The 144,179-nt window shown below is 40.4% G+C and overlaps 4 protein-coding genes across 8 annotated transcripts; 3 read left to right on the top strand and 1 right to left on the bottom strand.

Moving 5' to 3' along the window:
- The first annotated feature begins 62,711 nt into the window (after positions 1-62,711).
- Positions 62,712-65,249, top strand: LOC128734638 (UDP-glucose 4-epimerase). The gene is made up of 5 exons (XM_053828924.1): positions 62,712-63,143; positions 63,203-63,463; positions 63,729-63,854; positions 64,315-64,853; positions 64,919-65,249. Exons 2-5 carry the CDS (start codon positions 63,224-63,226, stop codon positions 65,067-65,069), a joined length of 1,056 nt encoding a protein of 351 aa, XP_053684899.1. The 5' UTR covers positions 62,712-63,143; positions 63,203-63,223; the 3' UTR covers positions 65,070-65,249.
- A 2,122-nt stretch (positions 65,250-67,371) lies between these two features.
- On the top strand, positions 67,372-93,381 carry LOC128733778 (probable serine/threonine-protein kinase yakA). Of its 5 annotated transcripts, none has more exons than XM_053827566.1 (10): positions 67,372-67,848; positions 74,460-75,501; positions 75,811-78,207; positions 89,598-89,794; positions 89,919-90,030; positions 90,499-90,950; positions 91,027-91,164; positions 91,246-91,495; positions 92,070-92,539; positions 92,601-93,381. In XM_053827566.1, the coding sequence occupies exons 2-10, from the start codon at positions 74,607-74,609 to the stop codon at positions 92,679-92,681; spliced, it is 4,992 nt and encodes a 1,663-aa protein (XP_053683541.1). In that variant the 5' UTR covers positions 67,372-67,848; positions 74,460-74,606; the 3' UTR covers positions 92,682-93,381. The 5 variants fall into 5 exon arrangements, with proteins under 5 accessions (XP_053683541.1, XP_053683540.1, XP_053683539.1 ...); XM_053827565.1 differs by having other exon boundaries at positions 74,460-78,017; positions 78,081-78,207; XM_053827564.1 differs by having other exon boundaries at positions 74,460-78,207; positions 90,526-90,950.
- Positions 93,382-98,570: 5,189 nt separating this feature from the next.
- LOC128734991 (proteoglycan 4-like) lies at positions 98,571-121,105 on the bottom strand. Its single transcript, XM_053829435.1, has 2 exons — positions 120,310-121,105; positions 98,571-100,129 (listed from the first exon to the last, which is right to left on the bottom strand). Exons 1-2 carry the CDS (start codon positions 120,502-120,504, stop codon positions 98,741-98,743), a joined length of 1,584 nt encoding a protein of 527 aa, XP_053685410.1. The 5' UTR covers positions 120,505-121,105; the 3' UTR covers positions 98,571-98,740.
- A 19,356-nt stretch (positions 121,106-140,461) lies between these two features.
- On the top strand, positions 140,462-141,706 carry LOC128736433 (mitochondrial import receptor subunit TOM20 homolog). Its single transcript, XM_053830915.1, has 4 exons — positions 140,462-140,756; positions 140,831-140,915; positions 141,091-141,211; positions 141,272-141,706. The coding sequence occupies exons 1-4, from the start codon at positions 140,630-140,632 to the stop codon at positions 141,401-141,403; spliced, it is 465 nt and encodes a 154-aa protein (XP_053686890.1). The 5' UTR covers positions 140,462-140,629; the 3' UTR covers positions 141,404-141,706.
- The last annotated feature ends 2,473 nt before the right edge of the window (positions 141,707-144,179 follow it).

Raw genomic sequence — 144,179 nt, 5'->3', positions numbered from 1 at the left:
GGTAGGCAAGAACTTGCAGGTCCACATCACAATCTCTCAGATTGTGTTGGCGCTTAAGTGGGCTCTGTTAAACACGATCACGAAGGAACAAGTCGAAGCCGATCTGTAACGGATGCCATTTGGAACCACTAGAGTTGAGGCGCGGCCTTCTTAGTTTGTGTTAGGTTGCAAGAAACGGCAATTCTCGTTACAGCCTAGTGTAACCAGTTACCCCGTTGCGGTTGGGACATTTTTGGTTTGTTTATTAGGTATCGTTCGGAACCAACTGCGGCGACCAAGAGGTAATCCACGGTTACAATTTCGCTGCCGTGATGGAATATCTGGCTGCTGAAGTTCTGGAATTGGCAGGAAATATGCTGCTCGCGACAACAAAACGACCAGAGTTATCATCACTTGCCGCCCTAGAAGACGGAAAAGAAGGCTTAAATTTCCAACATATCACGTCGACAAAATGTTCTTTTAATGTTCATGAAGATTTGAGAAACTTTCGCTTACTGATTTTAATTCTATTTAATTTGATTGATTCTAATTGTCCGCTTCTTATCAAATAATTTTAACCGATCATCTCTCGTGCTTCTGTTCGCTTGTTGCTGCTGGTTAAGTTGGTCGTCTCGAAAGGTACCAAAGCAGCCAACAAATATACCAGCTTCAAGTAAATGTATTCGGTCAATAGTTTAGTAACATCTTTTGCATCTTTATATAAGAATTTGTTCGTTCTTCAAAGAACGGTTTTCGGTAATTGATGAAACCTAGGAAACTTGGAACTTAGGGCTTTTCAGTCGGTTTTCTTTAGCAACACAAATTTATCCATCAAAAATGCTACAGTAATAATACGTAACATAATTTTTCTTTGGCTGCAAAAGGCGACCGGCTCCTCGTTGGTAACTTTGCTCCTTTGTTCAGACTGAAATTGAAATGCTCTATTTTATTTAACGTATATGATAGAATGAAGGACCATGAAAAATAGGCGGGACCGATTCTTGTCGCTTGCTCTGGTACATAACACGAAGTAAACCGGCGAACAGCATTATTCAAACGATAGCTGAGCTACTGCCAACATCTTATTGGCATCTTATTGTCTGGACGCGATAAAGGAAGAAGCGCCAAGGGCAAACGAAAGTCAGGCTCGACTCGTGCACGTCTGCAGTTCCCGGTCGGTCGTGTTCATCGGCTGCTGAGGGAAGGAAAGTATACTGAGCGTGTGTTGGAGCTGGAGCACTCGTTTCACTACCGTGATGAAATATCTGGCTGCTGAAGTTCTGGAATTGGCAGTAAATATGCTGCTCGCGGCAACAAAATCCCACATCACTTGCAGCTGGCCACTTGGAGTGGTATTCCATCGTGACTCAGGACCATACACGAACGCTTCGTTGATCGCATAGCTACTGAGGCTTTCCGGTTGGTCCGTTGCAACAAGCCGTGCCTGGTTTGCGGTTATCGATACTCCAATTTACCGAACAGAGAATTACGTTAAGTGCGTTAGTGCAAGTTTATTGCAAGCTGGAGTTATGATAATCAAACAATCGGTCCTTTTAAGGGCCACACAACGATTGAAAAGTTTATTATATTTTCTTGCCCAGTTAATACCATAATAACACAGGCAACGAAGGAAAAGTTGAATGTTTCGCTATTGCGGACGACCAACAAATGACGGAAATAAGTTTTCTAGTCACTGGCGACATTTTCTGCGACTTCCAAACCGTCTGCAGGTTGTAAATGCTTTATCAGTGTTCTTTTGTAAGCCGCAGAAAAGTTGCGCAAAACTTTCAACTTTTTGAAAACTCGCGCGTACCGTCTACCAATCACCAGAGGAAAAGCAGTATTCAACGTAGAAACAGATCATAAAAATTTATTTACTGTTTGGTTTAGTGTGACTTGGTTTCGTTTTAATAAAATAGATTCAATCAATTCATGGATATGACTCCAAAATCGGATGAGGATTGAACGTATACAGTGTTACTACTTTGATTGCTACAAAGAGACTTACGTAGTCCTACGTCAGTTATGCGGTCGTGTCTTGTGTACAACCCATCTGATTTTTTCAACGGCGGCGTCAACGAAGGCGCTGTTTTTCTTTTTCTCCCGGACTGTCTGCCATGCAGTCGTCGGTTCTCAATGTGCTGCGTTCCGTTTGCTCGTCTTGTTATTAAATGAAATCGATATATCCTAGATTAGAGCACATGTTCACTTCATATTTACAAGGCTACAGCTTCTTTGTCTGTGCTTTTTTTATTTTTAGTATCATCTCTAGTACAGCTTGTGTAACTATATTTTCAAGAAAAGAAAAAGAGTCCTACAACCGGCAATAGAGAATCCACGGCCTATGACTGTTTGAGGTTTTCATTCCATATGAACTCATGTCATATGTGAGAATTTTTTTTGGGCTTTTAGTCAAGAGCTTAGTCTGATAGTAATTTAGATAAATGCCTTCATCTTCCGTATGTGATTGAGCCTTCTCATGTTTGCCCACTGCGAACAGCATAATCTACTAGTTGTACATTTTTTTGCATCCTGCATTACATTTGCAGTTCCAACCTTGACGTGTTCCTTGACCTCATGTTCTTCGCCGATGTGCAAGATTAAATTCCTGATGGTTCCATTTGCTCTATACTAGGCGGCAAGTAAGAATGTGCTTTTTTTCTTGATTGCGAAGTCAGAAGTAACGCTAGGCTGTGGTCATATGTGTTCCTGATCCAATTTCACAGCTCACTTATTCACACTTGTACCGGGGGAATTCCGAAGCCCGCGTGTGTCTTTTGTGGGAAACATACCCGAATGAAGATGTTAGCCGGTGGCGATGATCTCCACAGTTACGTGCTATTCTTATGCTCAAAGATTGGCTCTGTCCTTTGTTTTTACATTACGATGTTTTTGATTAAACACAATTTTCTCACAATAAATGATATTCCATTAATTTTATGATAATTTAGCTGCCAATCAAGTTCTATCGAAGTTGAATCAGAATTGCAGTGAAATTATATTTTAGATGCATGCAATAGTGCTGATTGCATTTCTACGATTCGAACAGCAGAACGAATTAAGTTTTTGTAATTGAGCCCACTATATTCTAACTACACGCCACCTTTAAGGCGAAGATTGCCAGAGTCTAGCTGCGTTTTTTACTTATTTCAGTACCTTTTCCAGGACAACAGAGTTGCTAGTAGTAGGTAATGATCTGTTATAAACAACTTTGCTGTTGAACTAGATCCGACAGAAATTCGATCACATAAAATGTTGCTTACGGTGAATTTTATTATCAGTGAATTTTATAAGTATATTATTGACACTCTACGACTGTTAATTTAATAGCATAAATAATTGGCCAATTTCATGCTCAAATGTTTACGTTGACATCACTCCATATAGACGACCGTTCCCTTGGTAACGTACAATAACGACGGCCGTGAATTCGGAATTGCAATCGAAACAAAGTGAAGTTTTTCCTATCAATTCAAGTGAACAGTTCGGGCAAAATCATTATAATGTCTTACTAAACAGCTATTCGGGTGGTAAATTAAAGTTTTTTGTGCCTCAAGTTAAGTTTCGCGAGTGATGTGACGAATGGAACGGCCGAAAAAAATTAATGATAAATCGACGGCGATAAAGTCAAAATATAGTGATGAACTTCAATTGGGCAGAAATTACAGTATTTAGTGTAATTTATACCCCATAAAGTGATAAAACCTGTAGAATGCAATGTTTAGTGCTTCGTGTTGCAAGATCTTATTACGGCTACCAGGTTAGTTGAACTAATTTTATTTTTTTGTGATGGTTTCCCTAGTGTATGGGAGCATGTAAGTCCACTGAAGAAGGGAAGGGAAGGGTGATATTCGGTGCCATACAGACAGCCAGAGGGATGGCCATCTGTAGCACCTACTTTCCACGTTTGAATATTCGGAAACAAACCTGGAGGCATCCAAATGGAGACTCTAGCTCTCAGATCGATCATGTCTTGATTGACGGTCGACACTTTTCGGATGTTATCGATGTACGGTCTTTTCGTGGACCAAATATCGACTCTGACCACTATCTCGTAGTGAGTAAGATTCGCGCAAGGCTGTCGAACACGGCGAAAGCTCGCACTGAAAGGACGCTACGTTTCAACATCCAGCGGTTAACGGCAGACGGCGTAGCAGTGGAGTACGCCAGGAAGCTTGACCAGCGAATCGCAGAACAGCAGGTAGAAGAAGGAGATATAAATGGGCTGTGGAGGAACATCCATGGTGCCATCCAAACAACAGCGAGAGAGGTGGTAGGCACGACGCGTGGAAGACAGCGTAACAGCTGGTTTGATGCCGAATGCCAGAGAGTGACAGACGAAAAGAACCAGGCCAGGAGTCGCATGCTCACTGCGGCAACGCGTCAAAACAGAGAGAGATACAGAGAGACTAGAGCTCCGGAAAAAAGAATCCATCGTCTAAAGAAACGCGAGTACGAGGAGCACGTGCTTGCCGGCGCAGAGGAGCGATACGCCAGCAACGACACACGGAGTTTCTATAAAACGGTGAGAAGCAGGAATTTTGCCATGCCTGTGATGTGCAATGATAGTTCTGGCAACCTGCTTACCGACAAAACGGCGGTAGCAGCCAGGTGGAAGGAGCACTTCCAGACACTATTGAATGGAGAGGTAAATGCGGAGATCAGCAGGGACAGGATAGAAATTGTAAGCGATGGTCAAGCTGTGGAGCCACCAACACAGGAGGAGGTTAAGAAGGCAATCAGTGAGCTGAAAAACGGTAAGGCTGCTGGGAAGGACGGTATCCCGGCTGAACTTCTAAAAGCGGGGAGCGAGCGGCTGTACGAAGCAATCCACCGGATCATTGTCAGGATCTGGGAGGAAGAACAAATGCCGGAGGAGTGGTTGGATGGCCTCATTTGCCCAATTTTCAAAAAGGGACATCGAATGGAGTGTAAAAACTATCGAGGAATTACATTGCTCAATTCTGCCTACAAGGTGCTTTCCCGTATCCTGTTCTGCAGACTGAGACCGTTAGCGGAGTCCTTCGTCGGCGAGTACCAAGCTGGTTTTCGTGAGGGTCGCTCCACGACGGATCAGATGTTTACCCTGCGCCAGTTGCTAGACAAGTTCCGGGAGTACAACTTGCAGACACACCATCTGTTTGTGGACTTTAAAGCGGCGTACGATTCAGTTATACGAAATGAGCTGTGGCAGATAATGCTAGAACATGGTTTTCCGACGAAACTAGTTACGCTGATTCGTGCGACGCTGGACGGATCCAAATCATGCGTTAGAATAGCGGGTGAGACCTCAGCTGCTTTCGTGACGTTGGATGGACTGAAGCAAGGGGATGCACTCTCTAAACTGCTATTCAACATTGCCTTGGAAGGTGCATTACGAAGAGCAAACGTGGAAAGGAATGGAACTATCATCACGAAATCTCACATGCTTCTTGGTTTTGCGGATGACGTCGATATCATCGGAATCAACCGTAAAGCAGTGGAAGAGGCCTTTAGGCCCTTTAAAAGGGAAGCTGCGAGATTGGGACTTACCATTAATACCGCCAAAACGAAGTACATGGTTGCTGGTAGGGAACGTGGGAGCTCAAGTGGTGTTGGTGCCGAGGTGGAGTTAGATGGGGAACGATATGAAGTAGTGGAGGAATTTATATACCTTGGTACACTCGTGACATGTGACAACGATGTAAGCCGCGAAGTGAAACGACGAGTTCTACAGAACACTAATCCTCCCGGTGGCCCTTTACGGACACGAATCATGAACGCTAATCGGCTGATTAGCCGGAAGCGGAAGGCGGAAGCTGATCGGCGAGTGCTTGGGGTTTTTGAGCGTAAAATTCTGCGATCTATACTTGGTGGCAAAATGGAAAATGGAGTGTGGCGCAGACGCATGAATCACGAGCTGTACCAAGTATACAAATATGCTGATATAGTGAAGATAGTGCAATGTGGCAGGCTGCGGTGGGCTGGACACGTGGCCAGAATGCCCGATGAAAGAGTAGCCAAAACTATTTTCAGCAGAGAACCAGGAAGAGGCCGTAGACTCCGAGGCAGACCCCGCACCCGGTGGGTGTGTGCTGTCGAAGACGATGCACGTTCAGCTGGTGTTCGTGGGGATTGGAGAACGGCAGCCCAGGATCGACGGTACTGGAGGACCATAATTCGTTCGGCGCAGGATCGGCAACGGTCCGTTGCCACTAAAGAAAGAAGAAACAGACAGCCATAATTGTACTCTGACGACCTTGTCGTTAACACAAAATCACCACATCTTTTGCATTTGAAACTCATGGTTGGAAAACCTCGGTTTTTCTGAATATTTCCCTAATTCAAAAATTCATATCTCATGAATCAAACAAAGGCGGAGCAAAAATGGCCCAAAAAAGGAGTAAAACCTGGATAGAAAAGGAGGAAAAGAAAAGGAAAAATACGAGAGTAGCCTTCGCCTTTTCTATCCAGGTTTTACTGTACCGTTTCTTCTATTATCTAGTTTTTCTTTTCCGTTTTACCTTTTTGTTTTTCCTTCAGTTTTACTTTTTTCTCCTTTTATACCTCGTCTGATATATTTTTCCATTTTCCTCGTTGTCTCCGAAATTCGATATCCTTTTTTTCCTGTCTACTGTTCTCTTTCTCCGTTCCTTTTCTCTTTGTTGCCAATCCCGTTTTCAATCCCGTCATTTTCTGTCCCGTTTCTAATTTTTCGGTTCCGGTTTCCGTCTTTTTTTTGGTCAGGCCTACCGTCCCTCCATCAATTGTAGGACCATCGTTTCAAAAAATTATTAATATTAATACCTGACCGCATTTCAAGGTCAAAGACGAGTGGACACGAGTTTGGTCAATTCCATAGGAACGGAGCCTTTCTCCGAAAACCCGTGCTGAGAATCGCGGCTAACACGCTGACGGACGAACAGCGCCACGGGTAGTACCTTGCAAGAGCCTGCACAGTGTCGTCATCCTGAAAGTAAAAACAAGTTAGATTAAAACTTCTCGGTCGGTGGTTTCTACAGTTGACGGAGAAAGAGGCACAATTTGTGTGTCTAAAAATAATCCAATAAACCAGATATGTCGCTAATTAATAAGGGGGGTCCTTTTGTCCAGCGCCTCTATGGTTCAAAGGTGCACGGGTACCAGCGAACCACACGCCATGGCGGGTGTTGTGGGTTCGAATCCGGTTATAATCTCTGATTATAGCTTGGTTCGACCCAAGCACCTTCCAGCATTGGATAAAAGGTAGGAGTCACAACGACAACTTGTTAAGCGTAGCTACCTATTACCCCCCCTCTCCTCTTCCTTTCCACTCTTTTCCCACCATTCCCAAAAAAAATTTTCATTACCTTCCCCTACCGTCCCTCCATCAATTGTGGAACCACGGATTCAAAAAATATTAATATTAATGCCTGACCGCATTTCAAGGTCAAACACTAAAAACACGAATTTGGTCAATAGTTTATTTAACCCACAACAATTCGTTGTCCCCCTTAAATAGATACCTCAGGTGAATTCCGATAGCCAACAACTAAGCTACCAGTTGCGTGCCCCGTTCAGGATTGCATGCAAATGCAATTTGAAACCGAGTAAACCTGTGAAAAGCAAGCAACAGGCGCCGGCCGGCGGTGAAAGCTACCGCTTTCGGAAAGATTTCCGCACAACGGCATGCAACCGTGACAAGTTGTCATAAAAAATAAAACGGCTGAGAAAATTATGAGCCAACTGGTTGTTGTTGTTTTTGCCCTATAAATCCTAGTCTTTCATCCGCTCGACCAGTTTTGTACCTTATAGCATTAAGCAGCAGTGTAGGGATGCGATTTTCTACGGATATAAAAAGGTGAAAGGTGGATAACCTTCGTGACAGGTTGCCGTGCAATATTCTGACACCACATAAACATAACGGTTTTTTTTTCTCCTGGCTATCATATACTGGGACAGGCCAAACCCAATTTGGCTGACAGCAACAATACGCTGCTTGAAAAATAGGCGAATGTTTGCTCAACTCAAATTTAGTAAAAAAAAAAGAACTAGACGGAAGCGAGCCAATTAAAAACGGATAACGTGTGATGCACGGTCGGTAGTCGTCCCACTTCAATGTTTCTGAATGCAAGAATTTGTGAAACGATATTCAAATGAAACAATTATAACTAGACACTTTGAAGAAATTTCCAGTTGAAAGAACACGTTTCAGGATAACAAAATTAATTCTGCTAACATTATGTCAATTTGAATAATTGTTATGCGTTATGTCTCTATCGCAATGTGTGTAGAAGAAGCCGGTTTGCCTGGTCAAAATAATGAATATGTAGATAAATAGGCTTTTGTTCGAGCTTCCTGTCTCACTGGAGAAAGCAAAACTAAAACTCCCTGAGCCTCTCGCCTCAGCTAAAGTGCTGTATAATATTTTCCAATTCATAACAGTTTTAGGTTCAGTGAAATGAATCACTCATCACAGTTTATCAATGGTAAAAGAGATTGGAGATATCAGTGCATTTAAATGAATGCAATTCCAATAGAAAAGGGAAGATTAATTGAACTTTTTTGCTTGAAAAATCCCTCAATGAAATATGGTTTACGCAGGAAATTCTTTTATACTTTCAAGTACCAAACCGTAACCGATAGCATTTACGAGAACCATAAAATTCTCAGTCAGCTGCAAAAAAAAACTGATATAACAAACATAGTGCAGAAAATCCAATCAGTACGGGGAGAGAGTGATAGAAGCAGAATAACGTAATGCCACTACAGAGTCCACCCATCCGGTAGTGTGCCGATTTATTACATAAGCCAAATGCAAGCAAATGGAAAATTTCTCCTGAGACGGATAATCTAAGCAGATCAAAGGATAGCTCAAAGTAGAAAATTCCTCTCTGCATGTGTGTGTGTGTGTGTGTAGAAGGGCACACAAGACGACGTAATCTGGTAGGTACTTTGCTCCGTTTTGTTGTCAAATGTTGTAGATTTCCCAAGTGTATGCAGAAAAGCTCGAACCGCTCAGGGAGCTGCTGCTTTTTCGCAGCTTGTTGCCGGTGAATTGGGTCACAGTTCCGGAAATAAGAAATATAAAAACGCATCTGAGAGATGGATTTCCAGCGAATATATGATTATATAATCGCGTGTTTGTCGAAATCACAGGCACGGGCGTACCATAACCGGCAGTTTCAACGTTAATAATACATCTCTTTTCCTCATTTCGTTCATTATCATCATAATCATCGTCGTAGTTCCTGTTTGTAACGATGACAATCAACCAAAGCAATTGCTCATCACAATAGGGCCTAGAATTTGGAACTTCGGATCAGGTTGGGATTTTTTTTGACTGAAAATTGTAGTACAGTTCGTAACTAAGCAGGGTAAAGAGATGGTGGAGAAGGTGGAGCACAAGACCTTTCAGTAGAATGCTGTGGCCTGAAAATGGCCACAAAAACACCAGACGATTAGGTTGAAAACTCCGGGCTTTCGGGTTAAAATTGAACTGAAAATTAGTGTTGAAGTTGGGCTTGATAATTTGGACATGGATACGAAATTAGACACGAAGTTTTATTTGAAATGCGAATTGACATATTTCGTTTTACTCTCTCCCATGTTATAACTGTTTTCAGTTCGTTTTTTAGTTTTTCCAGTCCCGTTTTTCCGTTCCGTGTTTCTTGTTTTCTGTATCTGTCTTCTTTCGTTTTTCCGCCAGCGACTGGGAGAAGTATAGCTTCCAACGCTTACTCCACTGATGCAAGCGTATGTGAAACAACTGCCTTTCATTCTGCTACCGACACACTCGTGAGCGCACACGAGGCTCGCAGCGCCGTTCTGCGCAGCCCACTCACGAAACCATCATCCATCGGCCAGCTCGTAACAACAGGCCGCAGATTTTGCTATACTTCTTTTTTTATTTTACGCCCTCGCTTCACACACGGGTAATTGTGCGGGTCCTCGTGAGCGTTTCGTATGAACGGCTCGGTCGGGTTGCAATGACGAGCGAGAGCGACGAACGTGGTTGACAGCTAAATACACACTCGCAAAAACTAGTCGCAGGGCATGAAAGGTGTTCGCGAGAGATGCCGTTTGACCTCTTTTTCATCGGTTTTCTTTTTCCTCGAAATTTTTCTTTTCCCTTTTAGTTTCTCTTGTTCTCTGTTTAATTTTGCCTTTCTCTTTTGGTTTTCCTCCTTTTGCTTTGCGTTTTTTTTTCCTTGTTTGATTCGATTTCCCTTTATTTCCTCCATTTCGCTCTCGTTTTACCTTTCTCTGTTCGCTGCTCTCTCTTTCTCGTCCTGTCCCGTTATTCCCCCTTTTCAGTCCTGATTTTCTCTTGTTTTTCTTTGTTCTGTTCCGTTTTACGCGGGTTTTCTTCCATTTTCAGGCCCGTTTTCCTTTTTTCCAGTCCGGTTGTTTTGTTTTCTATCTCGTTAACTCTGTTTTCGGTTTTTTGTTGCTGTCTGTTCCGTTTTCCGCTCCGTTCGTTTTCCACTGTTGTTGCCGCGACTTGGTTTTCATTTTCATTTTCCTCTTATCTCATTTGTATTATTTTTCGTCATTTTATTCTGTTTATCTTATTTTCTCTCTGTTTTCCCCTTCTTCTGTTTTGATTTCTCAATTTTCCTACTGTTTCCCCTCTTTTCTATCCCGTTTTTTCCTTTTTTTTAGCTCCGTTTTTTGCCATTCTGTCTTGTTTGTTCTCCTTTTCTTTCTCTTTTGCCTCGTGTTAATTATCATGTTTCTTTCTATCATCTAATTTTTCTTCCTTTCGCTTCCATTCTCCCTCTTTTTCTGTCCAGTCTCCTTTTCTTCCTCTTTTTCCTATTTTTCTTCTGTTTACTTCTGTTCCCTTTTTGTCCATCCACCTCCCCATTACCCTCCGCCCCCCCATTATGGCACGATTTTCCTTTCAATCCAGTTATGTATCTTTTTCTATCCCGTTTGTCCAATTTTTGTCACGTTTTCTCCGTGATCTTTCTCGGGAGCAGCAAGCGCCGGACTTTAGATCGGTATCGGTAATCCATCTGTTAAGAAAATAATGAATATGCTAAGAAAATTTATTCTTATTTTCGTAAGCAACTGTTTGCTCTACGCAGTTTGGTGCATGATATTTTAATTTTGAATTAAGTAATATTTAGGGAAACTAAGTTTTCAGCATCAAGGGCAACAAAAAATGGTGTCCTAAAAATTTTATCTATGAAAGATTAAAAATTGACAAATAAAAAAAAGTTTCAAAAAATTTCCATGTTACACAACATAATTTTCCGATTTATCTTTTGAGTTTTTCACCATCTCTTATCTTAAAATTGGACCTAAAATAAAAAGGAATATAAATTGTAAGGGTAAACGGGGTAACAACGCCCGCCGGGGTAAAACCGCCCACCATGGTTTTACAGGGCCTTGCTCAAATTGGTGTTAAATGTTGATGACAGTCATATTAATAAATGCGTACACAATATTTTACAATACCTTGTACAGCAATATCGTATAAACTATCGGAGAAATAAATAAAAACAGATTTTTCGTTATAATCGTTTCGTTTTTTATAACTTTGTTCCCGCAGAACTTAGGGCTTATTTTATTCAAAACGTTAAAACTTTTAGTAAATCCACCCTATATCGCATCCCCGGTCCTGTCTTCATCCGACAGTACCTAAATTAGGTAACTGTTCATGCAGTTTTGCTGAAATAAATAGTGAAATGTGTAAATCGGTCATTTGGGGGTAAAACCGCCCACAACAAACGGCGCAAGACCGTCGTGCATAATGCTAGTGCGATAAGGAGATTTTTAAAATCATTGCATAGTTTGGACCAAAGAATCTCAGATTTACATAAAACAATATAAATGTGCTTAACTTGTAGCTGGTACACTGTTTGAAAAAATCTAAATCGCCAATTTTCCTTGCGGGCGCTATGGACATTTTCTTGTTTTCTCGGATATAGCTTTTTCCAATAATTCCTCCCTCTTGGAACAAATATCATGGAATAAACATTTTTTTCTGAAAATATAACAAATTTTCTTAGCAATGCAAAAATAATATGTATCTGGTTTATCAATCAGAACAATTTGAACTATCAAAAAATGACCCACCGGATCAATTGCAGGAACTTTAATACCCATATTGTTATATTTTATCTTAGATCCTCTCTAGTCCTTAAAGATTGACTCCAGGGTGCCTAAACCGATCCATCTTGTTGTCTCAGGAAACTACACGGTATCAATTTCAAGACTGTTTGTACCTATATTACTGATATTCTTCAAATACGAGTGGTTGCTGGACACTCTTTCGAAATTGCGAATTTCGGGAAACCATGTATTGTTTGATGGCAAACTGATTCAATTTGTTTAAATTAGATAAATTCACGAATCCAATGCCACCAGTTTCGTTGAAATCGGTTGAATATTGTTAAAGTTAAAGGCTATGGCGGTTTTACCCCGTTAGTGGGCGTGTTTCACCCCGCATAGAAAAATACTCTATTTTTTTGGACGTGTTTCCAAATCGCAATAAAAAATAGAAAATCATTACAGATATTTATGTTTTTATTTTTTACATGTAGGTAATAGATCAATTGTTCATTTAATGCAGATAAATTAGAAATTGAGCTACAACTTTTTTTTACACAGGTGGTTTTGTTTAGGTGGGCGGTCTTGCCCCGCTTACCCTTACTTGAAACTGGTTGTGAAATCGGATTTGAAGTTAAATTTGAAAGCATTAAAAATTGGACATGAAATTAGACTTAAAATTGAACTTGAAGTAGGAATTGAAATAAGCTGAGTGGATTCAAACTGATCTTCGAATTGTATTTGGAATTGAACTCAAAACTAGACTTAATATTGAACTTTGAATCAGTCTTGAAATTGAGCTTGAAGTTAGAATTGAATTTACGCTCAAAATTAGGTTTGAAACTAAACTTGAGATTTAACTGGAACTATTTTTACGCAATTAGCGGTAATAGGGAGATAATAGGTACCTTAACATTATGGCTGATTTAAGCATCCAAAATGACTGAATTTTTAAATTGTCGTCAAAGCGAAACATGTATTTACTTACTTACTTAATTGGTCTTATGACAAGGCCTGCGCAGTATAATTTCTCCATCTGTTTCGGTCCATGGCAACTGATCTCCAGTTCCGCGGGCACCCAGTGCTCGCCAGATCTCGCTCCACCTGGTCTTGCCACCTCGCTCGCTATGCCCCTCTTCGTCTTGTTCTTACCGGATTTGATGCGAAAACCATTTTTGCAGGATAGTTGTCCGGCATTCTAGCAACATGTCCTGCCCAACGTATCCGTCCAGCTTTAACCACTTTCTGAATACTTGGTTCGCCGTAGAGACGCGCGAGCTCGTGGTTCATTCTTCGCCTCCATACACCGTTCTCTTGCACTCCGCCAAAGATGGTTCTTAGCACCCGCTGTTGAAAACTTCGAGTGCTCGTAGGTCCTCTTTTAGCAGTGTCCACGTTTCGTGCCCGTAGAGGACAACCGGTCTAATTAGCGTTTTGTACAGTGTGCACTTTGTACGGGGACTCAAATTGTTCGACCGCAAGTGTTTGTGGAGTCCGTAGTAGGCCCGAGTTCCGCTGATAATACGTCTTTTAATCTCACAGCTGGTATTGTTGTCCTCTGTTGCCAGTGAGTCAAGGTATACGAACTCGTCGACTACCTCGAACTCATCCCCGTCGATTACCACGGTACTGCCCAAGCGAGCCCTGTCGCGCTCGATCCCGTCCGCCAGCATATACTTCGTTTTAGACGTATTTATCTTCAATCCAATCTTCTCTGCTTCGCGTTTCAGTCTGGTGTATTGATCTTTCACAGCCTCAAATGTTCTACCGACAGCATCCACGTTGTCAGCAAAGCAGATAAATTGACTGGATTTATTGAAAAACGTGCCCCGCATTTCGATCGCCGTTAGTCTTATAACACTTTCGCAATGTTGAATAGCAGGCAGGAAAGACCATCTTCTTGTCGAAGTCCCCTGCGAGATTCGAATGGGTCCGACAATCCACCCGAGATTCTCACACAGCACTGGATCCCATCCATCGTAGCCATGATAAGTCTAGTAAGCTTACCCGGAAAGCCGTTTTCGTTCAAAATTTTCCATAGCTCTTGTCGGTTTACGCTATCATCTGCGGCTTTGAAATCGATGAACAGGTGGTGCGTGGGGACTCGGAATTCGCGGCACTTCTAGAGGATCTGCCGCAGGGTGAAGATTCGGTCCGTCGTAGACCGACCCTCCATGAAGCCGGCCTGGCAACTTCCCACAAATCTATTGGCTATTGGCGATAGGCGATGAAAAATTACTTGGGACAGCACTTGTCTTCCGCCTGCACGCCATTCAGGTGTTCATCGTAGTGCTGCTTCCACCTTTCGATCACGGTACGGTCGTCAGTCAAGACTTAATATCTGCGCATTTCGGCCCATGGCACGAAGCCTTTGCAAGATCCGTTGAGTCGCTGATAGAACTTCCGTGTGTCGTGAAAGCAGTACAGCTGTTCGAGTTCTTCGCACTCCTTCTGCTCTTGGTGGCGCTTCTTCTCCTTGAAGAATCGGGTTTGCTGCCTCCGCTTCTGTTTGTATCGCTCCGCATTCTGATGGGTGGCTCTACGCAGCATTTGTACCCGCGCTGCGTTCTTCTCAGCCAATATCTGCTGGCACTCCTCGTCAAACCATTCGTTACGTCGATTCGGTGCCACACGGGCTAGGACGTTCTCCGCTACGCTGTTAATAGTTGTTTTCACGGTATTCCAACAGTCTTCAAGAGGGGCTTCATTCAGCTCGCCCTCTTCCGGAAGCGCGGTTTCGAGAGATAACGCGTAGTTTTTGGCGACCTCCGGTTGCTTCAGTCGCGCTAGATTATACCGTGGCGGGCGCCGGTATCGTATGTTGTTTACAACAGATAGTTTTTGACGTATCCTTACCATCACTAGGTAGTGATCCGAATCAATGTTAGCGCCCGGATAGGTTCTGACGTCGATAATGTCTGAAAAGTGCCGCCCATCTATCAGAACGTGGTTCGATTTGTGATTCTGTCTGGTTGGGTGATCTCCAGGTGTACCGATGGAAGAGGTTATGCTGGAAGAAGGTACTACGTATGGCCATGTTCTTGGAGGTGGCAAAGTCGACAAGTCTTAGGCCGTTTTCGTTCGTTTGCGGGTGAGCGCTGAACCGTCCAATCACCGGTTTAAATTCCTCCTCCTGACCAACCTGAGCATTACAGTCCCTGATGATAATTTTGAAATCATGTCTTGGGCAGCGGCCGTATGCACGCTCCAACTGCGCGTAGAATTCGTCTTTGTCATCATGGGTACTTCCGAGGTGAGGGCTGTGCATGTTAATTATGCTTATATTGAAGAATCGGCCCTTGATTCTTAATCTGCACATTCGGGGGTTGATCGGCCACCACCCGATCACCCGCTTTTGCATCTCGCCCATCACTATAAAAGCAATGCCCAGCTCGTGTGTATTGCCGCAGCTCTGGTAGATGGTATAGCCATCTCTATACGTACGTACCATCGTTCCTTTCCAGCATACCTCCTACAGCGCTACGATGTCGAACTTGCGGCTCTTCACTTCTTTAGAAAGCACGTGAGTACTTCCGAGGAAATTTAGAGACCGACAGTTCCATGTTCCTAATTTCCAATCGTTAGTCCGTTTTCGACGCCTGGGTCTTTGCCGATTATTTCGATTAGAGTTATTATTATTACTTACGGAGTCCATTGCTTCGATTTATTAGTGGTTCAGGCTTGCAAAACCCGCATCCAGCCCCACAGTATCGCCGGAGGGCCAGCGTAGCTCGAAGGAGCCCTCCTCCTCTGTCAGCATACGACCTTGGTTTCCACCGGGGTTGGTTACCCGATCTCCACCGAGGTTGCTCGTATCCCGGCCGGTACCACGAGGAGCTAGGGGTAGCAGTTGCTAGGTAAGAGGCTACCTGGGACCACTGTGGGGTCTATTTTATGCCCAGTGCACAAGGGACCGATGGTACCCAAGCAGCAATGTGAGTTTTATTGTACTCTTATGGTGGTATTCAAGACTAATTTTGGTCTTAAATGCCATCATAAGAGTGCAATAAAACCCAAATTGTTACTTGGGTGCGCATTACCAAGCCGTTTACCAGTCACTGTGTCACATCTGTGTAGATTGCTTCAGTCTGATCAACTTCCTGGGGAAGTCGTTCTCGTCCATGGCTTTTTAGTCGATTGTAGCATGTGCCGCTTTGAAGTTAACGAACAAATGGTGCGTGGGAACTCACGGCCTTTTTGGAGAATCTGCTGCAGTGTAAATATTTGATCCGTTATTGACTGTCCTTCAACGAAGCCGGCTTGATAAATGCCCACAAATCTGTTCGCTATTGGTGATAATCGACAGAAAATGATTTGGGAGAGCATTTTGTAAGCGGCATTGCGAACGGTGATCGTGCGATAATAAAGAATAAACATGATAAAGAATTTCGTCGGCCGAACCTGGTAATACTGAACACTCTCCCTTAGAGCTGTATTCTGCTTGACCGACCATGAAGCCTCTACACGGAAAGAAATTTGATTCCGATGCCATGAATGAAATCATAGAATCATGAAATGTGAGTTCAGTGTGATACGAGCTGTCGTTCAGATCGGTCGCATATTTTACTAGCTCCTGGTTTTTACCCAGGGTTTAAAATTATTTCTTTTGCGGTGCCTGTTGGTTAGGTTACTTATAAATTCACCACGTGTGTAATCAGTCTTTCTAAAGGCTAAAGATTTTTAGTGTATCCATTTTTGAAAAACTATTTTATTTCTTCTAAATGTCAGGTCGAAGTAAGAAAGCTCGCCTCGGGAAGAGAAAGAGGGATATACCCTCTCTAAATTCAAGCGTTGCTAGTGAAAATCAATTTTCCGTTCTCTCCGAGCAAGAAGCCGGAGATACTAATATTATTAATGAAAAAAAATATCGTTAACAAAAGGGGTAATATTCCACCTATTGTGGTATATGTTACCGAATTTCAAAATTTTCGGAAGGAACTTTCTTTGCGAGTTCCTACCGCTAAGGTCAATTATCAAATCGGCCGTAGAGGCGAGTGTCGCGTGCTGGCCGAAACGGAAGACTCGTTTAATTTGCTTATTCAGTATTTAACTGAAAAGTTGTATAAGTTTTATACATTCGACAGCCGGAATGAAAGACCATTCAAGGCTGTTTTAAAAGGTCTCTCAACCGATCAATCCGTTGATGAGGTCAAATTTGAATTAACGGAATTACTTGGCGTTTCCCCTATCCAAGTAATTCAAATGAAGAAAAAACGTCAAATTCGGGAAACCGGGGGCATTTCACAGCAATTTTACCTGGTTCATTTTAACCGAAATCAGGTAAATAGTTTAAATATTTTAGAAAAGGCACGTGTTTTATTTCACGTGCGTGTAAAGTGGGAACTATACAAAAAGTTTGGAGGAAATATTCCTCATTTAACTCAGTGTCGCTCATGTCAAAAATATGGTCACGGCACAAAAAATTGTCACTTGGACTCCAAGTGCATGATTTGCAGCAGTCCTTCACACAAAAAGGACGATTGTCCAGTGAAGGAGCAAAACCAATTTAAATGCGCAAATTGTGGTAATAATCATAAAAGTAATTCTTTTGATTGCCCTGTTAGAATCGCTATTTTACAGCGAAGAAATCAGGGTAAACAAAATCCTAAGCGTGAGCAAATTCCACCGGTAGTTAGTGCAGAACCTGTAAATTACCTACCCGTACAAGCTAGGTCAGGTAAATCATATGCTTCGGTCTTAGCCGGAAACTTGGACATACCTGTTATTCCAGGCAGTTCCAAAAAAACCATTAATCCTGGGCCACCTAGGGACGATGCCATTAATGACGACCTAGGTATGATTACCCAGGATAAACTTTTATTTTTGCAACAAGCAATGTCTACTCTAATGACTTCTTTGTTGCAAGCAAGTTCCATGACCGAAGCTATTCGAATTGGAACAAATTATACATATGAAATTGTAATGAAGTTGAAGTTCAGCAATGACTTTAAATAATTCTATAAAATTTCTAAATTGGAACGCTCGTTCATTAAAAGCGAACGAAGATGAGTTTTACAATTTTTACCTTTGTTATACAATATAACAAAGGTTTAGGAATTGGTCGAAAAACACGAAGTCGATCTGAGGCCCGGAGGGCCGTGTCACATATACCAATCGATCAGGTTCGACGAATGAGCAATGTCTGTGTGTGTGTGTGTGTGTGTGTGTGTGTGTGTGTGTGTATGTGTGTATGTGTGTGCGCTTCAATTTTCAATCGCCTATTTCTCGGAGATGGCTGAACCGATTGGTCTGCTATAACTTTTATTTGAAAGGTATTTTTACCTAGCCTATCACTATTAAATGGTTTCGTGGTCTGACTTTTAATTTAAAAGTTATAAGCAAAAATGTGAAAATTACGTTACACGATTTTCACCTGAACCACATAACCGATTTCATCGATCTTAGTACCAAATAAAAGCTCTTACTATTGCTAAACTTCACACCAATTTTTATTGAAAACAAACAAGTGGTTTAAAAGTTATGCTTAAAAAACCAGTTTTGACAAGGTTCAAATGATCGCCTGTTTCTCAGAGATGGCCAAACCGATTTACGTGCTATTAGTTTCATTTGGCAGGTAATATAGCCGGATAGATCACTATTGAATGGTTTTTTGATTGGATGTTTAATTTGAAAGTTATGAGTAATTCAATACACCACACCAAAATTAACAATAATTTATAATGATTTTAACCAAGAAAAATAACCTAATTTCAATTATTTTAATATCAAACGAGAGGTTTTCACACTACGAATATATATGCAAAATTTCATAAGAATTGGTTTTACCGGTCAAAAGATATTAACCCTCGAACACTCACGCCAACTTTTATAACACAGTTACTCGCGCGCACAATAGCCCAAAACCAAAGAAAACGTGCGCACTAGAGTTTTGACTAGGAAAACTTGGTTTTAAGTTTATCGAACCTTTGGAAGAGTTTCTTGAAATTGAAAGCTCTATCGTCTGGTAGAATTTGAATTTTGATTAATCCCCCTAAAAGTGAAATAAAAAAATTATTTTCCTTCAGTTTCAATATAACACATTGATGTGTTCTGCAAAGTTTTAGAACATATTATTACAAGAAATTTTGCTGAAGACAGTAACCTTCTATCTCTTCAACGAAGAGATCTTATTTATTGTATATGAATTTGAAAAATCAGTTTTTCTATTTTAGCTCTTTTTGTAATTGTTGTATGACTTTTTCATGTATTATAAAGTTGTATAAATAATAAAAATACACAACTTTGCTGAACATAGTATACCTCTATGTTTCCTTGTTTACGAACTGTAGAACTTTGATTATAAAAAATACCCTGATTTTGACCCCGAATTACTCGACTACCAACAGATGGATACATTTTAAACATTTTACATTTGCTGGTAGTTTTGCTGCACACAGACACCATTTTTCCATATGAAGAAACGAAAGAAAATTCCAGTTGGGGCCAATTGCGGTACACCTAACATGCTACTTGCTTCGTTTCTGTGATGTCGGTTTATGCTAATCTATTTGCCTAACAGTTTAAAGTAATAATACATTGAATAATTCTGACATTTTGCTCATAACAAGTTTATTGAAGAATATACGTTAGTATATACGTAATATACGATTTGTAACTATATAACAATATGGCATTCAAAAACCTACACATGGTGTACAAAATACAACAACGTATTAACCGAGTAACCGCAGGTTAATAAAAATTGATGAAATTTATTCGAGAAAACTTTATTGTTGTGAATCAAATAGAATGGCAATACAGGAAATTATGCATAGTTCAAAAACCTAGAAACTAGACCTTTATTACGCAATGTATATGTTAAAGAATAATATTTTATCTTACAACTTACTTTTACTTGCACTTACCCTCATTAGTAACAACTTACACAGCAATTTCATGAGAAAAGGAACTATCAAAATTTATAAGTGCTTCTATTTGGTTCAAATTTTGTAAACTTATTCAATTTCCAAAAATTTCATGTATACCAAACGTGTCGATTTCTATCTCAAATAGCAAGTAAGACCGTATAACAAAGGTTCCTTTCACCACTAGGTGGATTAAATCAGGTTTTTAACTGTCAATAGAGTGCACATTGCAGTTATTACCGAAACTTTTTTAAAGCCAAATATCAAACTAAAATATAACCCCAACTACGTGGTACATAGGTTCGATAGAATTCAAAGTTCTGGCGGTGGAGTTGCTATTGTTATCCACCGTCAAATTAAACATCGCACTCTTCCTCATCTTGAAACAAAAGTTATTGAAGCTTTGGGGATTGAAGTTCAAACGGAACTTGGAATATTATTCGTTGCGGCTGCGTATCTCCCTTACCAGTGTACAAACGAACAAATAAATTTTCTGAAAGGCGACTTGCAAAAACTTACAAGGAATCGCTCAAAATTTCTAATTATCGGTGACTTTAATGCTAAACACCGATCATGGAATAATGCTCAATGTAATTCTAACGGAAAAATTATTTTTAATGATTGCTCATCTGGATACTATTCCATTTTATGTCCAAATGGGCCTACATGTTTTTCTTCTACAAGAAATCCTTCTACAATTGATTTGGTTCTAACCGACCAAAGTCATGCGTGCAGCGAGTTAATTACTCATGCTGATTTTGATTCGGATTATCTCCCAATCACTTTTTGTTTATCACATGAGACAATTTTAAACCCTATTAAATCTGTGTTTAATTATCACAAGGCCAATTGGGAAAGATACAGGTCTCGTATTGAGAATCATTTGAATCATGAAGTAAGTTTGCAAAGTAAAACCAATATTGATTCAGCTTTGGAAGCTTTGAGAAGTGCTATTATTGAAGCCAGGGACAATTCTGTTCCGAAGGTCCAAATGAAATTAGATACTCCAATTGTTGATGACAATCTTCAATTGCTTATTAGGCTGAAAAATGTACGTAGGCGTCAATATCAACGAACTCGAGACCCTGCTATGAAAATTATTTATAAAGAATTATAAAAAGAGATAAAACAAAAATTTACTGCTTTGAGGAATGAACAGTTTGCGAATAAGATTGAGCAGTTGAAGCCTTATTCAAAACCTTTCTGGAAATTGTCAAAAATTCTGAAGAAACCATCAAAACCTATTCCAGCAATTAAAGATGGCGATCATATTCTATTAACAAATGAACAAAAGGCTCAAAGACTTGCTCAGCAGTTTGAAAATGTTCATAATTTAAATTTGAACGTGGTGAGCTCAGTTGAAAACGATGTCTCTCAAAAATATGATCAAATTTCTACTTATAACGTCTCACCTAATGAAGTATTTGAAACTGACTTGGATGAGGTTCGTTCAATTATCAAGAAATTCAAGAATATGAAAGCTCCTGGTGACGATGGGATATTTTACATTTTAATTAAAAAACTCCCTGAAATCGCTTATCAACTTTTGGTTAAAATATTTAATAACTGTTTTAAATTAGCATATTTTCCTAACTTATGGAAAACTGCTAAGATTACACCTATTTTGAAACCAGATAAAAATCCAGCGGAGGCTTCAAGCTATAGGCCAATTAGTTTACTTCCATCCATAAGTAAATTATTTGAGAGAATAATTCTTAACCGAATGATGTCACATATTACTGAACATTCCATTTTTGCAGATGAACAATTTGGTTTTCGACATGGGCACTCCACTACTCATCAATTGCTCAGAGTTACTAATATGATACGAGCTAATAAAGCCGACGGCTATTCTACTGGAGTTGCTCTTCTAGACATAGAAAAAGCATTCGACAGTGTGTGGCATAAAGGTTTAATCACGAAATTGCTAAATTTTAACTTTCCAATTTACATTGTAAAAATTTTACAAAATTATTTAACTGATCGATTTTTACAGGTTGTCTATCAGAATTCTAAATCTGATAAATTTCCTGTTAAAGCAGGTGTGCCTCAAGGCTCGATCTTGGGCCCAATCCTGTATAACATATACACATCTGATCTTCCTGAATTACCGGCTGGCTGCACAAAGTCGTTATTCTGCGACGATACAAGCATTTCCGTAAAAGGAAAAAGTCTTCGTGTCATATGTAGTCGACTGCAGAAAAGCTTGGATATTTTCTCCAAATACTTGCAAAAGTGGAAAATTTCTCCCAATGCTTGTAAAACTCAATTAATTATTTTTCCTCATAAGCCTAGAGCTTCTTCCCTTAAGCCAAATAGCAATCACATTATCAAGATGAATGGAGTTGCTTTGAGTTGGTCTGACCAAGTTAAATATTTGGGATTAATTTATGATAAAAAACTTACTTTTAAAGACCACATCGAAAGTATTCAAGCAAAATGTAATAAATATATGAAATGTTTATATCCTCTTATTAACAGAAATTCTAGACTTTGTCTGAAAAATAAACTATTGATTTACAAACAAATTTTTAGACCGGCGATGTTATATGCCGTTCCGATTTGGTCAAGTTGTTGTATTACAAGGAAGAAGAGTCTTCAGAGGATTCAAAATAAAATTTTGAAAATGATTTTGAAGCGTCCTCCTTGGTTTAGTACATTAGAATTACATAGACTTACTGGTGTTGAAACCCTAGAAACTATGTCAAACAAAATTATTTCAAATTTCCGTCAAAAATCGTTGCAATCCTCTATTGCTATGATTAGGTCTCTTTATAGATCATAAGTTAGCTAGGTTAGATATTAGGTTAAGATTTATATTTTTTTCCCTTACATTTAGGTTGTAATCCCTACTGCTAAATAATCTTAATTGTCGTAACAAATCATAAGAAATCAGAATAATAGTATATATTGCAATTCTAATAGTGTTGAAAAGTCACCACTTGTGATTGAACACACAATATGATATACGATAGTTACTCTTAAGTATTTTATGTAATCGAATATTTGCCCTAATAAAAAAAAAAAAAAAAAAAAAATGAAATGTGAGTTCATGTCAAATCGTGACTGAACTGCCATATCATACAGCACAAAATCATGAATAATGGTTCATGATTTTGCGTTGTGTTGTACTGCAAGAAGCTCGTGATACCATGATTTTTATTCATGGTGTATTTTCATAAATCATGAGCTAGAAACCGGGAATCATGAGTCATTTTGCTCGTTTTGGAGATCAAATTTCTACCCGTGTAACCGGGTCTGGTTATAAGAATCCGCGTTTCCTGGCTCTAGAGAACGAGAAGTGAAGACACCGACACTGAAGTACTGATAATAAGCAGTTCACTTACTTTGTGGCGATACTCTAAAAAGAACAAAGTGCGGAATACAGAAACAACACCTGGACGATACTGGAAAATAGCAGTCGCAGTGATATTTGATTTATATACAGACAGAAATGATGTAAACAATTTTTATTAAATATAAGTAATAGTTGTGCATAACATAAGTGAAGCTTGCATTTATATCATCGTTGTGTGCATGATTTAATTATACAAATGTTGCAGTGATTTGTTACAATATTGCCTCCTACATGCCGGTCTTGCTATATGTCGGCTGTATTCAACAGAAAAAAATTAAACGCCATATACCTACTGGCTCATTGTGTAAGCTTTCAGGATGGATATTTAATAAAACGTAGTGAAACGAGATGTGTTTCACAATCATTAGCGATAAAGATAACTATGTTAGCGCACCCTTGCGCTTTGCAAAATGCATTCATACTAGGTTAGAGTAGGTCGATTAATAATGTGTCTTACTCGGCCAATCGAGCTGTATGACCTTCACGATGTCAGAAGGCATATGAAGTGTAATTAGTATTTTCAGTCTGCTTCAATAAAATGCAGTCTGTAGTCAGTCAATAAAATGCAGATTAACAACGATGACTTGGCGGCTTTAGTCGATTAAATCAATCGAATTGTACTAGCGAGCAAGGACTACAAAGGTGTAGGCTAGACTATACCCAATAAAAAACGATTCTCTAAAATGTAAATAACTAACAAAGGTGAAAAAAGAATTTTTTCATCTAGGAAAGATGTAATCAACGAAAAGTTACTAGGATATTTAAGATTTTTTTTTGATCCTGCAATCAATTTTATAAAAACAAACTGAAAATATATAGTACATGGCTGTTTATACCAAAGCACTTGGATTTTGAAAATTATAAAATTGAACAACACAATTTCATAACAGAAAGTGCTGTCTCAACTAAAAATACGAACACCCAATACTTATTCTCACATTCATATACATGGATTACTGTTTTGCCATCGAACCAGACTGCGGTTATCGCAAATTTTCCTGCAATATTACCGAACTGCTTTTTCAATCCATTGGTTAGCAATTCCCTCCACAAACAAACATTGCTAGCTTTCACTTCTCGAGGTATATTTTGATTTCCCTCGACTGGTTTGCTTTTGCTCTCAGCAAGCTTCCATCCTCGTCGGAACATGCCGAACTGCTCCTTTTTTGCGCCCTTCGCTCGTCACACTCCGGTCTATGTAGATGGTTCCTCGGGCGAGCCGGGAACGCTAGGGCTCGGAGCTGCTCTTTTCTGTTGAGCAACTGAAGCCATATCATCCGGGAGTACCGCAAGTACATTTCGTTTAGCTCCATGAAAATATGACAGTTATTGTTACCAACCTCGCCAAACCGGGTCTGACTAACGATGGCTCCCAGATATCTGCTGCGTCGGTCGTAGCACCGTCATCTTCTTCTTCTTCCATTCATGGCAGTTCACTGTTCGGCCCTGCCGTTTATTGCTGTGGCTGGTATACGCCGGAACACTCCAAATATGATCCAAGTGAATAGCGACCATCCTATACCATCACTGAACCGGAGGGTTGCAAGAAAATCGTCTGATAAATATAAATAGCGAACGATAAAACTCGTGTTCCTCGCTAACACCACTGTACACTCGGCTGCCCGCCTCGGTATTTGAAAAATGCATTTGAATGGAAATTTTATGCAAACTACTCGTGCACTCATTTACTGGCGAGTAAGTAGCACGAGCCAACATGCGACGGAAACGCAATAACTCGCTCCCGGTATGAGACGATGGGGATTATATGCGCTGTGTACACTGCTATGTAGCAGTAATTAATGGAAATAGGCAACCGGGCGTTGTGCCATCTCGTTATGACTGACGTTTATGCATGTTCGCATTGTTTGTGCAAAATTGGAAAAACACGCGTTTCTCGAACGATGACTGCGGGCAGACAAAACTACCACGCGGCTCCACTATCTGCTCCTCGAAGAAGACGACTGATGTTACGTTTGCTTGACGTATTTCCCCTTCCAACTTGGCAGTTCCAAGAAGCTCATAAATACCTGATTGAAAACTATCAAACAACTCTACCACAAGTCGGTCTTTACAAATGCTCATTCGAAATTTACTACCTTGCAATCAATAACACAGGGGTTGCGGAGAAGTGAAAAGCGGGAGCAGAATTTGGCGTATTTACAGACATAAATCAAAAAGTTTCCAACCCCATACTTAACGAAGCAGACGGAATTTCACCATTGTTGACCCTCCTTTCCGCTCGAGGGCATATTGTCGGATCACAACACTGTTCAGTCAGATGAAAGAGGACACACTACGAAGGCGCTAAAATCGACTTTCTGGTTTAGCTCATTGTCATGGGCATTATTGGAGTGGATACCAGAACGACAATGAATAATACCGCTTGCTCTCGGAACGTTTTGCGATGACCGGGAACATTCCCATTCCGAATCCGGCCATTTATCCCTGTGCAGAGAGTCGGGGACTGGGAAGCACAGTGTGGTCTGGTCGTCACAGACTAGACAAAATACATAATGACGCTTCGTTTGGTGAGCAAACAAGAGGCGCAGTGGTGGCCGTAATACGGAGTGGTAACTGTGCGGTGTGAGGGTTTATTAACTCAGCTGGAATGAAGCAGACAATCATCTCGGGGAGAAAATATGATTATGAAGCTGCAATATGATATTTTGCGGTCAAGCAAAGTGACGACCAAGGAATCAGCCGACCGACCGGCTGACGCAAGAATTCGGAACAATAAAACGGGAAAATGGGCGGAACGATGCATATTTTCTGTGCGGTCTTTGTAGGCGGGCGATTGTTTCTTTTGATTTGTAGTGATGCGTTTTTTGAATGCCTTTCCTTCGCCCAGAGCTGAATGGAAAACCTAGCGGTTGTAGGGGAAAATGTATGCAAAATCTAAGAGTAATGACGGCCATTCCGTTTCGACAATAGCCGAGGGTGGGAAAAAGTCCGAGGTATGATGACACCCATCAACCCGCAAGGAATATACTCATTCAAAAAGGCTAAAAGTCTTTTGCCAGTAGACATTCAATCCGGCGATTAAAAGAAAATTTGAAATTAATAGTGTTTTTTTCTACTTTCCGTCCGCCATTCTAATTTTCATCAATTGTTGGATGGATTTAATGAATACTCCAAAAGTTCTTGTGCTGATTTGAGTGAAACACACTTACCTTCCGATCCGTGAACTTTGAAATCACTGAAAAGCGACTATTAAAGCATATATTCAAATTACGCAACTGACTTTATTTCTAAAATTCGTCGTACCGTTTTAAAATCCGTCCATCAAAATTTTTCATCGTCCGAACTAAAAATCACAACAATGTTTACGAAGCTAACGCGCATGTATTTGTGTAGGACGGCATGACAAATGATATTCTACAAAATTTCTGCAGATCAGGCAAGTTTTCCTGGCTGTAGAATAACGACTATGCCTTGCGTGAGTTATTTTCGTGACAAAAAATGAAAAGTCGTGACACAATGGGAGGGAAAACGGGACGTAAAAAGTGAAAAAAGTGGAAAAGAAGAAAACTGAACAAAGAAAGGAAAATTTCGGTAAAAATAGAGACTGAACAGAAAAAGAGCGATAACGGAAGAGAGAAGATGAAAAATAAGATAGAACAAAGAAATAAACACGATAAATAAAGCGAGAAAAATGAGAACCAACTGAACAGAAAGCGCCAACCAAAAAAATGTGCGCCTTAGAGATTTAAGTAGGTCAACTTGATTTTAGGTTTGTGGAACCTTTGGAAGAGTTTCTTGAAAGTAAAAAATCCGTCGTTTGCCGGGGGGGGGCGATGGGAAAAGGGCAGGAAAATTGAGGGACGAGAACAAAAAAAGAGAGAAACAGAGAAAAAAATAAGATAAGTGGGATAAAACGACACGAGAGAAAGTCAAACGGGATAAGTGGAAAATGAAAAGGAAGACAAATGGGATAACACAAAAAATAAAATGTGACAGAATAAATAAAAAAGCGAGATATAATAAGAGTAAGAACGGAACAGATGAAAACAGAACAGAAAAAAAACAAGTGGGAAATCTGGACTGAAAAAGGTGAATATAGGGACAGGAAAATGGCAGAAACAAAGGAAAATTGCAAATAACACAACAGAACACAATCTTGGCACACAAGATAAGAAAGGGAAAATGCAACAGAAAACAAGTGCAGTTTTTCTGGGATAAGAATGGGAAAGAAAAATAGCGAGGAAAATGGGAAAAATAGGTCAAACGGGATATGAAAGGAGAAAGATGGGACAAAATTGGAATGGAATATAGGACCGAAAAAGAAGAAATGAAAAACAGGAAAAATTGACTAAAGTAAATACTAAAGTAAATACGAAAAACGGGATATAAAAAAGGAAAACCGGCGAGGAAAAGAAAAAATGTCAAAAACAGAATCAACATGACAGAAAAGAAGAAAAATCGAAGCATCTACAACAGAAAATACGAAACAGAAGAAAACGGAAAACGGAAGAGTTAGAAAAAGATGAAAACTGGAAACGAAAAAAGGAGAAAGAGAAGAGAAGTGACGGAAAACACGAGAGAAAATTAATTTAAAAAATATGCGTCAAAAACTAACAAGAAAATAGTGCCTGGAAAAAAAACCATAGCACTAAGATGAAAACATCAAACTCATTGTAATCTACCATAACTTTCATGGTTTTTAGAGATTCTACCATAAAAATGACGGGTTTTTAAGTATCTTAGCAATAAAAAATCTAGCAATACCAGAGGTTGGAAAACTCGCAAAATGAATAGATAAGCCGAGCATCGGCAAACGGTTTTTATCATGATAAAACAGTGGTTCAATTCGCCTATAACAATGAGCAACATACACTCACGCTTCATAGCATCGCTGAATATACGAATATCGTGAGCAACGCAAAAGTGCGATTTACCGTCTTCTGCTGCTTGTAAAGCCACTAACACTACTTTAAACTATTCCCTTTTCGTGGTAATATTATTCTGAATACTTTCCGGCGTCCCCGGGCATTTTATATCGAATAAATCGAACACACTCAATGTTCAATATTCAATTTTTGAACGAATTCTGATGTTCACATTGAGGTTCTGTTCGTGATAAAATTCAAAGCTGATGCGTGCATTATCGGCTAGGCAGGCGAATAGTGTATGTTCATGAGGGATGTTCATCGATTCAAATGATCACTTTTTCGCGAATTCTCCAACCACTGAGCAATACTGTTAATATACAGTGAAAGTTATCACAACTGCAATCGGTATGCAAGAGAAGTTCTGAGTCCTTTATGTCAAGGAACATATGTGCCAAGTTTGATGAAGAAGCGTCCAGGCGTCTCGGAGTTAGGACCTCATCCCTGTTATGAACCCCCCCCCTGTTATGAACCACCCTCCGTGTTGTCAACCCCTTCAATTCTGATTTCCTTATGTCAAGGAACATGCGTGCCAAGTTTGATGAAGAAGCGTCCAGGCGTTTCGGAGTTACTGCCTCCCCCCTTTGTAAACCCCTTTAGTACTGATTCCCTGATATCAAGGAACATGTATGCCAAGTTTGGTGAAGAACCGTCCTGGTATTTCGGAGTTATGGTCTTCCCCCTGTTACGAACACTCCCTCCCCTCCCCCTTATCAACCCAACCGTGTTGATTCCTTTATATCGAGGAATATGTGTGCCAAGTTTGATGGAGATCGGTCAAGGCGTTCTGGAGTTATAGTGGAATATACAAACAAACTCACACTCAGTTTTATACTGCGATGTTTGACAGAGCACTAACTGAAACTGGAGAGTGCCGAATGAATCAATTCCCATCATACATCTCGCGAAAGTCGGCAGGCTGCGGTAAGCCGGACATGTCGAAAGAATGCCGGACGACAGTGTGGCAAAAATGGCTCTTTTCGACAACCCTACCAGTGCGACACCAGAAACAAAGGGGCTCAACGTGTAAGAGCATTTGACCAGATCCAAGTGATTTGTGACTTCTGAGACGCCATGCGACGCGACCAAATCCAAGTAATTTCCATTGCTACATCTTATCTTACTCTTTCTGAAGTATAATTGTGACCAAATGGGCAGCAGAGCTAATGCACTCAAAAGAACACCATCACTTTTAGGTGTTATATCCTTTTTCACTCTCCTCCTGCTAGCAATCCATCGACAGTAGTGAGTGACAGTTTGACTGATTGGAAGCTGTGGGCTTATTTTTCTACATTCTACTATGCATGTAAATGTGTGAATTAGTTTGAACTCAGTTGGGTCGTCTTGGATGCTCTCCGCTGTTTTGGTCGTTTTTAATTGAGATGAAAATTTTATTCTGATGTAAATGATTCCTAAATCGCACTTCAATTTGCGTCCAACATTATTCAGTGTCAAATTGCTTTCAATCACTGATAGAACCAAGGTCTCAACTATCCGGACCAGTCCGCCGACTGTCGACGAAAATTAACATATTTTTTGTGTTAGTTCACTAATCTCAGAGGACGAGACGAACAACGATTGCCTAGTGGAGAGAGAGAGGAGAAAACTTTTATGTAATGAGATGCGAATTTGCGGAACCTCATTTGCATACATTTTCGCGTGAAACGCAAAAATCGTAGGAGGAGTGCGGACCGGAGATCAAGCTCACTGTCGTGTTCGTGGAGTGTAAGTTACGGCCACGTATTTTCTGACAGCTTCACGATGGGGGGCATTACGTTTCATCGAGTACTTTAAATTTTATATCACACCTTTAAATGGCACGGATTTCCTCCCGTTTAAGCGGTCGTTAAAATTTAAAGGCTCCCGCGAAATCTTCGCATAGGTAACTGTTTTCAATTCCTTTTCCGTTACTGGAGCTGCTGGGACATGAGTGGACCATTGTTCGCCGAAATGTGAACTTTATGTTGTGCACAACGACCGTCTGTCCCACAAAGGCAGGCATAGCAACGTTCGCTAGACATTCGTCACACCGCAAAATTCTCGTTATCACACGCTTCGGAATCGTAAAACCGCGCATTGATGTAAGTAAATAAAAAAAATCGCATGTATAGAGAGTCCCTACGCGGTGATGCAAAAAAAACTTCGAGCCAGCAGGGGGCAGTGTTTGCCATTTTATGCCACGCCAGCACATGCAGAGAGGCCAACAAAAGTGAAAGCCATCACGCAAGCATGGTACCTGCCTGGCACCGTTATTTTGCTCTCGTTCGGTCGTTCGTTCATTTCACTGAATCGAAGATGAAATTTTACAACGCCCATTGCAGATTCAGAACGTGATAAGTGCCGCAGGAAGTCCTTGTTTGGCGATCAAGTTCGCGGTTGCCTGGGCGGGCAGCGCGGTACAGTCACGTGCCTCATTGGCACATGGTAGGAAAGAGGATTTTGGATTGAAAATGAATATCCACGTCCGTTTTATTGGTAATTTTTGGGAATAAAATAGAGTGTTTTCAAGTTAATTCACAAATAAATGACAGTGAGATCAATCTTTGAACGCATTTATTTCTAACACTACGGAAATCACGAAATGCAAATGCATACTGTGATGCCATACACTCTTAACGAAATTCAGTGAAATTTAAAAAAAATTACTCGTAAAATAAAAGAATGGCAACATTTTTAGAGCACACCTTAGGGTCATTCTTGCCAGGTGCCACTTGGAAGATTCCATCAGTCCTGCGGATCCTGTCAGTTCAGCGTGCACCAGCAAATCGTTTTTATCCTATCCTGTAAGTTTCAATATAGTGTCAACGGCCGTCTGCACCGAGATTTCAATTTACTTTTACATTCAAAATCGGTTCAGACCGGGAGGAAATGGGATTCAATCAAGCTGACTGAAACAGAATTTATGCTGTCGTAGATCTTATCATCAATGAACGACTCGAGTGCCACAGCACAGCCAGCCAGCCACCCAGTAGCGGTCTGCAGTTGATGTGCACTACGTGTATACGTGTATGTGTATTTGCATGATACTCGAACAAAATGAACAATCCTCAGGGATAAAATCTTAAAGGGTGTAACCGAACGTTTCATCTGAGTGAAGCTTTTTGAGTTAAAAATTTTCTCGTCGTTCGATGGCTTTGTGTGTTAACCTAAGGCTTCGAACACGTGCCAATGCTTCGTACAATAACATCCCCATCAAGTGCTGGAATTATTGAGTGAAATCACTTTCAAACAAATGCTTGTTTTTCTTTGCTCTGCAACTGGTTCCGGATGCAGAAAAACTACTATTATTCATGGTAGCAATAGTAAGGGGTGTTAAATATCTTAAATCAAGTTTTTTATTTTCAAAAAAATTTAAAAGGAAAAAAATACTATGAATGAAAACTAAATTTCAGATTTTTAAGCGATGATTGGAACGTTCAAACTAAGAAACACCTTACAGCACGTGTTGCACTCGTTAGCTGAGCAGTAAACAGTAAGCAAGACAACAACGTTGACTGCTAGAAACACAAGTGATAAGCTTATTCTGCATTTCACGAGCCAGTAAAGTCGGATTTTTATGATACTCGTGTCTCGGCGTGGCGTGGATCGTTTCTTTTGTGGCATCCATTTGGCCCGATTTGTAGGGCTGCTGCTGCTGCTGCTGTTTGCCGGGGAATTGTGCACCGGTGCCGGAAACATTCCGTCGATTGCCGGATGACGAGACGCTTTGTTGCTTTTCTTCTTCGGTGACGTGGGTGTTGTTCGAAGAAGTTGTAAAGTAAATCTTTGGGGGAAAAATTGACCATTCCTACAATGGGGCTATTCTACTCTGCTATTAGTCAAGGTCCATTTTAGCACTTCTGCCTTCTTGGAAAGTATGGTTTTCCACTGGTGTTTCTGCAGAAAAAAAAACTTTCTAGGATGGAAATCGATTTTTCACGGCAAATGTGCCCCGGTTGAAGGGAGCGAAGGATATCACCACCCGCCACCGTTGCGTTGCGTTGATATCGTTATGCCTTGTGATGGGAAGGATATCCTTTCGGCTCATTGCGCACTGAAAACGACGCTAACCCGTTTGTATCAATCATCGCATTTGCTCAGGCTGTTGATAAAAATCTGTTTGCTTCCATTCCTTTTGACGATGTGATGGTATTTTGTTATTCTTGCAAATTGCCTCCAATATCGGCTTTTACCGTGTTTATTTGTTTCAGAACTAGCGCAGGCCGTCCGGATATTGTTTGCCTTTGTTTTACCATTTAGCGTCTGCCCTGTACTGCCCATGGATGCATAGTCGACGTAACGACCAGCACCATGATTGTTGAGAAAACGCATTTTTATCGTGAAAAACGTTTAAAGCCATATAATCTTTGCTATAAACTTTTTCAATCGAATAATCTGTCAATTTAGTAGAGTTTACTAATCAAAACAGGACTGATGGGGTTTTATGAATCATTTCTTATTTATTGTGTTTAAAAAATGCGAACGCCAGTTTATGCGAATAAACAGGCTGTTTTTTTGAACGATTATTCCCATAACTTGGCGTAAAGCTACAAAAACAAATAGGTTGCTATGCTGATTGATTATGCGAGGAATTATGTCAACCATTAGCATTTCGTGAAACCAATAGTAGAGTAGCTCAATTTTCCTAAATTTCTCGAATATTTTCGATCAAACATATGTTGTTTGAGTATTGGGCACGTGAACAACATAGTTAAGAGTGCGTAGGACCGAAAAAGTACATTTTGATCATTTTGGTCTTTACGTCAACTATGCATCCATGGGCAGTGTAATAATAAATTATTACGATAAGGATCGTTTGCTTGCTTAAAAGCACATTTCAAGAGCTAGTTACAGTACGTTGAACTCGACGGTGCTATGATAATATTACGGTATCGCATTCAACAGAGTCCCGAATTTTTATGTTATGTTATGTTATTTCTGTTGCGCAAATTTGACTATTAGACTGCTTGAAAAACGTGACCAGTGAGCCGATATCGAAGAATGCTAATAGATATATCGACCCATGGTGGAACGTGGTCTTTTGTCTGCAACCTGTCCTATTTATTCAACAAAATTTTGGATTCCGTTATTCTGTATAATTACGCTGATTTATAATAATTTTTTTTTGTCATGTCGAATATGAAAAGGTGATGTAGAAGCATTCAACTTGGCTGTAGTCATCCAGAGTTTCTACCTAGTGCCTCCATCCCGAGTAACACACGTAGCCATATTAAGTTACAAAAACCTACTTATAACTGATTTTAGTTATAAATAGGTTGCAGCAACGAAATGTCACAAAAATGTGCTGCTTGGGACGCGGTCCCATACCCGGTAATGCTCTATTCTTAAGATTGAGTAGCTGAGCTAGGAGATGCGATACTCCGTGGTTCCTGGCTGCTTAATCTCATAACTATAGTTTTGGACAGACGGCTGATCCATCTTGGCCGATAAGCCCTAATATATATTCTTTTAATTATTGAGATGTAGTGAGTAGTCAACCCGAGTCACTACCCAACTAGCACAGTTACAACTAGCATAAACTAGTTGTGGTAACCGATTAATGACTGATTTCAGTCAGAAATAGGTTGCAGCAACCAGAAGTGACAAAAGTGTGCTACTTGGGTAGGAGGAAACTCCCAAAGGTCTGAAACAACATTTGTGATGGAAGAATCCTACTAGGTATTGAGTCTCGGAGTACACAAAATGATTGGTTTGATGGGGAATGCCAACAAGCGGTGGAGGGGAAAAAACTGCTAGGAAAAATTATCTAATATTGCCACTAAAGAGAACCTGGCCAAATACCGACGAAGTAGGAACCAGTTGACCACGATCCTGAGGAGGAAAAAGCGCAAAAAAGAGGACAGAGATCGTGAAGAATTAGAGCAACTATTCCGAGCTAATGACACAATCGAGCGCGAGGTGGTCGACAGATGGAAGCAGTTCTTCGATAAGGCAGGCGGAACGGAAATTAACTTAGGAGCGCCCATTAGAGATAGTAATGTTCTAGCACCTGGTCTGCAAGAAGTCAAACGAGAAATTGGGCTGCTGAAGACCAATAAAACCGCTAGGAAGGACCGCCTACCTGCAGAGCTTTATAAACATGGCAGAGAAACGCTAGCAAAGGCTCTACACTGGATTATTTCGAGGGTTTGGGAGGAGGAAAAACTACCGGAGGAATGGATGGAAGGAGTGGTTTGTCTCATCTACATAAAGGGTGATCGACTAGACTGCTGCAACTATAACTGCAACTACAAGATACTCTCCCAGATCCTGTTACACCGGTTGACACCGATAGCACAAGACTTCGTAGGGAATTATCAGGCGGGTTTCATGGGGGACCGCGCAACTACGGACCAAGCTTTTACTATCCGACAGATCTAGCAGAAATGTCGGGAGTACAAGCTATGGCAGATAATGCACGAACACGGTTTTCCGGACAAACTGACGCGACTGATCAGAGCTACATTGGATCGGGTGATGTGTTTCGTACGCATCTCTGGGACACTCGATGGGAGAGCGATGTTGAACAGCATGGAGGATAAACCATCACTTTGTTTCAACCCTCGCCGCGTCTCGAAGGGACTCGACTTCGAGACGCGGCGAGGGTTGAAACAAAGTGATGGTTTATCCTCCATGCTGTTCAACATCGCTCTTGAGCGGGTGATCCAACGAGCGGGCATCAAAACGACAGGGACGATTTTTACCAAAGGTAGCCAACTTCTAGGCTTTGCAAATGACTTCGATGTCATAGCCAGGAACTTTGCGACGGCGGAGGCAATCTACGCCAGACTGAAAGCGGAGTCTAGGAGAATTGGGCTAAAAATAAATGCGTCGAAGGTAACCGTTGACGGCGACGAACTAGAAGTGGTAGAGGAGTTCGTGTATTTGGGATCGCTGGTGACCGCGGACAACAACACTAGTAACGAGATCCAGTGGCGCATCCAAGCGGGAAATCGGGCCTACTTTGCCCTTCGTAAAACGTTACGATCAGGAAGCATACGCCGCCGCACGAAGCTAACAATGTACAAAACCCTTATTAGACCGGTAGTTCTTTATGGACTTGAAGCCGTGACGCTGCTCACGGAGGCCATACGTGCCCTTGCTGTGTTCGAGCGGAAAGTGCTGCGGACGATATTTGGCGGAGTACAAACTGAAAGCGGAGAGTGGCGGAGGCGTAGGAATCACGAGCAACAGGCACTGCTTGGGGAGAATCCCATCGTACATCTAGCGAAAGTTAGCAGGCTTCGGTGGGCCGGCCACGACGTAAGGATGCCGGACGACAGTGCGACGAAAATAGTTCTCTTCAACAACCCCACCGGCACCAGGAACAGGGGGGCCCAACGTGCACGATGGCTCGACCAGGTTGAAAGCGATTTGCGACTTCTGAGCAAAGCAAAGCCATGGGTTTATACCGTCTTTAGACATTACCCTTCTTTATCGACAGACTTTGCAGCCGGCTATTAGTGTACAGGAAAATTACGCGGCCAGTGCAACGATCCTATTGACTCTAAATTGACTTCTGAGATGACTAGGAAATTGGCGACGAGTGGCACAAGACCGAGTTGAATGGAGACGAGTGCTTGAAACAGCACGAGAAAAAGAAGAAGAAGAAGAAAGTATTGAATTAACAACTGCTTGAAGTAAAACTTAATGTCACTCTCTATCATATTAGGTGGATCTAGATTAACTTATAGTGAAGTGTGGACTTATGTTCGAATACGGTCTGCTGATCTGAAATCAGTATAAGAATGATTGTTCTTTCTCTGCCAATTATTTACACATTGTGGACATTGTGAGGGAGACACTGAAAATATAGCTAAAATTCCATCTTTATTCACGTAGTAGTTAAAAAGCCTATGAATTTCAACTTTGAAGCGTATCAATAAATTTAAGCTCTCAAACATCAGTAGTTTTCCTGGCCACCAGTAAAACTTATCCAGGTACGATTTCCTTGAGGATTTCACCTGCATAACAATGATTCGTCAACAAACTCCGTCCATGGCCATCCGTTCCCAATTTTCCGAATGCTCCACTTGGTCTAACCATCGAGCACGCTGCGCACCTCTGCATCTGGTACCAACCGGATTCCAAGCGAACACCATTATTGCGGGATTCTTGTCCGGCATTCTCAAAACATGTCCCGCCCATTGTACCCTTCCAGCTTTAGCAGCTTTCTGAATAGTGGGTTCCTTACATACACTGCCGAACATGGGCCTGAGCACGTCGTTTTGAATGTATTCACCACTAATTCAACCTTTACTGCTTCACGTTTCAGTTAGGTATACTGCTCAGTAACCGCCTGAAACGGCCTTCCGATAATGTCCACGTCGTCAGCGAAACAAATAAATTAGCAAAGTTTATTAAAGATTGCCCTGCATGTAAAAGCCCGCACGTTTCATAACACCTTCTAGCGCGATGTTGAGACAGGGAATACCATCGCTTTGTCGAAGTCCCCTGCGTGTTTCAAACGGGTTTGATAACGCACCCGAAATTTTTACACAGCACTGTACACCATCTATCGTGGCCTCAATCAGTCTTGTCAGCTTCTTGGGAATGCCGTTCTCGTTCATAATTTTTCATAGCTCTTCACGGTTGATAGTATCGTAGACAGCCTTGAAATCTATGAACAAGTGGTTCGAAGGAACTTGGTATTCGCAACATTTTTGGAGGATTTGTCGCAGCACAAATATTTTGGTTCGTTGTCGATCGACCGTCCACAAAACCGGATGGCAATTCTAACTTGTCGCCCTTCTTGTATATTGAGCATATTGCTCCCGCCTTCCACTTCTGCCGTAACGGTTCTAATTCCCAGATCCTGACTATCAGCCGGTGCATACAGGTAGCCAAACTATCAGGACCCATATAGATAAGCTCCGCTATGAAACCATCTTTGCTAGCTGCCTTGTTGTTCTTGAGCTGCTAGATGACTTCGATCACTTCACCTATTGTTGGGGTCGGCACATCACCATCATCCGCCGTACTGATGATGATGTAGTCATTCTCCCTGCTGTCTTTGTCTTCCGTCTCCGCGCCATTCAGGTGCTCATTGTAGTGCTGTTTCCACCTGTTTGCCTATTTGACTAGTTTAATATCATTCCTCTCGTTTTGATGCCTTCTCGCCGCATTCCACCTTCAATAGCAATGTTAAATAATATATTGGACAATTCATAACCTTGCCGTAAACCTGTGCGCGGTTCAAAAGAACTTTAGAGTACCCCCGAAATGCGTACATTCTACTGAAACACGGACATAATATATCACTCGCTCCAGAGAGCTTTGATCAGCCGCTTAAGCTTGTGCGGAAAACCGGATAATGCACTGCCATAGATATTTGTGCGTGACTGTATCGGTTGCTGCCCTGAAATCTACGAAAATATGATGCGTGTGGATACGATGTATTCCCTACATTTCTGCCAAAAATTTTCTGGAGAATTTATCGGAGAGTGAAAATTTGATCCATAGAAGCACGGGCCGCGGTAGTTACTGCAATCGATCCGATCGCCATTTTTGTAAATAAAGTCAACTCATTTCGCGTTCGACGATACTTGGCCAACTTCGCTCTCGTGGTAATGCTTAAATAGTTTTCCAAGCTCTTCTGTCATTTAGTCAGTCATTTTGTGCACTTAGGGTTTCATAACCAAGCACTGCGGTTACGGTTGCCTCATTGACAGTCGATCGTATCCAGTTCCATCCATCTTCAAGGATCGAAGCACTTAACTCCACAGGCGCGTAGTTCTCGACAACTCGTGAGTTGTCTAATTGCCGATTGTTTAATCTAGGAGGGCGACTTTTTGTCGCCAGACTCCGAGTCGATATCCTTACTCCGTAAGGAGCGTATGGTGGTGATGTACGAGAAAAACTGACCATTGATGAGAATATGGTCAATTTGGTCCAATGTTCATTGGTCAGCCGGGCACGCTGCCTTGTGGTTATTTTTGCGTTGGATATTTTTGAAATGTGAAATCATTAGCCGTTATCGTTCGTGTTGAGTCCCGTATTCCGCACACCATTACAACACCCGTTCCCAGCTCGCCCACCGTTCTGGTGAAATTGAGTCTTGTCACCACGGTTCAGTCACACCTCTTCGCCATTGCAATAGATCTCTGCCGAACTCTCGCGGAGTTCTAGTTATTCGAGCACGACACTGTCGCCACTGATGAAATTCAGCAATCTATAGTTCCAGGTACCAAGCATCCGTTGCATTTGTCCAGGCCGAACGTTTCGAGTTGAATTTTCTTAATTGTTCATAGTAAAGTAGTTTAGATAGGTTGTCTTACTAGGGCCACACTATCGAATCTCGTGATCAGTGCTTGAAAAAATTGACAATCAGCACACAGTTTTACCCCAGGAGTATTCTTTTATCCGTCAGCCCATGGACATGACTACTGAACTGTTGACAGCGTTTGTCTTCCTCAGTTTTCTACGCTTCAAAACAATTCATTCATGAATTGCAGTGCTGATGCTGAATGATTGCTCGATTAACCTGTCAATTAATCAATCAAACAATCAATCAAAGTCAATCAAACTTCGGAGCAATGTTTACGTTTATTGTAATTTTGTTTGCCGTTGTCGGCAGTACAAAATAAATGAATGATTCACATTTGATTGCATTCACTATCATCGAGAATGAATGAATGTGGAGAACAATACGAATATGAACGTAAGCGTTTCGTAGGTCGTTGGTTTCATCTGTACTAGAAACAGCAAAGAACGGGCAGTATGTTGCATCAATTCAGACGAATTGCATAAATTGAATAAAATGCCATCTTGGCTTTCGTGCCGAAACAACACGTTTCTTTTTTTTATTGGGGCAAATATTCGATTACATAAAATACTTAAGAGTAACTATCTATATCCTATTGTGTGTTCAATCACAAGTGGTGACTTTTCAACACTATTAGAATTGCATTATATACTATCAGAGGTGGGCACAATTCCGCTAATCCGCTAACAGCTAATTAGCTCAGCTAACATTTTGGTTAGCGGTTAGCGTTTTCGCTAATTTTTAAAACCGTTAGCGTTTTTGTTAGCTTCCGCTAAATTTAAGTGCCGCTAAATAAACCGCTAACTTTTTTTAGCAAGAGGAAAATAGTTATGAAATATGTAGTTTTTGTTTTAATTTAACTGTTTAGCTATTATCTATCAATATTATCGCATAGATCTGGATCGAAAGATCCCAAAACTTAATAAACTTTTGTATGCGAGCACGGTTGATGGACTCATGAAATAAATCAATATTAATTAAAGAAGATATTCTTAGAATCAAGAGAAACTTTCCGATTTATTTACTTCATTAACATCGCATACATTATTTTAAAAATTCGTAAGTATTGAAGCATCATTTCAAAAATATGAAAATGAAATCATTTGATTTTTTTTAATGTGGTTTTAACCAGTGTGTCATTCACCACGCAAGAAAATGTAACCAAGTTTACACAACAATCCAGCAAAATTATTATCTGGAAAACAGTTTTTCACAAACTTCCGTGGAAGCGAAAAACTCCATAGCAAACTTAAATTTCCAAAATATTTTTTTTGTTTCTTATTCTTGTTTTACAAACTGACCAATATATGCTTGTAAGGGATTAAAATTTCACGATAATGTTATTTTTTATTTCTGAGTGATGACCAAAAAGGTCGAGTTCTGAAGATATTCATAGACAGCAGTCCCCTAAATTAGGCTACATGCCCACTGCATTTTCTTAGTTTCCTGTTAGTCAATTTATTTGGTTTTTGGTAGTTAACAAGCTCATAACGGGCTCTAATAATATACCCAGAATCAGTTTTGTTGATCGATAGATAGCTGATGGGCGAACAGCATCACGCATCGCCTTATTCGGAGAATTCCTGTACCACTGATAATTCATATCTCAGGAACCAAACGTGTGGTAGAGCAAAAATTTTTAAATGAAAATGTAAGTAAATTTTTTTGGCAATCCAGAAAAAATATTGTTTGGAAAAATCTTTAAAAAAAATTTCCACAGAAAAAAAACTGTGTCCTGTCTCATGGAAATTGCCCTCGTAATTTCATTTCATCCATTTTAAATGTGGCAATGTTCTTTAAAACATTTTTTTGTGAATGCCTGCAATTTTTTCACGAAATTAATGGAAAAGTTTTTCCATTATATATTTTTTCTTATACCTTTGCAACGAAGATTTTCTTTTTTTCAACATTGGTTTTTTAATAAGTATTGCTAAATTTGTGCTGCAAACAAATTTAGCGGTTAGCGGTTAGCGTTAGCTTCTGCTAAATTTTTGGTTCATTTAGCGGTTAGTGATTATCGAAGCTAACGTTTTGGATTAGCGGTTTAGCTGTTAGCGAAGCTAAAATTTCGGTTAGCGGTGCCCACCTCTGTATACTATTATTCTGATTTTTTATGATTTGTTACGACAATTAAGATTATTTAGCAGTAGGGATTACAACCTAAATGTAAGGGCAACACGTTTCTTAATTCCCGCTTCGGATCAGATGCTAACTTAAGCCGCTCCTAATCTGAAGTACAACCCTTGTGCATTTAGTTCAAAATCATCAAGTGCCGTTCCTGACATGAAAACAGACGTTATGGACTGACATGGCTATTCCTCATTGGTACACTCAGTATTTTCATCAGCGATCCCTCCATATCGGAATACCATTAGGTCACTCGTATTCCGGCTGATACTACGAGAAGGCAGGTACACGAGTTGTTGGTTAAAAGTCTAAGGACCACTGTAGGATCTATCTTATACCTACAATTTTTTTTCTTGGACGGACTCATCACTACGACCAGCATCGTTGATCTATTGCGATATCGCCAGCGTGTTTGCTGTAAGACCCGCACTGCATTTCTTTTTGCTATAATCGCTGTTGAATGAGCGATATGCTTATTAAATTTTATGCGTGCTAGTGTGTAATTAGGTTTACCCTTCCTTTAATGGTTTCTCTACTTGACCCACCTTGTTCCACATTACAGCGCCGTTGCCAATTATGGCGGCCATGGCGCAGCTGACAAGTGCATTTAACTATTAAAAGTTCTTTTGGCACTGTCAATAGGCCTTATCGGGATAATATAGAATTCAGCATGAAGGAAGGGTGATGAGGGGCCTAAGAATAAACCCATGCCAAAGTCACTTTGACATCGAATAGCCTGATTCTACTAAGATTCGAACCCACGACCATTCGCTTGTCAAAGCAAACTCGGTAATCTTGCGGCTACAGAGCCCCCCCATACCTACAATTACGCAATGCTTTGATGTTACGCATTATCCAATCGTGTATAAACCTAGTACTGATGCTACGGTCAAAAACAGTAATGGAAATCTCTTTTCAAATATTTTGTTTTGTCGTTACTCTACAGCCAGAAAAACTAGCCTGATCTGCAGAAATTTTGCAGAATAACATTTGTCATGCCGTCCTACACAAATACATGCGCGTTAGCTTCGTCAATATTGTTGTGATTTTTAGTTCGAACGATGAAAAATTTTGATGGACGGATTTTAAAACGGTACGACAAATTTAAGAAATAAAGTCAGTTGCGTAATTGCAATAATATGCTCATCGCTTTTCAGTGATTTCAAAGTTCACGGATCGGAAGGCGAATGTGTTTTAGTCAAATCAGCGCAAAAACCTTTGAAATCCATCCAACAAAGGATGAAAATTAGAATGGCTTTACTTACTACGACGGGAATTAGAAATAAATCCTATTAGTTTGAAAATGTTTTATTTCTCGATAGTATTTTGATGGAAAGTAAGCGAAAAAATAAGTCTAAAGAAATAAGATGAAAACATATAATGTTACCACATGGTAACCATGGTTACCGGGTTTAGAAAAAAAGCTGTTTTCATGGTTTCGTGAAGGTGTGGCTGGGCGTTTAACATGTTTACCATTCATCAAAATCATTTTGATGCATGAAAAATATGTTTGTTTGGATTACCATACTAAAAAATCCAAGCAATCTTCGCAGCATAGAAGATTACAATTACAAAACAATTTAAAAAGTACTCATCTTTTTCAAGCACTGTTGGGAAGCTAAACGTTTCGACGATTCTTCTACATATTAATCAAAAAAGATTTATATTGTTGCTGGTTTAACTTCACACCGGTTTATAGCTAGACAAATTTCCCACCGGTGATCAATCTGCCCCCGGATTGCAGTACCAGTAATTATTTGCAAAGAGAGCGAAATAAAGCGAACATTGTTCAGAACACCTACAAGTGTCCAAACAGGCTTGATTTATTGTTCCCCCACATGGGAGGAGCGTGGGAATTGCTGGTTAGGTGCGTGAAAACCACTGTCAGAGCTCTGCTGTTCGCAAATCATTTCCTGCTTATTTTCTCTAGTGGGAACAAGATCTTCCTATCGAAACCGATAAGACTCTGTGAGTTAGTTGATGGTTCGACAAAGTCAAACCCTTCAAGATAGGAGATTTGGTTTTTGTGCTGAGTGGATTCAGCGAATCAGACTCTGATTCAGAGTTGACTATTTTTATAATGTTGTTATTGTATCCGTTTTTTTTTCTCCGTGAATACTCGTGATAATTTTAATGACACCATGATCCAAAAAAAACGTTAAAGCGTTTAAAAACTAAATGCTCTAGTATTTTGTCTAGGTGAAATTATTAGTTATCCGCCCAGTTAGGCCCCGCACCACAGACCCATAAGGCCAATATCAAAATTAAACGTCATGTTAATCTTCTCCTATTTCAATGTTTAATGCTCCTATCACTTGCTTTTGCTTTGCGTGGTGAATTTCTTTACTCAAAGTAATAATAATTAAAGGTTTAATACTATTGAAATTGAGAACCATAGTGATGATAAGCATATTTTTGAAAAGAATTTGTAGCAGTTTTGAGACAGTCGCTTACGATTGTCAGTTTCGGTTGCTATATTTAATGCTAATCATTCTCTGAACCGACAGTCGTGATCAAAAGCCCAAAAGCACTTATATTTTATACTCTACTCGAGGCTTGGGAAACATATCACCTACCACGTCATATCTTTTCCATAAGAAAAAGCACTTTCGAAGACCTGATAATGATTCCAAACAATAACCGGAAGCGTGACCTGTCATTTATTGCGTCAAACCTGAAACAGCGCATCCTAAAAACGTCGTGAATGTTTTATCGGGATGCCATTTTTCACTTCCTTGAGAGCATGGCTCGTTACTCAGCGATGTTACTTTTTATCTTTACTTCGTAATCTCAATCCGAGATTCTTTTGTTCCGCTTCCAGCGGAAATTGTTCTTTTTTTCTCTGGGTTGGCTGACTCCAATCTCGTAAGAGCAAAAGGTAGGAAATCAGTTCACCGGTTCAAATTTCGAAGTTTCATGATTTGTCGCACCCCGTCGCGGTGCTTTGCGCTTTTCACTTCATTGGGTTTGGGTGTGTGTATTGCAACAGGACGTGACGACCCAGAAAACGCAGACGACAACGACGACGACGATGTATGTTTATTTTTTCTCTGTCTCAAATCGCAGGATCAAAGCATCACCGTCACTTGAAAAGCATGATAAGGGGTAAACGAGTACTACACGCTCGGAAGGATAATTGCGATATGTACGTGTCTGTGTCAAGTTCGTCGCACCGATAATCGCCTCTGCTCCCGGAGTATTGCAGACCCTTTTTTGCTTCGATTTTTATTATAGGTACTATGGTATTTGCAGACAGAATAAAAGCAAAAAGATGCACGCTGATACGAGCGCCATTGAAGCGGAACGTGCTAATTTTGGTCGCCGAGACGAAAAACATTAAAATCATTCACGATAGATACTTTGTACTACGTGTCCAACTGTAGTATTTAATCGGTTCACTGAATGTGGCTTACAGATTTAAGGTTCAAGCAGTCGTCATTGAATGTTTGGATTTCAAACTTTTTTTTTTTGTTCATAATAATAATTATTGTGTCCTAATAGACGGAAAAAATGCTGTGCTTCAATTATAAGGCTCCTTCGAAATGGTTTTATCTCTTATAAATGAAGATTGGATAACTTTGCTTATCTATGTCTGTACTTATTAACAAAAATATGTTAATCATGAAGATAGGTAATTCTGTCGAAAATCGGGAAACAACAATGTAAACCGGTGTCACTGTCAGTCAGCCAGTTGACGACGGGTTTAGGTCAAATCCCAGCCAACAGCAATGAGGCCGAATTTATTTTTTAATTATTCCCTTACAGTTCGAACCACAAAGCAAGCAGATCAAGGCTACGAAACGAACCCAATAATCCAGCGGCAGTAAAAAGGCGAATCCTATGTTCGAACGAACCAACCGCTGGTCGGTAAATAAAAATGTTTCCATTAAGTTTAACTGCTAAAGAAGACACACCGAGGCGTGCCCATTTTGTAAAACGACGTCATAAAAATCGTAATTTGATCGTTTACACCTTCGTCGGTCTGACTGCCGTAGACGTAAACGGCGGCGGCGGTGCCATCAGTAGTGGCCTCGCCGTGATGAGTAATTTCCAATTTCTTACCACCATCCTGGCTGGTTGGCAGTTGGCTGTCTTCACATTGCCACCAAAATAACGCCATAACATTTCAGTCCCTAGCGGAAAGAATGAATCACACTTTCGCCCAAAGCGCTTGCTTCTTCTAGTGGACGAAGTGGAACTCAAGAATAATCCGTAATTGAAATAAATACCAAATCGTACCCGGGAGGAACCATCCGGTCTGAAGTTTGCGGAAAGAACAATAAAACAACCGGAAAGCGTAGACGAACGAGAACTATCACTCTGCCGAGTTTTTTGAGCGCCTGACGGCAAACCGACGATATCCGTTCTGTCAAACGCAGCTGAAACTCGAGAAACAAACATTCGCGTGATTGGAACAAACTTTTGATTGAAACATATTTCCACTGGATGAGTCGTAACTTGGGCCCACGAAGCAATAAAACAGATACCTCCACGCTTCAACTTTTGTAGCTTTTCATTTCCGAAAGCCATACCGGGCAAGGATATCAATCTAACTCGAAATCCCTCGACCGCCGACCGGTGCGATAGCGATGTGGTGGCAGGAGTAAAGGGATCGGAAGAAAAGATATGTGATTGTCCTCCAGGAATTTGTCGATTGCTCTGGTTTACTGCTTGCTCGATCGATAACAAAAAACAGCGAACTCCTTCCTCTACAGAACCTTCTCGCGAATTTCCACTGAAAATTACTCATTCTAGCACTGAATTAAAGTGGTTTGCAAGTGCGGTGGATTTCTTCACGCTTATTATCGTCTAAGCGGTTTTTGCTTGAAACCAGCCACAATCCCATTTGCTGGCTTAATAGAGCAATCCTGGATAATGTGAGAACGCTAATGGCATTAGAAGTTTACAGCTCCAATCTAATAATCTAATAAAATATTTCTCCAGAACTCCATAGCAGCAGCGACAAAGGCATTGTTATACAATCTTAAGAAATGTAACCTAAGAGAGGGGAAAAAAATCAAAAATCGCTTCAGCGAATTCAAACATTATCAACATCTTGAATGGTGTTTCTATGCATCGAGAGAATAGCACTTCCGCCAGTTCGCTCTATAGTAATATGTTGTTACGCTTGTGAAATGCAGTATGTTACCCCACCCACAGCTGCAGGAATGTAACCACTACGGATGTGGCGGAAAAAACCAAGCATATTTTTTACGGGAAACATACGGTGAAGAAAGCGATTTTTTATTCCCTCTTCCGCAAAAAGAAGGAACGTTTCCTTTTTCACTGCTTCGAGCGTGGTAAACTGATGGTCGTCGAAAGCTTTTCCTCTAGAAACGACATAATAAAGCTATAAAAGTTGTTTCCCTCGAGTTAGGAAGTGTAGCTGAACGATGCCTAGTACTGTTGGGGCGAACTGTGTATTTCTTAAGTTTCGGAACTCGTATTACTACAGTTGAGCCAACTGGTCTGGTCCATCGTTAGGTTTAGAGTTGAAAAAGTTAGCGGATGTTCAAAATCACCGGCTTAAAGTTTCGTACATTTTATGACTTCCAATTCTTTCAACACAACTCCCAAAGGTTGTGCAGATAGCACAATAAATGGAAACAAATGCATGTTCTGGTTTAATACAACAAAAATGATTTTATCCAGCCAGTGGTGTTGTTGAGTTTTAATTAAACTACTGTCAAAGCATGCACACATTAACACAGATTTTTACATCAAGCGTTACTACATCTGTCACACTTTGCATTACTGGCGTGCCCAGGTTCTTTAAAAAAATTTACGGGAAAAATAATTTTTCAAGGTGTAATTAGAAAGTACGAAGGCTAATTAAATAGCTCGAAATTTTTGCGAAAAACAACCTAACTGCGTTCAAATAAAATGTCATGTCCAATTCAAATTCTATGAGAGTTTATTTCTAATTCCCGTCGTAGTAAGGAAAGCCACTCTAATTTCCATCATTTCTTAGGTGGATTTAATGAATACTCCAAAAGCTCTGCTGCTGATTTGACTCAAACACACTTACCTTCCGATCCGTGCCCTTTGAATTCACTAAAACGCGATTAATAAAGCATTTGATTGAAATTACGCAACTGACTTTATATCTTAAATTCATCGTACCGTTTTAAAATCCGTCCATCAAAATTTTTCATCGCCTGAACTAAAAATCACAATAATGTTTACGAAGCTAGCGCGCATGTATTTGTGTAGGACAGCATGACAAATGTTATGCTGCAGGTCATGCAAGTTTTCCCGGCTGCAGAATAACAACAATGCGTTGCGTGAGCTATTTTCATTTTATGAATGACGGAAATTGAAACGATTAGTCGACATTTTCTTCTTCGTCGCACGAAAAAACGTTGGAAATTTGGCTGCCAGGAATTCTTTAACGAAGAAAAGCATTTAACTAGATCTCAGCTCACTTTGATTGATCGCGTATGAGAGGCAACAAACTAAAATATTAGGGAATAACTAATTTTGCATTGTGTGTCATAAAAATCGTTGATAATTTTAATAATTTGTGTTGGTAAGACAGGGATAGGCAATTACGACGAAGCAGCAACATACCCTACAAGTCCTATTTCATGTACCTATCACTTCAGGTCCTATTTCATTTTCGATTTCAATTCGAATCGCAAGTCCAAATTCAAGTCCAATTTTGAGTTCAATTCAAAGCACTATTTGTAGTTTAATTTCAGAGCAGGCTTACAAGAGGGAAGATGGTTCAAATGGGCAAAGAAGTACGTTTCTCTTGCATTGCACAGTGGTCCAGCAGCGAAAATTAAGTGGAAAGTTTTTTGTGGCTCAAAATAGCTCCCCACAATGTTCAGCAAAGTTGTACAATTCTAAAAGACAATTAATGCGAAATCAACGACTAAGTTCCAGTTTGGCTTGTAAACACATAATCCATAATAACTTTTTATAAGAAAGGGATAGAAGGATAATTTCTTCAAGAAAGTTGTAGTTAAAGATTATATAAGTAACTTTGCCAAAGACATAGTAGGCGTAGTTTTAGGCGTTTCTAACTTACAGGGTGTTTTATAAAAAGACCTCTCAAAAATCACTTTTTCGCTGATTACTTCAAATGCAATGGTTTTATTGCATCATAATGTCCCACAAAGTTGGTTATCTTATCAAAAGACATATTTTTGTAGTACATTGTATGTTGAAAACTCATACGTATAACGAGTTCTAACGTTTTTCCTGTATTTTTTAGTCTTTTTTGGAATAGAATATCTCAAAAAGGGGCAAACGAAAAAAATTTAACTTGGCCGTTTCTGAAAGCTTGGAGTTTTATCTCAAACATATGTGAAAATAAAAAAGTGTTTTTTTCTCTAATTCGAGTAATTTCAGTTTAATTATTTCATGTTTGACCATTTTCTACTATGCAGTATTTTCTAATACCTTCTTGAAGACGATTAAAGTCAACATGTCAATAATAAAAAAGAAATTTGTCGTACCATGACACAATTTCTTCTGATTGCCACGTAAAATAGTCTTCGAACTCCGGATAAGTTAAGAGATCTAGTTTTTCGACCTTGTGCTAGTTTTCGAACCACTGCTGAAATATTCATCAAATAAGTTTTTATAACGGTAGTTTTTACAATTGTTTATTGTCAAGATATCTATACCTATAAAGAAGGATTTCTGTCTGTCTGTCTGTCCGTATGTTCCTTATAGAATCGAAAACTACTGAACCAATCGGCATGAAAATATGCATATAGAGGTTTTTTGGGGCCAGGAAAGGTTTTAGTGATGGTGAGAAACCCCTCCCCCCACTAAGAGGGGGGGCTCCCATACAAATGAAACACAAATTTCTGCATAACTCGACAACTAATCAAGCAAATAGAACAAAATTTGGCATGTGGGTGTTTTCGGTGACAAGAATTTATTCTATGGTAAATTGAGACCCCTCCCCTTTTTATAAGGGGAATTATAACTCCTCTCCTCTTTAAAAGGGGGGGGCTTCCATACAAATTTCCTCATAACTCGAGAACTAATCAAGCAAATGGAACCAAATTTGGCATGTGAAGGTTTTCGAGGGCAAGAATATATTCTATAGTAAATTAGGACCCCTTCCCACTTTAAGAGGGGGGGCTCCTGTACCAAAGAAACACAATTTTCCTCATAACTCGAGAAGTAATTAAGCAAATGGAACCAAATTTGGCATGAGGGTGTTTTTGGAGACAAAATTTTTTCTATGATGAATTGGGACCCCTCCCGGTTTTAGGAGGGGGGGATCCTATACACATGAAATACAAATTTCCTCATAACTCAAGAACTAATCAAGCAAATGGAACAAAATTTGGCATGCGAAAGTTTTCGAGAGCAAGAATATTTTCTATGGTGAATAAGGACCCCTCCCCACTTTAAGAGGTGGGGGGCTCCTATACAAACGAAATACAAATTTCCTCATAACTCGAGAACTAATCAAGCAAATGGAACAAAATTTGGCATGTGAAAGTTTTCTAGGGCATGAATATTTTCTATGGTGAATTATAACCCTTCCCCACTTTAAGAGGGGGGGCTCCTATACAAACGAAATACAAATTTCCCATAACTCGAGAACTAATCAAGCAAATGGAACCAAATTTGACACGTGGGTGTTTTTGGAGACAAAATTTTTTCTATGATGAATTGGGACCCCTACCCACTTTAGGAGGGGGGCTCCTATACAAATGAAATTCAAATTTCCTCATAACTCGAGAACTAATCAAGCAAATGGAACCAAATTTGGCATATGGAGGTTTCTGGAGGCAAAAATATTTTCTATGGTGAATTAGGACCCTTCCCAACTTTAAGAGGGGGTGCTTCTACACAAATGAAATACAAATTTCCTCATAATTCGAGAACTAATCAAGCAAATGGAACCATATTTGGCATGTGGGTGTTTTTGGAGGCAACCATTTTTTCTATGATGAATTAGGACCCCTTACCTTTTTAAGAGGGGGGCTCTCATACAAACGAAATACAAATTTCCTCATAACTCTAGAACTAATCAAGCAAATGGAACCAAATTTATCATGTGGGTGTTTTTGTAGGCAAGAATATTTTCTATGATATATTTTCTATGGATTTCCCCACTTTAAGAGGGGGGGGGGCTCCTATACAAATGAAAAACAAATTTCCTCATAACTCGAGAACTAATCAAGCAAATGGAACCAAATTTGACATGTAAGTGGTTTTGGACGCAAGATTTTTTTCTATAGTGAATTGAGACCCCTCTCTTCTTTAGAAAGCGAGTTATGGCCCATCTCCCCTTTAAGAGGGTGGGCTTCCATACAAATGAAATGCAAATTTCCTCTTATCTCGAGAACTAATCAAACAAATGGAACCAAATTTGGCATGTGGGTGTTTTAGATGGCAGAAATTTTTTCTATGGTGAATTACTTCCCCTTTTGAGAGGGGAGCTCCCATACAAATGAAATTCAAATTTCCTTATAACTTGAGAACTAATCAAGCAAATGGAACCAAATTTGGCATGTGGGAGATTTTGGAGTCTTGAATTTATTTTACGATAGTTAGAGACCTCTCACCCCTGTGGTAGGGGAATATGGACTCTCATACAAATAAAACAGAAATTTTTGCGAAACTCAAAAACTAATCGAACTCGAGAAATTCGACTCTTCCATAAAACATTAGTCAATACAAGACCACAAAAACTATCTATAGTAACACTAGATCATTCAGAACGAGACGGTCGCGAGTGTTGCCGGTGACCCGCCGTCGGAAGCGCCGCCCACTGGGGGGCTTGCAAAACTCGAGATTGTGACAAAGATCCTCCGAGATTCATGATTTATGTACAACACAGGTTAATTTGTGGCAATACGAAGTTTGTCGGGTCAGCTAGTATAAATATAAATTATAATACCAAATACAAAATAATATAAAATCCAATGGTATTAGTGTACATGTAATTGACCTCTCAGAAAAAGTCAAAAAGTTTTTTCTTAATAGTATCAGTCGACATGTTTAAGTTTAGTATGTTTGTAAAATTGTTCATTAGCTGCATACAGCGGCAGGCTGGTTCATTGCGCGCGTAGTTAGTTCGACGGTGGTTTAGAGTGAAGGGCCTTGGTCTCCACAGAACTACTGTACTCTGGTTAGCAGTTATCCTGGATTTCAAATAATCACTGTCGTATCGTCCTCTCTGCAAATGGAGCTCAGCACCAGCTGTTTTTGATAAATATCTATCTTACAATTTTCATTATTTTACAAATAGTTATGGAAATCTTCACTTGGATATATGCACATGAAATTAAATTTTATATTGATATTTCTGATTCTAGTCTAAAGTAATCTTTTAAATTACTTTAGTGTCAGAAAGCTGAGAAGTCTTTAAAATTGATGTCTTATACGTATTCAGGAACAGGAACATGACTATGATCGTAGTAAAAAAGGAGGAACGCTTTCAAGCAAATCCTATTAGAGTCCTGGAGTTTTTGTCAAAAGATTTGAGGGTACCGTTACTGTTATTTTAAATTAGTATCTAAAATGTTCGTGAAAGTAATTCGGTAGTTTAGGAGATTATTTCCCATTCAATTCCATATTAGCTATATCGGAAACCGTTAATAAAATGCTAGTACACGGCGCAGATATTATTAAGGCCACGGCACAACCCATAGGGTTATTAAGCGAAGAGGTACAGGAAACGCGAAATAAATGTATTTGTAAGTTCAGCGAATTTTACGCCAGAAAATTTAACCGGATCGCCAATTTGGAGGATGTGTTCAAACGTCTCCTGCTGTCGTCCGATCCAGTCATTGCAATACAAAATCGTTCGAATTGTACACGTACTCTGGAGCTTTCACCAAGCGCAAACCAATTATTAATATAATAAATTATTATATTGCTAACAATAATAAAATATTTCGAAAACCAAACATTTATTGAATCTCTCAAATAAATGACTACCCTTTTTGTTTTCCAAATCAACGATATGCTGATATAAGGTGGTTGAAATTCGAAAAGGATCTATAGGTTTTTTTCTCTTTTACCTCTTTGCCTGTTTTGATATACTTACCTGCGATTAAAAAATGACATAAAACTAAAATAACAGTTAACAATATTACGTATGAAATAACCAATATTTTTTTGCTTTTTTATTGAAAATTATTTTTAAAACATTATTGATGGTAGATTGAGCATATTTGCAAAATAATGAAAATTGAAAGACAGATATTTATCAAAAACAGCTGGTGCTGATAGAAAACTGATTTCATATCTGGAGTTCGAAGACTATTTTACGTGACAATCAGAAGAAATTGTGTCAAGGTACGACTATTGCATAATTATAATTCACGGGCCATATTGCATAACTATAACGTTCACTTCACTCGCGGATTTCTTTGTGTGTAACGAGGCGGACTATTTGCGACAGATTCCTGCTAGCAGGGCCTAAGCACTCTAATGACAGCCCATGGGTCCGAAAGGCCTAGGGGGTCATTGGAAGCGGAATGTCATCTATTAGCGCAGCCCTCAGGTCCGGAAGGCCAAGGGGGCGCATTAAAAACTTCCTAGCTTAACGGAGGATAGGAATCAATTCAATTCGTTTATTCAAAGACTGTTCTATTTATACCTACTCGAATTGTGGCGATGGTGACATCGTCACAAATCGATATTTTGGAATCGATGCTTGGTGGTTTACAATGTTTCTTAATGTTAATACGAGATAGACTACCGAGACAGCGGGTATCGGAAAAAGGTTCTATATATTTAATTGTTCAATTGCGCTATGTACGTAATGCTTGTAATGTGACCCTTTGCCAAACACCGTTGGATGCTGGGCCACCAGCAGCGTGGTCAGCATAAAATGTGCAGCCGATCGACGGTGCTGGTGCTTGTGCATCGCGGCGGACGGAAGAGTTTGGCTATCCCAAGCAGCAATGTGAGTTTTATTGTACTCTTATGGTGGTCTTCAAGACCAATTTTGGTCTTAAATGCCATCATAAGAGTGTAATAAAACCCAAATTGTTACTTGGGATGTTCTTATGACTCATTTCTTACTGTTTGTTTACTGTTTAAATGATGATCAATTTGGATGGCGTACGTATAGTACACGACAAATTTCTTTTTTACTATTGACATGTTAATCGTCTTCAAGAAGATTGGAATTGGAAAATACTGCATAGTAGAAAATGGTCAAACATGAAATAAATAACCTGAAATTACTCGAGTTAGAGAAAAAACCAGTTTTTATTTTCATATATGCTTGAGATAAAACTCCAAGCTTTCAGAAACGGCCAAGTTAAATTTTTTTCGTTTGCCCCTTTTTGAGATATTCTATTCCAAAAAAGACTAAAAAAATACAGGAAAAACGTTAGAACTCGTTATACGTATGAGTTTTCAACATACAATGTTCTACAAAAATATGTCTTTTGATAAGATAACCAACTTTGTAAAACATCATGATGCAATGGAACCACTGCATTTGAAGAAATCAGCGAAAACGTGATTTTTGAGAGGTCTTGTTGTAAAACACCCTGTAAGTTAGAAACGCCTAAAAATACGCCTACTATGTCTTTGGCAAAGTTACTTATATAATCTTTAGCTACAACTTTGTCGAAGAAATTATCCTTCTATCCCTTTTTTATAAAAAGTTATTATGGATTATGTGTTTACAAGCCAAACTGGAACTTAGTCGTTGATTTCGAATTATTTGTCTTTTCGAGTTGAACAACTTTGCTGAACATTGCAGGGAGCTATTATATATCGCTTAGCCGCAAAAGTAAGTTTCCACTTAACTTTCGTTTCTGGACCACTGTGCATTGGGAACGATAGCAGTTGTAGAAGTAACTGACCGATAAGAAGGGATTTCTGATAAGGGAGAATAGGGTGGCCATTAACAAGAAAGGGGGGGGGGGGTTCAAAAACGTTATGAAAGCTGTGTTTCGCCAGACTGATTTACATGTGGCTGGGTGACAACAGGAAGGAAGCTGACAAAGGGAATAGACCCATTCAAATGAAGAAAAAGGGTTTTGTTTCTTGAGAATTTTCGTAACAACAACGAAATGTGCAAGTGGCTGAGAAACAAAGGGGCAATCAGCTAATGATTTATAAATTCGCACAAAAGTTGCGCTCTACAGAGTACTAATCCTTGTCCTGGCCGTTTATGGACATGAAGCATGGACGCTAAAGGAAGTTGACCGATAAATGCTTGGGGTTTTTGAGCGTAAAGTACTGTGATCAATACTTGGTGGCATAATGAAAATGAGTGTGACGTAGATGCATAAACCACGAGCTGTATCAAGTATGTTGATATAGCGAAGGTAGTACAATGTGGTAGGCTGTGGTGGGCTGGGCACGTCTCCTGAATGCCAGAGGAAAGAGTAGCCAAATAATTTTTTTTCTTATTTGTCAATTTATAACATTTTTATGATAAAATTTTCATGATAATATTTTTAGTTGTTCCTGAGTTCTCGGTTTTCCTTAACATTTACCTAATTTAAAAATTCATATCTCATTAATCGGATAGTACACTGTACGAGCAAACAGGTTCTTATTTTTCTTCACAGATGGATTACCGATGGATCTAGAGGTATTCTGTCACTTGCTTCTCCTGGAGAAAAACCGGAGAAGAGCACAGGGGACCGTGACAAAAATTGGACAAACGAAGTAGAAAAAGCAGAAAAACACGAAAGAAAAAGAGACAAAAAACTGAAATACGACCTACAACGTAAGAAGAGAAAATATTGGCCAAGAAATAAACAGAAGAAAAAACTGCAAGATATACAGCCCTAAGTGTTGTACGAAAGGGTGACGTAGGACTATATGAGATCATTAGATCAAAGACTAATGTTAACTGCATTTCTGGCATATGTATGTTTATAAGAATCTGTGCGTGCCATTGTTTAAGTGAATGTTTGAAAGAGAAGAGCGAAATATTCAGATTTAATTCTTCATTGAATGCAATGGTGGCTTTGAAAATGCGTGGACGAGGATTCATAAGTACAACGCCTGCAACCATTGAGGCATAGAGATTTCCTTTAAAAATCGCTTGTGTGCATCATAAAGGTTAAAATAGTAATGAATGACTAGTCCAGATTATTGTATTAAATATGATTAAGCGTAGATTGACATGTTTCAATAATCTTACTTTAACTCGCTTGTGGCCTTTAAAAGGGTTATTGGTTACAAATAACATTAAAGCCAAAGCACGCTCGTCGCAAATATGACGTGACATTCGAATGTCCTTCTCTTTTGACATGAATGTCAACAGGCACGTGAGTTAGCGGCGTCTTTCACTGTCTGTTGTTCTGAGAAGGATTTACTAGTTTACTTTCACAGGTTACCGCTTGTTACTTAGCAGAAAATATGGCACTTACGCAAACATTTGTGTTTTATTTGTATGAGAGTGCTTATCCTCCTCAAAGGATGAGGGGTTTCAAACCATCATAAAATAAATTCACGCCTCCAAAAATCCCACATGCCAAATTTGGTTCCATTTGCTTGATTAGTTCTAGCGTTATGAGGAAATTTGTGTTTCATTTATATAGGAGCCCCCCCCTCTTTACGCCCTCCTTAAAATTGCTCTCTTGCCCCTCCATACAATTGCTGGTCATTTTATCTATCCAACGACATGTAAATGTTCAGTTTCGTTTAGTAGTTTAGTAGTTATTGGCATTAGAAATTTTTCATTCAAACCTTATACTTCTATTTTCGTTTTCACAAAGTGCTACCCAATCCCAGTATAGTAAACAAAGACGCAGTCCTACGTCAAAAGGAAAGAAAGGCAAGAAAGAGAAAAAAGTTCTGAAAAAGAGGAGGCTGGACAGAAAAAAATGTAGAACGGAAGAAGAAAGAAAAAAAGACGATAAAGAAAATAATGAAAACGAGAACAGAAAAGGGGTAAAAATGAAAACGAGGACAAAACGAAAAGGAGAAATTCCGGGAGCAGGAAAATTGAGAAACTGAGAACAGAAAAAGAGGATCTCCATTTTCCTTTTATTCTGTTCTCAGTTTCTCAATTTGTCGTGACAGTAAAGGAGAAAAAGCAGACGTAATAATAATAAGCAAGGAAGAACGGAACACATGACAACAAAAAAATAGAAAAGGAGTGAACGGGCAGAAAACATAATACGAGACTGGAAAAGAGGAAAAACGGGCATGGAAAGAGAACAACAAGGACTAAAAAGGCGAAAAACGGGACAGCAAAAGCAGAGAAAGACAAAACTTCGGGCGGAAAAAGAAAAGAAACGTGATAGAAAAGGTGGGAAAACGGAAAAATGAAGGGAAACGAGACAAGAAAGAAAAACAGAGAACATGAGAAACCAAAATGGAAAAGAAGAATAGAGAGAGAATAAAAACCGATTCCTCGTTACGAAAATGAGAAAAAGAGGTCAAACGAGGTATAAAAGGATAAAAAGATAAAGCGAAAAAGAAATGGTAGTGGGATGTGAAAATGGAACAGAAAAAGAAGAAAACAAAAACAGGAAAAAAGAACCAAAGAAAACGGTAAAATTGGAGATAAAAAGGTAAAAAGGGAGCCAAAAAGAAGATGGAATGAGATATCTAAAAAGAGAAAAAACAGAACAGAGAAATTTTTTGAAACGATGGTTCTACAATTGATGAAGGGATGGTAGGGGAAAGAAATGAAAATTTTTGGTGAAGGAAGGGAAGAGCGTAAAGGAAGGAGGAGAGGGGGTATTGGGGGGGGGGGGGGTTCGAATCCGGTTATAATCTCAGATTATAGCTTGGTTCGACCCATGCACCTTCCAGCATTGGACAAAAGGTAGGAGTCAAAATGACTACTTGTCAAGCGTAGCTACCAATACCCCCCTTCCTTTCCGCTCTTCCCTTCCTTCACCAAAAATTTTCATTTCTTTCCCCTACCATCCCTTCATCAATTGTAGAACCATCGTTTCAAAAAATATTAATATATATGCATTACCGCATTTCAAGGTCAAGACTAAAACTTGAGATTAGTCTAGAACAGAGAAAGACAAAAACGAGGAGGAAAAAACTTCAAACGAGATAGAAAAAAACAAAACCTGGAAACGGAGAGAGGGTAGAGAAAACATGAAAAACGGGAAACAAAACAGCAAAACACGAATGAAAAACGAGGAAAAACTTGATTGAAAATAAAATAATTGGGGCAGAAAACGAAGAAAAACGGAACAATTAACCAGAAAACACGGGGCAGAAAAAAAGAAAAACGACAAAATTGAGAAAAAATGGAAAGAAAATGAAAAGTGAGAGCAAAAATCGAAAAAACGATACAGAAAAGAAGGAAAACCGGAACAAACAGTCGAAAAACGAAAGAACAGAAAAGGGGTAAAGGGACTGTTTTAAATCCAATTCAATGTCCAATTTCGCGTCATATTTTGTGTCCTATATGTAAAGTTCAATTTAGCATCCTAATTCTATTTCAATTTTTGGTTTAAAGTCCAATTTTATATAAAATTTCAAAGTTCATACTAGGTCCAATTCAAATTCAAGCCCTGATTGTAATCTAATGTCAAGTTCGATTATGTATGTCTAATTTCAAGTCTACTTCCAAGTTTGCTGATAGGCCTAGGTTGGGGCACGTGGCCCACCTTCTCTATAACATTTAATGTAGATGATCAGCCATTCTTAGCTAACTCAATTTTTTCAGGTGCGTCCCAAAATCTATTTACGTCTGGGCCTACCAGTGGCTGCGAACCATGTTTAAAATGTGAGGCCGTTCAGTACAGTTCCGTTTGAGCATGATTGTCAAATCGTCGGTTTTCTACTGAAATCTGCTCATTAAATACGCACAAATTTAAAGCAATTCTCGCGTAAGTTTTGAAAAGGACCTAAGTAACAATGAGAAAAAATCTCTTTGTGTCTCTTCTCTTTTGCTTGCCACGGCGATGCCACATGAATCGGTTGATAGCATAACTAGTTAGCTAAACGTTAAGAATATTTTCGTTAAAATGCATTTATATCGCCGTAACAATCGGAAGAGAGGGACGCCAAAGAAAGTCTCTCAATGTAACTTAGGTCATTTCAAAAAGTTACGCGAGAATTTATTGTTCAATCGTTATTTGTTAAAGTTACCATACTCGCATGAAAATGTTGAGCGCAAGAAGAGCAAAATTTTGGCCGTGTTTCCAGTGCCGAGCATCGAACCCAACATCTTCTACCCACAACTTGGTTCGCAAATTTCTCACTTCGGCGAGCATGCTGCACGAACCCGAACTCACCAATATATTCTCAATAGTTTCTGAAGGGATGTACGAATAGTGAGTGAGAAGAGCGTTGTTGTGTAATCAATCGAAGATTTATTTCGTTTTTGATTCGTACGTAACGTTTCCCTTATATCGGCTTATTCAGCAAGTGCGACTCTATCTGCTGTGCATAAAGTTTGCTCCAGCCAACGATTGCTATAAGTGCAAATAAGCGTTCAATTTATTGTATTGATGGTTATATCGTAGTGCCTATTGTTCATCTTGTCTGGTCGATTTTGACTTTAGCGTACTAGCTGACAAGTTCATTCGCCACTCACGCTAGGTCACTCAAAACTGATAGTAAATAAACAATCTTAAGTATGGTGAAGGGCAAATCATCGTTGGTTCAACAAACCGAAAAACATGGAACTACATCAAAACGCTCTAGAGACGACTTGGATACAACAAATGAGAATGTGGAATCGTATGATGAACTGCTGAATCGCATCAAAACTATGTTTAACGATGGGAATTCTAGGATCGAGGCTAAAATTGAAGCGTGCAAATCTGATCTACGAAATGACATATCAGCGATTCGTGATGAAATGAAACAGTTTAAAGCGGATTGTGCAGCAGAAATCAACAATATTGCGGGCTCCCTACGAAAAACCAGTGATGAGGTGGTTTTTACCAAAGAAACTGTTAACAGAACCGAGAAGTTAAATGATTTGCTGCTGACCGGTGTGCCTTTTGTCCCAGAGGAAGATTTAAGCTCATTCATCCGCAAAGTGTCTTGTGTACTTGGATATTCAGATGCTAATATTCCATTGATTCATGCTAAACGGCTGGCTCGCTTTCCAATTGCGTCTGGTGTGAGTCCCCCTATACTGCTACAATTTGCTTTCCGAACCGTGCGTGATGAGTTTTATGGTCGATATCTCTCTACGAGAAAATTGTCGTTGAATCACCTAGGATTCGATATTGATTCGCGGATCTACATTAATGAAAACCTCACTGAGCTGGCTCGTCAAATAAAAGGTGCCGCAATGAAGCTTAAGCGCACAGGAAAATTTTTGAACGTGTTTACAAAGAATGGTGTTGTCTTCGTTAAATCTATTGGGAATGCTGCCGCGTATCCTATCTACTCTCTGGATCAATTGGTGGAATGTAATACCCTTCCTTGACTATCCTTTTCCTTCCATTATTTTATTCCCATGAATCCGTTCATCAGTTATTCCTTTGATTATTCCGCTCCTGAAAGTTTAGGATGTAAATCACATTCCCATCCATACACATTTCTCTTTTTCCTTCACAAGTTTATCCCTGTCTCCATTCCATTCGATATCCGTGTATTCTTCCCTCCTAAAAGTTATTTCTATACATTGGAGAGCTGGGAAATAGTCTATAACCCAGCGGCCTTTCTGCTGTTGCTGCTGTTAATACTGGAGGTGTCGTTGCTGCTGATGTTGTGGGTGCTGTTGTGGTTGCTGCTGATGCTTATGCTGTCGTCGATCTATTGTTGCTATCTCGGGCTGCTGTCTTCGGTTGAAATGCTACAACGCTTTAATGGAATGATGTTATTGCTATGAATGATGTTATCAAAGAATTGTATATTGTACCAAAAGTTTATTATATTTATTCACTATCATTGAATGTAACTAAACACTCCATCTTGTTGTGCCATGAAATATTTTCTTTTAGGCGTTTATTGTTTTTATTCTTAGATGGCGGATAATTCTACATTCCACAATGCTAGTACAAATCATGGTATTGGCTGTATCCCTCGTGCCGTTATGAATTCAGTTTTATGTGCTGATAATTTGAACATGTGTCATATTAATATACAGAGCATCTGCGCTCGTCAATTGAGTAAAGTTAACGAGTTGAACTATTGCTTTGGTAATAGTAAAATTGATTTGATTTGCATAACTGAAACGTGGCTATCTGATTCAATCCCGGATCAAATAATTGCTATTGAGGGTTACAGGCTAATAAGAAATGATCGCAAATATAGCAGAGGCGGTGGTATATGCATATACATTAAAACAGATCTAAAGTGCAGAATTTTGGATGCTTCTGATTACAGTTTAAACAGAGCTGATAACCAATGTGCAGAGTATTTGTTTATAGAAGTACAGTGTAACAATGAAAAATTTTTGCTTGGTGTGTTCTACAATCCTCCACGGTCGGATTGTTCTGAAGTGTTATATCGTTTGTTGGCTGAGTTCACAATTCAATATAAAAATATTGTCCTGATGGGCGATTTCAATACTGATTTAAATCAAAGTAATGCAAAAACAAACAGACTACGTAGTACTATTGAATATTTTGGAATTCAGTGTATCAATAACGAGCCAACATTCTTCCATCCTGGAGGATGTTCATTGATAGATCTTGTATTAGCTAACAATTCTTCATTTGTGTTTAACTGTCATCAAGTTGCGGCATCTGGTTTTTCGAAGCATGATATAGTTTTTGCTTCTCTAGATATGTCACGCGCAACTACGAATACTACTTTTTATTATAAAGATTATGCTCGAATTGATCGACCGGCTCTCGTTAATGCCCTGAGTGAAATTAACTGGCAGTTACTATATTCAATCAATGACCCTGATATTGCTTTAGATGTTTTGAATTCACATTTAATCGAACTGTATGAACTTTTTGTTCCAAATCGACCAAGTAAACCGAATAATAAGAATCCGTGGTTCAATAGAAACATTTCAACAGCAATGATTGAAAGAAATATTGCTTACAGACTGTGGGTTAATACAAAAACTGAATCTCACCATAATCAGTATAGACGCTTGCGTAACCGTGTAACTAGTCTGATAAACAGTGCCAAATCCCAATATATTAGCCAAACCATTGATCATGTTAATTCTAACAGTGAACTCTGGAAAAGACTCAAACAGATTAATTCGATAAATAGCCCAATCAACAATGAACCTTTAGATAATACCAGCGATGAGATCAACACTTTCTTTTCCAGCAATTTTACAAGAGAGTCACTATTCCCCCCAGTCCCTCCATTCAATTCAGATGGATTCAAATTTCATTCAACTAACTCTGCGGAGGTTATCATTGCAATTAGCTCCATCACATCAAATGCCATTGGACCAGATGGGGTACCAATGAAATTCATCAAATGGATTTTACCGTCGATTATTGAACCAATCACTTATATTTTTAATTTGATAATCTCCAGCGGCAAACTTCCTCGTGTCTGGAAAACGGCTAAAATTGTGCCAATCAGAAAAAAACCAAGAGTTTCTAGGATTGACAACTTGCGACCAATAAGCATTTTGTGCTCCCTGTCCAAAGCATTCGAAAAAATAGTCAAACAACAAATAATGACATATATCGATGAACGCGATCTTCTCAGCCCTTTTCAATCAGGTTTTCGAAGAGGTTACAGTACGACAACGGCATTACTCAAGGTTCACGATGATATTCACAATACGATTGATAAAAAAGGAATGGGTATACTTGTCATGGTGGATTTTTCTAAAGCTTTTGATCGGGTATCTCATAACAGACTTTTGCAGAAATTGTGCACTAATTTCGACTTCAGTCGGAATGCCGTTAAACTTATTGAGTCTTATCTGTCTAATCGTTCTCAATTTGTCTCTGCGAACGGAAGCGTCTCACATTCCTTATCTGTTTCCTCTGGCGTTCCTCAGGGATCAGTTCTAGGCCCACTTCTTTTCAGTTTGTACATTAACGATCTACCGTCAATACTCAAAGTCTGCAACTGTCACATATTTGCTGACGATGTGCACATCTATATATGCAGTAATGTGCTAAGTCCACTCGAAATGACTCAATTTTTGAACGCGGATCTTATGAACGTTTTCGCTTGGTCAGAACAAAATATTCTTCCCATAAATACTTCTAAAACAAAAGCTGTATTATTCAGAAGAAATAGACGTGTTAGCAACCCACCAGATATTGTACTTGGAACGGACTTGATTGATTATATAGATAAAGTATCAATTCTTGGAGTAATGTTTGAAAGTGATTTTGAATGGGATAGTCACGTTAATCATCAATCAGGAAAAATTTACGCAGGACTGCGTCTTTTAAGAATGACATCCTCCATTCTTCCCTGTGGTTTTAAAATTAAACTGTTCAAAACGTTATTACTACCTCATTTTATCTATGGCTCAGAACTACTGCTAAATGCTTCTGCTAGGGCAATTGGCAGGATGCGCGTTGCTTTAAACAGTTGTGTACGTTGGGTCTTTGGATTGTCTAGATACTCCAGCGTTACACATCTCCAGCATAAATTACTTGGCTGCCCTTTCTCTGAGTTTCTCAAATTACGGGTTTGTTTAGCACTATTTAAAATAATCAGCACAACAAAGCCGAATTACTTGTTCGAAAAACTTCTACCATTTCGAAGTAATCGGGCACGAAATTTCAACCTTCCTCAATTTAATACATCGCATTACGGTAATACCTGTTTTGTACGAGGCATTGCAAACTGGAATCTACTTCCTAATAATATTAAAGAAATTACTTCCTTTTCTAAATTTCGGAAAGAATGTATGGCATGGCATAACAGATGGGGTTAGACAGTTACAGATATTGGAGTATAGTAAGAATCAAATCAGAAACTTAGAATTATAGAAACAACTATGCGTTGACCTGAATGCAGAAATTAAAAAGGTTAATCCTTACTCTGTATGTATTAGATAATAATAAATAAATAAATAAATAAATAAATATTCTGCCAACATATTCGTACCTGCATGGGGGCCTTACCCCTTGATGCTTAGAATATAGTCATGTAATTATTATTTCGTGCAAAGCTGAATAATAAATAAATTTTCCATGACGTGCTCATTCCACGGCTCATTTTAAGGAAAAACTTATGTGATCTTTTAGATCAGTGTGGTAGCCCAGCATCATGCATGAAGCATGACTTGCATGACCAACGTGTAAAGGATGAACGGAATGAATCGATGAACAACACTGGGCGACGACGACGAGCGACGACGGCGACGCGCATGCCGACAACCGCCACAAACGTCATCGGCGGTTTTGTTTACATATTCATGCTCTGGCACTGGCTTTGTCTGCTCGGCTACAGGCTACAGCTGAGAAACACATCGTGTCAGCAATTTCGATTTACTTTGCAATTATTAAAATTAGTTTGTCTGGTCAGCATTTCAACGCTGTTTAGCATTTATCGTTTGTTATCATTACACCATCAATGTGCTGGTATCGAAAACTGTGCGGCCTCTGACCAGTAGCGAACAACCGTGATTTTACAACTGTGTGACAGCGAACAAGCGCGGTCGTCATCGTTTACCCAACACATTCTTGTTTTCCGTATTTTGTGATAAGATAAGCATTATTATTTTCTGCCACACCATCGCAAGTTATAGAGAGCGCAGCGCAGTTACAGTGTTCCAGAGAAATGACTCAGGCTGCTCACATACGAGTTTCTTCGGTCGAATAGAACAAACTGTCCGGACTGTCCAGCATTTCAGTGGCCATTCTATTGCTTCAGTTGATCCCAGTACATAGGTAAGTTTGCGCAGTTGGTGCTCCGTTTGTTTATGTTAAATGTTTGTGTCTATTTCTAGCCGACGCACATACCTGTAGTCATGCCTCTTAATATACTAGTAACCGGCGGAGCCGGATTCGTGGGTTCGCATACAGTGCTGGAATTGCTTGCCGCCGGACATCAGGTCATTTGTGTGGACAATTTGTGCAACGCCTACGGGGCGGCCGGCTCCAAGCTGCCGGAATCGCTGAAACGGGTTCAGGAGCTTGCGGGAAAAACCGTCATCTTTTACGACGTGGACATTCGCGATAAGGATGCACTGAGGGAAATTTTCAAAAAGGTATGTTTCTTTATCTGATAACACGTGCGGTGCCGATCCGTTCACGTGCATGTATTAGAGCGAATTGAATGTGACCTCTGGGATTAATTTGCGTAAATTGATTATAATGATATTTCGTGTTTGAGTGAGTAACACTGTTTCAATGGAATTATATTATAAGATTCAATTGATGATTTGATTCAAACTTTCGAGTCAACACCTGTGCGGATTTCGGAAATCTTGGAATGCTTACGATTATTGTTAATGATTGATGATCTTTTTGCAGCACAAAATTGATTGTGTGGCACACTTTGCGGCACTGAAAGCGGTTGGAGAATCATGTCGAATTCCTTTGCAGTACTATCAGAACAATATAACCGGTACTAGCGTTCTGCTCGAGGTCATGGAGGAGGTGAGATATTGCAAAATATTATTGATTGTTAGGAAAACAATTGTTAGCTGGGCTATTGACTATTGTAAGACCTTATTCTTTAACTTAAACCGTTCAATTTAATGATTTTTTATAAATCTCAGCAAGTTTAAGTTTGAAACCATTAATTTCATCTATTACTTATTTGCCAATATATTTTAACTCAGCAAAGCTTGGCAAAAAACTTTTACTAATCCCGTTATAAGTGTGAAATCAACCCACTTAATTCTTTGTGAATGGTACAAGACAATCATGTGCCGTTTAGTTACTGTCATATGACTATTTATATAAAAACTATATTTCCCTAAAGGCCCTTGAGACTAATACTAATATAGATAGATAATTGGTTGAAATTAACACCGCAAACTGTTATTATTAGTTCTCATTAGTAAGCCTCCAAGCAAGCAAACAACCAATTGATATATCATCTCAACTCTTCCAGAGCAGCGTGTTCAGCTTCGTGTACAGCTCGAGTGCCACCGTTTACGGTGAACCGCAAAAACTGCCACTGAACGAAACCCACCCGACGGGAAACTGCACCAATCCGTACGGTAAGAGCAAGTACTTCACGGAGGAAATCCTAAAGGACCTTTGCCAATCGGATACCCGCTGGTCGGTAATATCTTTGCGCTATTTTAACCCCGTTGGGGCGCACAAGTCCGGCCGCATCGGAGAGGATCCGAACGGGGAGCCGAACAACTTGATGCCATACATTTCGCAGGTGGCCGTCGGACGGAGGCCCTGCCTGAAGGTGTTTGGCAATAACTACGATACGCCGGACGGAACGGGAGTGCGAGACTATATCCACATCGTGGATCTGGCCGAAGGACATGTCAGTGCCATCCAAAAGTTGTCCAGCGGTGAGTTGAAGGGTTTTGTTGTGTACAATTTGGGCACCGGACGGGGGTACTCGGTACTAGAGGTGGTGGATGCATTTGCTAAAGCTTCAGGCAAGAAAATTTCGTACGAAATCGTAGATAGGTAATCGGAAGGGGATTTCGTAGAGTATGCACAGCGAGTATTAATTTTTAATTTTTCATTGCCAGACGTCCCGGTGACGTAGCGACCAGCTATGCTGATGTTACGCTAGCCGCGAAGGAACTCGGCTGGACTGCGAAACGTGGACTAAAGGAAATGTGCGAAGACACATGGAACTGGCAAAAGTCGAACCCGAACGGGTTCGCCGGATCTCGGTAAATCATCAGCGGGTATGAGCAAAACGAAGTAAGATTTCTACCAATTGCGTTTAATCAAGAGGCCATTTATTCCAAAGCTACGTTTTATGTTTTATGAAATACCTACCATAGATAGCAAAATAATACTGCACATCCAACAGATACTGTTATAGGACCAAATAAACATATTTAATTACAAGGGGTAAAACGTTTTTTCCGTTTTTTAAGAAAATAATCACAATAATCCCAATTTTCTTCGTGTGATACTTCTCAATGAAACTTCTGGCAGGCAATTCGTACTGTTTATCTCCGCGTTCATCGCAAGTCCCGAAGGAAAGAGCAGCGGCACTGAGAACTAGGAGTGGAAGAAATATTTCACTTCATCCCTTACGGTCTCCTGCCAGTCGCAGTCTTCGTCGTCTACCGTCAAGTCGATGTCGTCATCCATTATGGCCACGACGAGCGCAATGCTCCACCGGAAAGATGTTTTTCATCAGTACCGACAATCACTTCTTCTGTGTGATTGTCTGCTTCCGCTTAAAAATGTACATTTTTGGTCAGATACTTCTTCACCGTTTAACCGGTTGCTCCGACCTCCCGGACCAAGGCGTGGAACGATCAGGCCACCTTGCTTTCGGTCTTCCTCTTCCTGTTCTCGGATTTCTCCAGAAAGGAGGGAATTTCGTTAATGCTGGATCGGCTATATCCACCGGACACGAAATGCCTCTCGATGTCCAACTTCTTCGCTCCGAGGAAGAGCTGGCAGTACGAACAAAACATCGAGCGTTATTGCATGACTGTTTCCGTCATGGCCTTTCTGAAAAAAGGGCCTCCATTTTGGTCATAACGCTACGTAACAATTTAGATATTGACCTACAGTTTCAAGATCATCATTAAAATTTGTTTTCCCCTGTAAATATTATTACAGAACATTTAATTGCTATTACATCGCAGGGAAAATACACACTCAATTTCAGTACAAAAAGACACTGGGGAAGCCTGCAAGTCGTAGGCGAAATACGTATCTGTCAAGAATAAATATATATAGTAAAATTAAAATGGATAAGTTTTCTTTTTATTTAATTTCCAGGTTTCATATTCTACTGAGTCGCTCCAAAAACTTCAGACAATTTCAATATTCGCTCTCGGTAAAATTTTGTGCCGAAGTCTACGGTAAACAGTGTATTTAGCGAGGTTTCGAAAAAGCATTTTATGTACTCTCGGTAATGGATTCAATAAGATGTAACGACTATACTTGTTTTATTTGGTTTACGATGTCCGCTATAAAAAGAATGTTTTATCGGCAAAAAATACAACATGTTTTGCCGAAAATCGGTGAAACTTCTATCAACACTCTTATAGTGACGTTCTCAATCAGGCGGTAAAGTCAGCCAATTTTATAATTCAAACAGCTTGCTCGCGTTTTACTGGTGCGTAAATTGTGAGTTAAAAATTCAGTGAAATTTGGAAAAAGTTATATAATTCATCGACACCGAAGAGACGGCGGTAGGTAGCCATATTATTTTCAAAAATTGAAGGATATATAGATGACAACCAGACTCCTGAGTCATTTACATAATCATTCGAAAGATTTAGATTCACGAAATTTAATTTACGATTGTACATACCCTGACTGAAAATATAGTAAAACCAAGGTAAAACACATTTCTTCTCGTTAAAACGTTATATCATGCAAAATCATTGTTTGTCGCAGCTTTGCCTAAAGCCGTGTAGCGTTTGGACCAGTCTGTTCCCAAAAAGTCAAGACTGCAAATTGAAGAACCTTCATATTTAATATTTTCCAACGTGTCTACACATCAGAAACAGTTAAAATATCATCAGGAACAGACTGGTTCCACCCTTGTACCTGTAGAGAAAATGCTTTCATTCCTAGATGATGTTAGGCATATTAACGGTCGTTACAAAAATATACATATCGGTTATTGATACTTTAAAACTTGTTTTGAGAACCCCAGAAACACGTAAATTGATGTGCAAGATTCTTCATTTACTGTTCAATTAAATTTATCTAATTTCATCGCTATAGTTATACACTGAAGTTTAAATCGAAAACGGCTTCAATTTTGGGCACAGTGTAGTCTGCCGATGCATTCTGGGCGAACGGCTGGCGTCCACCGCTAGATGGCACTGTTAGCGGGCGAAACGGGACCTGCCAAGTGGGGCGAGAAAGCCAGCCCGCCGCGTTTCGTTTTCAAGCCAGCCCAGCGCTCGGTGTGTGTGCTGCTGTGACTGGCGAGAAAGAGACGTAAGAGAGAAATGGAAAAATCGCGGCGGACATTTTGAAGGCAAAAGTGAATTTGAAGTAAATTTTGCTGCGCTCGCAGCCAAGTGAATATACGCCAAAACTGGATTAAATAATCGTAAATCGATGCGGGAAAGTGCGATAAACGTGCGGTGCATGTTATTTCACACGAAAGTGCAGTATTTGGGGTGAAATCTTGAATGTAAAAAACCACCAGAAGTGGCCCGTGTCGCGGATCCAGTCGACGACGCAGAGGGTTTTTTTTCTCATCTTTTCTTCATTCGCGCCCCGCTCCGTCGTGAGTGTATTGTGTATATTGCAAGATATTCTACGGTGTGCTCAATCAATTCAAACGTAAAAAGAGAAGCAAAAAGACTATTGAGGACAGGATAGCGAAATCGGAGGCGACCGTGTGAGTCAGCCGCACTTCGAAGCTCCGGACGTCTGGTCAGCAGACCTGCCCTCTAGACCGGAAGGTGCCCTTCCGACCGAATCGACCGAGCCCATTGTGTCTCGCATCAGGCGGTACTCACAAAAGGTGATTATTTTCAAACGTGAGGCAATTAATCAAATTACACATAGCAATATTCTCGCGTTTGAGCTGCCAAACTACGTTGGGAATCAGCATATACAAACACAAAATATTCCTATTTTCTCTCGTTCTTTCCAATATGGAATCGAAGGCAGTTCTAGTTTCAAGTGGTTAGGTTACTCGACTGAATGGGCTGTACATGCTGTTGGTAGTTGTGTAATGTAAGTGTGAGCATGAGTATGAGTGAGAAGTATCTTGCGTGACATCAGAGCGATCCCATCTCGCGGCTCGCTTTTTGCGCTTCGATTGGTGAGCACGCGAGCTGTGTGAAGAGGAGAGAAACATCAGCAGTGCGGGAAAAAGAGAAATAACAAAAACAACAGCAAGAAAAAACAGGCATTATTATTGGGGATGGGGACGCTTTGTGGAAAAGTATAAAGGATGACAAAAAAAAATGTATGCTCTTATGTGGAGTTGGTTTATGCGAGTGCGAAATTGTATGCGGACATATATGAACGATTTCGTGTGGTGGTCGTATGTCCAAAGGGGCATAATGGATGAGTGTTGGTATGTGCCTGCGTAGGGCATTGTTTAGCCGAGACTGAGAATGAGTTGCATTCAGATCAATAGCGGCAGGAAAACTGAAGAAAGTTACCGTAAAACCAGATAACAAGTGTGTATTGAGATGAGGCTCTGTAGCAGTGCCACTTTTCGCAACATTCGTACTTCATGGATATGGAACTGTCGCTGTTTGTGCCTGCTGGCAGACATTTTTCTGTGAAAACTCGCCGACACCTCACTTTACAGCGTTATTTTACAGTGAACGTTGTTTAACGTGAAGTAAATTGCTGAATTCGGGATACATTGCTTGTCGGTTTTCGCTTTTACTGTCTTGTCTAGCGTTATTTTTGTTTTCTCCAACGACATTTCCAGTAACAGTGGGTTATTCTGCATCTCTGTGTCTGTAAGTGTATCATGATACATTAACTGTTAAAATCGATACTTACAACAGCAAATTTACTCAATGTACACGTACCACTGTGTTTAATATTAATTCAAATCCATTTGGCACAGAGACCACAACAAAGTTGGCTTCTGGGAAAAAATCAGAGGTAAAAAGAGGATTTGCTGAAGATAAATCGACAATTGAAAGAGAGGGACGATTTCAAACACTTGTTTGAATTATGAATGGGCCGACACGGGCTGTCGCCCAAGCGTTTTCAATGTGTCGTTCTGCGTACTCGATTCAATTTTATGTGCTCTTAATAGCTGTTTTGATAATAAAACATTGCAAGAATTTCCGTTGCATGTTGTTGCAGAAAGAAGAGAATAGAAAAGAAGCAAAATTGCACTATGGTTTTCAAAAGTTACATGTTACATCATACAAGTGGGAAACTGTTCTAAATTTCATGTAACTTTTTACATGAAAATTCAATCACAGTCTCGTGAGGTGAACAGTAAATATACCAAAAATCCAATTGCTTTTGCAAAACTCGAACTATTGCGGGTAAGAACAAAGTGCAAATTATTATAGAAGGAACATTTTGTTTATAATCACTTGGTTTGGCCTGAAAGTAGGGGAGTGCACGTGTTTTAAAATATAACCAAAATTGATATGGTTGACAAGAAAATAATTTGAAATATTTCTATGATAGGAAATAATTAAAATTATTCCCAGGAGATTTTTATTCTAGCTGTGATGGTACTAACTAGAATTAGAAAAATAATAATAACCAAAAGTTACAATTTTATAAAAAGTTAGCTCTTACTGAGAAACGATTTTCAGCGTTTGTACCGAAGAACGATTTTCAGAAGGTTGCCCGCCGTGGCTTTTACCTATCGCCAGGACAGGTTCTCGTCTACAGCCCGGATGTCGTTGGCTAAACTGCGTCGACACGACCCTCTTGGTCTGCCTCTTGGTCTGTTTCGCAGACCCGCAAAGGCACCCCTTACCTTCCTGATCCGTGTAGCTTTATCAGTCTTGGTACCACCATCGAGCGTTGTCTGAATACCAAGGTATTGAAAGGCGTCTACCTACTCAACTTGTTTTCCCGTGAAATTGGAGGGATTGTCAGTGTTCACTAGCATAGCCTTAGTTTTTTTACATTGACTGTGAGACTGGCTACCTAGAAGCTCTCGGAGAGGTCATCTAACTTGCTCTGCATATCGTTTCGGCGTTGTGCGAGTAAAACGTCGTCGGCTAGGTCCAGGTCACTTAGCCCAAGTAACTATTTGGGTGTTATTACACTCTTATGATAATATTTAAGACCACAAATGATCTTGAAGACCACCATAAGAGCACAATAAAACTCACATTGTTGCCTGGGAGCTGATCCATCGTTAGAGGATTCCAGGGCAATCTTCGATTTGGTCTACTCTCAATCGCCCCAACTAGTATCTCATCCGTAACGATCAGAAACAGCATCGGTGATAAAACGCAGCACTGTCTCACACCAGCAGTAAACCTTAGAAGGTCGGACGCTGTTGTGCAAAACAAATTGTGTGGTACATATAGAAACTACACGAAATGTTTTCTCAGTGTAATGCAGAACGTTGTGATATGGCTTACACATGATCGGCCAGCACGGGATTCAGCTTGTTGCCGCCGGAGTAGCGTCGATCTTCTACTAAATCTGGCTGCAGATTACCTTACAGAGTACTTTTAAAGTAATACAGAGCAACGTTATACCACGCCATTTACCGCACTCAATTAGTTCTCTTTTTTTAGAGGCTTTGGCGCATATGCCCTGCATCCAGTCCACCGGAAAAGTTGCAGTTTCCCACATATTGCTGAAAAACTGATGCATCATTGGATGCTCTATTGGATTTCATACTTTTGATTGCTGCTTCAATTTCATCCAGTGATGGCGCTTCAGAGTTGACGCGATTAATGCAACAAACTGGCGGTGGCGTTTTCTCCTTTTTTCGGCTAGGGAGTTAGTCCGGGTTCTCTCGTCCCGCCTACAATCTCGTTGAAGAGTCTTCTCCAGTTCGCGGTATCGTTGACGAATCTCTCCGCTCGTCGATCTTCCTCTGCGTTCCATCCATTCCCTCCGTCTGCTGCGCGTTTTGCCGAGGTTTTCGTCACTGGCCGTGATGAAGGCGTTCTTGATGACGGTCCATTGCTTTTTGACGCCGGTTCCACCAGGTGGCAACTTCAAGGCTCTGGATTCAATTTGTTCGACAAAGGTACTTTTCATGGTCGGATGCAATATCAGCGCTGCGTCTGTTGCGTACATAACGGAGGCTCTTTCGGCTGATGCAGACGTAGTCGATTTGGTTTTCTGTTCGGCCGTCACGGGAAGCCCATGTGACTTTAAGTGCTGGTCCATGGGGAAAGAGTGATCCACCAATGACCATGTTGTTATTACTACAAAATTCTGTAAACAGCTCCTCGTTTTCGCTCATCTCTCCCAGTCCATGGCATTGCATGACGCGTTGAAGGTCCGCGTTGTTTGAGTCAATCTTAACGTTGAAGTCGCCTAAGTAGATTTCGATGTCCCCTTTCAGAATTTTCACAACTACGCTGTTCAGTTGGCTATGGAACCTCTTTTTCTCCTGCAGGTCAGCATTTGGTGGCGCATAACACTGGATTGCTGTAAGGTTTCTAACCCGTGTTTTGAATCTGGCAGCGATTATTCTTTCGTTTATCGGTTCGCACTTCATCCGGGTCGCATGTGCCCCTGAGCTCAGTAGGAATCAAACTCCTCTTTCTCGAGTAGCATTTTCACCTCGTATGCCAAAGTAGAGCAAGACTTGCCCGGATGATGTCTTGTGTTCGCCAGTACTTCGCTCAGCCCCAGGATATCAAGCTTCAGGCGGCTAGTTTCCCTTGCAAGTTGAGTCAGTATATTACATGTTCTGATTCGTGTTCGCGTTTTCATGCTAAACGTCGTTGCAGATAATCCAAATCAATTACTTCTTTCATTCTCTGTAACGTAGAATTTTCAAGTACAGTAGGTTTTTAGCCTAAGGTTCCTAAATCCCACTGACGGGGCTTATCCCAGCAGGCACTATATGGAGGTAGGATGTAGGGAGAGGATTTAGTGGACAAAGATGATAGATTCGCACATGTTCACTCCTTGCCAAACCCGAAGCCGTAAGGCTATTCGAGAAATTAGATTAGTCCGACCGCGACACGAGAACGGAGAAAAGCAATACGACGATGAGTTGCTACCGTCCGATTTTGAGGGTTTTGTTCGGCGGTACCTCACCTGCATTAAAAGGGTTTTTAGGAGACGGGTAGCATCATTAACGTTATTTTTATATTATTTCTTGCTGACCCGGCAAACTTCGTAATGCCGCTAATTAAACTGTGCTGTACCAAAATTGTAAATTTCAAACGACCTTTGACACGATCTGGAGTTTTGCAAGCTACTGAGGAGTTCAACCTTTGAGGATTCATTCTGACAGTTGCGTCAACTGTGAAACCATGGGGTTTTTCCATGTGTGGACTCATCACTGCGACCAGTATAGTCGTTGATCTGTTGTGATATCGCCCGGGTGTATTTGCTGTATGACCTGCACTGCATTTCTTTTTGTTATAATCGCTATTTAATGAGCGATATGCTTATTAAATTTTATGCGTGCTTGTGTTTACCCTTGGGGTTTACCCTTCCTTCAAAGCTTGATCTACTTTGCACACTTATTACTCGCTGCCAGTGCCAGTACTATCCCATATTCGCGTTGACGGCATTAAACGATCTCTTGCACTCTCATAGAAATGCCCGTATGTACGTGTGGGTGAAAATCTGCCAGAATGTTTCGATCCCCTGTGCTCTTTAAGAAATTCCTATTCCGCTTTACCCTACATTGTCACTTGACAAGGAATGGTTTGATTCTACCCACATAGATTCGAACCCATGACCACTCGCTTGTCAAAGCACCTTGCGGCTACGGAGCCCCCATGGGTAGTTGAATATACAAATTCTTAATTTTTCTCGCAGTAAAATAGTAGAAAACAACTGCCCCCACTGCTACGCTAGATAAAATAAAGCTGATAGCCTAAAAATATTTGCCTTGAATGTATAACATTCCGCCGAATACCGTTTCGCGAAAAACCAATTCTCGGTTGACCATAACGCGGAATATAGCTTCGCGTAATACCATTTTGCGGAAAGTACCATTTCACAGAAAACCTTTTACCGGAAAGTACCATTTTGCGGGTGTAATCCGCTGATTTATGTGTTACTAAAGGTAGTTTTTGGTGGTATTTTTTTGACAAATGTTTAACGGAAGAGTCTAATATTTCTTGAGTTCGATTAGTTTTTGAGTTACGCAAAAACTTGTTTGTATGAAAGCCCCCCTTCCAGAGGGGGGAGGGGTCTCAAACTACCATAGGAAAAAAATCTGCCTCCAAAAACCCTCCCATGCCAAGTCTGGTTGCGTTTGCTTGATTGGAGGGCTCTCAAGCCATCATATGAACCTTACCCGGCCCCAAAAACCCCTGCATATAAATTTTCATGCCAATCCTTTCAGTAGTTTCCGAGTCTGTAAGAGTCATACCCCATACCGTCCCACAGACAGAAATTCATTTTTATACGCATAAATATTTACCTCATTTTACGTTCCTATTCTTTGTCGCATTTGCGCCAAATTAGCTGCAAAAATATTTGAATTAATATTTCAAAATATAAAAAATATCACGCATACATTTCAGATACAGAAAGCTTAATTCCCTCTTACAGTTGTACCGGTTAACACATTTACATAGTTAGGCATGTTATTTTAGCACTAAACTGTCTGGTTCACTGCATATCACTTTATAAAAATTTAATAAATATTAAAGATAGGAAATTTTACTTTCAAATCGTTCAAATCCATAATTGATAGGTTTAAAAATTTGGAAGGCCAAAATTTGCGCGCCAAATAGGTCGATAAAGAAGTAACACAAAAGAAACATTTCACCAAGCATTTCACAGCATTTTGCGGTTGTGTCAGGGTTGGTACATACGTATATCATTATTTTGTAATATTTATCATCATACAATATTTAACCTTCTAAATTTTACATAAAAGGAATTCATCTATAATTCCGAGTTTGTGTTAACAGCGTTAACTGAAAGCTCTAATTATTAATATGATGTTTTAGGTTGTGTTTATTTGTTCATATACACATGACAATGTTAATGACAATAACTCGTGCCAAATTGGCAATTAGGGAATAAACTAGCCGCCATTACCTAACATAATCTACACATGTACATTTTGCAACCCTGACTCATAAACGAGACATTATAAGGAACTGACAGCAATTTGTGAAAGTAAGTGCGACGGCTCAATAACGGTAACGCGAAAACATCGGTTTCGAAAAAAATACCAATATATTTAATTTTGGAGAATAAATTTAGAAATTCGGATCTTACATAAAAATTTAAGTGCATCTTATAGTCTGAAAAGGGCTGGAATTTATGATAATTGATAGGGTATGCGAATGTAACACAAAACCGTGTTCGAATTACGGGTATTTTGTTACTGGTTGGTATTTATCATCGATCGTTATTCTAGCGGCTACCTTCAAATTTTAGAAACGTCTGATTACATTCTATTTGATTTGAATTGCTTAACAATTTTACGGATAAAGTGTACTAATTTCATGTATGTCCTCTACATTACAGATCACATTCAATGCATCCTCTTGTGGCGTAAGATCCCAAACACGATTAGGACGAATGAATCACCGCCGTAGGCAGCGCATAACCTAAGCAAAAAGATCAACCCGCAGATCGTGAGTTCGTTTCAATTTGATACCTTTTTTAACTAAGATGGATCCGGTAGGACCGTGGTCGTACTCGTATAACCGGCAGCCCGGCACAGCTAGCAATGAATTCCACCACCATCTAGCGACGGCAGCCGCAGCCGGTGGAATCGGCCTTGCTGCTCATAACACAACCGTTGGTGTGCCATCAACAACGTCGCAGTTGCTGCTGCAAGCAGCTCACACAACGTCGCTCGGAACCACATCGGGTCCGTTCAATCCTCCCGGTTTTCTGTCACCCCCGGGCGTCAGTTATGATGCTGTTTTCACACCTTTGTTTCACCCGGCTGCTAATCCGAAACCGGCCCACTACAGCTCGACTATCAATCAACATCGGGTTCTGGCCCAAGCGCAGGCTCAGGCAGCAGTGAAGCAGGCCAGTGACTCTGAAGTACTGCGTGACAACTATACGACTCATCAAACGTTGGCTGTTGCTGCACAAGCAGCAAACTTTTTCGAACAGCAGCAGCAGCAACAACAGCAAACAACTAACACCAGTGCCGGTAGCGCCGGATCCACATCCACTAGTGGATCCTGGCAGGGAAATAATCAACTTCCCAGCCCATTTGGCATCATGCCCCACGAGAATGTCGTTCAGTCCAACCCAGTGACATCGGCATCGTCGAAGACCACCACTACGTACGAAAATTTCAACGCACATTTCAGTTTAAACCAACAGTTGAACTCGCAGCTAGCCAGTAAGGCTTCGGCCAGGTCAGCATCGCCTGCAGTTAACAGCGGAAGCAGCAGTGCAGGTTCCTCTAAAACTACTACGAATTACTTCGCATCGTCGAACACTAGCAGCAATACGCAACAGTACGGTGGAGTAAATGAATCTCTTTCCAACTATTCCAATCAACAGCAGCAAGCCAGTAAACAGCAGTTGGACTACGGTGGTGCTAGTAAGTCATTGCCGCCCTCTTCCGATTCCGGTGGTCGTTCGTCTTCGCTTCAGCAGTCGTCCTCATCTTCGTGCATTGTTATTACCCCAGTTTCTACTCCGACTATCATTTCCTCACCCTCATCCCAGTCATCTCCTTCATCTTTCGTGACGGCTAGTGCGAAAGACTACAAGTACCAGTCTCGTATCATACCATCCCAAACACCACTCGTTAATTCTTCGATTGTCTATGCGTCTCGTAACCACAACGCTCATCCTGTCGCAACAGCTGGCAGTTTGATTGATCCTAAAACCCGATTGTTATCACCAGGTCTTCATACTCAACCCGTTAATGCGCAACTGCAGCAAGTGCAACAGCAACAACTCCAGCAGCAGCAGCAACAACAACAACAACAACAGCAGCAGCAGCAGCAACTTCATCACCAGCATCATCATTTAGTACAGATGAACAGTTTTATCGTACCTCCGCCAACGGTATCGCCACAGTCTCCGGTGCATAACAGTAACAAGCTTGTACATAAAGGTTCGTCCCACTCGAAAGGTGGCGGCGGATCTTCGGCTACCATCAAATCCGATGGCCAGCACATAGTGATTAGCCATCAACCGCAGTCATCGCCGATTAGCTACTCTATCACCGATAACAATGGACGAGCAAGCAATTCGTCTGCTTCCTCGTCCACCTCGTCGATCGCGGCGTCAACGACGACAGCGTCTAAACTAAATAGTCCTATTAATCGTGTCAATAACGGTAGTAGTAGTAGTAGTTCTAGTATTTCTAGGAGTAACAGTAACAGTAGTAGTAATCAGCAGCAGCAATATCAACAAAACAGTGCCTCTAGTAGCTATAGAAGTAATTATAATCAATTGAATGTATCTGGTAGCAGCACTGAGTCCGTCGATTATGGCCGCGCAAAGCGTGAGCCTCCGCAGGCCCAGCAGTCCCAGCAGCAGTATTCGAATGGTCCCATTGCGTCACTCTCCCGGCACCAGATGACGCCCTCTTCACCGGCAGCATCCGATTACAGTAGTTCTTCGGGGGCAATCCAAAGGCGTCCTCTATCGCCGGCCCATTCTCACTCTCAAGTGTCCCCAATTAGTCCGGCCTACTCGATGTACAACAGTCCGATGGGCAATACACTGTCGTCTCCACAACATCAGCCCCAGCAACCGTCTTCTCTTCAAACGTCGGCAATCCGCTCGCCGTCGAGTAATATTTCTCGGCAGTCTCAGCCGTCTCAACAACAACAACAGCAGACACAATCACAACCAACACAACAGGTTGCGTACCCGTCGGTCATAACGCGAACTCAGCAACAACCCCAAACAGTGCCAGGTTCAGCGCTGACGGCTCCCCTTCAAGTACCCACGCTTAGTCACTGGGACCACCGCAGTAGTACAAACGAACGGTCAGCGCAACCAGAGCGCAGTGATCCGATGACAATAGTACGTAACCTACAACAGCCGAGTATTATTTCGTCACAATCGGAGCGACCGCAACCTCCTCCCCAAGCAACACCCGAAAAGACTGAATCGAAATCGAGGCGGAAAAAGTCCGAAGCTCCAACGCGAATCGTGCCGGCGGCAAGTGTGGCAAACGGAGATTTCGGTGGCAGCTCCACCATGACGATAACGAATGCGAGCAACAGCAACAGTAAAGATCAATCCCAAAATGGCAACACGTTAGACTTTGATCGATGGAATCTATCGGCTCCTCCGGGAGCAGGAGCGGCGAAAATGTTTACCAACAGTAACTTAATGCCCCAGTCTCACTCAACCTCTTTTATTCCTCCTCCCCATCCGATCTATTACCCCGCGTTCCATGGTCCCATCCCGCTAATACCCAACGAGATTATAAGTAGCACTCTGGCAGCAGCCGCCGCTGGAACTAATCTCGAAGTCCCGACGTACACCACTCTACTCAGTGCGTCCGACAATGCCCAACCGGTGGCTACAACCAATGCTGACGGACGCGCCAGCGAAGACGAACAACCTTCCGCGAATGCTGCGAGCAGCAACAAGGTTGTAGTTCCCAATATAGAGGAAGAACTTGGATTTCTTGCAGAAAACACGAGGCAACCACACCAACAGCAGCAACATCCACAGCAACCCCAGCAAGCAACGCAGCAACAACAACAACAACAACCGCAACAGCAAGGACACGGTCCTTCCAACGATGCAGGAACAGCTGGAAACAATGGCCTTGCGGCAGCACCAGCCAAAAAGTTCAATGTTCCGCCGAAAGATAGCAAGGGTTTTATGGGCAGCTACCTAAAGTTCTTGCAAGGCGAACGGGACACCTCGCCGCCACCGGCGACCAGAACCAATCGGAAAACAACCTGGACCCGGCCGGCTTCGAACGCCGGAAATGCGGCCAATAAAAACGCTGGAAATGCTGCTAACAAAGTAGCTGCGGCGGCTGCGAATCAATCCCAAACTCAGCAGCAAACCCAAGCACAGCAGCAAGCACAACAACAGGCCGCCCAAGCCCAGACAACCCCAGCTGCTGCCGGGCAAGACGTTAGTAACGGTATCTTTCAAGCTGACCAATACATGTCTAATTTCCCTATTCCACATCTGCAGCAGAAGCAGTCGGACCACCTGCAACAGCAGTCGCAACAGTTGCATCCGCTCCAGCAGCAACCGGATCCACGATACTCCGCCTACCCCGTCACGAAGGATAACCGGAAACGCAAATACGACTCTGAAGGTAATAACTTAACATACGATAGTAGCGCTAGCGAAGCTAGCGGCTTCAATTCCATACGTAATAACAGCACGGCAGTGGCCGTCGCGGCCGCAGCAGCAGCAGCTGCAGCCGCAGCGGCTGAACTGCAACTGCAAGTCGAACGCAACCAAAAGAAGTTGCAAACTGTACAACACCAGCAACAACAACAACAACAGCAGCCACAGCTTTTGCCACACCACCAGCAACAGTTGCAACAGCATTTACAGCAACAACAACAGCAACATTCGAAAACGACGAAAGCACTTTATCCGGGCGCTTCTCGTTCACCCACAAGCCACAATCAGTCGTCATCGTCGTCGTCTACAGGATCGTCTTCTTCTTCCACCGCGCAACAGCAACAGCAGCAGCAGCATCCGTCGCAGCTAACGTCTCAACAACAGCACCAGCAGCAGCAGCAACAATCGCAACCACAACAACAACAGCAGCAAAATATGATCATGACCCCAACGGCTCAACATCTGCTGACTTCGGCGGCCGCCGTAGCGGCCCTCAATCCCAGTAGTCTCCCCGTGACACATCCCTCCCACCCGCATCATCAGCAGCTGCAGCAGCAAATGATGCAGCAGACCTACTATCACCATGCCGCAGCCGCCCAGCAGTCGGCCGAGGAAGGGGCTTTCAGTTTGTTTGATCTACACCTCCGACAGAGGCAAAGGTGGTAACTGTCTCCCTTTCGCAACTTCCCACCACCACCGCCACCACCATCTCGACGGTGATGATGATGATGATGATGATGAGGATGATCTTCCTTTCCCTTCACCGGCAGTGTCTCTAGCGCATTCTAAATCGCTCGAGTCGACGGATAAATTGTGCCATTTCAATTCAGTTGTCTTCTCTCAGTCCCGTCTCACTGCATCCGTTTTCCACCACCGAACTCGAGTGAATACCAGTGTGTACAAAGTGCAACAGATTTATTCGTTCGATTTTTCCTTTTATTTTGTTGTTTACTTGTGCTGATAGTAGTATCCTTCAAAAGGACGAAGAAGATGACGAATTGTCTAAACTATACGATAAGAACAAAACAAAAAGCAGAACAGAACCGAAAGATGCTGGCCGGGGTGCTACCAGATCGCATACTTGAAACGCTCTTATTTCGATTGTATTTGAACCAATGTACGTACGCATGTAAAACATATTTTTATCTAATTGTAGAAACAAACACTAGCGAGGAAAGAACGGTGGAGTATTTGCCGATGAACAGAACAGGAAAGACAGAATTCTATTTTCCCTAATTAGAAGGCGAGGGCGGTTAGGATACTAACAGAAAAATGACGGACAAACTTCGAACACACTTTGAAGTCTTGTGACTCTTTCAATATATTCCTCACCAGCAACTGAGATTAAACGATCGGACTTTTATCGCCTATCGAATTCCATAAAACGTTGACTTGAATCTTATGGGGGGAATTGTCGATCGGTTAAAAGCAAATCAATCAAAATAGTCTCCAGTAATGAAGTATCCAGCATTTATTTATGTGAATAATTATTTATAGAGTCCAGTTGCAAAAATAGACTCCCATTGATTCTTCACGTTCCAGTGTCACTACCGAAACCTTTCAAAAGACCTTCCACCGATCATCGACAGTTTCCCAGTCCCAGTTAACACCGGTTGCTATGATCAATCTCAAATATGGGGATTTTTCTTCACGTATTTACCCATCGGGAATCTCTCTTACTAGGTGAAGTTTCGTGCGTTTTACGCTTCTTCAACAGAGCAAACGTGATACGAAAAACAACAACACAACTGAAAAAAAAAAAACAAAACAAGAAAGCATATAATACTCGTGATTTTTAGCGGGTGGTCTCTGTGATATTTGAAACTCTAGGTTTGCGCACTTAGATTCGAAATCAAAATCTTGAAAATACTGAACTCAGAACAAAACTAAAAAAAAATACATAACATAACTGGCAAATACATCTTGTACATAGTAGATCACAACACAAAAGGCACAAAAATGAAGAAGAGCAGTGGTAACTGCTGTTGCTAATGCTACTGTTGTTACTGTTGTCCAATCGGAAAACTAGCGATCGTCTATAGCAGGCATTGGAAATTTTTTGTAAATAGTTTGTACAGGTTTGTACCATATTAAAATATATGCAAATATATTACTCTCATACAAGTAGAAAGAGGTAATGTTAATAGCAGTAGAGAAGCGTTAATTTTATGATTAATTTAAAGTTTCCTTTCTGTTGTTCAGTTGATGGAAATAAGCAAACGTTCGTAGGGCGTAACTTACATTGTAAAAAAAAAAACACTCAACAACAAAGCATGCAAAGGGAATACTAAAAAGAAGTTTACGAAGCGGTAAATTTGTTAAATAAAATAAAATCAGTAACTGGACATACTAATAACGTAAATAGACAGGAGACAAACAAGTAAGAAGCAGATGCAGCAGCGAACCCAATACAATAAGTTTAATTTATAGTGGCCGTGTGCCGGGAAGTGACCACAAATAGCCATTTCATAGTGCAACTACGACAAAGTCTCTTTTTTTTTAAATTGCAAACAAAATGTATCAGTCCGTAAAGGTGCGCAGTGTCGAACTGCTCCGCAGCACTCAGCTTTAAATTGTTGATTCTACTCGCCCAGAGACAGCAGATTTGCGTGTTAGGAGCAGAACTACAAAACCCAAAACATAAAAAAGTAGCATTTTCGTTTTGAACAGTCCAAGTTAAGTGGGGAATAATGTGGAAAGAAAAAAAAATGCAGAATATAAAATACTTTATTACTGAAACGATGGATGTTTGTTTTCGCTTAAAACTTATCTTTGATATTCCTTTTCAGGTTTGTTATTTACTTTCTTTTAGTTTATAAGGAACGTACAAGAGTAGCACAGAGGTAGCACCCAAGCCATGGCACTTAACATGAATTGAAAAGAACAAAAATCAAACATTGTCAATGAAATTGAAAACAAAACAACACGAGTAATTAATTGTAAATCCACGCCAAAAAATATGTACACATTGTTAAACTAATCAAAACCCAACTGGGGAACAAAAAAAAAAATTGAAAAAACTCCTTGAAACGCGGGGGGTGATGCAGCGACCCCCACCGCATATTTGTGATTCAATTTCATTCAATGTTCGAATTTGTTGCACAGCTCTTTTCAAATTACCCAACCGTCTCCCTTTTCCCTGTCCCTGACCGATCAAACAAACTGAAAAGCCTCTGTCTGCTGCATCTTTTTCGTTCTGCACCTGTACCTGCGTCGATGTCAAGCTACCAGCCAGTCAAAGGATCAAACCGGACCGGAGAGGAAGGACATCATCAACGGTGCTGCTGTGCTGTGCTGTAGACGATGATTATGACGACATGATGACAGTGCCCTTGTGTCTTAAAAAAATGTGTGTGTGTGTATCCATTTGTGGAAAAGCTGTTGCTGTTGTCGTTTTTGTTGATTGATTGATTCAATTGTTTTTTTTTTATTTTCGTTGTTATGTTAAACCATTTTGTTACATATGGATTTTAGCTCATGTTTATTAATTTTTTTTCAAAACAGAACGATCTAATTACCCTTATTCTGTATTCCTACCGATCGGTATTTCGATCGACAGAAGCTAGTATTTTTGTTCGGTCAGCTAAATTCAATGGTTAAACAACTCGATCGTAACATTTTCGATCCCGACATTAAGTGCCGTCGGAATACAGAATAAGGGCGAATGTTTTTGTTGTATTTACACGCTATCGTACGATACGAAACCACAGATTCAATCAAGTCACCCGAGTGTTTGATTCGGTTGGCTTATTCATAAAATACCTTCTCTATTCGATCAAAAACTGACATTTCGTAGTCCGGTTGTCCACCAAAATTCAAAGTTTGCCAAAATAGTATACTATGTACGTATCTAAACGTCAGCAAAATCGTATATACGACTGACTTTATCGAAATTACAAAATGCCGCAATTATTGTAGTAGATCTGAATGAACATGTTTCTCATTTGCCCATAAATTTGGGAGTTCTACTAAAAATATTTTATAGTATATAGCATGCGACAGTTCTGTTTGCAGGTTTATTAAATTTTACTGCATACCTTTGCGGCAATTATCACTGTTGTCATGTTTGTATGTAATGCTTTGTTTATTTAGTTTTTTTACAACTTCGTTTTAAATTTTGCTTTACTCGTGTCTTTAAAGATAATGCAAAAATCATAAATTTTTAAATTCAGCTTGCCGGGTTTCCTTTTTGTTATTGGCTTGGATCATTTTAAAACTAAACATACGTTGAGGCTAGCAAGCCTTTCAAAGGAATACCGGAAATAGAGAAAATGTATTTATATTCAATTGTCCAACGTGTGTCAAAACCTTACCAAGCCCGTAAATGGTCTAGATTTGATTAGGAATTGAATTAGGTGCAATAATTCTCGTCAGAAATGGCTCCGTATAACGATCTATAGCTACGAGGCACATGATGCAATCCTGTAATGATGCTTGATATGAAACTCTGCAGAAATGCAACGGTATACAAATTGCAAATCCAAGCCTTGGATATATAAACTATAAAATAGAGCAAATTTCGAAACATCTGGTTCACTTAGTGTTACCTTGTAACCACCCAAGTTGTTAGAAAGGTGTTGTTTAATTTGCAAAACTTCGTTACACAAGATTGCAGTAGTCCGGGTACCCAAATGAAGAATAGAGTTTTGATCATTCATGTTATAGCCTTTGTTCAAGTTAGTTGATGATAAATAGTTCTACAAGATTGAAGTATAACATATTGGCGACGAGGATTTAAACTCGAATTCATCGCTTTGAAGGAAGAGCCACTCATTCAAAATGGCAAGATCTGGAGGAAATGGCGATTTTCAAGACCTGTATCAGCAAATTTTGCGACAGAATAAGGAGATAGCGGAGCAAAACGCTCGGATGATGCAGATTATGGAACGTTTCGGCGTTCATTAAAACGCTTCAGCGCGGTCATCGAGCAGTCCGGAATTCATCATCGAATCTCTGGCATCCAACATCCGGGAATTTGTCTATGATCCAGAAAACGGTCTCGTTTTCGACCGGTGGTACCGGAAGTACGAAGATCTCTTCCTCAAGGACGGGGCGAAGATGGACGATGCAGGAAAAGTTCGATTGCTACTGAGAAGCCTTAGTGTGACATGACAAGTATGTCAGCTTCGTGCTTCCAAAGCACCCCCGTGAATTTTCATTCGAAGAAACGATGAAGAATAATTGAAAGAGCTGTTCAGTGTTTGTGTCTCACTGTTTAGCAAACGGTACCTGTGTTTTCAACTGAGCAAAAAAGACGCTGACGATTTTGGGACGGACGCAGGTATAACTAACAAATACTGTAAAGATTTTGAGCTGAACAAGATCACGGCTGATCAGTTTAAAAGCCTAATTTTTATTTGCGGGTTACGCTCTCCGAAGGATGTCGATATTCGAACGAGACTTCTACTTCTAAAAGCTCTTCTACTTCTAAAAGCAAGAAGTCGAAGACTGAAGATCCTAAAACACTCTGTTAGCAATGTGGCGGGTTGCATTACGTCCGAGACTGCACATACACGAAGCATGTTTGTCGGAACTGTAAGTAAACTGGGCACAATTGTGGCTGTTATACGACGAAAGCGGCGTCAAAGGGGAAGAATAAAGTAAATGGTATTTACTCTATAAACCAAGTTAGCTATCCTTCGAGACGGAAGTTTCTGACAATCGACATCGGTGGATCTTCAATCACGCTACAGTTGGACACTGCTTCCGATAATTCAATCATCTCACAGAAGCAGTGGAAGAAAATTGGTTCACCTTTACTGACTCCTGCTACTCAAACTGCTAGGACAGCGTCAGGTAAGCCGTTTCGTCTACTTGGTGAACTCCGATGCACAGTTACTCTTGGAGATATCACCAACCAAAACTGCAGTTTTATATGTGACGATCAGTTGCATACATTTTTTCGGACTGGATTGGATCGAGTTGTTCGGACTATGGGATACCGCACTATCTGCAATTTGTAACCAAGTTTATGCTGGTGCTGATCAAGCTAATTACCTACATAGAACAGTACAAAGCCAAGTTCCCAGATGTGTTTGAGCCTAGCTTTGGACACTGTAAGAAGATGAAGGTTCACCTATATCTCAAGCCAAATGCCAAACCTGTCTTCAAACCACAGCGTCCAGTTCCATTCACATCTATAGAGGAGATTGATGCTGAATAGGATCGTTTGCAAGAATTGGGTATCATTACGCCAGTGGATTTTTCGCAATGGGCTGCACCAATCGTAGCAGTAAAAAAGCCAGGAGGAAAAGTGCGCATTTGTGCGGATTACTCAACTGGACTTAATGCTGTTTTGGAATCCAATCACTATCCGTTACCAGCACCAGATGATATATTCAGTAAGCTTAACGGATGCCGGTATTTTGGCATCATCGACTTGAGCGATACTTATCTTCAGGTTGAAATTGATGACAACTCGAAGCAGCTACTAACGATTAACACGCATCGAGGACTCCTCCGGGTCAATCAACTTGCGACGGGCGTAAAATCTGCCTCCGTAGCTTTCCAGCAATTGATGAACAGCATGGTTGCTGGACTTAAAGGAGTTGACTCGTTCTTGGACGACATTTTGGTGTATAGCAGAACTGAAAAGGAGCATGACGAATCTCTTCGCGCTCTGTTTCAACGTCTCCAGTCATACGGTTTCATTTTGAGGGAAGAAAAGTGCAAACTTCTTCAGCTGCAGATCAAATACCTTGGACATATTGTAGATGCCAAAGGACTCCGTCCTGATCCGGTAAAGATTGAATCTATCATCAAAATGCCGCCGCCGCAATAGATTACAAGTCTAGGTTCATTTCTTGGTGCGGTAAATTTTTATGCAAAATTTGTCCAGGCGATGCATCAGTTGCGACGGCCACTTGACGCGCTGCTCATGAAAGTACCAAATTTAATTGGAATAGTGAGTGCCAACAATCACTCCAGCGGTTCAAAGAGGTTCTTCAGTTCAGATTTATTGCTTACGCATTATGATCCTGCTCTACTCATCATCGTTGGTGCCGACGCATCGCAGTCTGGAATTGGTGCGTGTCTGATGCATCAGTTTCCCGATGGTACTCTGAAAGCTGTTGCACACACGTCTCGCTCTCTCACTTCCGCATAGGCAAATTATGGTGACGTTTCCTGATCGTAGCGTTTTACGAAGGGCAAAGTAGGCCAGATTTCCCGCTCGGATGCGCCACTGGATCTCCTTACCAGTGTTTTTGTCCGCGGTCACCAGCGATCCCAAATACACGAACTCCTCTACCACTTCTAGTTCATCGCCGTCAATGATAACCGTCCGTGGGAGACGCGCGCTTGTTTTCTTTGAGCCTCTTCCTTTCATGTATTTGGTCTTCGACGCATTTATTTTTAGCCCAATTCTCCTAGACTCCGCTTTCAGTCTGGGGTAGATTGCCTCCGCCGTTGCAAAGTTCCTGGCTATGATATCGAAGTCACCTGCAAAGCCTAGAAGTTGGCTACCCTTGGTAAAAATCGTGCCTCTCGTTTCGATGCCCGCTCGTCGGATCACCCCCTCAAGAGCTATGTTGAACAGCATGCAGGATAAACCGTCACCTTGTCTCAACCCTCGCCGCGTCTCGGAGGGACTCGAGAGTGTCCCAGAGATGCGTACGAAACACATCACTCGATTCAATGTAGCTCTGATCAGTCGCGTCAGTGAAAATTTGGTCCGTAGTTGCGCGAACCCCCATGAAAGCAACCTAATAATTCCCTATGAAACCTTGTGCTATCGGTGACAACCGGCATAACAGGATCTGGGAGAGTACCTTGTAAACGGCGTTTACCAGCGTAATACCGCCATACTTGCAGGAGTCTAGTCGATCACCCTTTTTGTCTTCCATCCAGTCCTGCGGTAGCTTTTCCTCCTCCCAAATCCTTGAAATAACCCAGTGTAGAACCTTTGCTAGCGTTTCTTTGCCATGTTTATAAAGCTCTGCTGGTAGGCGGTCCTTCCCAGCGGCTTTATTGGTCTTCAGAAGCGCCCGATTTCCGGTTTGACTTCTTGGAGATCAGGACTAGGACTAGGACAGTGCTAGGACATTACTATTTTCCATGGGCGCTCCTAGGTTAATTTCTGTTCCGCCTCCTTCTGCGACTTCACCATTGAGGTGTTCATCGAAGAACTGCTTCCATCTGTCGACCACCTCGCGCTCGTTTTTTAATTAGGTTCCCTCCCTCGTCCCTACACATGTCAGGTTTCGGTGTGTAGCCCTCTCGAGTTTGGTTCACCTACTCATAAAACTTGCACGTGTCATTAGCTCGAAATAGTTGCTCTAATTCTTCACGATCTCTGTCCCCTTTTTAGCGCTTTTTCCTCCTCAGGATCGTGGTCAACTGGTTCCTAGCTCGTCGGTTTTTGGCCAGGTTCGTTTTAGTGGCAATACTTAGATAATTTTTCCCAGCAGTCTCAATACCTAGTGCCTTTCCGATGGCCGAGCGTATTCTGCTCCAATTGTCTTCGAGGTTTGAAGAACCTAACTCCTCGGAAGAAGGCAGTGCCTCATTTAGTACTCGTGTGTAGTTCTCGGCAGCTTGCGGGTTATCTAGGTCCTAGGGATTTGCAATCTTCTGCAAAAACGTGTATTTTGAGTCCTTCAATAATCGTCTAGAACCATATATTCTTGTAAAATGCAACCATTTCATTTCTTTAGCAAAGTTGTTTGCCTTTATATTTTCTATAACTTTGCCGAAGAAACCACGTGTCTATCTACTAACACAAAAGAATGGACGTGTATCGAGCCTACAGCGAACGCGAAACACATAAAACGTATGCTTGCCGTACTCTCATTTGGGTGGTTGGGGACAAGCAGAACCCGTACAAGTTTATAGTACTTGACTTAAACCTTAAGATAAAGCACTAATTTCATAAATATACTTGCCCCATTTTACCCTATAGGCTCATGGAGCTACAGAAACTTAAAGCTTGAATATATGATAACTTAGAAAGTAAAAGTCCCAGAGATTTGCTGTCTTCTGCAAAGTTCCACTTTTCGGCTACTGTGGACTGTAGTAAATATGATACTTGAAAGTCGTGTCTGCAATAGGGTCTACTGCACTAAGCTCACTTTCTCCAGAATTTGGCCACTGAACCCAAGTAACACGCTTACGGACTTTTATATACGATACTATTTTATACAAACTTATTAATGACTTAACTCAGTTATATAACAGTCAGCAGAACTGTTTAATGATAAGTGTGTTAATAGCGAACTTCCTGAAAAGCAGCGATCTTCACTCCAAGTCGATGTAGCTCTTGAGCAAGCAAAGCAGATCGTGCCGGTTCATAATGAGTTCGGACATTCGTTATACATTGATCGTTTTCTTATTATTTATCATGTCCTATACCGATTGATTCGTTCTGTAGTTCCATTTTCGTTGTTCGAAATAAATGAAAGTTTCGGTATTCCGCTGATGGGTCTGCCATGTTAGGTTTAAGCTGTCCCTCACCTGTGGAACAGGCGCTCAGGTTCGAACCTCCTTCTAGCTTAGCTGATCAAGTGAGCATATGAAGAATGTTCAAGTATTGCGATCGATCGTCATCATTTGACTTTAATTTGCGAGGAGGCGCTGTGTAAGGGTTTGAGGTTTGAGGGAGCCGGAGCTATATTTGGTGCTCCTTTCAGGCAACTCCCCATTTCATACCCGAATTCTCAAATATGGATAACCTATTGAATATTATGGATACGATATTGTTCTAACATTATTAATAAAAGTTCCAAGTAAGTGATACGCTGGTTGCTTTTATAGTTGAGATAGGTGCCAATCGGGAATTATTTAGTGTTTAAAAGTGTTCGGCGACGCAAACCGCATGCATTCAGTCGCTTCCATACGAAAGATGTATAAGTTCCACGTAAATCGAAACCGCGTATGTTCCGAAATTCGCGTAAGTCCCAAAGTTACGCGTAGAGTACAATCGCGTGAACTCCATAAGTCTCCAAAAAAAAACGTCATCGTATAGGTTTGAGTCGCAGAGTCTCACAAATTAGATTAGGGAAAATTAGATAAGGGAAGGGTCATTGATGCTGGACTTACTGGATTCGTAGCTCGTTTCTTTTTACCAAACTGTAAGATTCGTGGATTGAAACAAGCTGTAATGGGAGCCAATTATAATTGGATTCAAACCGGATTACCGGATTGTAAATTTATTTATAGTACGGGGCCTATTTGCCGATATAGCGTAACTTTTAAACCACAGAGGACTGGTAACAAGTAATTTCTATATTTTTTTATGTTTTACTTGTCTCTAACTCTGTTGCGGTCCAACGTAAACTTTTTTTAAAGTGAAGAAGCGTTTAGTGGGAAGAATTATAGGCTGGATGAAACTAGGAAATTTCGATATGAGGTCCAAAACATATCGGGTAATTCAATGGTAAGTGGGACTCCAACCGACGCTCTCTCGGTTGGTACCCGAGTGATAGATAGTCTCATATCTAAGTTTGTCCCACGAGTCTAACCATTCCAGTTTCATCCAATCTACCATGCTTCCCACCAAACGCTCGTCCATTTTACAAAAAATTACAAAAACCCTGATATAAGCGTGCGGTACTTATTTAGAACTCAACCGTCTCTAGTGGAAGTAAATTATTTCTACTGTTATCTGTAAACGAATTTCGTGAATTCACTCTTACCACGGATCTGACTGGAATTCCCCGGGATACTTAAGGAAACTACTGTGCTCGGCCCTGTGACTGTCAGTTTGGCAGAATCTGGGAACTTCGAAAATCAGTGCACTACAGGATCTTATGCCACGTCTGGTATTGCTGGAAAATTTGAGTTTTGTTTTTCTGAACACAACTCCACGAGTTGCGCGGTAAATTCTTGCTCAATACAGTAGGGACTGAACTTCTGCTTTTATTTTCGATAGACTTCGCAGCCAATTGTTAGGAAACAGGACAATTGCGGTGCTAGTGCTGCGATCAATTGACTTACAGTCTCTCTTTTAGTTCATAAGCTTTAACGAAAATATGTTGTCAGTAAAACCGTCATCTCTTGTAGGGATGTGGGATTAAGGGATTCTCTTTTATTTCAGTGTGATTCAGTTTGTTCAAAGCAACCACAATCTACATAACAGTTATAGAAACGTAAATTTTTCGGTAATGGAAAAGTCAAAGAATATTAATTAGAAATGCTCTGATGAAAATAATAATTTCAGTTATTTATTAATTTGCGCCCCAACATGTGAATAACACCGCACAGTGCTAATTGGTCGGTGAGAGGAAAAAAAGACAAATAACAATCTGAATCGTGTTCCGAACATACTAAACATGAACTCTGCTTTTTCCATTCTCTATCGTTATCATATCATTGTTCCTTGTTCCTTCCGAATATAACAACGGCTCCTCCAATCAACAGTTAAACTACCACACATGTCAGCAGCCGATCCCCTAACCGTTCCCCAGCGTCGTCAACCTTCGAATCGGAAGGCAAAGGCCAAAGCCTCCAACATACAGCAAATGATTGAGCGCGGCCAGGGCACCGGTGGACTAGAGGAACAGGCGGATTTCGCGTCCGACTCCGACTCCGATCCAGCCTGGACGCCTCAAGAGAAAGTATGTCAATACTGCCACTGATCATGATATGTGTTAGCTTTTTCCCACTTACTAAGCGGTTTGTTTTTTACTTGTCCTTTAAAATCCTACACGCTGCCCCCCCACAACCTTCCCTCTGTTACAGGAGGATGACGAAGAAGAAGAAGATATGATGGGACGCAAGAAAGCTAAAGCACCGAAAAGTGTCGTTGGAAGTCCACGTGGCAAGCAACGACCGCGTTCGAATATTCTGTCAGGTGCGTACACTTCGTCCTGCAACCTCTATCTAAGCTCACTCAAATAGATTTTTCTTCAGTCCCTTTTTTGTGCCAGATTAGTGTTTTTTTGTTGTATCCCACCTTTATGCTTCATGCGTCGTTTTTGTCATCATACTTTATCTTATTTTCCTATTTTAAGAATCGAATCTCTGTATCACATTTTAAACAATTCTTATCATCTATTTCTCATCCCATCGTGCCATGTCATCTCTAAAATAATACCCTGACAAATATCGCCACAAAACACATTCTCGGACTACTAACCTGAACATGCAATATTGTTGTCGTCCTGAAACTTCCCCAAAACGTCAAACCAATGGTAAATGCTAATTCTGTATTTAAATTATGCAAAACTGTTATATTATTGTTGAATAAACTATTTACGACGATCGGTACCGGGAAACGGAAGCTAATTGATATTCCTTCGTTACACGCACACATTTCTAGTGGCTGCTGCCGGTGCCGGAATTGCAGATTATGAATACGGAAGTGAAGATGACAACAACGCGTTGGCCCGAGGCGGTAACTCTCAAACTATGGTAAATCAAACTCAACAGCAGCAACAGCAACAACATCAACAACAGCAGCAAGCAATACAACAACAACAACCGATGCTGCAACAGCAACTTCAGCAGCAGCAGCAGCAACTGTTACAACAGCAGCAACAACAGCAAATGTATCAACCAGCGACAGCTATTCCCAACAATCAACTGATTCAAAATCAGTACCTACAACAACAGCACCAGCAGCAGATTCAGCAACAGTACAATGCGGCGGCCATGGTTAATCAACAACAGCAACAGCAGCAGCAGCAGCAACAACAACAGCAACAGCAACAACAGCAGCCGCAGCAATCACAGCAACCACAGCAAGCTGTAACCAATAGCGACGATTTTCAGGTATTTTAATGTGGTATTCAAATTTATTGATTACGTAAATTATAACTTTTTTGTTTTCTTCCGACAAAACGTAAAGACGGGCGACTTTGTCGTAATCCGTTCCGAGCTGGTGCAAGATTACCCGTCGATCTGGCGGGTGGATGGTAAAACATTGCTGCAAAAGTACGAACCGTTCGATCAGAATGGGAAAACACTTCATCGAAACGTGTCTACGGTAGGACTTCGTTTGTAGGATACTTTTGATTTGAACTAACTTATTTTCTCTGTGTTTTTGTGTCGTTTATGCTTGCATCAGTATGCCGCCTGGAACGCGGACAGCAAGAAACTGTACGTAAAGATACCGGTTCGCTTCCGGGTACACAATCACATGGAGTCAGTGGTCGAGTTTATGCGCAACGAGATGTCGATCGACGATACCGAACAGTTTCTGGAGATGTCTATGGACGAAACCAAGAAGTACCAGGACGTGTTCGAAGTGTACATTCAAACGCTAATCTCGCAGGCCTTGGATTCGAACTTCTTGAAGGAAATTTTCCAGGAACAAGGTAGGCTATTGGTTGTTTTTTGCGTTGTTTTACTCCTGCCCCTGCCCCGAGCAAATTATGGTCCGAAATATTAGTTAAAAAAGAGACATTGATAAAGCTTGCAAGTCGTAGGCGAAATACGTATCTGTCGTGAATATCAGCCAATTTTGGTCCACCATGGTACTGTCAGGCTAGGCTACCGTTCCCCAATCTGCTGCTTCGCCGGGCATTCTGCCAACATGTCCAGCCCTCCGCAGTCTGCCAACTTGTACTACCTTCAATATTTCAGCATATTTTTATACTTCAGCTCGTAGTTCATGCGACTAGCATTATCTGCCACAATACATTTCGTTTGACTGAATCGTACCCCGTCTTAAAATCTACAAACTGACGATAAGTCTGCAAGTTGTACTTCAGTAACTTGTCTAGTAACTAACGCATGATAAACATCTGATCCGTCGTAGAGCGATCCTCACGAAAACTAAACGGTCTCAGTCTACAGAACAGGATACGGGAGAGACCCTTATAGGCAGAATTTAACAAAGCACATTGCGTTATTTTACCGTCGATAGTAATGTTTGTTTCTCTTCACCAGACGACTACTTCCTATCGCGAGTGCAAACGATCGACAATCTCACCGACGATCGAAAGCGACGACTGATCCAGATTACGCCGTGGTCACGCAATATGATCACCTCGATCGCGACGTTCCCCGCGTACGACATTATGACCGAGTTGGGTCATACCAACATGAACCATCCGGTTTGTGTCGCGTGCCATCAGCCAGGAATTTCGGTCCGCATTGTACTGCAAGGTCAGACGTACAACACGGCTACACTGGCCCCCTGTCAGATCCAGGACGCTCGGATCCAGTACGAGAAGAACTTCCTGCTGTGTCGCATCTGTTCGTCACGATTCGAGCTGTTGCACAAAATTTGCCACCAGAAGTACATGATGTTTGTCGAGTGCGCCAAACGCGTCAACCAGCAGATTTCAAACGATTCATCCAAAGCGGCTACCATAATTTTAAACGAACTACTGGCCGATGAGCATTGGTTAACAATGGTAATTCTACTTTCTCTGAATCAACAAGTCCCCATCGTTTAACTTGTTCTATCATTCACAGCTTTTCAAAGAGGTTCGCAGTATTTGGGCCGAAATCGAGAACATGGAACGTCAGTATCGATTTCAGGTGGCATCCCAATGAGGACGGGAAAAGACGGCAATAAAACCGACATAGTATCGTCACACAAGGTAAACATTTCTTTTAAAATCAAATACAGAGCAAATAGTCGATTGGCTGAGCCATCCTAGATGAACCCATATGCGCATGGATGCATATGAGAAACACGCAAACACACACACACCCACACACACCTATTTTAGCGCTTAAAAGTTAGAGCAGAGAAACAGTCAGCTAGACCCTTAGGCTTGGAGATAAAATTACTCGCTGGACCCACTATATAATTGCACTACTCATTAATGATTTTACACACTGCGCCCAATAGATTGATGAAAAGTCTATAAAACAGAGCAAAACGGCTAAAGGAAGATACCTAAGTATTCCCATCGGTTAAGAGACCCTTTTAGCAAGCAAGCAGCACAACTCGATAGCCAGCCTTACATTTAAGTATCGTTAGCCATTTCCGGTTCCTTCCACTCTGATCCTTTCGAGCGCGAATCATACGCTTCAATACAAAAAGGAACTTTTTTTTCTGTTATCGAAATTAAATTTGAAAGGGAAACTAAAGCAAAAAATCCCGCGGACTTACCACACCTAAGTATAGGCTCCGAATACTGAATTCGCTTATTGTTAGGTATTTTTATAAACAAGAAGAGAAAAACAATCGAAAAAAAAACAGAAACAAAACTAGTGCGCTGCATTCAAGTCGTCTGTAAAAAGTATGAGATATGAGAAAAAATCACAAAATATAAGTAAACATGTAGCGGTGTTGGTTTCGGACCGTTTCTTCCGAGGGCGTATCACATTCATTTTCTTTTGGTCAATTGGCCCGTCAACGACCATAACGGACTAAACAGATAACACGAATGTCGGATAAACTTTGTTGATCAAAAGATTTGAAAATTTTGGACTAAAGAATTGAAAGAAACTCAAAAAATTGAAAACCTCGAACACCTCGAAGAAACGGATTTTGCCATTCATTCACAAACATAAAGGTAACATTATACTCTGATCAGGCCTGTTTATAGCTAGATTATAGGTTGTTCTTTACGTCCAGATTAACTTTTAGCCAGGGAAAGTCGGACAGTGTGTTGAAAAGTTTACCACATGCCGTCTACATCCGTGCGCTCCACGTACTGCGTGGCTTTTTCAGGTTTATCTACTAGAAAGAAAACCAACTATGTGCTAAATTTGATGATGCAATCTTTGCGATTCCAACTGTCCTGCCTTCCATGAACGACACAGAGCTGCTGATACGCCAACGACTGTAGTCTCCCGCGAGCTACCAGACCGAAGGGCGAAGACAGTTCGCCAGGGATTAAGAGCGACTGCAATAGACAACAAGGATTGGGACTATTTGAAGCAGATCTGGTTCGAACTTTGTTTTTATGCGTTATGTATATCGCGCCTGACCGGACTCGTGACATCGTTTTTATCAATGCGCACTGCGAATCTGCCCTCACTGTGATCGAGAGTCGATCTAATTATGATAGTGAGGAACTAAAATCTACCCGATATAATGTGGAAGCACTCCCTATGCGCTTTCCTGTACCCCGATCCAGCTCTTTCTGTATTCCATACGGCGCTACCAGCATTCTCGACAGTTACAGTGCCGCCACTCTGTCAAAAATCTATCATGTCGATGCCGCATCATTCATCTCAACAGCTCCACTGCCATTAAAGACGTACCACACCATCCTCCGTTAATCATCTCTGTAGAAGACAACCACGCTAGTGATCTTGATACCACCACCGCTGCTGTCGTACGATTTTTTCAGAGCAGATCATCGTAGCATCGCAGCCTTCCTGTCATCAATGGACTGGAATAACATCCCAATCCCGATGCCGATACAGCCGTGCAAACCAGCTCAAATGTTTTGTCGTATGTCATTGATAGACATGTTCGGAAAAAAGCAAATCGTTCCGGATTACGTGCCCCCTGGCAAACGAGTGAGTGGCGAAGACTCTTATCATTAAAAAGAGCCGCTCTACGAAAATTTTCTAGACACCGTACGCTCCCAGCATCACTACGTTAGAGTGAATCATGAGTTCAAGCGAGGAATTCGTGTTTATTTACAGCAACATCAACTAGGGATTCATAGGAAACTCAGATCGCTCCCCAAAGCTTTCTGGAAGTTTGTGGACGAGCAACACAAAGAATGCGGGCTGCCCTTCTCTATAATGTATTGAGACGAAGCCACCTCAAATTCCACAGACATATGCAGCTAATTTGCCAAAAAGTTTGCCTGTATGTTTTGTCATGAAGATCGACTGTGCCGCAAGTAACCTCCTATCGTACGGTCAAGCTCTGAGTGATCTGGGTATAACCACCGCGATGATCTCCACCGCTGTTACGCAACTGAAGCCCTCCTTCAATCCCGGACCAGATGGAATTTCGCCCGTTTTCCCAAAGAAGTCTCATTGTCACTTAGGTCTATTTGAAAAATTACCCGAGAAATGAGTTCTGGGCAATTACCGAGGAATACATCGTTCTGCCGTCTCTAAATTGTTTGAGCTAATCGTCTTGGAGCCACTTTTTTCACATTGCAAGCAACACATATATATATAAGCTCGGATCAGCATGGATTTCTCCCTGGTCGTTCCACTACTTCCAATTTGCTGTACTTTACTACATACATCTTTGACAACATGTCTGCAATGACGCAAACCAACCTATCAGTCGCCTTTGATAATCTCAACCACGTAATCGCAATCGCTAAACTCGAAAGACTTAAGCGAAAGGATAAGCGAAACACTCCTGTGTCGGTTTCGTTCTTATCTAACTGATCGTCAGCCGATGGTTACCACCGGCGATAGCAGATCCAGCATATTCTATTCGCTTCAGGTATTCTGCAAGGCAGTAATCTCGGACCGCTCATATTCCTGCTCTATTTCCAAGACGTGAACCTCGTGCTTGAAGGATCACGATTATCATTTGCCAATGATCTAAAAATGTTCTGTATCCACTCAACTGAAGACTGCCTGGCACTGCCCAACACCAGCTGGATATCTTCAGAATTAGGTAAAATAGATGTAAAACTCTCAAAGTGCTCCATAAAATCCTTCCCACGAAAATAAGAGGCTTACTACACGCTGCTGTCGAGCACTATCGAGCAAGTCGATTATATCAAATACCTAGTTAACATTCAGACAGCATATAAATACATATATCGTATATCGTCAATAAATCCTCCAGGACCCTGGGATTTGTGTTTGGGATCGCCCAAACATTTCACAGATGTCTGCTACTTAAAAGCATTATACTGCTCTCTGGTCAGATCGACTCTGAAATATTGTTCTGCAGTCTGGAACCCGAACTACCACAACATTTCTGAACGAATCGAATCGGTCCAACGTTGCTTTCTGCGTTTCGCTCTTCGTCGGTTCCCTTGGTGAAATCCTTACCACTTACCGAGCTACAAAAACCGATGTCTGCTGATCCACCTGGATACTCTTTCCACACGGAGAGATACATTTGAAGCCCTCAAATTCTTGAGTGAATCGATCTGTATGTGCAGCCTAGATCCCTTAGAAATACTGCTATGCTGAGGATGTTACACCACCGCACCCGTGCGAATTACAGCAAATATGGACCCTCAGCGATCTGTAGAGGACGTTAGTATCCATATTAGATTTTCACCTATTGCATCAAATACTACGTGAGTGATTCAGCTGCTTCTTCAGCTGGTCCAGTTATTTTGTTTACCTGTTCTTATTCATGTTTATGGCAAATTTTTTACTATTCATACACTTGACCACTAGTTTTAAGAAACTAAACCATCATTGAAACTATTTAAGTCTGTTGATGAACCAAATAAATAAGAAATGCCGATTCCTCGATAAATCTCGCTTTTTTCATTCGTCCAATATTCAATTCGGCCAACAAGTTATAAGCTCAGTGACGCGAGTATGCATGGTTCGCAGATTATGAAGAATTCTGGTCAGGAATTGAATTGAGTGCTTTATTCCGGATAAGAACATTTTGGTCTGTAAGGTGCACATTTTTTTCTGTTTAGCTGCTAGAAAAGCTTAGGCGTAGAAAAATTGAATGATATTACCTACGAGCTATGGAATTTTCGTATGAAGCTAGAGACGAAGAGAAACCAGAAGCCTGGAGTTTTTGAAATTAGCTAAACACATTTCCGTGAGCGGCAGGATTATAGCAAGCATCGTAGACTAGAACGAAGACTCGAAAGCAGCATTGCAAGCTATTGAGAGCGATTATTTGGAGTAAAACCAGATAGGTCGAATCATGATATCGCCAAGAAATTCAAAGTCAGCCAGAGCACCATCAGAAGGAGTCGTCCGCGAGAATAATTTCGATTTATTTGGGCTAGTAGGCAACCGAATAGGACACTGAAGCAGAATCTAGTGGTCAAAAGGCCTGCCCTAAAGTTATACAGTCTAAAACAAGGTTTTTACGAAGTACGAACGTCCACGAGTCCGGACGACGAAACTTACGTGAAGATGGATTATGGGCAGCTTCCCGGAAAAAAGTTGTATGAAGTCACTGGTCGTGATGTCCCTAGAAAGTACCAATTTGTGTTTACCGATAAATTCGCGAGAACGTGTATGACCTGGCAGGCACTTGCAGCTGCGGGCAAAAAACCATGGATTCCAAAATCTACAAGCAAGACTGCCTGAAAAAACGCATGCTTTATTAGAGCTAACAATGTAAGGTTTTGGCAAGCTTAATGCCCTCAATTCGCCCAATTGAATCCAAATATTAGACAGTTGTCAAACAGAAGTTGAAGAAGAGTGGAAAGGTAAATCGGGATGTGGCAGAAACGGAGATATGAGGAAATAAAATAGTCGCTTAGTCTAAAATATGATGAGTGGCATTTGAAGAAAAGTTCGAGATTTCATAAAAAAAACAATTCGGAATAATTTTCTGACTTTGTGAAGACTTGTCCATGGGCAAATTGTAACTAGTCTCCGCACTGCCGGGCTCTAGAGGGCGAGATTGATCAAAAAGCAGTTAGAACATGAAGAAAAAATCGTGAAAAACTTTCAAGCACGTATAGCAGTTTGCTGAAACCATAGCGATATTGCAAACAGAACGAAGTGCAGAGTACAGAAAAATACGTCTGGACGATATTGCAATAGATCAAAATACTGGTCGCAGTGATAATATGCATTCAAAAAAAGCCCCAAAGAGGAAAAACGCGCGAAGGGGATTAAACTGAAAATTAGGCGATTTGAGGGTAATTGAACCAGCACTTACTAGGTTTGTAGTTCGTTATTTTTTACCAAAGTAATAGATCAGTGAATTGAATCAAGGTATAATGGAAGCCCGGATTTGAATCCATCTTTTTTTCCAAGGGACCCGTGATTCGCCTATGTTGAGTAACCCATGAACCGCAGGGGACTGAATGAACGATAAGACTTTAAAAGAATAGAACGATAAGACTTGAGTATTAATGAAATAAATAAATAAATAAGTAAGAGAAAAAAGCAAATAATTAAATTATTCAAGTGAGACACCAACTATAGCTATCCTCGCAGTTTACAGCGAAGTGAAGCATTCCGTATCCAGAAAAGATCTCCATCCGCTGCAAGATTTCCAAAAATCGTCTATGAAATTGGGAAAAAATTGAGATCATTACAGTAGATTCTATAGATTATGTGCTCCTGTTGGTAGGAGGATAGTTTGCAACTGTTGTGAATGCTAAACTGTCAGAACACGTGACGCCGATGATGTAGTTATCAAAATGGGTGACTGAGTTGAAGGGTAGCAACCCATGCCTGTTTCCGAAAGCGACTCATAGAACTGATTGAGAATCGAAGGGATTATTAACTAGTCGACGGCTCTAAGCTTCTGTAGAATTGAGTGAAGCGAAGGCTGAAGCCATATTTTAAGAAGAAGACGTGAAATCTTTCATCAATCACCCCTATAACAGCTCTGCTACAGTTAAGAAAACCTATATTTCTCATATAAAACATTACCATCTGGATAAATACATAGGAAAAATGACTAAAACATACACCATCAAGTCGTGGAACGATTCCGTCCCCTATAATAGCTGTCTTTTCACTCGCCATCCTTCTCTTTTCATCACACCCAGTGAACGAAACCGCCTCGTCTACTTGTTCGTAACCCTCAGCTGTCCGTTCTCGACTATGTCGAATTTGATGTCCCGCAGGTTCATGCTGTCGTAGAACAAATCCTGCTTGACGGTGGTGGTGGACTTTTTTGTCACCGTGTCCGGGTAGTTGTTCGGTGCGTTCGCCAAATCTTTGGCGAAACTGACGTACGATGTTAGGACCGGTTCCGTTCCGGGGGCATCGGCCTTCACGGCGGGCCGCTGTTGCTGCTGCTGCTGGGGTTGCTTTTCTTTGACAGGCTCTGGAAGGGCAGTGCTCTGTTCGGCCTTTTCCAGGGCGGTTAGAATCCGGAAGACGGGCTTCGATTCCGCTGGGCCGTCAGACGGTAGGATGGTCTGCCGGGTAGTTTGTTTGTTTGTTCGCGGTAGGGTGAAGCTTGCCTTCGGGTGGGATATTAGTAGTTTTTTCATAGGGTCCATCGCTGTGGGCACAAGCGGGGACTTAAGGCTGCGACTGAACTTTGTGTCCAGTATGGTTGTTCGGGTAGGGGTCCTTGGCGATGATTGACCACTGCTGGATGGGCTGGAACATTTCGGTGTAGGGGGTGAGTAATGATAAGGTTTCGGGGACTCTACCAGCGAGATGGGACTTTTGATGACTGGCTTCGGTTGTTCCACGATGTCGGTGTGTGATACCAGACTACCCTTTTTGGTGAGGGTCTTTATCTGCGATGGTCGTATCGAAGCGTAGCCGCTTTTCACTTCCGGTGATAAGATTGCGTTTTTTACGCCATTATCCGTGCCGTTTGAGCTGACGTCAATCTTAAGCTCTCTTTGTTGGGGAACTTTTTTTAGGGTGCCTGGTTCTACTAGCTTTGAATTAGATAGTGGTTTAACACAGGAGCTTACCGGAGCCATCAGTTTGGGAGCTTCTTTTTGAGTCGACTTATTAACTACAGACTTGTTATCAATAGCATCTTCATTGTTTGTCGGACCATTATTCACCACTTGTGCAGTGAAGGTTCTCTCGGGCTTCGCTGGTGGCCTTTGCAAGACAGGGCTTTTCGCTATCTCGAGTGGTTCGGCTAAGCCTTTGCCGCTTCCATTAGTTGCGCTATCAGAGTTTACGGGAGCTCTTTGTAGAAGAGGGCTCTTCACAACAGGGCCGGTGTCTTTCCGCAGCATATTTGGGGAAGGTCCCGCTGAAGTGTTAACCTTAAGGTGAATTTCCGTCCGATTGACGGCCATCGCTTTTTCGATTTCATCTTTCTTGGCACAGCTACCCAGTTCGATGTCCTGTTTCTTGATCTTTCGCTTGAGAGTGTTTCGCAGTTCCTCCTGGAGGGCATCCTTCTTGTCGTCGTGTGCGAATGTGATGTCATCGTTATTGGTTTGCGTAGGTGGCGACGACGGTGAACTATTTACGCCCTGAAAGTGGGGACAAGATTGGAAAGATAGGTTAGTGGACTGATAACGGCAGGGTTTTTTTTTGCTTTTTATCAATAGTCATGCATAAGTGTGCTGAAAAATGTGATAACTGATAAGCCGGCTGATAATTGATGACTGATTGTGTTTTGGCAGGCGTCAATTGAATCTATAACACAAATTCACTTTTTTAGGAATTTTGTTACTTTAATCGCAAACAAAAGGAATGATCGATGTTACTGTCTGTATAACTGATTTCAACAAGCCACTCCTAACTAAAAATTCATACCTGCTCATTTGAATGTATAAATCATGAAATAGTTATTATTTTAGCTCTAAAAGCTGTTAAATTATAAGTGTCTTTTTCTCTCTTTCTTTCTCTTGCTTTCTCTCCAAGCCACTTGTACATCTATCCCATTATGTAAAACTAACAAATTCTTTTCCCGGTATATGAAATTTAAGCATTTGTCAGGGGGTCACACCTGTTGTGTCTCTTAGCCATTTGGACATCAGAATGTAAGTGTATTTTCTTGTTGTTAACTTTCATTTGTTGTTTCGTTTATCAAGAAAAGAGCGAATAAAATGAAGAAAGAAAGAAACCAATGTTCAAATAATCTGCCACAGCTCATTTCGTATAACTGAATGGTACGCCGCCTTGAAGTCTGTAAACAAATGGTGTTTCTGCAAGTTGAATTTCCGGAATAAAAGTAAATTGCTGTATTTGAGTCGATGGCTTTTTTTATAAATAGAGCATTTGAGACCTTCCAGGTACACTACATTCCTCAGTCCATACCTCTAGTATAACCTGATGGACTGGACAGACGTTCGCTCCCGAACTTTAAAAGTTCGACGGGGATGACGTACTTTCCAGCTACTTTACCGTTTTTCAGCTCTCCCGCTGCTTTTCTAACCTCATCCAAAGTTGATGGATCCACAGCTTGTACATCCTCCCCAATCGTTATCCTATTCCTGTTCATCGCTCCATCTTGTTCATCATTCGATGATGCATCGAAATGATGTTTCCAATGCCTAAATAGTCACTTCCTTTATCCATTGCTTGGCAATTTCGGTGCCTATTAAACCAGATTTGGCGGAGTGTATTTACATGATACGTAACAAATAGAAGGTAAAGAAGAGTGCTTTTTTCGGTAATCTAGCAGCAAAAGTATTGTAAACATCACTGGAAGTTTGCCCCAATTATGACACCGTATTTAGTTAAATAAAGACAAAATTCCGTCCTGTAACGTAAACGAATAACTTGTACCATTATTACCGAATTATCGGTAGGAAAAGTGTTTAATAACACTTTCAAGTGGACAAAAAAGGTTTTTAGAAATTCTTGCTGCGTTATCGAACTATCCTTTTTCAAACAATATCGTTTTCTTATTGTTCTGTTTCTCACAGGCTTCTGTCGTGCTCTGCAAAAAATCGCAATTTTCGGCTTTTTACTAGCAAACCGCAGAAGACGAATCGATTTGCTCTCTTTCAGTCGAATGTTACCTTCTCCGACGCGACAAGTTTTGTTTTGCTCTTGCAGTGCTTTGCTGCTTTGCTCTGCCGGCGAGTGAGCATCAGTTTGGTTTCATCTTTCTTTTTCTGCCGGAGCGCTACCGAATGTATGCTCTCAAGGCCACGGAGCGAATCGTTCCAGGCCATATAATTGCCTATCGCATATCCTCTTTGGGACACGGAGCGAATAGTCTCGTGTCTCCAGTGTGCGAAGAAAAGATTAGCTCTGCTTGTCGTTGTGCTTCTTCTGCGCAAGTTGAGTGGTGGTAAGCGAAAACAGTATTCAGGTATGGTTCGGGGGATCGTTGTGAGAAGCAGATTGCTCTGCCTCTGTATGCATAAGATGAGCAAAATGAAGCCTGGTTACTCAAGTATTTTGGATATTCACAATGTATCATGCGCCTCCATTGACTCACATTCCCATACAAATTTTAAGTTTTCTCAAAAAAGTTCCACAGGCACACCTATACGAGCAGTGCAGTGAAGTTCTGGATCGACAGGACGACACTATGGCGTATATTGTTAAGCTCTACGCCTGTGGCCGATAGTGATGTTTCCTTGTTATTTTCTGTATCGGAAATCTGTAGTTTGAAATTTTAACCAAATCAGCTGGAATTTTCATGATAAATAATTCATTGTGTAAAACACAACAGCCATCCTCTAATCACTTGACAATTTTCAGGACGAAACATACTTTTTTTTGTGGTGCCAACTCTTCTGTTTATGTCTGTGCTCCCAATTAATATAAAGAACTAACTTACCTAAGACATTTGAATCCATTACATCCATCGAATCAACATACATAAAAGGCATAAGCCACTTTCCAGGACATGGGCGTAGCGACCCCCCTTGTTCTGCACTTTCAAGGCTGAAATTTCACAGCCAGCTGTTTGGAGCGCAGGAAAATTCACGAGGCTGGTTTTACGTCGTAGTCGTTAGCAGCTTAGAACCGGAATGATTCAACTCGATCTTGGGTTACTCGTCGCCCCTTCCCTGGCGTCTCTGAAGTCGCAGTTTTTAACTCAAAAAATAAAAAAAATGTCGCTTTAGACCTGTGAAAACCATCTCGCACGTTGAGTCCCTCTGTGTCGGTGTCGGTGGGGTTGTGATATAGAACCATTTCCCTTACGACATGTCCGGTTCACTGTAGTTTACCAACTTTTGCCAAGCGTACGTTGGTAATCTTCCCAAGCAGTGTTTGTTGCCCTTGATTCATGCTCCTCCGCTACTCTTCGGTTTCTGCTTGTACTCCGTCAAATGTCGTCCGCAAAGGTGCTTGTGTCCTCCGTGAGCATGGTCAATCGGTCTAATAGAGGGTTTTTACATTGTCAGGTTTGTACGGTGGCTTATGCCTTTTAATCGCAGCGTTTCTCGAAGGACAAAGCAGGCTGGGTGCCCTTCTTGAATACGCTGCTGGAGATCCTTATTTGTGTTGTTGTCCATGACTACCAGCGATCCCACATACACGAACTTATTTACCACTTTTGGTTCGTCATCGTCCTGTCAACGATTACCGTCCGCCTTTAAAAGACACGTTCGTCTCGGATGAAGCTCTGCCATTCATGTATTAGGACTTCGCCGCGTTCATTTTAAGCCCAATCCTCGTAGACTCCGCTTTCAGTCTAGCGCAGATGACCTTCGCCGTGGCAAATTTTCTGCCTTTAATGTCAAAGTCACCTGCGTAGCCAAGAAGTTTGCTACATTTACTGAAATTCAAACCTCTCGTTTCGATGTCTGTTCGTCGGATCACCATAAGAACGATGTTGAAAATCATGCAGGATAAGTTGTCAGCAGCACCCTGTCTATTTTTCGAAGAGACTCGATTCTATGGACTCTAACTGCCTCTCCCAGCCGAGATTCGTACATACAACCAGGGGCGGACTAGGAGCCGAAGGACACACCAGGTGTTACTTACGCATCTTAATTAGAAAATTTATTAACATTTAGTTAGAATCAATATTTAAATTCAATTCATTTATTTCCTATAGCTGGAGAAGGTTCTTAAAATAGATTGATGAGTCATGTATTTTTTGGTACCTGCGCGTACAAATTATAGAAAGATTAGAAGAAAGGATCAACAGAACCATCCATAAACCAAAACCAGGTATTTGAGCAAGACCCCTTTTTGGTGATTAGGCTGCACAGGCAGTTATATGCACTTATCATGTTTATCAGGCAGGGTCCGAACACACTTTACACTCGCCTCAGGTAGCGTCAAAGATAAGCCGGAAAAAGTAACCTTTGTTTTGACTAGCGGAAGGAACAGGCAGAGTAAATCATTCGTATTGTCCATTAGGTCAGATTGTCTACGCCCTTTAAGAATAAATGCACGAAAATGGAAATACCAGCCAACCAGGTACAGTTAGGGAATCAGGCCGTAAACAATTTCCCACTTTTCTATCTCTTTTCACCACACCTGGATCAAATGATTTGAATTTGTATCGATAGATAGGAAAAACCAAAGTTATCACTTTCACTCCAATTAGCCATAAGGATTTAGAATAATTGAATTTACCTGTAACAACGTATAAATAGATCAGTTTTACGAAGAAATAAACTAGTGCAAACTCAACCAGCAGTAAAGCTTCTCATCCGAACGATCCTTTTGGATATTTTCCACTTTCCTACTGAGCCTTCCGAATAGGAGAAGGACCTCGGTTTGAAGGTTTAACGAAAATATTTCAAGGGTGCATCCTTTCAAAGAAGTAGGTTTGATTGCACTCATTGCTTTACCCCCATCGGTAACACCAGGCCTTTGAGATTAGGGGCCCCAGTTTGCAATATTCTCATGATAGTAAATTAACACAAAAAACGACATCTACTCAAAAGACATCAGCGTTACAAGGACAGTAAATTGAATGAATATGGGCTCTATTTAGTAAGTCATGTCGTGGTGCAATGAGAAGTACACCCTCGAAGGCATTGGATGCTTTACTCTATATACTTCCATTGCATCAGTTTATACAATTAGAAGCTGAAAAAAGTGCTCTGAGGATCAAAAGATCAAAGAACCTTTTTGAAGGGTACTTAACAGGTCATCTCAGTATTCTAAAAACTATTAGTATAAATCCTCTTGTAACCAGTAATGAAGATTGGATGGAGAAAAAATACAACTTCAACCGAATATTTCGTGTATTTGAGCCTAGACGTGATTCCTGGGAAGATGGTGGTCCCGATATTCGTCCAGGCTCGACAGTTTTCTATACAGATGGTTCAAAAATGGACAATCAAGTGGGAGCAGAAGTCACTGGCCCAGGAATAGACATGTCAATTTCTATGGGTAGATGGCCAACTGTATTCCAAGCTGAAATACAAGCAATTCTAGAATGTACGACTGTGTGCTTGCGCAGGAACTATAAACATTCAAATATATGCATCATGTCCGACAGCCAAGCAGCTCTAAACGCTCTAAAGTCGGCGACATGCACATCAAAACTTGTCTGGGAATGTATTCAATCACTCCAAAAATTGTCTCGTCGTAACCAAGTCAACTTGTACTGGGTCCCAGGTCACTGTGAAATTGATGGAAATGAGAGAGCTGATGCACTAGCAAGACTCGGATCATCTCATCAATTTGTAGGACCTGAGCCCTTCTGTTGCTTATCTGCTTCTGCTTTAAAAATGGAGCTAAAAGCATGGAAATGTACGAAAGTGGAATCAAATTGGAATAACACTTTCAGTGCTAGGCAGTCGAAACGTTTCATCTTTCCAAACGTTTCAATTACTCGCAAAATACTGGAGCTTTCGAAGAAAGATCTAAGCATTTATACTGGTCTTATAACAGGACATTGTCCGAGCCGCTATCATCTGAAGCTAATGGGAAAACTTCATGATGATATATGTCGCTTCTGCGGCATAGAAAAAGAAGACTCGGAACACCTGATATGCCGATGTCCGGCAATTCTCAATAAAAGAGTAAGGTTCTTCGAAAGAGGGCTGTTAGAACCCTCTGATATTTGGAGAACAACTCCCAGCGCAGTAGTGCACTTCATCCGAAGTGCATCACCGGGCTGGACAAATGCTATTAGTCAAACAATGACAATCACTTCTGCTAGTGGTGCGTCATCTTGACAACATAGCTATAATAAAACGGGGAATATATCACAATAGATCAAACAAATGGTCGCAGTGATAAAAATACCCAACATGGAAAAAAAAGTCATGTCGTGCAATTCGACTCGACTCAGGCACTGTCGAGTGTCGAGTATCGGGAGCAGCATAGCGGCTCGATGCTCGAAACAAAACAAACTTAGTCGTTATTAGGACCGAGTTACCAGCTTTTAGCGTGTGCGGCATATAAGCGGTTCACGGTACTTTAGTGTGGACGCATTGTTCTTCAACCCAATCTTCGCTACTTTGAGTTTTAGTTTGTTCAGCCACCACCACAGATGCTGTTCTATCGACAATATCCATTTCATTGGCAAATCGGACGAACTAACTAGATTTGCTGAAGATTGTGCCTGTGTGTTGCTCCTTTCATAACATCCTGTAACGGCATGTTGAACAGCCCACATGAGGGACCATCACGTTGATAAAGTCCCCTGCGAGGTTAGAATGGCCTTGATTTTACGGTCGATGGTATCATACGCAACTTTGAAATCAATGAAATAATTGTGCGTTGAATTCTGTATTCATGGACTTTTTGGAGGGTCTGCCGCAGCGTGAATATTTGATTTGATTTGCGTGATAAATGATAGGATGTCAATAGTTTAATATATATGAGTAGCTTACTGCGTCTACATGTCAGAACAGAACAGTTCATAGTGCAGGCGATTCCCGTGCCGAGTTATAGCTATCCCTGAGATTAAACTCTTGGATTCTCCTATAAGAATCCTGCTTCTATAAGCAAGGTATTCTGTGCGAATCCTCTGTAGAATTTCTTCATATGATTCCAATGTGAGGAATGCCTGAGACACTGCGCGAATCTTTTTGGTTCGTCCTCGTAGAGCTGTAGAAAAAAGAACCCACCGTCTATAAACGCCAGTACGAAGAGCACGTGCTCGCCAGTCCAGAGAAGAGGTTCGTCAGCAACGACACACGGAGTTTCTACAAAGCGATCAGGTGCAAGAATTTTGCCATACCTGTGACGTGCAATGATCTTCGTCGGCGAGTATCAAGCTTGTTTTCATGAGGGTCGCTTCACGATGGATCAGATATTTACCCTGCGTCTAGTAACTGACGAGTTCCGGGAGCACAACTTGCAGACTCATCATATTTTTATGGATTTCAAGGCGGCATACGATTTAGTCAAACGAAATGAGCTGTGACAGTTAACGCTAGGACATGGCTTTCCCACAAAACTTGTTACGTTGATTCGTGTAACGCTGGATGAGTAAAAATTATGAGTCAGAATAGCAGATGAGACCTCACGTGCTTTTTGATTTTGCGGATGATGTCGATATCACCAAAATCAAAAGTAGAGCAGTGAAAGAAGCCTTATTGTCACTTATTGAGAAATTGGGACCATTAATACCGCCAAAACGAAGTACAAGGCGGGGAAATCCAAATGGTGTTGGTATCGAAGAGGAACTGAATATATTTTGATATGCTCGTGACATGTGACAACGATGTAAGTCGCAAAAAAACGACTGATTGCAGCTGCGAATTGGCCTTTACGCAGGCATTACATTTTGTAGCTGAAGTCCCGTAGCTTGCAAATTCGCATAAAACTGACGCTCTAGAGAACACTAATCCTCTCGGTGGCCCCTTACGCACATGAATCATGTACGCTAAAAGAAGCTGATCGACGAATGATTGGGGTTTTAGGGTAAAATGTTGCAAAATCCAAAATGGAGTGTCAGACGCATGAACCACGAGCTATATTAAGAATGTAAATTTGCTGTTGCCCAGTGGACCAGTCCGCCCCTGCATACAACCTACCATGATGCCAACTGGGAAGGAAAATTTTAACACTTGTCTTCTATTATTTCAATTTGATCTTTTTGGTTGAATGAGGAACATTTAATATCAACCAAAATAGATTTTAACTGGAAATAATTCCCTATTTCCCGAATAAACTCCTTACGGTTAGGCTGTGTTAGATTTTTTTCTTGCCCCTAGGGAACATTTCTGGCTACGCCCGTGCCTCAGGATATTCGTTTTTGTAGACTTATGCATCTATAGATCAATCACAGATATGATGGAAGACTGACTCATCCTGTCATATCCGCAGACCGCTTGCCAGGAAAAGGGTTTTTACCGAATTTCGACAACTCCTCCGTATACTCTCAGAAACGGCAAATTTAACGTTTGCGATATAGTTCTGTTTATATTATTTATTATGGATGGTTTAATTGTTGTTCATGTCTGTTCTATTTTGCTAGATTTTGTTCATTCAATATTTCTACCTGGAAAACCCTAAATGATGGGAATATAAATCAACTGTAAATCCAACAAAAAAAAAAGAAGAAAAAACACAAACTATCGTCGTCATGGTGAATTGCCAACCAAGTTCGTTCGGTTAATATTTTTATTCTGTATGCAAATGGGACCTATCACCTGACCGGCTGTCGCTGCGTTGCCTTGTATCGTTGCAGATTAACATCACCGGACTAAACTTGAAACGATCAAAACAATCGCGAACGACACGTTTGCCCTCACCGCATCACAGGCGTGCCTATCACATTACACTATATAGCTGCTAGCGTGCTATTTCGCAAAGCTTGAACTGGGGGAAGTTTCCTGTCGTTTTTCGAGCAGCAATTTCGACTCATTCGATTCGTAATCCGAATCGCTAAAGCATTTAGGCAATAAAATGGACCATCCAAACTCTGATAACAGAAGCATACATCACCCAACGCCTTTGGGCGTAAATGTGTTGGTCAATGCGAGAAAAAAAATTCCCTGTGTCGATCGCGAAATTAAATCGCGCTTAGCTGCGGCTGACGTTATCGAAGCAAATCTAATCAATCAACGGATATCTAACACACACCAGCTGAGCCGTAGGAGAAAGTAACCAAAATTGGGCATTTAATAAAGCCGACGGCAGATGACTATTGATTACGTTTTCAATAGCCTCACAACATCTGCAACTGCTCAGACACTCCAGTAAAAGCTTTCGATCATTGCAGTTTCCTAACTGATGATAAATTATTACAATCTCAAAAGCGAAATCTAGCTCGCTGTAATTACCCGTTTGTTAAAGTGTGTGAACTCGCCGCGGCAGCTGTTTTAGGCAGCAATTTTCCAAACCAAAAGTGACTCGACCGCAGCTCTAGGCTAGATTTTATTATTTCATTTTCGTGCCATTTGTATTCCAGCACGCGGTCGCGAGAGAGCGGAGGTGAACGATATTAATCACAACCACAATCGTCAAAGGCAAGGTTCATCAAACAATTCGCAACAACGCGAATTGAATTCTAAGCAGAAATGGTCGCATTTTTCACGGGAAACCGGAGGACTAATTGAAGCTAACAAAGTGCACCGAAACTGCACACTTTCAGAATACTACATACCCACCCATTTATTTACAGTGTGATAAATAAAATTAATTGCACCAAGAGCAAACGACGTCAACAACAACAAAGCACTGTATTTTACAGCGAAGCGAAGCTAATGCTCCTCGTAAGGCGGTTGACCGAAGAAATGGCTTACGGAAACTACTCCATATGGAACAGTCGTCGGTAGTCGATTGCCGGAGTTATTTTTCGTTGTTCACAGGTCACCGCGAGAGATTCATTATCGATCAACAGTACTGTTGCGAATGGCGCTTTTATGACACAACTCCGCATCGCCAGTATTTAATCGGTGCAACGAACAGCCAGCGTAGCGAGCGGTTTGGTTCGCGATAAGCCCGTCTGCATAACCTCCTGTCGCTGGTTGGTTGGTGTGATGGAATGGTATCAATCGAAATTGGATGAACGAAAGGAGATTTATAATTGGACATCGGACTAACGTCAGACGAGGCTGACGACTGATACAGCTTGTGCCTTTTATGATGGCTGACGAAAGCCCAAAACTGTTCTGACCGAATTTGGAATCTAGCCTGTCTTTCCAGATCCTGTCCTTTGGGTCAGTAGAAAACCGATAATCTGGTTTTTGTTCCAATAATGTGGCCAATTCTCCAAACATTAGATGTCTTTAGATCATCTTATTCATCAGATCATCAGATTAGATCATCTTTAGATTTTCATGCCAATCTCCCAAGCGAAAGAAATTCTGAAAATGGCTCTTCCTGACTAAACTGAGAAAAGGGGTTTGTGGCGGAGGTTAATCCCCGAAGCTGATCGCTCAGTTTGTACAGCAGTTTGGCGCAATTTCCAGCACTTGCATTGTTAAAATTCTTAGCAATTTCGAAATACGTTCTAAATCGACACCATTAAGAATATAATTTACTGGTACCTGTTTAGGTGTACCTGGCAAAAAGGAACGGATGTCCTAGTGCATTTCTTCATATCGTTGACTTTTTTCTGAGAGGAAACACAAGTGCCCGGGTCTTTTGGCATTGGGCTCGTAGAGTAAGCCTAAGAGAAACTTTGACTTCATGTAACAGCTGTTTTTGTCTTTCCAGTAATACGGGACTCTACTCTCTGCTAGTCCTGTCAAGTAAATTTGGACCCGAAGGATTCTCTGCCTGCCTTTGCTACTAAATTTTTTAGACAAGGATCGTCTAATTCTTGTCCATTTCCACTTAACATATTACTCTTCTTCTGTAACTCTCTTTTCAATAATATCCGTTGATATCCGTGGTGGCCCGAACATATTTGCATCCTGGCATACTGCATGCGGTGATATCAAGAAAGGAAAACATAGTTACATTGTATTCATTATAAATGGATTTGAAGACAAGCCAGTTTTTCAAATCCAATACAGCTTTAAAAATCTGTTTAAAATGGATCAACCATTTTATCTGCTAAAAATCTAAATAAATCAATAGCTTTAACCTATTTAACTTTTTGTGTACATGATCTGGTGCTTGATTCACACTGAATAAAGTCATCTTTTCGACAATGGTCGTGAAAATCACTATTTATCAATGGTCGAATCAAACTATTTCATTCGTCTATGGTCTTACCGATCCATATCTTTTCATTTAACTATGGTCGTACCGAACAATAGAATTGATTCAATAATGATCGCACAGAATCATTTTACTTATAAATAATCGTACCGAACCGTTTGAATAATCTATGGTCGTACCGAACCATAAAGCTCATTTAACAATAATCGTACCGAATTATTACCTATAAATTGTTGTACCATTCATCTAATAATGATCACACCAAATCATTTTACTTATAGATGATCTTACCGAATAGTTTAATTCATATACGGTCGTACCGAACCATATACTTCCTTCAACAATCATCGTACCGAATCTTTTTACTTATCAATGGTCGTACCAAATCACACAATGAACGTACCAAAATATTTTACTCATATTCGGTCGGGTCAATATTTTTTTATCACACGATCAGCTTAACGTATGGATATTTGGATAAAATACTTACAAATACAAGTTCACTCATTCATGTTCTTATCTTTCGTGACAAAATAAATTATAGTGCAACAAGTAAAAGAGAAAAAATGCTGTTCACTCAAACTCAAAAACACGAGAAAACCCAAATTATAATCGGAATATATCATCCAATATTATCCCCTATATCTCGAATATTCCCCAATACCTCGAACCTCCCAGTTGGCCTCAAGGTATGATGCTTCTTCGAATCTCAGCTGGGAGAGGCTGCTAGAGTCAATAGGATCGTAGCAACTGGCCCTACAATTGTCCTGTACTCTAACAACTGGCTGCGAAGTCTGTCGTATAAAAACGGAAGGTCCAGTTTCGATAACGGTATGTAGCACCTAGGCTTTGCTTTTCCCTTTCACAACGTCTCATTTTTTTAGGTCTGGAGTCTACCTAACGTGGTTCGAAAAATGATAGGCACTCACTGGCGACGAAACAACGAAACTTTTCTTTCCTTTTGTTGTTTTGTTTTATCACCAAATTACCGCAAAAAATAATACTTTTTCACTTACATTCCCAAAATGTAGAATTTCTTGAGCGATTCTCTAATGCAGACAATAAAACTTGCTTGTTAACCAACTGCAGACGATCAACTGTGATCAGCAACTAGGTAGTTGAGCGCGGTTGGAATCTAGACGATACCGATGATTGCCGACACGGTGACGCGCACTATACCATTTGTCACCACGGTAGCACAACGGAGCTCTGCCGAGATTAGGGTTGGGATACCGGAAGTACCGGAACCAGGAATACCGGTACTACCGATTGAATTTCCAGTACCGAAATACCGGTACTGACACGAGAGAAAACCGGTACTTTCGGTACTGATCAATTATTCAATTTTTCTAACAATCGTCCACAAAAACGAAGGTGAGTATCAATTTTAAAATATTTTCCAAAACTGCGCCGAATATTTCGATGAAACAAGCGGAGGAGTTACTTCAGTGGTTTGACACCAGTAACAAAACTGAGGAAATCGTGGATGAGGCACCGCCGAGCGTTAGTTGTCGAAGTGATTATAACATGTTTAGCGTGAAGAAAAATTTGAACGGACTTCCGAAGCTCAAGGCAGTTCCAGTTTCAAGGAGTTCGATTAGGCCTGTTTTCCAAAAAAACACTTCAAAATGAATTCACTCACTTTGAAACTCAAGGATTAATGCGCTAGTATTAGACTATGCCTTTCGGTTTATAACATGTTTAGCGTGAAGAAAAATTTGAACGGACTTCCGAAGCTCAAGGCAGTTCCAGTTTCAAGGAGTTCGATTAGGCCTGTTTCCCAAAAAACACTTCAAAATGAATTCACTCACTTTGAAACTCAAGGATTAATGTGCTAGTATTAGACTACGCCTTTCGGTGCCTTGAGTACAATTTGTCTTGCAGGAAAAAATACTGAGAAAGTCTGTCAAAAACCTTTGTCAGTTTTGTTACTTAGATTCGTTTTCGCATAGAGGATAGTAGGGTAAGGAACGAGTTAAGCAGTGTTACCTATTTTAATCAGTTGAACATAAATGATCCGAAAATGCACTTTTTTATTCATATTTTCAAAATCTTTTGATAGGATCATCTTCACAAATCACTTAACCATACATTTGGTTCACACAAACACAATTTACTGGGTTTCCGACAAGAAATATGATGAATTAAAAATTGTTGTCCAAAAACGTACATTTTTCAGCTGCTCTTCAGCAATCGCCACCTCGCTACTAACGAATTCATCAAATTTTCAGCACTGATTACAACCACTCTGAAAGTCAAGCACTCAATTGTCACATACCATATTATTCAGTCTCTTTTTTACCTTTGTTATACTATAACAAAGGTTTAAAAATTGGTCGAAAAACACGAAATTGATCCGAGGCCCGGAGGGCCAAGTCACATATACCAATCGATAGGGTTCGTCGATTTGAGCAATGTCTGTGTGTGTGTGTGTGTGTGTATGTATGTAATGATTTTTTCTATCGCCTGTTTCTCAGAGATGGCTGAACCAAATCGTTCGCTATTACTTTTGTTTGAAAGGTATTATTGTCTAGTAGATCACTATTGAGTTGTTTCGTGATACGATGTTTCGTTTAAAAGTTATAAGCAAAAATGTGAAAACTACGTGACACGGGTTTCTCCGGAACTACATGACCGATTTCAACGATCTTAGTATCAAATGAAAGCTCTTATTAAAACTAAATTGCTCAGAAATTTTTAATTGAAAACAAACAATTAGTTTAAAAGTTATGCTTAAAAAACTTGTTTTGACAAGGTAATAATTATCGCCTGTTTCTCAGAGGTGGCCAAACCGATTAATGCGCTATTAGTCTCATTTGAAAGATAATATATCCTAATAGATCACTATTGAATGATTTTTTGATTGGACGTTTAATTTGAAAGTTATGAGCAACTGTATGCACCAAACCAAAATTAACAAAAATTTATAATGATTTTAACCAAGATAATTTACCTAATTTCAATTATTTTAATATCAAATGAGAGGTTTTGGCACTACGAATATATATGCAAAATTTCATAAGAGTTGGTTTTACCGGTCAAAAGATATTAACCCTCGAACACTCGCGCCAGTTTTTGTAACACAGTTACTCGCGCGCAAAATAGCCCCAAACCAAAGAATGTTGTATGAACTAGAGTTTTGACTGGGAAAACTTGGTTTTAGGTTTATCAAACCTTTGGAAGAGTTTCTTGAAATTGAAAGCTCTATCGTCTGGTGAAATTTAAATTTTGATTAATCCCCCTAAAAGTGAAATAAAAAAAAATATTTTTCTTTAGTGTCAATATAACATATTGATGTGTTCTGCAAAGTTGTAGAGCATATTATTGCAAGAAATTTTTCCGAATACAATAACCTTCTATCTCTGCAGCGAAGACAGAAAAATCTTATTTATTGTATATGAATTTGTAAAATCAATTGTTGTATGACTTTTTCATGTAGTACAAAATTGTACAAATAGTAAAAATACACAACTTTGCTGAAAATAATTTGCTGGAACTTTGATTATAAAAAATACCCTAATTTTGACTCCGAATTACGCGACTACCAGCAGATGGATACATTGTAAAAATTTTACATTTGCTGATAGTTTCGCTGCATACAGACCCCATTTTTCCATATGAACAAACAAGAGAAAATTCCAGTTAGGGCCAAATTCTGGTACACCTCACATACTGATTGCTTCGTTTCTGTGATGGCGGTTTATGCTGATCTATTTTCCCAACAATATAAATTATTAATGCATTGAATAATTATGACATTTTGCTCATAATAAGTTTATTGAAAAATATACGTTAGGTAAACAATGATTTGTAACCTTATAACAATATGGCGTTGGAAAACCTACACGTCTTGTACAAAATACAACAGCGTGAGTAACCGCAGGTTAATAAAAATTTATGAAAATTATTCAAGAAAACTCTATTGATTTCTATGGCATTACATTCTCTCTATAGAATGGCATTACAGGAAATTATATATATTGTTCAAAAACCTATAAACTAGACCTTTACTAGGCAATGTATATGTTAAACAATAAGATTTCCTCTTACAACTTTCTTTTATTTGCACTTACTCAGATTAATAACAACTTATTTATCCTTACTTAGCAATTTCATGAAAAAACGATCTATCAAAATTTAAAAGTGTTTATTCATTTTCACTTTCATTCACTTATTCAATTTTCAAAAATTTTCTGTAAACCCACGCACTAGGCAACGTTAAACAATAGATGAATTATAACAAAGGTTCCTTTCACCACTAGGTGGATTAAATCGGGTTTTTCTATTATCTAAGGCTTTGTCACTAGCCGAAAGTTTTATTATTTTGTAACAAAACTGAAAACAAATTCTGAATTGATGGAACCTGTTCAGCAGTAGCAGCAGCTGCAGCACAACTGATGAACTATCGTGTTGCCAAGATACTGTTTCGGTTCTGGAAATAAGAATTTTAAGTTTGAAATTAACTGAAACCTCCTATGGTGAAAACGTGGTTCAATACTTTTAAGAGAAATGTATGTTCATAATTAATTTTTCTTTATTAAAAACAACACAAAAGACAGCTTTTTCAATAATTTTCGAAGATTTTCTCAGTGATTTAATGAAGCAACGATGTGTTTCAATGTTATTTGCTTTGACAACACTGTTCTAAAGTTAGATCGTGTGCACTTCTATGTTTGCCTCTTTTGTTCTCCCACCATCCTTATGAACAGCGAGTGAGACGTCAAACTCGCAGTTTCCCATAAGAACACCAGAGAATAAAAGAGACGACGAATACCGTTTGCCGAACGGTGCGGTGAGTGTATGCCCCGATAAACAATTTAGACAGATGGCATTTTACGCATATGCCGATACGCTATGCCGACTACGCATCAGATGCCGATTAGTAGGTCGCGGATAGGAACGCGAACTTACTGAATAGGGGGAAAAGTTCGAGGGATTTTTTAACGGGACGTAAAAAAATTTAGATTTCAGGATTGCTGAAAACAGCACCCTGCGGGTGAAAATGGGTTCGGTGTGTTCAAAATTAGTTCCACCGCTCCAACTTTTAAAGCGAAAAATCAAAAGTTTAGCTCAACAATAGTGTCTTCCAATGGTAACAGCTTGAAGAACTAAAGATAGCAAGAAGATTGGTATGCTGATATCCCCCACTTAGTCAACTCATCGCTTGTAATAAGGTAAAACAATCAGTGACCCGCTTAGACTGCTTAAAACTAGTTCTTTACCCTACATTGAATATTCTGTACATCTTAAGTAGCATTATTGAAACCTCCTCCTCTAGCAGCCAAGTTGGTTCATACTGAATCAAGAACTTGTTTCCTCTGTACTTGGTTGAGCTTCTGGACACACGCCAATCAGTTTCAACCTGGTCGAGGCATCTAACACGTTGGGCTACTCTATTCCGGGCGCCAGTGGGATTCTTGAAGAGTTTAGCCTCCCGACTTTCACCAGGTGCATGATGGGAATCTCTCCATTTTTTGCGACCGCCAACTCTGTGAAGGCTAAGAGTAAGAATGTTAACAATGGTCCTATACTCACAGTCACGTCACTTAAATTTTTTAGATAGGAACTGGGTGACTCCCCAAGTAACAATGTGTGTTATATTCAATCTTTTTTGCGGTTTTCGTTATCAAGTTTTGTCATTAAAGCCATCATAAACACTTTATCAAACCCAAATTGTATTTGTGCCCGGTTGCTTGGGATTGAAATAGGTACTGTAAGGTGAGGGGAGGTGACTTTGAACAAGGCCCCAAATCAATAAGTATTAAGATTTTTAAGAACAATATTTTTCTTGTTAAAAACTCGGGTACCGGTACCAGTACCGGTATTACCGGTACTGATGCTTCCTGTACCGAAATACCGGTTCTCAAAAAATGCAGTCGGTACTCCCAACCCTAGCCGAGATGGTGTATTACACGAGGTATGTTCTGATGCTGGGATAAGCGATATTTTGTGTCAGGGGTATTCAACTCCTACAAGCTTTAAGTAAAAATGCTTAAAACGCTATATTTTTTTGCATTTCTTGTTATTTTTTAAGTTTCCCTTCTCCCCGTTCAATAGCCCCCAACCACTGAAAGGCAAACACTTGATAAAATAGTTGTAATGACATAAACTGAGCTTAAAGGGTGTCCCACATCAAATTGCACCACGCAAGAAACGCTGTAGAAAATTACCTGGGTATTTTCTCTTGAAACTTTGAGTAGAACTAGTTTAGAGTATATTGTTTACACTCTATTTTAGCCACGGTCAGTAATAATTTTGTGCTTGTAGGTACTTTAACCGTTTGTACTGCATTGTTTATCCCGATAAGCCGGCTCAATTCAGTACTCGTCTGGGATTACATCATCGCCAATTTGTACGCAATATAAATTTGGTAATCGTTATCTTAGACAACAGTTCAATAAACTTCTGAAATAACCTTACCAACCAACCAACCAACATTACATAATTATCATGAATTACAATACGTTTCCCTTTTTACTGGCGTTGCTGCAGATTTTTTTATGTACGAAAAAAATCGTTAAGTTTATTCGAATTGCGTAAACAAGAACAGTCTCCATTAGCTCTAGCGAAAGAACGCTTCATTTGCACGAGGAGCATTAACTATACGTGCCTAATATTTGTTTATTTGCTTTGGTATTTAGCATTTGTCTGTCAGTTTATTATTGCACCTACAGTGTCGTCAGCATTGCATTTTTAATGCAGAGTGCGGACAAAAAATGTTACTAATATTGTTAAGTATTTTAAGAAATATCAATGCTGTCCTGTCGCAATTAGTGTTTTTACAAAGTATGAAATTCCCTGTCAGTGTCATTTTATTCTAGTGAACACGTGGGCATGTAAAATACAAAATGGGTTGATGGGTCGAGAAATCCCTGAAGTTAAATAATTAAAAGATAATTAAAAGAATAAAAAAAAAATCTTTGGAGTTTTTCAGCAAAGGAGATCGGGTTACCAACTCCAGTGAGTCGTATAACGGAAAGAAAAGGAGGCTCACATGCGAATGCTGAGTGTCAGCACGAGGAGTAGCCTTATCAGCCATGAACGTCTGTCCCCTTGTCAGAGGCGGCTTGAAGTTCTTCAATCTAATAAACATCGGCACTCCAGGTTAGGAGTGGCTCGACCGCTGTTGTCTGATTTCTTAAGTGGTAACCAAATTTTTTAAATGGTGAGGCACAAACAGTTTAAAACCCGCAAACTTGGCATTGTAGCTTTGTAGGAAATCTGGTGTAAAGGAAAAAAGTTTTGGAAGATCTGCGGCGGAATGCCTCAGTTTTACCAGAGCTGGTAGGCACTGCCAACCATTCGAAGGCTGTCAACGTGAGAATGTGTCTATTAAGAATAAAAGTCCATTTCTTCAATTACAGCACCGTCTACGTACGAAGGTACACTCGACGATGAAAAGGAAGCGTTCTACGCGTGTCTGGAGGCAACGTATGACAGCTGTTCGTCACGAGACATCAAGATCCCACAAAAATATATACACAAAGCCAAAGTCATCTGACCAACGTATAATAAATTAGGTTGACCACATCGGCTTCTTTCTTTTTTAACATCACGCCAAGAACTACGCGCGAATACGGGATAAGGCATTGCTTTCCTCCGAGAAGCCTAGGCGCTTCAGCCCTTGAAGATCGGTGAGGCCGCTACCACCGTACTAAGTAAGGAGCTCCAAAATAATTGTTAAGGAATGCCAACAAACGGCAGGAAGGAAAAAAAATAACGCGCTTAGAAAAATTATCTGATTGCCACTAAAGAGAACTTAATCAAATACCGACAAGCAAGAAATCAGCTGACGAACGATCCTAAGGAGTAAAAATCACCAGAAGGAGAACAGAGATCGCAAAGAATTAGAACAACGAAAAATCGTGTTGCTGAGGACCAACAAATAGTTAATTATGTTATCAAAAATCTGTTAATCACACTCACTGGTGTGCAAGAATTCTGTTGACGTTGAATGTCGACAAATGTTTTTCCATCTGTTATCATCGTACTAGAAATGCGATATTGTTTGACTACGAGGTGCTAGGGACTAAACTTAGTAGAGTTGAACAAGTGAAAGACCTTGAAATCGTTCTTGATGAAAAGCTGACTCTAAAGCCCCATATCGTCGAGAAAGCAAACCGTAAACTAGGCTTTATATTCAAAATTGCCAGAGAATTTAATGATCCATTCTGCTTTAAAGCCCTCTACTGTTCCATCGTTCGGTCTACACTAAAATTCGCCAGTATTGTATTGTTGTTGTTCGGTATGCTCTGCGTCAACTACCGTGGAACGACCCACATAACTTACCCCCCATATAAAGATCGTTATAAGGTGCTGGGTATTGAAACATTGGCCAAGAGGAGACATATATCACAAGCAATTTTTATTTGTAAGCTGCTAAATACCCAAATTGATGCGCCAGATCTACTCTCACAGATTTGACTGTACGCACCTTCAAAAGCACTACGAGCTAGGACAATATTACAAGAAGAATTTCATTCTACGCAATACGCCACCAACTCCCCCATATCGTCAATGATTCGACAATTCAATCGATACGCTGATTTCTTCTCCTTCGACGAAGCACCTCAATTTTACCGCAGGCGCATACTTGGATCTAGTTTTTAATATTAAGTATTCATGTAGACAAACTTGTCCGATGGATTATGTAAATAAATTAAATTAAATTAAATTAAAAAGATTAAATTACACTGATAAACACTGCCTACAAAGTACTTTTCAGATCCCGGTACGCCGTCTGTCACCGATAGCGCGAGGTTACGGACAGGAAAATCGGAAATGTTACGTGCACACGCGTCACATCTTTATTAACTTCAAAGCAGCATACGATAGAGTCGATCGAAACTATTTATGGCAGATAATGCACGAACACGACTTTTCGGACAAACTGGCGTGCCAACATCTAGACTTTGATATCATAGGCAAGAACTTTTCGACGGTGGAGGTTATCCACGTCAGACTGAAAGCGAAATAGATGCCAGCTGATATGCCTTTTCAAAACCAGAAGAAAATATTATGCGTAGATAAAACATTGCTATTCAACAAAAGAAGATTAATCCTGTGAAATCTTGTAAAATGGAAATCTGTGCAATAAAAAGCAACATAAATGAAAATCGTAATACAACAAACACATTATATTCCATAAAACATGCTTATGGAAAAGCTTGAAAAGTGAACTGGTTGCTTCTGAGATAAAATGCACTAACTCTGAAAATCTGTAGGAAGCCGTTGAGTAGGTAGCAGGCACACCAAGATTAAATTCGATCATTCACCATCCTAATTGATATTGATTTCATGCCGTTCCTCATCCTTTCGGAACATGCACACCTCACTCGTTAGACAGGTAGTTTTTTTTTATGACGATCAACATTTCTGGATGTGGGGAGAACGAGCGAGCAAGCTTTTAACAACACCTGTTTGAGGTAAACACGGCCTGTATACATATGTATGTACGTATTGTACATGTACTTTGACGATAGGAAATTCCCACCCGTGCAACAGCAGCAGCACATCAATTGCTGGATGACATTGAGTTTAATATAATGTACGTAAGCAAGCAGATAAAAAAAAACAACTCGATATCGTTAAGCCGGTGAGGATGAGCTAGTGATAGAGAAAAAAAAACACCCAACTTTGTGTGATTGTTGTATGGCATGGATCCCGTATGTGTCTGTACTTTGTATGTACAATAGTTCAACTGGGTTCAACTTACATTGGATTTCTTGATGAACGCCGGTGTGCTTTTATCTTTGGTTTTGGTCGGCTTCAAGGTGATTCCGTTACGAATGTCCACGAGCAGCAGGTTTTTATCCGGTCCGGATCCGTTCACAATGGGTGATGTCGGAGTCGATAGCGGTGGTGGGGGAGGTGGTGGCACACCACCCTCTCCGGAACTCAGAACCGTCATTGAGCTTAGTAGCGTGCGTGCGCGAGTACGTTAATGACCCTTTCGGGAGCAGACCGTTTCACTAACTAACAACAAACTCACAGTCAAACGTTAAGCTTCTCGTTGCGATACAGCTTATTTTATCTTATCTTATCTTAACACTTGCAAATTCCGAGGCTAGTTTGCTCGCCTTCAGGTTTACGATTTTTGCACTGGTCGGCCGCTTTCAATTCAGTTAAACTCGATCAGGCGATAGCAAATTATTTCAGAACACTATTTCGAAGTCACGATCAGCCGTATTCGGCTGCGGGACACTGAAGCACGTGCCACTCTGATAGACCGCGACGTGAGCTCAACTGACCAGAGTGAACAGCAATGCTCTCTTCGGGGTGATGCGCACTGGCCTGAGGCCTTAGTCAAGTGACCACAGCAGCGAGTGGCGGAAGGGAGTATAAACGCGCGCGCGCAAAAAATGACTCAGTTGTGTACTGATTGTTTTTTTGGCTATCGCGATTTTTTCTCTCCACGTTATTGTTGCAACGGTGACTCACTCACTGGTAAAGCAAAATGTTAGCGCTGAGAATGCCAACCAGCGTTGATCCAATGGACGGTCCAAACTGGAGTGAGAAACCGACGCGACGCGACCGCAGAAATACGCGAGATAATTAATAATAGCGTTGGGTGCACGCGAGAGCGCTGCTCTAAAAGTTGCCAGTCTCACTGCCACCAAACTAGACTAAAAACATTAATATTTAAGATCAATTTATTCAACTAAACTGTGAAATCAAAGCCGTGTTATTGAATCAAATACCAAACGATATGTTTACAATCAACAAGTGTGAACTGTGAAATAATTCAAATTAGTCGCACTGCTCAGCTCCAGAGATGAAATACGAAGAGAGCATATGCTGTTTCAATAGCAGCTTCCGACTACCCGTTGAACGAATGTAGTTAATAACAACTAACTAACTAACAACTTCGCATCGAATCAGATGATGAATGAGCTGAACACACGACACAGGGAAGCATTGATGATGGCATCATCAGTTCTCGCGGATAGCGGATTCCCTGCGGACAAAATGACATTGAAGCCACCGACCGCAGAGAATATCGCTGGAGCGACTCAACCATACATAATATGTGACTCAAAAGGGTCCTATCGATTCCGAGAAGATCAATATGATTCACTGCTACACTTTTATTGTTTTGAATGTGATTCCAAACAAAAATAGTAGAAGCGGCCGTTGTCGTTGACAGTCTAAATATTTTCATTTTTACGATGATAGATGATATCAATGATGAATTGGTTGTTTAAATATTTTTATTAGCTTATCGTTCTTTGCATCAAGTGCGGCCGGGTACGACTTCGGTAGGGTTCATATATTTTCGATTGGTAAAGATTATTCCCCATTATTGCACTTTGGAAATCAAATTTATGTTTATCGTATTATATAAAGATTGCAGCTTTATACTGCTTGAAATCTACTAAAAGTTTGTTGAAAATTCAGTTTCTATTATACAATAGAATTTCGAATTTGGCAACAAATGCGTGTCGTCTATGTTGCCAAAATCGAGATCCTTTTTGATATGAAAAAATTGGGTATTTTAATTTTTCCAAAAAAGTTGCTTTTTTTACCTCATTTGATAGCCCGTCGTTTTTTGAATCTAACAGTTCTTTTTTTATTTCAATTGGGTCAATATTTGATGAAAAAATTAATAAAAATCAAAAATAGAATGATTTGCTGTTTGACAGATATCAGCCAAGCCGATTGATTGAAATGATGTCAGAAGTTCTCTTCCTCTCTTCTATCTTTCTGATAGAGCTTTTCATTTTGACCGAGCTTTTGACAGCTCCCATATGAAACTTACCCGATAAAAAATCCCCCCTACTTTTCCCCCGATTTAGTAGGTTCGCGTCGGCTGAATCGCCCGATTTTGGACCCGACGAATCGGCCGATTGTTGCAACGACGCTTATGGGAGTTTAACAGGGCGATCTACCGATTCGTCGGTATGTTTAATCGATCGACAAAAACCGACTAAATTGGCTGTTTAGTCGGGTGACGAAATAAAGGTGTCTGATGGAACCAAACGAAATAGGTTGATCAATCGGGAGATAAACTTTGTCAATATACCGACGAAATAGGTGGATTAATTGGTGTATGTAGTTAACTTGCCTACCAAAGCCGATCAAATCGGTGGAGGAATCAGACGACGAAATACGTAAATCATACGAAATAGGTGGATTAATCGATGGAGAAAATTTTGTAACCTACGGAACCATACGAAATAGGTCGATTATTTGGGACATAAAATTTATCAATACAGACAAAATAGGTGGATCAATTTGAGCATTATATTGAAGTCTATAAAACCAAACCTAATTCTAATAAAAATGCTCCTAATAATGCCCTGAAAGTGGCCCTCTTCAACAACTCCTCCTGCCTCAGGAACAGATATGCCCACTGTGCGGTATCGCTCGACCAGTTTAAAAGCGACTTTCGACTTCTGAGAATTGGCGACCAGCGGCCCAAGACCGAGTTGAACGAAGAAGACTGCTTGAAATAGCACGAGCGACGTCGGCGCGATGATAACCTGTAACGATCAGAAGGTAATTAATTGGAATCGAAAAAAGCTGTTCATTGAAGAAATTTTTCTCTTCTGCGGAACATACACGAACACTTATATTGACTCCTATAGTTTAATTTCACTAACCTTGTTGTCGCGAGCAACATTTAGTTTGGCCAGAGATGGTCTTAGCCGGTGGTTTTCGTTGTTGCTCCAAAGTCACTTTTCCGACTAGGTCGTACTTTGAAATTGGATGTGATATTCACTCGTGCTGATTAATTCACTTCACTTTACTGCTATGTGGGAAACTGTTCCCAGGAAAAACTTAACTTTATTGAAAAAAGTTACAATTGTCGTCTTAAAGCTACGCGTTGAATAATCGATGGATACTTATGTAAAGCATCCCAGGAAATTGACTTATATACTATGTCCCTTTAGATACCAGACTTTTCTTCGAATATCCATAATTTTCATTTATTTTCCTTCTGGAGTCTAACGGGCGCTTATTCTAAAACACTATAATTGTTTGAACACTCCTCATTGCGTCCTAACGATAAAAAGAGAAAGAAATTCTAAATGCGACACATGGGAGTGGCTTAATCTTTCAGGCCCTAAATAAATAGTCTAATCAGTACATAATCCATGCGCGAGATGGTTTTTCAGATTCCTTTTCATATTCTGATTTTCCTACTCCCGATTAGATGGATCGTTTTTCTAGCATGTTTATTTGATTACATCGTTGGTGCGTCTAGCTAAGCAGCTTGTTTGCTCTACCTCTGGAAGCGATAATGCCTCCAGCTAAGTTATTTATTTTTATCATTCCGCTCTAGCAGCGACATTCCGGGGCCCGTAAATCATCCTAGATTTACTAATTAATTTGTTGTATTTTTGGATATAAATATGCTTCGGGTGCAGCCGGCAGATCGGCCTCCCTTGGTGCACTTTCAATATGTAGACTTATTTCATTTGTTTCATTCTTTTGGGCCATTCTTCTCATTGAATCTCGGTGGGACAAGAAGCTCGTTAGTGAATCCCAAAATGATGCTATAAGTTGCCAACCGAGACCGTATATATCATATAATATACGTCCGTGCATAAAAGTATCAATTACAAATTTAATTATCCTACCAATCATGTATATTCCAATAAATGTAGAAGTTATATTCCCCAGCCAAGTTGACCAGGACATCAACTTACTCCAATATTTTTCGATGACGTTTTCAACTATCCTACTTGAAACAAGCGCATCGAAACGAAATCCTTGAACATCGGGTCGCTGACCAACTAGGATTTTGTGTAATACGTTAGACGCTATACGTCTGTCTCCCTGTTCATATATCATATTCCTCATTTTTTCAACACTGTCCGCATCATATACTCCACTTTGCATAAGATTTGGTAGCGGTGTGTAGGACCATGTAGTAAGAATATCCGTTGCAAGCTGTAACGGAGCGGTAGTCTCTCGTATACGACTATCTGTGGTATACCATCTACCACCGATTCGAAATTTGGCAGGGAGTAAAGGTGTGCAATCAATTTGCGTCCCTCTAATTTGCAGAATTCTGGTCACAGGTGATATAAACATTGATTTGTTATTATAATTTACTGGTATCTCTTGATAGCAGTTTACTTCCGACCTGGGCATTACGTAAACTGGTTTACACTCCAAAATGTGTAAAACTTCACCTGCTACAACGGCCGTATATCCGGACCGCTTAATTATACTAGAAACAAATTCCGTAGGATTTAATCGTGCTAATGTTAATCTTGTTTCCATTAGCGTTTTATCGACTTTACATATTTCAGTCATAACTGTATTGTAAAGTTCAGTCATGCTCTGACCAATATAATTTTCGACGATTGTTATTTTTGAGTTGAAGTATGTAAACAAGTCAAAATTTCTACCTGATGTAGATCGTCTAATAAAGGGAGAGTTGAAGCCAACTAGGGTAAAGAACTAGTTTTAAGCAGTCTAAGCGGGTCACTGATTGTTTTACCTTATTACAAGCGATGGGTTGACTAAGTGGGGAATATCAGCATACCAATCTTCTTGCTATCTTTAGTTCTTCAAGCTGTTACCATTGGAAGACACTATTGTTGAGCTAAACTTTTGATTTTTCGCTTTAAAAGTTGGAGCGGTGGAACTAATTTTGAACACACCGAACCCATTTTCACCCGCAGGGTGCTGTTTTCAGCAATCCTGAAATCTGAATTTTTTTACGTCCCGTTAAAAAATCCCTCGAACTTTTCCCCCTATTCAGTAAGTTCGCGTTCCTATCCGCGACCTACTAATCGGCATCTGATGCGTAATCGGCATAGCGTATCGGCATATGCGTAAAATGCCATCTGTCTAAATTGTTTATCGGGGCATACACTCACCGCACCGTTCGGCAAACGGTATTCGTCGTCTCTTTTATTCTCTGGTGTTCTTATGGGAAACTGCGAGTTTGACGTCTCACTCGCTGTTCATAAGGATGGTGGGAGAACAAAAGAGGCAAACATAGAAGTGCACACGATCTAACTTTAGAACAGTGTTGTCAAAGCAAATAACATTGAAACACATCGTTGCTTCATTAAATCACTGAGAAAATCTTCGAAAATTATTGGAAAAGCTGTCTTTTGTGTTGTTTTTAAAAAAGAAAAATTAATTATGAACATACATTTCTCTTAAAAGTATTGAACCACGTTTTCACCATAGGAGGTTTCAGTTAATTTCAAACTTAAAATTCTTATTTCCAGAACCGAAACAGTATCTTGGCAACACGATAGTTCATCAGTTGTGCTGCAGCTGCTGCTACTGGTGAACAGGTTCCATCAATTCAGAATTTTTTTTCAGTTTTGTTAGAAAATAATAAAACTTTCGGCTAGTGACAAAGCCTTAGATAATAGAAAAAAAGAGACTGAATAAAATGGTATGTGACAATTGAGTGCTTGACTTTCAGAGTGGTTGTAATCAGTGCTGAAAATTTGATGAATTTGTCAGTAGCAAGGTGGCGATTGCTGAAGAGCAGCTGAAAAATGTACGTTTTTGGACAACAATTTTTAATTCATCATATTTCTTGTCGGAAACCCAATAAATTGTGTTTGTGTGAACCAAATGTATGGTTAAGTGATTTTTGAAGATGATCCTATCAAAAGATTTTGAAAATATGAATAAAAAAGTGCATTTTCGGATCATTTATGTTCAACTGATTAAAATAGGTAACACTGCTTAACTCGTTCCTTACCCTACTTCTACTATTAATATTCGTGGGTGATCAGTTGTAAAACCAACATTACCACAAATTTTCGTTTGCTCCCTAGCACGAATAGAAAACAAATTCGACTTGGAGATTGTGCTGTAGATAACATTTATCGCTTTACGACCTTCGTGTTTATTTTCGTTTTTAGTTTTGTTTACTGTACCCTCGTAAATAACTTCGAACTCAGTTTCTTCGCATTTTTTATTAAGGTTTACGTCCCAGGTGATGTATCCGTCTTCTGAATCTAAACATCGTCCTTGGGAATAAAAGCAATTTATACCGTTTCTCAAATATACAGTATCGCTTTCGAAGTCAACTGTTGCTACATAATCTTGTAACGTTATCTCATACTCGTAAAAAACCAATGCATTCTCCCATGTATATTCGGGTGTCCAATGTCTCCCGCCTACACAACTACTTCCAGAAACGGAACCCACAATGAGTTTCTCACCTCTAACTGTAGAGTTTCGTTTTAGTTCGCGAATCGTATGAGTGTCTGTAAGTGTCACTCTATTAAGTTGATGTGAAAGTCTACATTCTTCTGCAGTAAACTCTTTCACCATGTAAGCATAACCCCTCTCGAATTCAGATGTATGCGAATGCATACCACAATGCTTAATTCGGCGCTTCATTATCACCTTGCATTGGAATACATGTATTTCGCTTTTGACATTACGTTGCAAGACCTGTATTTGCACTTCTTCCGTCGTTAAATTGTTGGAAGGTGGAATACAAGATGCTACATCTAATAATGAATAACTCGTTAAGTTAACTTCAGGATTGCCGCAGTCATAAGCGATTAGCCCGGAACCTTCATAGGAAAACACGGATCCGAATGCCGCACATATAATGTAAAAAAGCATAAGTAAATTACCCCACGTCCAGGGTCTAATTATAGCTTTTCTCTTACGCTTTGGTTCGGGTTTTGAAATTTGAGCTGCAATCCGTTTGACTTCGTCAAGATCAATGCATTTTCTCTTCCCATATTCGTATGGTTTAAATATTTCGGTTGGCGTTCTTTTTACTACACCAACAAAGTTATGTTTATTGCCTGCACTTGACTTTACAGCATGCGGCTTCCTAGAACTTTGCTCTTCAAAATTTTGCTTTATTGTTTGTTTGAGTTCAACGCCCAAATCTTCTTCTTTTGCGGTACCTCCCTCTTCACTCGGAGGGTTTACATCTAGTACGGCTAACTTAACAACGGGTCTTTTTAATATTCCTGTCGTCGTTCTGATTGTGGCCGAGCGAACCTTTTGGTCTTTACCCGGATGTACTTCTATTACCATTCCTTTTTGCCACTTTGCTTTATGATGATCATCGGCTATCATTACGATGTCACCAACACGTATATTGCGAATCTCTTCTGTCCATTTGGATCTCCTTGCGATTGAAGGAAGATACTCATGTAACCAACGATCCCAATAATTTTTTGCTAGTAGTTGAACGCGCTTCCACTGTTGTCTTGACGCTTCCGCTTTGGAGGTGTCATTCAGGGAAGGTTCTGATTCCCCGGCGCATCCAAATAAAAAGTGGTTTGGAGTGAGCGGTTCATCATCAGTGGCGTCAAGTGAAATGGCTGTTAGTGGCCTACAATTTATTATAAATTCAATTTCTGCCAACAGGTGTCTAAAGACGTGCTCAGGCATTGTTTCACTGGGCATTAAAGTCTTTATTTCGTACACCTGCCTCTCCCAGCATCCACCGTGGTGTGGAGAGGCTGGAGTATTAAAATGCCATTCAATTCCTTCAGTAGACAATCGACGTTGAAGTTTTTTCAGCTCATTATCTGCTCCAACAAAATTAGTTCCGTTATCGCTATAAAGGTGCTTAATTCTACCTCGTCTAGCTTGGACTGTAGTGAGGCACAATAAAAATGCGTCTGCACTTAAGTTCTGTGCTACTTCTATATAAACAGCTCTAGTTGTCATACATGTAAATAGAGCTCCCCATCTTTTCTCCGACCGTCTATTAACCGATACGTTATATGGACCAAAATAATCCACTCCCGTATGTGTAAACGGCTTTACGAATGGTTGTAATCTACACTCGGGCAATGGTGCCATTTTAGGCGCCTTTGCTCTCGCAGATTCATTCTTACAACGCTGGCAACGATTTTTAATTTTTCTCATACCGGCGTCAATGTGAATGATATGATATTTCTGTTGGACTGCTGCTATAGCAGCCTTCATTTTTTTATGCTTGAAACGCTCATGTTGGTGTTTCAGTATTAACTCAGATACATGATGTTTATCTGGTAAAATGTAGGGATATCGAGCCGCATAAGGAACAAATTTCGTATTTTTGTAACGTGTTTCTGATCTCATTATACCGTTGTCTGCCACAAACGGCGTGAGAGTTCGAATCCTACTGCTTTTATCAACCGTTCCAGTAGTTTGCAATTCTACCATCTCATCAGGAAACGCATTCCATTGAGCGGTTCGTATCAAAAACTCTTCAGCTTGCTGCATATCAGAAGCGGTTATTATGCTATTAAAGGGTAAGTTTCGCCTTTTACTTTTAATAAATTGTGCGAACTTTTTAATTATGCAGAGTGCTCTTTTCAATCGATTCCAATCAGAGCACCAAGTAATACATAAAATATCGAACTGTGGCTTATCGATTTCCTTTAGCGTATACATGGGTCGTAATTCTTCATGACACGACTCTTTAATTGATATATCATTGAATTTCGTTGGCCATTCGGATTCCTTTAGTTTTAAAAAGGATGGGCCTTCTATAAATTTAGACTCTGATGAAATTACCTTTGTTCCTTCATCAGCAGGGTTTGATGCGGAATCTATATATCTCCATTGAGATTCCATTGTACTATCGAGAATCTCACTTACTCGATATTGCACAAACTGCTTATACTTTCTAACATCTGATTTTATCCAGCTCAAGACTGTTTTCGAATCAGTCCAAAAGATTGTTTTGTGGATAGTTAATCTTAACTCGCTTTGTACTGTGTTTAATAAACGAGTTCCCAAAACTGCTGCCTGCAGCTCTAGTCGCGGCACCGATATAATTTTCGTAGGCGCGACTCTAGCTTTGGCGGCGACTATAGTGACATCAGTTTGCAAATGTGACATAGTTCTCATATATATTACAGTTGCGTATGCCTTTAATGATGCGTCGCAAAATATATGAAGTTCTTTTCTAGATTCCTTTTGTTGAAGAGAGTAACATCTTGGAATACTCAAGTTCTCAAGTACCGATAGCTTTTTTATCCAGTTTTGCCAAGTTTTATTCAAATTGTCGGGAATTTTATCATCCCATTCAATACCAGTGCGCCACAAATCTTGCATTATTAATTTTGACTCTATCGTTATGTGAGATATGAGTCCTAATGGGTCATACACACTCATAATGAAAGACAAAACTTCTCTTTTCGTTGGTTCTAATGTGACTGCTTCAGGTATTTTTAATTTGTATTTAAATGTATCGGATTGTGTATTCCAATACATGCCCAATATTTTCTCGAAGTTTTGCTCTTCATCAAGAGAGACTTCTTTTATTGGCGATATTCTATCAGCCGGCAATTTGCTGAGTAGTTTTTTAGAATTTGAAACAAAGCCTCTTATTTTAAAGCTTGCCCCATCATGTATGCGAATTACATCTGAAACTATTCTTGTCGCATTAGTTATGTCATGGAAGCTATCTAGATAATCATCTACATAATGATTTCTGATAATTGCTTCTACTGCATCAGGACTTTCGCTTAAGAAGTTTTTCGCGTTTGTGTTCTTTACGAATTGCGCGCAAGCTGGCGAGCATGTCGCACCAAACGTCATTACTTGCATCTCGTAAACGTCCAAACGAACCTTGGAACTTTCCCTAAAGAGGATTCGTTGGGCTTGCCGATCTTCTTTTATTATTCCAACTCGATGGAACATCTCTTGAATGTCGCCTGAAATCGCAAATGGTGCTTCTCTAAAGCGCATCTTGATTCCTAAGGCTGATTCAGTCATATCTGGTCCTGATAGCAGTCGAGAATTGAGGGAAACGCCCTCCATTTTTGCAGCTGCGTCGAATACTAGTCTTGGTTTCGGCGGCTGCTTATTTTTGTTTATAGTCACGAAGTGAGGGAGATAAAATGTTTTTGGAGTACTTTTCATATACTCTCCAACTGTTAATTTACGCATATATCCCTTTTCGACATATTCTTTTATCTTGGCATTATACCAATCTCTTAGTGTTGGATCCTTATCCATCTTTCTTTCTTGTATTAGAAGACGTCCCAACGCAGTTTTAAAGCTGTTTGGAAATTTCACGTCTTCATTTTTCCATAACAGGTCAATCTCATAGCCCTGGTTAGTTTTTGTTAAGGTGTTTTCCATTATTTTAATGGCTTGCTCATCCGCTTTCGGAATCAGGTTGCTTTGTGGGACTTTTACCCCAAAGGCTTCTGTTGAGAAGTAATTCGACATCATTTCTCTAATTGACTTCTCTTCTTCAATAACTTCATCTATGGAGAACAAGTTTTTGGTGTTAGTATTAACTTCGCTACCACCAAAAATAGTCCATCCCAATTTTGTTTGTTTGGCAATGGGCTCATTATTTCCCCTCGAGCGTTCTGCTATTGCCTTAAATAAATAAGCATGAGGTAGCCCCAATAGTATGGTGGGTACCGCTTGCTCATATGATCGCATATTTACATCACGAAGGTAAGGATATCGTGATTTTAATTGTTTCATATCTATTGATTGAACAGGTAAATTCAGTTCATCAACTGTTCTCACGTTTTTAATGGTAAAGATTTGTCCATTATCGGCTTGGACCTTAATTTGTATTACCTGACTATTCCGTTCTTCCTGGACTTCTCCATTGGTCCAGGCAAGCGTTAGCGGAACACATGAACCTGTTGCTTTAACATCATTTGCAACTTGTTCTTTGATCAAACTTACAGACGAACCTGTATCAAAGAAAGCGAAGGTTTTATATTCGCAGTCTTCGCCGATTATTGTAATCGGCACTACTTGATAGTAGATAGTCTTGTTATTTTGCACAAGACAATTTACATTTTCAGGTTGTCTTCTTGACGTGTCTGAATTGTTGTTTCTTGTATTAAAGGGCGCGTGCAGCAATGGATGGTGCTTCAATGTGCAACCGTCAACACCACATGTTTTACCAATCTTGCAATCCTGCATTCTATGGTTGCTGTAATTACAACAAGAGAAACAAATTTTCCTTTCCCTTGTGAATTGCCTTCTTTTGTCAAGTGGCATCCTTTTAAAATTTAGGCAATCAGATAAACGATGATCGCCCTTGCAAGCAAAGCATCTGGACTGTTTATTACCGAGGAAATTCACCCGGTCTGGTCTTGTTCTTTCATAGTTAACGCCTCTTTCCGCGATTAACATGTTCGCAAGAGTTTCTTGTGGTTTCAACCACTTATAAAAATTTTCTAATGTTGGAGCCGTATAGGGGTTTTTAGGAGTTGACATGAGTCTCTCCTCATTAAGGTGCATCAACCATTTTTGATGCAATGTTGTTGGTAATTTAAAGGCCAAGTCTTTAATCAGACGTTGGTCATTTAAATATTCCTCTCTATTTAAACTTTTCATAGTTATTACCAGGTTTCCAATCCCTGATATAAAATCGACTACCGTTTTAGGCATTTCTAATCGAGGAGCCTTTAACGAAAGTACCTCTCTTAATAAGCCATTATAGACCATTTCGGAACTGCCGAAATGTTCTTCTAATTTATTCAAAATTATTCCGACGTTGGCAGAATCCAACAGGAGTGCACTGACTAATTTCAATGCATTTCCTTTGAGACTTTTTTGCAGTCTATACAAATTTTCCAAATCGGAAAAATTACCTTTATTCGTGGTTTCGATAAAGGTTTGTTTAAATCTGGGCCAAAGATTATATGACCCATCAAAATATGGCAAGTCAATCATCGACTGTTTCATCAAGAAATTGTCGGTAGATGAATGCTTTTCGACATTTATTTCTTTTATTTTATTAATAATTTCGTTAAATGCCTCGACATGCGAGCTGTCGGGAGTTTCTAATCGAGAAATCTTCTTGTCCCTACTCGAGATCTCGTCGTAGAGTCTCTTACATTTAAAACAAATCCACGGCTCCTTTTCACCGGGAGTGTGATCTAATCCCGCACATGACACGTGGAACCAGCGATCACATTCGTCGCAGGCTACCAACGTGCCGATGCTATCGGGTTTTTCACAAAGACGGCAATTGCCGTTTTTATTATTTACTAAAATTTTGTGCATTTTCACTCACCAGATGTTTTTCTTTGCCTTTGCCTGTGCCTGCTGTGTTTGTTGATTCTAGGGTTCACCGACCGTTCGTCGATGCGGTTGCCACCAGCTGATTGCCGATGCTGCTACGCTGCTGCTTCGGTTCACCGACCTTTTGCCACCGACTGGGTGCCGATGTGTTGGAATCACCGACCGCCTGTCGGTTGGAGTGTCACCGGCCTATTTGAGCGCCGATGTTTCGGATTACACTAGTCGCCTACTAGTGACTCAAGCTAGCCCACTAGACTTGAGCTTTTGGATAGCACCGACCTTCCGTCGGTTGGGTTGCACCGGCCTGCTTGTATGCCGGTGTTTTTTCGGATCACACTAGCGCCTGCTAGTGACTCAAGCAGCTCACTGAACTTGAGATTTTAGATAGCACCGACCTTCCGTCGGTTGGGTTGCACCGGCCTCCTTGTGTGCCGATGTTTTTTCGGATTGCACTAGCGCCTGCCAGTGACTCAAGCAGCTCACTGGACTTGAGATTTTGGATAGCACCGACGCCTTCTGTCGGTTGGGTTGCACCGGCCTCCTTGTGTGCCGGTGTTTTTTCGGATTGCACTAGCGCCTGCCAGTGACTCAAGCAGCTCACTGAACTTGAGATTTTGGATAGCACCGACGCCTGTCGGTAAATATCACCGGTCTCCTTGCTGACCGACGATTACAATGGCACTAGCGCCTGCTAGTGACTCAAGCAGCTCACTGAACTTGAGATTTTAGATGGCACCGACGCCTGTCGGTAAATATCACCGGTCTCCTTGCTGACCGACGATTACAATGGCACTAGCGCCTGCTAGTGACTCAAGCAGCTCACTGAACTTGAGATTTTAGATAGCACCGACGCCTTCCGTCGGTTGGGTTGCACCGGCCTCCTTGTATGCCGGTGTTTTTTCGGATCACACTAGCGCCTGCTAGTGACTCAAGCAGCTCACTGAACTTGAGATTTTGGTTAACACCGACGCCTGTCGGTAAATATCACCGGTCTCCTTGCTGACCGACGATTACAATGGCACTAGCGCCTGCTAGTGACTCAAGCAGCTCACTGAACTTGAGGTTTTGGTTAACACCGACGCCTGTCGTCGGTAGATATCACCGGCCTCCTTGAGCGCCAATGATAGCGGGTGCTGCCCCAATCTGGTAGAAGTAGTCCCGTCTTTTGCCTGCTTGCTTGCAGCAGGTCTATTGATTGCCCTTGCGCGGGCCAACAATTGTCACTTCTACCCTTGTGGTAGAAGTCGACTCAAAACAGTCAGCTTTCTGACTGAAATTGCGAGTATTATTTTCCTCGACTTAGTGCCTGTACGCTTGCGACAGGTCTTTTTTTACTTTCTTACCCTAGCGCGGGTCAAGAATTGTCACTTCCACCGCCAGTGGCAGAAGTCGACACAAAAATTCAACCAAACAGTCTGGTTGGAAGCTTCCTGGTTTTATTCCGTGAGTTCGCCTTCCTTACTATCCTCTCTGGATAGCCACCATTAAATGTTGTCGCGAGCAACATTTAGTTTGGCCAGAGATGGTCTTAGCCGGTGGTTTTCGTTGTTGCTCCAAAGTCACTTTTCCGACTAGGTCGTACTTTGAAATTGGATGTGATATTCACTCGTGCTGATTAATTCACTTCACTTTACTGCTATGTGGGAAACTGTTCCCAGGAAAAACTTAACTTTATTGAAAAAAGTTACAATTGTCGTCTTAAAGCTACGCGTTGAATAATCGATGGATACTTATGTAAAGCATCCCAGGAAATTGACTTATATACTATGTCCCTTTAGATACCAGACTTTTCTTCGAATATCCATAATTTTCATTTATTTTCCTTCTGGAGTCTAACGGGCGCTTATTCTAAAACACTATAATTGTTTGAACACTCCTCATTGCGTCCTAACGATAAAAAGAGAAAGAAATTCTAAATGCGACACATGGGAGTGGCTTAATCTTTCAGGCCCTAAATAAATAGTCTAATCAGTACATAATCCATGCGCGAGATGGTTTTTCAGATTCCTTTTCATATTCTGATTTTCCTACTCCCGATTAGATGGATCGTTTTTCTAGCATGTTTATTTGATTACATCGTTGGTGCGTCTAGCTAAGCAGCTTGTTTGCTCTACCTCTGGAAGCGATAATGCCTCCAGCTAAGTTATTTATTTTTATCATTCCGCTCTAGCAGCGACAAACCTGCTCATCCTTCATGAAGCCAATCGATCAATTTCTTCCGCAGAACCAATCCGTTCCCATCGTGACAAAGGAGATGAACTTGTCGCAGGACCTTTTCGATTCCATGCCTCATTGACGGCGACGCAGATCCGGACGGAGTTCCTTTAAGGAAGATATAAACCGAGTCAAGAGCAGCTTGTTACTGGACCTAACCTCTATCTCCGTTGTGTGGCTCCACAATCCGATAGGAAAAAATAGTCGCACGATAATTTTCAGTGCGAAATTCCAACTAAAATAGCGATAATAAGTTACAAATTCAATGCAGCTGTCTTTTTATGTAAAGGATACTTACCTAGCTATTCAAATAAAGAACAAGTGAATTAGAAGTAAACTGGCCTTGTTCAAAAATCAATCAGACTTAGCTGTCAAAACATCATTCTGTACAGAGTAAACCGATCATCATCTGATTTAATCGTTACCCGACGGTAACAGATTAAATATACCAATGCGTCGGGTGACGGAGACAACCATTCAACACGATCCGACGAAGTCGGTTGATTAATAGGTTGATTTCTTCGGCATCCTATTTCGTCGATAGATGCGTAAAACAGCATCTGTCAAAATTTTCTATTGGGTATACCCAATAGAAAATTTTGACAGATGCTGTTTTACGCATCTATCGACGAAATAGGATGCCGAAGAAATCAACCTATTAATCAAATTTTATGTCCCAAATAATCGACCTATTTCGTATGGTTCCGTAGGTTACAAAATTTTCTCCATCGATTAATCCACCTATTTCGTATGATTTACGTATTTCGTCGTCTGATTCCTCCACCGATTTAATCGGCTTTGGTAGGCAAGTTAACTACATACACCAATTAATCCACCTATTTCGTCGGTATATTGACAAAGTTTATCTCCCGATTGATCAACCTATTTCGTTTGGTTCCATCAGACACCTTTATTTCGTCACCCGACTAAACAGCCAATTTAGTCGGTTTTTGTCGATCGATTAAACATACCGACGAATCGGTAGATCGCCCTGTTAAACTCCCATAAGCGTCGTTGCAACAATCGGCCGATTCGTCGGGTCCAAAATCGGGCGATTCAGCCGACGCGAACCTACTAAATCGGGGGAAAAGTAGGGGGGATTTTTTATCGGGTTGTATCGTCTGATGACCATAGTTTATCTACCCACTGTGTTGTCTAAGGCGAGTTGAGAAGAAAAATGGTTTACTTATAAGCTATCGTCTAATTCCAAAAAATTTTTTTAATGAAAAAAATGCTTTTTTTTATTACTTTCACTCGTCAAATTTGGAAAAGTCTTCATGTGACTTTACAGTGACATCATATCTTATCATAATATGCGAGAATTTAAATACCGCTAAAATACCCAATTAAAAAGAAATGAGTCGAAAATAGGCCTAATATAATTATTAATGATTTTTTTACGATTGCAACAATTTTTTACTCAAAAAGCCCGACGAGAGCGGTCAGGCCGACGCAGGCAAGTTTTTGACACCCTGCGGTAAGGCGTAGTCCTACGTCAATAAAAATATTTACCTTTTGGAACATTCTACAACTACAAACTTTTTCCAAAAAAATAATACAATCGAAAGAAAAATCATGACGCAATTGGAAGGAAAACGAAAAGAGAAAAAGAGAAGACTGGGCAGAAAAAGAGAGAGAACGGAAAAGAGACGAAGAAAAATGAGAGAAAACAATAAAAACGACCAAGAAAACGAGAAAGAACATGAGAATAAACTGGATATAAAAGTCAAAAAAACTGGAAAAGAGGTAAAAAATTGTATTAAAAAAGAGGAAAAAAAGCAAAGAATACGTGAGCCGAAAAATTAAGAAACGAGAACAAAAAAAGGAAACCTTACCAGAACTGAAAAGGGCGAAAAACACGACAGAAAAAGAAGAGAAAGAAAACAAGAACAATGGGTAGAGAAAAGGAAACCCGAGAGAGAAAAGCAGGGAAAACAGGACAAATAGAAAGAAGACCGATCAGGGAAAAACGTGACAGAAAACGGGAAAGAAAAAGATGGAAAACGAGACAAGAAAGGGAAAACGGGACAGAAATCAAAAGAAACTAAAAGGGAAGAAAAGAATAGCGAGAGATAAAAAAGAAAATCCATAAAAGAAACAAGGAAAAGAAGTATGAGTCAAAATAGGAGTGGGAAATAAAAATGGAGCGATGGAATAGAAGACAAACAGGTAAAACATACTAAGTAAGAAGGTAAAACTGGAGAAACTGGAGAAGGAGAGATCGGAAAAACCGAGAACTAAAAATCAACTAAAAAAACGCAAAACGGGAGGGAAAATTTCAAAAAAATGAGTAAGAAACAAAAAAAACTGGACTGAAAATAAGAAAAAATGGGACAGGAAACGAAGAAAACTGATATAAAATTTTAGAAACTACGTGACAGAAATAAAGGAAAGTCGAGATAAATTCCCAAGAAATTCCCAACAAACATTTTATTTGAAAAGAAACTTATTCAACTGTTACATAGCCAATATCCAATTGCTTAAGGAGCAATTATGCAGCAAAAATGTTTTTTGGGGAGGTAAAACAGAAGGAAGAAGGAGAAAAGTGCGAGCAAAACACATGAAAACCAGTGGCAGCATTACAGCGCGCGAGGCCCTGTGCAGGTTGAGCAGGCCTTTTTTGCATGCCAGAAGGGCATTGGCTTAAAACGCCACTGTGACGGTATTTAGGGACAGGCCTCGATTGCTGTACACGGTTTACGAGCTGGTCAAACACATTGGTGAAGTTGGGCTAGATAGTTGCAATCCTGTGCCCCAGTTCAGTACTACATGGCTAATAAAATTAATGAGCTTTTGGGATTTGGGTTATATACTCGCCATGGAGTGAGAAGGAAACTTCTAAAGAAGATATGTCTAGATAAAGTAAGAGCCCCAGAAGTGCAGAACAGATGCGCTGGACTTTCAAGTTCAGAGTTACAAAAGCGGCAGATGTCGGTAGCATCCAATATTCTTTAAATGATAAAGAGCGGAACTGTGTCCTGTTAGAATTCCCCTGATTGTCAGTAGTTCACTGTTTAACTGTGATTATTTTTGTCGGGTTTACATTAAGCCACTCTTGTAAACATCATAACATATCACAATAGATCAAAATGCTGGTCGTAGTGATAATATCCACACACGCAAACATCATAACATCGTGGTATTTTTAGCTCCTAGCTGCACTGCGTCAAACTTTCCTTTGACGGCGTAAGCAATAGTCTTATAACCAAGCTGCGATAGCTTGTGAAGGTATGCGTAGGCCACCAGTGACCAACGCAAGAAGCAGAGAACTACTTCTTGACTTCCATCTATCGCCAAAATCGTGAGATACGTCTCTTCCAATGATCCTAAGATTTGTTTGCTCGAAAACATTTCTTGAATCTAGCTCATTGGTAGTGTGGTCAGTCACACATGATTACACTACAGCCGCAATAATTAAAGCGAAGGGCGTGTTATCGAAAGCGCCTTCAATATCAAGGAAAACACAAAATTACGTCTCTTGATATTTGAGCGATTTCTCGTTTGATGTTTAAATAAAATAAATAAATAAATAAATAAATAAATAAATAAATCAATAAACGTCACTACGCAGTGCAATGCGGTTTTTGGAGATTTACCGTGTTGGTATGCATGTTGATTTCCATGAAACGAAGAGTTTTTTTAAACTCATTGCGAATATTGTTATCCGTGATTTTCTCCACCAACATGAGAAGCGTTGATGATGGGAGACTTATTGGTCTGAAAGACTTATGAATGATTTTCCGACAATTCTCCGGGATATGTCCCAAAGTGAAACAGGCGCGAAAAGTGTTAATGAACTCGGAAATTATAACACTGTCCATTTTATTTATTTATCTGGTGATTTTATTGGTTCAAAAGAGCGAAGTGCCCATTTGAACGAATGTTCGGATCAGCGTGTAAGTAGAGTCGAGTTGTTTGGCAATTATATAACAAGACTTTCTAAAACAGCGAGGCATAATTTCATCGATTTATTCTTAACACCTTCCAAGTAACAGTTTTGTTGCATATTAGCTTATTAAACCATTGTTCCCATGGAACAAGAGCTTAAAAAGCTATTATATAACTAAAAGGTTACTTGGGTTTACACTCTGCATTTAAATAAAAAGGAAAGGAAATAATGGAAATCACGCAAACATTTCTGAACAGCAAATTGTGTTGTATAAAGTCAAGGATTGTTCACTACAATTTTTAACATTTTCTCCAGTCATCACCAACCGCGAGGCCCCCCTGAAGCGCGAGGCTCTGTGCGTCAAGAAGTCAGACTGGGAAAAAGAATGTACAGAATAGAAAAGAGGTAAAGCGAGTAAGAGAGTAAAACAAAATATGTCAATCATATCAATGTCAAAATAATGGAATTAAAAGAATATCCTCCCTCTTAATTGATGGATTCTATAGAAGTAGATGAAAGGAAACTTAGACAAAATATTTTATAATTGAATTCATATATTTGTGTTGATTCTGTAATGAAGTCAGACAATTGAATTATAAATATGGTGAATTCCGGTTTGGTCAACATGCTGGGCTGTATGAGTGCAACGTATCAAGCTGGCAGAAGAGGATGTTGGGCTCAGAGCTCGACCTGAATGGCCCGGCCGACAATTTGTTCATTTCAAGCCCAACATATACGTAGGTGGGGTCTTAAGCACCGGCGAACCGACATATGACATCCCATAGATTTTCCTTGAAAAACTTGTGTCCGAAAACTTGAATCAAAATACGTTAAACAGTAACACCATCTGCACAACGGATCGCTATTTATCTTGGAAGAGTAGAGAACATGTTTGGCAGAAAGTCATTCGCTATGTGTGACCGACACGAAAAAATAAAAACACACCAATGGCACAAGTGGATGCATAAAGCCCTTTGTAAAAATTAGTTTATCCTTTGTTTTTGCAATACACAAAAAATTACCGAGTTATTTCCAATATTCATACAGATTTTCGATACTTATTTAATAAGGCGTCATTTTTATGGTAGAATCCTTCAAACCGATTCAAGATGAACATCAATAAGTTCGATGGTATTAGTTTACTTTTCTAATAATAAAAATTATAATTTTTAGAGTATTTTGTATCCTACTTTTATCACAATTTTTATCTTCCTATACCGCACTTCCCACTAAACGGGACTCCGTAGTTTGAAAGTGCGAGTGCACAAAACTGCGATGTACTGAAATCACTATAAAAGGAAAGAGAAAGAGCAACAACGGCAATGTTGCTGTTTTGTTACGTCAAGAAATAATATTGCAAATTGCATCAAAAACGCGAAATGCAAGAAACTTGCAAACATTTTGCAAGCAAAATTCCAGCAGTGAGCCGTCAATTATTCATGTCAATTTATTGGGATTGACACGTGCAATAAGTTGACATAAATATTTGACAGCTCGCTGGTAGCATTTTACTTGTAAACTGTTTGCAAGATTTTTGCATTTCGCGTTTTTGATGCAATTTGCAATACATTGGCATTATAGGGAAATTAATCCAAAATTAGCTGTCAGGCCTAGTGTCAGGCACAATATTTTGAACAGTTTTATTTTTTTGGATAAATATAAACAGAAGCCTGCCCGTATATATTTTACCCCGTCCGCTGTATTCACATCCTTTTTGCACTGGGTATATGTTTATTTGCTGACAATAGAAATTGACAGCAGCGCAGCACGAGGCCACCAAAACTCGGCTGTCAGTCGGTCGGCTGCGAAGAAAACTCGGAAAAACTCGAAAAAAATTGATGTTACGCGAACTGTACGAGATTTGAGTGAAAGAAACTGCACGGTTTTTGCTAGTTTTGGCCGTAGGTTTCGATTTCTTTTCCTCTCCCGGTGAAGGCTCTTCTGCGAGTTGGTCGTTTTGTCGTTTCTCGGCGGAAAAATGGAGATCAGCAAAACGACGATCGGTATTGCGGCCGGAGTCGCTGGAACGCTGTTCCTCGGCTACTGCATTTACTTCGATCACAAGCGCCGCAAGGATCCGGACTTCAAGAAGAAGCTTCGCGAGAGTAAGTATACCGGAACCGGGACCGGGGAACGTTTGTTCTTTTCCTAGTTTAATGTTTTGCTTCGCCACTGCTAGGACGAAAAGCGAAGAAAGCAGCCTCCGCTGCTGGAGGACCACGGTCGAACATGCCCAACATGGCCGATCACGAAGAGGTGCAGAGGTGAGTGGTTTGTGTTTTTCCTCCGTTGACATAGAAAGCGAAGTTAGTTCTTATTGATTTTCCGGAAGTGCTACACCTTGTACTCTGGAATGTTTATGTAATCATATTTTTTTGTTTCTTTTTGTGTTTTATAATTCAAGGTTATAACCCATTCCATGATTCTCTCGTTTTACAGATTTTTCCTGCAAGAAATTCAAATGGGAGAAGCTTTGATCTCATCCGGCGATATCGAGAATGGCGTTGAGCATCTGGCTAATGCAGTTATAGTATGCGGTCAACCTGCACAACTTCTACAAGTATGTTGCCTTATCAGTTGACTGGTTGTCAGATACCTAATAATAATTCCATACTCACAGGTCCTCCAGCAAACATTGCCAGCCCAAGTGTTCTCAATGCTAATCAGCCGCATGCGACAGTACGGCAACCAGAATGGCGGAGGGGAAAGTGAGCGGGCTAAATTGCAGGATATGAACGACGATCTGGAGTAGTCTCGAACCGGTAAAGTCATACATACCCTACATAAAACATACTGAGAGAAAAAATACTAAAGACTCATTCCGGTCAGCGTCTATACAGACTGGAAGGATGTTTTTACCAAATACTGAGTGCAGTATCCTATAAAATACAAGTTTATTTTTTTTCGCATATCGTACAACAGAGTAGAGCAGCAACCAACAACAAAGAAGAAGTGCTTTAGAACAAACACATTTATTCAGATGGTTGAGAAGAGAGCTTTAGAAAATGAAAATAACGTAGAATTGGCTATTGTTTCACGCTGGTCTTTGTTTCTCTATAATATATTGAAATTCCTCACTTAACTACATTTTACTTCTAGGTGGTTAATTATGCTATAATATTATTCACTTTTAAACCATTATAACGATTTTTATCCGCAGGCTGAAAATTTCGCTGCTCAAAATAGCCAGCTCTATTTTCCTTTCCAAGTTTTAAATTCTAAGACTTGGCGCCGGGATTTTTATATCCCTTAGCAACTATATAATATTCGTAGCGTGTGCTCATCATCCTTGAGCATTTATCATCGAATTTCATAGTTAATTCACAAAAGTTAATTAATGCTAATAAATGTTCGTCAATGAACTTACAAAAAACGATTCAGTTCTAAAGTGTACTAAATTTTATTCAAATTTTGTCTAGATAAAAAAATTAAAAAATCTAAGCAACCAATGATTGCTTTTCCACAATCATACATGTTGAATTTTTCAAAGTGCACGCAGTTGTCGCTAAATATAATCGTTATTCCAGAATCTTCGGTTTATTCCTGTTTGTGAAAAATCCGAACTAAAAATTGTGATGTGAAATTTGGTGTTATTCAATAACCTCATATAAATATAGCGTGTTTAAAAATGAACTTGAAGAGCAGATGATTTGCTTTTTTTGAGTGGCATAGTGACGACGAAAAAGACTAATTTGTAGTTTTGTCAGTGGCTGCCGAATTGGCTTGTAAGTAATATATCTTAATACCTACCATTGTAATTTTTAAACAACAGAAATTGAGAATTTGTAACATTGCTTGCCAATTTTGGCATCAAACATTTATAAATCTAATCAACCACTAGGGGGAACTAGGGTGGTTCGTAACTGTTGCGGCGTTCATGGCTCTGAAAGTGTTGCTTTGCACGCGTGTGTCTTACTTTAATAGGGTGACAAAAATAATCGCCTCGATTCTACATTCCGTTCAGAAACGTCCCGATCGATGTGCATACGTTGTATTCCGATTGAAGCGCAATTTCTGATCGGATCCGGCTCCGATCGGTATGTAGAATAAAGGCGAATGATTTATATAATAAATAGAATAGAGGCCAATGAGGCGAATTTATATAATAACTCAGTAGGTACTAATTCAGTAAATTCCGGACGGATTTTATTGGTTTTCATATGTATCAATCAATTCATTACAGATATGTTTTTTTATAAAAAGGTTGGGGTTTACAGGTAACTGCTAGAATTTTCACATACAGTTGAACAATTTTAGTAGATTCACATAAGGTTTCAGCTAACCACGTTTCTAAAATAGAACCGAAACGATGTTTTTTTTATTAAAAAAAATCGAGGGGTTGTGCTCAAGACACGACCGCATGGCTGACGTAGGAAATTAAATTGTGCTATTTCAAATTACATTAATTAATTTAAGGCTTTGTATTACAGTGAGATTTCGAATTTGGCATGGTTCGATTTTCTTATCTTCTTATCTTATCTCACACTAACGCAGCCAATACTTGAAGGCATCCTGGAAAATGCCGATTGCTTAAATCGGTCATTTTTTTGTCAACGGCCAGGCCAACTGCGCAGCATGTACCGCAGAGAGAATTCCAAAGAATTAAGTGGAATTAAAAATGATACTTAATTCCATTCAACTCATTGAAATCAAGGGGAAGGCAGAAAGCGTGGACCTCCCGTACCAAACGCTTCCCTTGAAGATATTGATTAATTTACAGATTACAAATTGTAGTCGTTGGGAGTATCTTTGCTAATAAAGGTTAAGTGATACTCCGGACCCTCGGGGATGAACTTATGGCATTAACCATAGTCTGGCTGCAATAGGCCAAGGTTATAGCGCCTTTTTTTCGCTCTCTGAAAATTGAAAAATTCCGTCTACCTGGCATTATTTTAATTGCTTAGTAAAAGAATAAAATTTAGAAATAATAAAATATATGAATGCAGGAAAATCAAATAGATAAACGAGTGAAGTTATGAAACGACCTCACCGGCATTTGTTTCTTCGTCCATTCCATTAAATCCCGCCACTGAACAGCATTTTCGATTAAACTTGAAACAGTTTAAAGTCCTCGATCCCGTTTAAAGTCCGTCGATCACTCTATCCTGTTAGCAAAAATCGAACGTCTCGGAGCCACAATACATTTTACTGAATGGCTTAAGTCATACCTAGTTGGTCGTTCACTCTGTGTTAAATTAGGAAACATTGAGTCTAACTGCTTCCTTAGCTTGTCAGGTGTTCCTCAAGGAAGCAACCTGGGACCACTATTATTTTCCGTATTTTTCAATGACGTCTGCTTCATTATCCCGCCAAACTGTAAACTCATCTATGCTGACGATCTGAAATTATTCTTCGTCATACGAACTGTAATGGACTGCATTAAGCTGCAACGGCTCTTGGACTCTTTTTGTAACTGGTGCTTGCACAATTCACTGACTCTTAGTATATCAAAATGTTCTGTAATTACTTTCACACGTAAGAAAAACCCATTATTATGGAACTACACCGCATCTGGAGAAATACTGGAA

Source organism: Sabethes cyaneus, chromosome 2 (genome assembly GCF_943734655.1).
Source record: "Sabethes cyaneus chromosome 2, idSabCyanKW18_F2, whole genome shotgun sequence".
NCBI lineage: Eukaryota > Metazoa > Arthropoda > Insecta > Diptera > Culicidae > Sabethes > Sabethes cyaneus.
This window is presented reverse-complemented; position numbering and strand designations above follow the sequence as displayed.

What these genes read in the sequence shown, in the direction of transcription:
- LOC128734638 (XM_053828924.1), top strand. Translation starts at nt 63,224, where the DNA reads ATGCCTCTTAATATACTAGTAACCGGCGGAGCCGGATTCGTGGGTTCG. An exon ending in TGCTCGAGGTCATGGAGGAG is followed by an intron (nt 63,855 to 64,314) that starts GTGAGATATTGC and finishes CAACTCTTCCAG; the next exon opens with AGCAGCGTGTTCAGCTTCGT. An exon ending in TCGTACGAAATCGTAGATAG is followed by an intron (nt 64,854 to 64,918) that starts GTAATCGGAAGG and finishes TTTCATTGCCAG; the next exon opens with ACGTCCCGGTGACGTAGCGA.
- LOC128733778 (XM_053827562.1), top strand. Translation starts at nt 74,607, where the DNA reads ATGGATCCGGTAGGACCGTGGTCGTACTCGTATAACCGGCAGCCCGGC. An exon ending in GCGTTCGAATATTCTGTCAG is followed by an intron (nt 90,031 to 90,498) that starts GTGCGTACACTT and finishes ACACATTTCTAG; the next exon opens with TGGCTGCTGCCGGTGCCGGA. An exon ending in ATGAGCATTGGTTAACAATG is followed by an intron (nt 92,540 to 92,600) that starts GTAATTCTACTT and finishes TATCATTCACAG; the next exon opens with CTTTTCAAAGAGGTTCGCAG.
- LOC128734991 (XM_053829435.1), bottom strand. Translation starts at nt 120,504, where the DNA reads ATGACGGTTCTGAGTTCCGGAGAGGGTGGTGTGCCACCACCTCCCCCA. An exon ending in CGTTCATCAAGAAATCCAAT is followed by an intron (nt 100,130 to 120,309) that starts GTAAGTTGAACC and finishes CCCCACTTTCAG; the next exon opens with GGCGTAAATAGTTCACCGTC.
- LOC128736433 (XM_053830915.1), top strand. Translation starts at nt 140,630, where the DNA reads ATGGAGATCAGCAAAACGACGATCGGTATTGCGGCCGGAGTCGCTGGA. An exon ending in CAAGAAGAAGCTTCGCGAGA is followed by an intron (nt 140,757 to 140,830) that starts GTAAGTATACCG and finishes CGCCACTGCTAG; the next exon opens with GACGAAAAGCGAAGAAAGCA. An exon ending in AACCTGCACAACTTCTACAA is followed by an intron (nt 141,212 to 141,271) that starts GTATGTTGCCTT and finishes CCATACTCACAG; the next exon opens with GTCCTCCAGCAAACATTGCC.